The 140,327-nt window shown below is 30.3% G+C and overlaps 11 protein-coding genes across 16 annotated transcripts; 4 read left to right on the top strand and 7 right to left on the bottom strand.

Annotated features, from left to right (window-relative positions):
* Positions 1–5,705: 5,705 nt before the first annotated feature.
* On the bottom strand, positions 5,706–10,456 carry LOC100799487 (acid beta-fructofuranosidase). Its single transcript, XM_003549854.5, has 7 exons — positions 9,703–10,456; positions 9,024–9,032; positions 7,274–8,130; positions 6,852–7,013; positions 6,512–6,747; positions 6,264–6,351; positions 5,706–6,173 (listed from the first exon to the last, which is right to left on the bottom strand). Exons 1-7 carry the CDS (start codon positions 10,082–10,084, stop codon positions 5,970–5,972), a joined length of 1,938 nt encoding a protein of 645 aa, XP_003549902.1. The 5' UTR covers positions 10,085–10,456; the 3' UTR covers positions 5,706–5,969.
* A 7,461-nt stretch (positions 10,457–17,917) lies between these two features.
* LOC100800377 (transaldolase-like) lies at positions 17,918–22,413 on the bottom strand. The gene is given in 12 exon segments (NM_001255430.2): positions 17,918–18,217; positions 18,763–18,898; positions 19,001–19,098; positions 19,364–19,441; positions 19,524–19,593; positions 20,699–20,763; positions 20,868–20,948; positions 21,452–21,556; positions 21,687–21,770; positions 21,850–21,925; positions 22,019–22,097; positions 22,219–22,413. Coding segments are annotated over 12 exon segments (1,194 nt in total). The 5' UTR covers positions 22,394–22,413; the 3' UTR covers positions 17,918–18,070.
* An 8,694-nt stretch (positions 22,414–31,107) lies between these two features.
* LOC100791043 (probable trehalose-phosphate phosphatase F) lies at positions 31,108–33,279 on the bottom strand. The gene is made up of 9 exons (XM_014769656.3): positions 33,116–33,279; positions 32,875–33,000; positions 32,596–32,652; positions 32,394–32,495; positions 32,219–32,296; positions 31,963–32,032; positions 31,799–31,869; positions 31,553–31,645; positions 31,108–31,452 (listed from the first exon to the last, which is right to left on the bottom strand). The coding sequence occupies exons 1-9, from the start codon at positions 33,185–33,187 to the stop codon at positions 31,402–31,404; spliced, it is 720 nt and encodes a 239-aa protein (XP_014625142.2). The 5' UTR covers positions 33,188–33,279; the 3' UTR covers positions 31,108–31,401.
* Positions 33,240–35,800, bottom strand: LOC121173813 (probable trehalose-phosphate phosphatase G). Its single transcript, XM_041011041.1, has 3 exons — positions 35,633–35,800; positions 33,740–33,974; positions 33,240–33,455 (listed from the first exon to the last, which is right to left on the bottom strand). Exons 2-3 carry the CDS (start codon positions 33,965–33,967, stop codon positions 33,240–33,242), a joined length of 444 nt encoding a protein of 147 aa, XP_040866975.1. The 5' UTR covers positions 33,968–33,974; positions 35,633–35,800.
* Positions 35,801–52,126: 16,326 nt separating this feature from the next.
* LOC100791569 (adenine phosphoribosyltransferase 4) lies at positions 52,127–58,441 on the top strand. 2 transcript variants are annotated; one of them, XM_003550851.5, is made up of 6 exons: positions 52,127–52,404; positions 52,777–52,887; positions 56,001–56,093; positions 56,226–56,375; positions 57,245–57,303; positions 57,941–58,441. In XM_003550851.5, the coding sequence occupies exons 1-6, from the start codon at positions 52,323–52,325 to the stop codon at positions 58,004–58,006; spliced, it is 561 nt and encodes a 186-aa protein (XP_003550899.1). In that variant the 5' UTR covers positions 52,127–52,322; the 3' UTR covers positions 58,007–58,441. The 2 variants fall into 2 exon arrangements, with proteins under 2 accessions (XP_003550899.1, XP_006600832.1); XM_006600769.4 differs by lacking the exon at positions 52,777–52,887 and having other exon boundaries at positions 52,128–52,404.
* Positions 58,442–63,072: 4,631 nt separating this feature from the next.
* LOC100792099 (uncharacterized) lies at positions 63,073–64,193 on the bottom strand. The gene has a single exon (XM_003550852.5). The coding sequence runs from the start codon at positions 64,026–64,028 to the stop codon at positions 63,153–63,155; it is 876 nt and encodes a 291-aa protein (XP_003550900.1). The 5' UTR covers positions 64,029–64,193; the 3' UTR covers positions 63,073–63,152.
* Positions 64,194–72,658: 8,465 nt separating this feature from the next.
* Positions 72,659–76,254, top strand: LOC100792630 (probable lipid phosphate phosphatase beta). Its single transcript, XM_003550853.5, has 2 exons — positions 72,659–73,467; positions 75,889–76,254. Exon 1 carries the CDS (start codon positions 72,801–72,803, stop codon positions 73,464–73,466), a length of 666 nt encoding a protein of 221 aa, XP_003550901.1. The 5' UTR covers positions 72,659–72,800; the 3' UTR covers position 73,467; positions 75,889–76,254.
* Positions 76,255–94,771: 18,517 nt separating this feature from the next.
* On the top strand, positions 94,772–105,891 carry LOC100793692 (oxysterol-binding protein-related protein 2A). Of its 5 annotated transcripts, XM_041011202.1 has the most exons (12): positions 95,251–95,581; positions 96,957–97,023; positions 97,442–97,801; positions 99,334–99,430; positions 100,372–100,814; positions 101,495–101,650; positions 102,143–102,310; positions 102,736–102,876; positions 103,116–103,346; positions 103,462–103,575; positions 104,946–105,136; positions 105,277–105,891. In XM_041011202.1, exons 1-11 carry the CDS (start codon positions 95,394–95,396, stop codon positions 105,123–105,125), a joined length of 2,145 nt encoding a protein of 714 aa, XP_040867136.1. In that variant the 5' UTR covers positions 95,251–95,393; the 3' UTR covers positions 105,126–105,136; positions 105,277–105,891. The 5 variants fall into 5 exon arrangements, with proteins under 5 accessions (XP_040867137.1, XP_040867135.1, XP_006600833.1 ...); XM_041011201.1 differs by lacking the exon at positions 96,957–97,023 and having other exon boundaries at positions 94,774–95,581; positions 105,266–105,891; XM_006600770.3 differs by lacking the exon at positions 96,957–97,023 and having other exon boundaries at positions 94,774–95,581.
* Positions 105,892–109,573: 3,682 nt separating this feature from the next.
* LOC100800913 (protein NRT1/ PTR FAMILY 6.3) lies at positions 109,574–116,086 on the bottom strand. Its single transcript, XM_003549857.5, has 5 exons — positions 115,888–116,086; positions 115,494–115,671; positions 115,288–115,327; positions 114,169–114,740; positions 109,574–110,592 (listed from the first exon to the last, which is right to left on the bottom strand). Exons 1-5 carry the CDS (start codon positions 116,000–116,002, stop codon positions 109,713–109,715), a joined length of 1,785 nt encoding a protein of 594 aa, XP_003549905.1. The 5' UTR covers positions 116,003–116,086; the 3' UTR covers positions 109,574–109,712.
* Positions 116,087–124,189: 8,103 nt separating this feature from the next.
* LOC100527818 (alpha-amylase inhibitor/lipid transfer/seed storage family protein) lies at positions 124,190–124,934 on the bottom strand. The gene has a single exon (NM_001250970.3). It carries the CDS (start codon positions 124,880–124,882, stop codon positions 124,475–124,477), a length of 408 nt encoding a protein of 135 aa, NP_001237899.1. The 5' UTR covers positions 124,883–124,934; the 3' UTR covers positions 124,190–124,474.
* An 11,068-nt stretch (positions 124,935–136,002) lies between these two features.
* On the top strand, positions 136,003–136,900 carry LOC100499716 (extensin-like protein). The gene has a single exon (NM_001248079.3). The coding sequence runs from the start codon at positions 136,086–136,088 to the stop codon at positions 136,596–136,598; it is 513 nt and encodes a 170-aa protein (NP_001235008.2). The 5' UTR covers positions 136,003–136,085; the 3' UTR covers positions 136,599–136,900.
* The last annotated feature ends 3,427 nt before the right edge of the window (positions 136,901–140,327 follow it).

Below are 140,327 nucleotides of genomic sequence, written 5' to 3' on the forward strand. Positions count from 1 at the left end.
CCACACCCACACAACCCAAGCTGTAACCGTTTTCTGAAGCTTAAACGATAACATAAGGACAAAGGTAGTTCACCTTTTTTCTAAGATTCAAGGCTAGATCTAGGCTTTATCAGTGTTGGTTTTCAAAAAATAACGGTGGATTTGAGAACTAGGGAAAAAAAGGAATTCAAACATGTAGTTTTTTTAAAAAAGGAGGAGTTTCTTTTTCCGACGCGGCGGCGCCGCCACCCATGGCCGGCCAGCCACTGCGCCGGTAAACAGCTTCCGGCGGTGTGTGGTTAGAGAGAGAAGAGAGCTTCTGAAGCGTTTCTTTAGAGAGAGGAAGAAATTGGATTTATGTTATTTTAGGGTTTATTTTCGAATTTATACTGCTGCCATGACCAATACTATGGTGCACGCGGATCTCTGTGTCCCCATGGACCATCAGGGTTGAACCGTTAGATCCTAGATCTAACGGCCAATGTTATCCCCTGTTTTGATCAGATGCGTCTCACCTCTTGGTTTTTACTTTGTTCTTCTTCTCTTGTGACGTTTGATTAAGATCTAATGGCTAAGACTGTGCCTCCCCATGATCAAATCTGGACGCTTCGATCAATCTGACGATTCAGATTTGATCTGTTAAGCCCACTTTTTATTTTGAGCCCATTTCCTTTTTTCTGCTCCTTCTAGTATTTTACTTTCTGCACCCCCTTTTCTTCTCTATTCTTTTTTATTACTTTTTTATGTATCATATTTACTTTATGCCCTTGCATTTTTTTATTTTCTTTATTTATTTTCCAGCACCATATCTATTTTACGTCTTGCATTTTATTTTCCAGTATCATGTTTATTTTTGTCTTGCATTTTTATTTTGTTTATTTTTATTTTATGCATCATATTTACTTTATGTCTTGCATTTTTTTTATTTACTTTTAGCATCATGTTTATTTTATGTTTTGCATTTTTATTTTCTTTTATTTTATTTCCAGCATTATATTTATCTTTATGTCTTGCATTTTTCATTTTATTTTTAGCATCATGTTTATTTTATGTCTTGCATTTTTATTTTCTTTTATTTTATTTCCAGCATTATATTTATCTTTATGTCTTGCATTTTTTATTTTATTTTTAGCATCATGTTTATTTTATGTCTTGCATTTTTATTTTCTTTTATTTTATTTCCAGCATTATATTTATCTTTATGTCTTGCATTTTTTATTTTATTTTTAGCATCATGATTATTTTATGTCTTGCATTTTTATTTTCTTTATTTATTTCCAGCATTATATTTATTTTTATGTCTTGCATTTTATTTTCTTTATTTATTTTATGCACCATATGTATTTATTGTTTTGTATTTCATGCATTTTATTATTTCTTCTAGCATATTTATTTTAATGCATTTGACATTTTTATTTATTATTGTCAATTAGAATGTATCTAGGTCCAATGTAAATAAAAATAAAAATGAGAATCTGCACCGACACTCACATTTATTTTTATGTTTTCCGCCGTGGACGATCATGTGATTTGAACCGTATCCGAGGAAAAGGGCCCTCACTTGATCCAACGTCATTTTAAGGGATCCGGTGCGTTTAGACTTATCTCCGTATAACTAAAAAAAAAAAAAAAAAAAAGAAAAAAAAAAAGAAAAGAGAGTCAAACAAAAAAACCAAAAAAACTTTCCATAATCGAAATTTCAAAAAAAGGGTCAATCTTTATCCTTTCTTTCTTAATCAAATCTTTAATCAACCTTTAATCAATCTAACTTTTTTTTCAATTTAAAATCAATCGAACTCACTTCTTTTATTTCTTCTATGCCTTTTCGGCCTCTTATCTTGCCTAAACTCTTCTTTTTTTCGAACTTTAAAATCAATCAAAACCAATCACTTGACTTTCTACCCCGAACTACATGATTTTGATCCCATTCGGGTATGTAGGCAAAAGACTTTGTCTTTCCAAATCAATAAAAATAACAAAAACATTTCTTTTCCTTTCCCTCGAACCTATCTCTTTAATCTTTTCACACTTGAGCATTTATTTCAAAACAAATAATTAATTTAGCATAAAGATAAAATAAGCAAGAGGTTCCTATAGAGTACTATAGACGTTTAGGGTGCTAGTACCTTCCCTTTGCGTAACCAACCCCCGGACCTTTGATCTCTCAAAAATAGGGTTTTTTCGAGCTTTCTCCCTTTTCTTCGGAAAAATAAAAGATCGGTGGTGATCTTAAATTGCGAGTCAATGCTAATCAATAGCTTGATATCCGAAAATCACCGCGACAAGCATGTTATCTCACAATTCATCACATATTCAATTTATCACTTAGGCACAATTTCATAATCTCAATATAACAATTTATCATGCCAATCTAGCAAATCTTGTCCAAAGTACAAACAATTTTTACAAAAATGTTTCTCTCAACATAAGGAGTAAAACCCCTCAAACAATTTCACACAATCATATCAAAATCAATGAATCAAAATCCTAGGTTAAAACACGAAAACACAAAGAGCACTCAATTTTATCAACCAATTCGCATCAGGACATCAATTGGTTCGTATTTATAATTTAATAAACATTCCAAAATAAATTTTAATTTGATCCCCTAAGGATCCTTACACATGTTCATTCTAACGCAAATTGCGATAAACTCATCCCTTACCTCTAAGCAGGCTCACATGTGTAGTCCGACAATGATAACAGTGTCTCTAACAGTTCCCTAAGATTTCTTGAATTTTTCCCCAGTTTTCTCTATTAGGGTTTCCAAGCGTTAGAGAGAAGGGGAAGAGATTGTAGCCTCCATTTCACTGTCAACATGCGAGACTAATTTCTCTCTGTAAAACCATTTTTCGCAAACCTCAATGGTGAGAAACTGTGTGTATTTGAGTTACGAAGGTGGTGTTCCAATTTCACAATCATCCAACGGTTAACGAGTCCAGGATCATAGTTTTACTGGGACAGATTTGAGTGTATACAAGAAAAGAGAAAGCTCAGTGCGAGGGACATTTCTTCCACCATAGACATTATCTTGAATATCTCAACGGTGGATCTGTATGAAAATAAGTTTCAAACCTCATGTTAAAATTTTATGACAATCCAACGGTTAACAAGTCCGAGTTTATCATTTTTACTGAAACAGATTTGAGTGTATGCAAGAAAAGAGAAGATTTTGGGACAGGGAGAAGAGAAAACGAATGTGAGAGAACAAAAAGTAGAGATACATCGTAAGTCTAAAAACTAACCTAATATGTCTTTATTTATATCTAGGGTCTCTTAGCTTATTATTTATTCTATTTATTTATTTATTTGTTATAAAAAAGAACTCTATTTTTTTCTATCAAATGAATAAATATTTTTTTTTCTTTCAAATCATTTAATTAATAAATCTATTTCTCCTTATTTATCCAATTATAAAAACTTCATTATTTTTTTAAAATTTTATTTATTTTTAAATAAAAACTTTTTTTAATTTATTTTATAAAAAATTGGATGTTACATCCTACACGTTTTGTAATGCCTTGGGGTGTGTTGCTGCTAATGGTATTTTGGCACTCTATCCACCAATTGTATAGTTGAGGTATCTGCAGGGATAAAGAGGCAGAGGATTTTTCCCTTCAGAGCCTTCTTTTCTTGTTTTCGATCGGTCGTGTCCCCCGTTAAAGTTACTAACTAATCTTTTTTTCTTTTGACTGATTCACTCCACAAATCCCTACTTTTAGGCACAACTAACCGACAAACTATGTTCTTTCCACATGTAGAAAACTCGTCGTTATTGTAAGTGTTATCTCGGTGCAAGTATATATAGCAAATGCAAAGGTCAAGGTGCATGGATGCTTTATTTCAAAATACACTATATATGTTTCCCAAAAACAATGATGCTTTGTTGAATAATTTTATGTATATATCTGATTAGTCCCTTATAGTCACTATCCTAAGACTGCCATGCTTTGTTAATAACTCATTTATCTTCTCTCGTTTTCTGATTTTTACTTTCATTGAATTCAAAAAAATAAAATCACCCGAATAAAATTGGTTATTCCTATATAAACTTTCCCCCCGTGCTCTGTCATCACTAGTCATATACATATTCAGCCCATATAACTATATATATGGCCCTCTTTCCTCACTTTCCTATTGTAAATCCGCCAGACATGCAGAGATATTGTTGTTCCACTGTACGAATGAATAGTTGCATGTTCCTGACAGAACCTTAACCAAGACCAAACCAGAAATTTAACATCCTGCACCATGACAAAACAATCAACAGAATCCATATTAAATATCACACCATTTCGCTTCTTCCAAATGCAAAAAACATAACAGCTCCCCAAATAACTTTCCAAGTATGAATCTCCTTATTTGTCTTTCCAATACCCGAATGTGCCCAGAAGTGACCTTGTAACGAATAGGGGAAATCAAAAGCATAATTTGATGAAATCCAACTATAACATGCTTGCCATATTCTTTGAGCCAACTCACAATTTATGAATAAATGATATGCAGTTTCGGGGTGTTGGTTACACAGAGGGCATACCAAATCAGCTTCCTCCGTAACAATTCCTCTTTTCATCAAGTTCTCTTTCGTAGGTAATCTATCCTTCATAGATCTCCACTTAGAAGTTTGAATTCATTTATCTAAACAAAGTATTTAGAGAATAAAAGAAATTTCAATCCGAGCAATTCAAATTTCATGGTATTTTAAATTTATTGTAATTTTAATACTTCTCATTCAGACATAACTTAATAAAAGAAATATCAATAATAATTTATAATTAATTAACTATGGAAGTGTTTCTGCACACCTTAATTAAACAAAGTGGCGATTTTTTACGGTTACAATAATACTTAAAATATTTAAAATTAAAAAAGTCTTTTACGATGAATATTAAAAAAAATTACCCAATTTCTCTTGTAAGATTCCATCAATCTTAAAATTGATTGCGGGTTGCTCTACATTGATATGTTCCAATCAAAACGTCTTAAATTTTACAACAAATGAATGTCTAGATCGAAAGAATTGAGTGGATCAAGTTAAACTTGTGCTGCAAAAATGGATTTCTCCACATGGAAACTTGACATAATGCACATTCTCTTTCATTCTTAGTCAGAATGAAACAAACTTTTAATGTTGTTACTTGCATGGTAGAAGCAACCTGAATCACGTGAAATAAAATATTTGAGCTTAGATTGAAACAAAATGGATTTCGTATAATCTACAACATTCAAATATTTTATTCTCACACATGCTTCAACAAAGTTATTTAATTTTCGACTATGTTGATCAAAACAAAAAAGGTAACAAAATTCCTAATCAATTAATTTTAAGATTCACAAAATTGTAAAAGACAAATCAAGCACGGAAATTTTACGTTTTTCACAAAGGAGTTTTTAATTTTTCTAATTTTTAAATATTTTAAATATTATTATAGAAATTGCCACTTTATTACTTGTGCAAAGACCTGTCCCGACTCATAAGTATTGTTTTGTGGCTATTTTCAACCGTTATTATGTTAAAATTACTAACATTAATTCTAAACTAACAAAAGAACCTTAAACCTAATTTAAAAGATAAATGATCAAATTAAAATAAACAAAAAGATAAAAGATTAAAAGTGTTATTTAGAAGAAAAAATTTACAATAAACAATTTTTATTAAATTTGCTTTCAAGATACATCTAAAAAAATTAATATAACAAATAACGTAAAAGATTTTTACCACAGAATTGAATCGGATAACATTTGCATCATATTTCTTTGAAAAACAGATTCTCTTGTAAGAATCATTAAACATGATATGATAAAATTATAATAAACATTCTCATAAACATAAATGAGCAAAAAATGAAGGAATGGGCTTTGAGCAAGAACCCATAACTTTATGTGTGTTTATGGGAAGGTAAACAATTGATGAGTACAAATTGCCACCCCAAGATGTTTTCCGATCCTTTGTGACTACAAGTCTTTTATATCCAATTTAATTATTTATTTTAATTCTTCTGATCAGGGTGGAATGGGCGTATAAATGCAGAATTCATTTGCCAAACATTGAGTGAGGCTGTCACAGTGGCCTCAGTAGCATTGTTGAACAAGAACAACCTAGCAGCTCCATAGATTGCCTTTGTTGGATAAACCCGAGATGTCACAACCGTCCTTCCACCTTGAGCAAAGCTTTCAACAATAGAATGGTCCACCTAAATTATAATTAAGATTCATTAGCTAATGTGCATAAGATATGCACTTATTTGAGCAAGAAAACTAAAAGGGTCAGCTCAATTAATTACCAGTATCCGCAAGGAAAACTTTTCATCTTTAAGTACTGGAACAGCGCTGCCAACGATTTGCTTGCGAACATCATTTGCCTGAGAAGACCTACAAAAGCAATGTAACAATTTCAATATTGAATTTTGGTACAACCTAACACAAAATTATTTTATGTCTCTAATTAAGTTGATGGGTATAATATATAGTGTGTTTTGGATCCAAAAATATGGATAACTTTCAAGTTCAAAATTAATAGATAGTCCAATACCTTGATTGATCAGCGCAAAAGGAAGTCTTAAGATTTCCATTGCTCCCTTTAATGACATAAAAATACTGAGGAGTATACTCAAAAAGGCCCTCATCTGCCAAAACCAAAAGACCAAAAGGTCCTAAGGCACCACGTTGTTTAGATCCACCACTGTTGCCACACGTGTACTCCTCGTTGGATTCAGGTGTTTTCTCAAGGGTTTCCTTGTCTATCTCAAACTCGGCAACAATGTCCAACTGTTGCATTGGTAGATAAAATGTAATGTAATTTAACTTCACATTTTTATTCATGTCTAGCTAAATGTCTACAACTTTAGAAACTTGATATCATGAACACAAACCTGTGTGGCTGTTTCAATATCTATTGACACGACTGACCCTGGTTTAGCCTTCAAATTTTTGAATTCATCACTTCTCAATCTCAAACTCTCCACCTCAGCAACAGGCCACTGAAGCAAGTTGCTGCCAGTCTTCCTATCAAGCTCCACAGTTCTAGGAATACTCTGTACAATCAAAATTTAACAATTATGTTACTAATATTAATAATAGAGTCAGAAAACACATTTACTCATTAAAAATAAAAAGAAAAGGAAGTTTATTAGAGTTGTCATTCAATGGAAAATTGTGATGTATCGTAAGTTATTGACCTTACGATAATTGTCCTAAAAATCATACATATAACATGATTTTTGATTGATTAACAATATAATTTTTTTTAAATGGGTGTATAAAAATTAAACTCTTATATTATATATAAATATACCTGAACTGAAGCCCAACCTTTGGCTACATCAGCATATTCACTGTCAGACTCTCCAATCCAACCCCACAAAAGTCTCCTCTCCTTATTCTGATCATAAAACGTCTTGGATGCATAGAATATCCCGTAGTCATACCTTAATCCAACACCAACATCATTCTTAGCATCATCTGGTGTGAACAAGACACTCTTCTCATCATAAGTCCCAATTGCATAGTAATCATGTCTATCATCATCCAGGCTCACCTTCATCACATGCTTCACCTCATCCCCATTAACAGATGTATCCAATCCATTCTCATTCTTCTTGGACACAGGGAAGAAGTCCACACACTCCCACATGCCGGTGCCATCGACAGCGCGAAGCAAACCCTCCTTGAGCTCATAGCTCTTGAAGTCCTCAGTGTCATAAACCAATGCAATGCCTGTTTTGTTGAGCTTGGATCCTATGGTGATTCGCCACTTCCCTTCGGAGGTGAGCCACGCGGTTGTCGGGTCGCGAAAGTCCTTAGTACCAATGCCTGGTGGTGGCACCAAAACGGGGTTTCCAGGGTATTTGATCCAATCCACAAGGAGAGGGTCAGAGGGGTCTGCAGGGTATGCAAGGTTTTGAACCTGCACTGACTCGTTGGTGGAACCCGTGTATAACATGATGATTTCACCGTTTGGTAAGATCGTGGCTGAGCCTGTCCACACACCTTGCATGTCATACCATTGATCAGCCACCATTGCTAGTGGAAGGTGAAGCCAGTGGATCATGTCCCTTGACACTGCGTGTCCCCAAACTATGTCACCCCAAACTGCACCGTTCGGGTTGTATTGGTAGAAGAAGTGATACCATCCCTTGTAGTACATAGGACCTGAAATGAATGCATAAATTGTAGCAACCATGTCAAGAAGGTTCTCACTTCTCAGTAATTATTGTGGATCCAAACTATTACAAATTATATAATTGAACAAAAGAAGTTCAAAGTTATGTTTGGATTTTGATGGAAAGAGATTACATAAAGTTGAATTAGAATTTTTTTTGCTTAAATTATCTAAAATGAAAGGAATGACTAGAAAAAGATTTCTTGCACAAGGGTGACAGCAAAATCAGAATTTATAATTTCATGTATATTACTCAAACTCTACTACTATATATATATATATATATATGCTAAAGCTAGTGGGTATAGAAAGAGATAAAATGAAATTAGATTTTTTTTTTAAATAATTAAAATGAAAAGAAATGAAACTAAATTTAATAGGATGAATTCTATTTTATTCCACTAACTATCCTTTTTCTTCTCCTAAAATTAAAGGAGTGAGATAAAATATGTTTCATTTATTTATTCTATTATAAAAATACTTTAACATAAAATAATTATTTACTTTTATTTCATTTCATTTTACTTCCTGTATCTTATGTCATCTTATTTCATTTTATGCTATTCAACTCGATTAAAATATTCATAATATGCCATTTTCCTATATTGTCGGAAAAGTTAATTGCTTCTAGATCGATAATTTTGTGGGGCTGGCTTAATTTCTGATACTTTATACTGCTAAACCAAAATTTCAGGGTGTTAAAATCAAACTGAACTACTCAGACCCAGCTCAGCTTTAACTCGGTCCCAGTATTTAGATGCTATTTATTATTTATTACAATGAAATGAGACAATTCAATCCGAAATTAGGAAAATTAGAAGAATATTAGCAAGAAATTAAACCAGGGTTATGCAAACTTTAAGCAAGGTAGAAGTGCCCTTACCGTTAGGATCTGAAGCAGAGCAAACCAGATTCCCCAATCAGTCCAAGTCACAGCAATCCAACCAAAAAAAAAAAGGGAAAAAATTAGCTTGAGATAAAAGAGAATTGGTATCGGCAGTACAGCACCACTTGTCAAAACATTCAGAGGTAATCACAAACTTTTATTTTATTATTTTAATTAAAACAAATCATTCTGACAAGACGGGGTTTGACCCCATAAAAAACTCGTTTTAAAAAAATAAACTTTTTTTACAGGCTAAACGTTGATAATTGTCTCTATCACTTTTCATTACCCTTTTCCTTTTTGTTCACTATAGGATCCTTTTCCAAGTAGAGACACCAATGAAATCCTAATCCATATAGTTATACTTCAGAAACCACAAAACTGTGACAATCGTTTCTTAAATCCCATTCTCACCGCCGAAGAAAACTATTCATACAATACGACATCTTTACAAAGCAATCAAACAACAAAATGGAAGTTATATTGGCAGTTAATTTCAACCGTGTCATTCTAAACAAAGAATGAAAAATTATAGTAGTGTTTCGAATCATGTGATCTTAATAATTTCTAAGTGATATGTAATCATGTTTTTCAATCTAGGAGAAAGAGCTAATAACATAATGAAGGTTGTGAATAATTTGTCGTCATGTGGGAGCAGATGAAAAAAAAAAATTACCGTTCATCCAGTTTTTCTCTGGTTGGAAATGAAAAGCAGTTCTCTGCCACGACAGCATGCTATTGTCCCAAGGAAATGCTTCCGAAGCTCCATCTTTAACCGCAAACAACATGCTTGATGACTTCTCCGACACCCCAGAAGAAACACCCCGTGAAACCGGGTACCATTTCGGAGAAGGCACCGATGTGGGACTAGGTTGTTCATCGTTCGATGCTGGCGATGACACGTCAGCATGTGGCGCGTTGGAGGCCCTGTACCCTCCAAAGGCAACAAGGGAAGAGAGCAAAAACAAACCGCAAATCATTAGAACAAGGTCCTTCCGAGTGCGTGGATTTGGAGCATCGTCAGAGGAAGTGGGTAACAATGGTTTGCGATGATCCATGGTGAGAGAAAGAAATTGGATCAGACGCTTAATAAGTGGTTGGGATGGAAAGAAAGAATCGTAACAATGGAAATGTAGTTATGACTTGGCCCCAACTTTGGCAGAGACAGCATGCATGTGTGCGAGGATTGGATTGGGTTGAAAGTGTGTGAGTTGTGAAGTGATGCTATGGCTCACATTGGCACATTTTATAGGTCTGGAGAAATCCAATATAGTTGATATGAAAATTGAAAATTGAAAAATATTAGGAAGCATTGATTGTGAGGAGTTGATGAGGTGGATGAGATAGGACCCGGTGTCGAGGTTCAGAGTTCAGAACTCAGGCATCTATCTGGGACAACATGCATAATTGGGGGGTTCATGGCCCCACAGTTTTCAATTGCAATGATTCCTCACTCTCTTTTGTTTTGTTGTTTGTTGTTCATGTGTAAGGATGGTAAAAACCTTCAATTTTGGAAAAGGTTATTATTTTTTATTACAAAAAAATTATGTGAGTTTGATGCGGCAGGATTCACTTCCAAACACATCTCAAGACTCAATGATTGTTTATAATTTTACTAACAAAATTTTCACATTAGTAATAAGATTTGAACTCACTGTTTTAACTATAAGTCTATTAGACTAAAAGGTTATTTTACTTATACATTTCAATTTGGTACCTGTGTTTTAAAAGCGTTCTGCATTTGGATTCATATTTAGGTGGTAATAATTTTAATATTTGTTCCTGTAAAGAATTTACTTATATTTTTATTGACAATAAAAAAAATTTAGACACTCTAAAGTACTATTTGACACATAGTAAGAAAGAGACAAAAAAGGAGAAACGTAAGTATAAATATTATATTTCATATGATATAATAGGAAAAATTATAGAAAGATGAAGACTGTTGATTAGGTAATTGAAAAATTAAAATATATTCAAAAGTCATTGTTGTTTTAGTAACTTAACCATGATCTTCCAGTATTTAATGTAAAATATAATTATTATTTTTATCTATAAGATTCAAGTTTTAAATTATATTTATTTATTTTTATAAGACTCAATCTATAATATTTTTATATTATTTATTTTTAGATAAAAAATATTCTTCATTAAAATAAGAAAAAGAAGATATTTACAAACAATTAGAAGAAAAAAATATTAATCACAATGATAATTCTGAAAAAGTTATAAATTTAATATAAATTTATTATTATTAATTAAATTAATCATTTTTTTTAATATTGGTAAATTAGATAATGGAGTTTTATATATAAGAACGGAAGGAGTATATCAAAAATTAATATTAATGATGACAAAATAATAAAAATTAATGAAAGTATGGTATATAATATAATTAAACATTAAAAAAATAATTTATTTTTAATTTAAAATATTACAAAAATATTTATTTAATTTTCTAAATTTAATTATGGAATAGAATAAATGACACTCCCATGATCCATTTTTTCTTCGGAGAATTCCCTCCAACTCGTGCGTGTATGGAAAAAAATTGAATTTTTGTTAAGTTGAAGAGAAATCTCCAAATACATGTCTTATTCTTATATAGATAGGTAAGGATATAATATCTATACCTGTAAAATTTTATGAGCAATTCCTTTTATATGAACATGGACATATTTAATAAATATAAACGTACTCATCACAGAAAATGTTTATAATTAATTATTTAATAAATATTATTCTTAAAGATAGTTTCCAACTAAGGTAGCTAAGCATGAAATTTTAGTAAGCTTATTTATCTTTATTTTTAGATACAATATGGACAACCCATTGAACCTTTATCAGACCATGTAATATGCCATAACCAAAGTCATTAGAAAACACTAACGAGTGTTATCGGGAGAAAAAAAAAAGAAGAAAAGAAAAGAGTAGAGTTTTTTTTAACTGAGTAGTGATATTTTTAAATATAAGAAAAACTAACAAAAATATAGATAAAAAATAATTTAATTAATTAAAAGAATATTTTTTTATGAAATGAAAAATAAAAAAACAAAATAATTGTATTTAAAAAAGATTTTTATTTGAAAAATAATAATTTAATTAATAATTTTTTATTTAGCGCTTTTAAAATAATTAAAGAAATCGTACCAAAAAAAATTTAAAGAAAACAAGTGATTTGATTTAACTTGTAATTTCATCGAATCTTGCTCATTTCTCCCACTCGAGATTTTATCCATATTTAATACAAGTAAATTTCTTTAAAATTTACTATTTTTTGTCCCTAAACTCTTTCAAATTTCTTCTTAATCTAAATTTTGACCGATTGAAGTTTTGAAAACTAAATTTAGTCCTTAAAAATATTATTTAACAGTTATAACAAAATTGCTGATACACTTTTTCTCAGTAATGTTCCAGCTATAAACCTCACAAAGTTTAAAGAAGAAAAAAAAACTCAAAATTCCGTATATGTAACGTAAGGGTCGCTAGCACTGTAGTACAGTTAAGGCAATGGCACGGTAGTCCTGAAAAGTGACAAATAATAGCCCCTTTAAGTAGTTCTCATGGCTCATAATGTAAAAATATATATGATCTAAACATGTAAATCAATTTAAATGGCATATTCAGATCAAGCGGAAATTAAAATATTATGAGCGTATCTCTAGTCATTGTAAATTGAACGCGAAACGGTGCACACACGAACATAAAAAGACAGTTTGATTCTTTCAAATCCTTACTCACTTTGAATAGAGTGTGTATTTTTTTTTCTGATTAGAGAAGTAAGAAATGAGTTTGGTGATACAAAACTGAGAACATCTCATCCTCATCCTATTTATGGAGTTCATGTTATCAACATAAGGGATTGAATGTGAATAGAAAATGAACCAGATTGAAAAATAATTAAATTTTCTAAAATAATAAAATATATAAAAAAAGGAAGCACGTGGAGCTTGTTTTGAACGTGGGCTTCCAACACATAAGCCATAGCCCCTTGGTCCCACTCAATTTCTTCCAACCAATTTTTTCAAGAGAATTTCTTCCAACCATTAAAATTGGTATAAAAGCCGAAAACAAAGAAAGATTTTTTTATCAGTAAAAAAAAAATTATAGGAACTCATATAGTAACAGTGGTGATAATGAAATATAACCAAAGAATTGAACGAATTATAAAGTTTTATTCATTTTTTCTAATTTTAGGAAAATTAATATATATAACATTTTTTAATTTATGTTTTCATTTTAACCTCATCGTAATCTCTGTAACAATAAACCAGATTTAGGTATAGTAAAAGGAGTTAACCTTTCAGGATGTGTCAAATCAAAGTTCTATTTTTTAGTATAAAAAAGTACTCACGTTTAGTGTTTGACAATATCTCAAATACAATTATTTCTAAGAAAAATATCCATGGAAAAACAAATTGTAACAAATATTCGAAATTATATTTATAGTAAAGTTAAGTCATGTTTCAATTTGGCAATAGCTTATTGGGGGGTAAGGTGAGTGATTGTAATAATTTGCATTAAGGCATAGTTTTCCCGAGTTTGATTGCCAATTACCATAATAATTAAGAAGTATTTACATATTTTATTCAAAATATTATAATTATGTTAATACATAACTGTTAAAAAAAATTGGTGAATAAGTAAATAACTATTATTTTTTGTATATATTTTTTTATAATAATCGTTTTTATTCAATAATTTATTCTCATTTCTCTATTCTGTAGTACTGTAACGTTAATCTCCTGAAAAAGACGTTCACAATAATTTTCTTTGCATTATTACAATTCGGTTGAGCCGCCTACGGTGAGGTGACGTTTCGGCGTTACTAATAATTTGCATCATTTTCACCGAACAATATATAAGAATGACCAATAATTAATTCGTATACTTATAATTTCATTTTTAAAAAAATTAAATATATTATTTTTTCTTACATATACTTTAATTATTATTTTTCTAAATATTAATAAAAAATAATTAAATGAATAAAAAGATAAAAAAGATAATTTTAAAATAATATTATAAATAATTGATGGACTTAAAATGATTAAGTAAACTAACTATTTTTCTTATTAACCGTCATGAATTACTTGAAATAGTTTAATAAATAGGGACAAAAAATATATATAGTAATTAATATAAGTGATAATGATTTTTATCCTTTAACTAAGTAATTCAAAATTATAATCCTAATTGGATTTTGGATATAAAATAGATTATACTAGAAAATAAATATTTATGTTGTATATGTTTATTGTTCTCAACGAAAATTTATATATCATTGCTCTTGAGGGAAGCAACGAGATCGAACTCACCTAAACTAAGCTTATAGTAATAAAATAGAATTTTGTGAACTAATCTTCTTAGAATATTAGTTAAGAAATTAAAAGGAAAAAAAATATTTACTATAAACATCATAAAAGAACATTAAAAAATCATTAAAAAAAATACAATTTAACACATCCTAATAAAAAAAATTAGTTGCTTGACCGATTCATATATAACTGTTAAAAAAGAGAGAAAAAAAGCCCTTCATATCTAGCTCAATTCAAACATATTCCCACATTCGGCAATCAGTTTCTTTATTATGATTCTAATTAGTGATTCGATGACAAGTGTCACTCATTGCTGAGTAAGATTGAGTCGGATGGTCCTTACATTTTGCACATGCCATATTTCTCTACATACAATAATGCAACTACCAAATGCCAACACACATTGACGTGGCTTTTCTGTTTACCAAATATTTTCGTGTCATTTTTAGGCCACATGTGAATGATGATAATGTTACCACTCCCCATTGGCTACTGGTTCAAAATTTTCTTTCTTCTTTTTTTTTTTTTTTTGTTCTTTGACGGTTGTGGCTGGTGTTGCATTCGTCTCACCTATCCCATCCAATAATGTTTCTTTTTTTTTTTCGTCAGCAATAATGTTTCATGCATGTTTCACGTTTCATTATTGAAAATAAGACGAAATTAAGAAATTAAGCAGACAATACCTAAACCAGATCTTTACGCTTGCATTAGAATTAATGTACTCTAATTGATATGCATGCCCTACCTAGCAGGGTTAACATAATGCATGTTTCCAAAATCCACGTGCAGCAAATGGGTGGTGTTGCCGACTCCACATGCCCCTCGGGAATTACGATTTGTTATGATTACATTTATTCTCAATAATGTTTGATACAACGAATGACTCCTTGATTTTCTCCCACCAAGCTAATCACGACAGTTTATGAGCACACATAACCTATTTATTTATGCTTCACTATGGAGATACTGTTCACTAAGGAACACTGGTGTCAATTAACTATGCATGGTCACCACACTGGACCATGATCAAACAGCAAGGATTCTGGGGGTAGCAAGTAGCAACTCATTAACATCGATTATATATAGGAGTGTTGATGATATAAAAAGAACGTTAAAAATTTGATATACACTGTGCTGGTTGCGACGTCATTGAAATCAAGAAATAATTTTTAAATTTTAGAGACTAAAAAAATATCTCTCTAAATTTAAGGACTAGAACATCTGTTAATTCAACAAAAAAAAAAATACTTTACGATCTACACTATATTAAATTAATTTCAACAAAATTATAATTATAGGGTCAAAAAGCCTCCATTAGTGGGACCCTGCTCAAAATTAGAGATGGAGACTCATCCATGTAGATTCATTATCCACGTCCAACCAACATACGTCAACGCATGGTGGGTTTAGCAGCTTCCCACACACTGCTTGAGACTGTAATGGATCTTGTAAGTTTAGGTTTAATTTTAAAATAGTTTATTAATGTTTTCTACTTGTTCGTGCACTCTTTCTAACTATAAAGGATTAAAGTAAGGTTTAAGTTATGTCTGAATTGAATCGCATCATTAGACAATTTCAATTTATTAAAACTAAACGACGCCATCATTTAATTTTTAGTTGAATTAAAATTTTAGGGCAGCTTGAGAGTAAATTTTTCAGAAAAAAATATTTTGTTCGTGCACTCTTTCTAACTATAAAGGATTAAAGTAAGGTTTAAGTTATGTCTGAATTGAATCGCATCATTAGACAATTTCAATTTATTAAAACTAAACGACGCCATCATTTAATTTTTAGTTGAATTAAAATTTTAGGGCAGCTTGAGAGTAAATTTTTCAGAAAAAAATATTTATTTATTTCAAATCTCTTACAAAACTAACAAAAATAAATTAAACTAAACGTGAAATATTTATATTTGACATTATTTTTTATTTTAATCATTACATACGAAATTCGGATTTTTTATCTTTTATAAAAAAGTTTAAAATAATTCATGTTTATCAGAGGTAGTTAGCTACACAAATATTTACGCTAATAAAGGTTTCTACTTATTTTTTATTTTTTCATTCATGTTTTAACAAGTTCTATTAGAAATTGCACATTACCTTTTTTAATTTCTATAAAAAATATATTTAGATAAAGGTTTAATTAGAAATTGTCACAATTTAATTTAGATAAAGGTTTAAATATATTTTTAATTTCTATAAAAATGAGCAATTTTTTATTTTGTAAAAAAAAATATTTTTTCATCCCTTTAAATTTTAAAATGTTCTTTTTGGCCAGTCCCATCAATGAGAAAATTTTGATTTTGGTCCTTATAAAATAAATAAGTTTTAGTTTTGGTCCCTATAAAATAAGTTTCTTGAGATTGCACATTACCTTTTTTCTTTTTACATTTATAACAATCCCCTTTATAGGATTACACAGTGTAATATTGTTCAAATAATCAGGGTAAGGGCTTTAGTGCAATGTATAATGCAATAAGAGAGTTAGTGTAAGGATAAAAAAAAAAAGAGAGGGATATTGGGAAGATTTGAAGAAACCTCAAGGAGAATTAGTATAGTTTGTCGTTCTTTTTATTTTCATTTTCAACAAATAAAAGGGAAGATCATAGCTCTAATGGATCAGAAAGGAAGACACAAAGGCTAGCCCAAAAAAAACTTTTGAGAGTTATGAGCTTCTCCTACAGTGAGAGTTATCTAGCTCACAAATAAAAAGGGGGGAAAAAGGGTTGGAGATCTTTGCTCTTTCACTAATTTGAAGTTGCCATCTAAGACTTTTCCTCTTTCTCCCTTTAAGAACTCTACAAGCACAAGAAGGACGATTCTGGTAAAGCTCATGTCACATTATCTGTTGATAGAATTTTATCTTTCTTTATCTCTCTCTTTAGGATTTTTTTTTTATGTCTACGTAAACCCTTTTGTTGGGACTAGGAAGTTTTCTATGAAACTTTTGGATATTTTAATGAAAGTTCATTTTTCCTTCTTTTTTTTTTTTTTTTTACGTTCTCTTTCCTTAATACTTATTAAGACCTGATTTATTTTTCGTGTCTTTTTCTTGCATTCTCTTAATATTTGTTGAGACGTTTTTTTTTTTACTGAAATATTTGTTGAGACTTAATCATCTGCAGATTTTTTTTTATCAATTTAGTGAATTTTTTTAAATAAATCTTACTATAAAGCAAACTTTTCAATAGGTTTTAACTCAGTCCATTTCCACCTCTACCAATATTTAATGAGTTCCATCCTTAGGGTTTAACTTCTAAATCAATTCAAATCCTAATAAAATCTAATTGGAAAAATCATTTTAATGGTACAAACTTTGATTCGTAATAAAATAATTTTGGCAGTTGCTTCTTGCACCTCCATAGTAAATTTTTTACATTCAGAAAAAGCTTAGGTGAAATGTGATTTTACATTCCGAATTATGCAGTATTCGGGTTTTAATTTAAATTAAAACAAAATATAAGCTCCGGGAATTTTAGTGAATGATAGTATGGTACACCAAAGATAGACGAGAGTCACAGTATAAGAAGTAGACAAATGCAATTGCAACAAAAGAAAGAAAAGAAAAAGAACAAAATGTGCATTTAGGAACCGCGTGCTAAATTGTTCAAGAATTCAAGGTTAAGAGGGAAAGAAAAACAATGGAATATTCCCTTCATCTGTTGTGTGTTATGTTTATTGATCCATCAGGCAAAAGACTCTCGTGCGACATAAAGAAGTCGAATCATACATTAGGTGGTGGCCAAATTTTCTCAAATAACTCTTCCACCCGCTTTGCTTGATCAGCATGGCCATCCAGTCCAGCAGCCAGAAGCTGCACAGCTGCAGGCCCCATGGCTTTTGTGAGGCTATCTTCGTCCCATTTAACAAGCTGAATACCATGAATGTAAGCTTATTAGTAGAGCAAATTTAGCAAATCTGACAAACTCCAGAACAAGAATGACATTTTATAACACTATCCCACTGATGACGGTGGTAGCAAAGAAAACTGAATAACATAAGTGTACCCTAACCAGTCATCATAAATCATAAATGGCAAGTAATGCCATATCATTTTCCATAGCATAGTCAATGGTATTGATAAAAATCTCAAATTAAGCAAACTTTCACACCAATAAGGCGAGGAAAGTTAGGGTTGGCTGATTTTGATTTTCTTGAGCTTATATTGATGGGAGATCTAATACCTTTTTGGAGTAACCGCATAACAGGCAACATGCAGTTTGAAGTTGCTCTTCATCTAATTGGGTTTTGATTTACCATTTATGAGACAGAAAGGACAAATAGGCATGCCATTATGTTTTGCGATTATGAGGTGGACATATTGATACCAACTCAATTTTGCTGTTGCAGTTTCAACTAAGAAATTTCTACTTAGTAAAGGGGAAAGGCAAATGACATCAGAGACTGAAACCATACCTCTTCATCACTAAATGTGTACTTGGCAGCAGACTGAGCAGATAACCTCCTAACAAAAGAGTACTTCTCATCAGGAGAAGCAATAGATTCTTTGAGAGACTGCAATACCTTTAAAGGAGCTATGATATAGTCAACCCTAGACAAGGAGAAAAAAGCAAATAAATTGATTGTATATTGTACAAATAAAACTAAAATCAGGTATTAAATTGGATATGACTGAAGGTAAGTCTTTGAATACCCCAGAAGACTAAATAGATCCTGTTTGTTGCGAACTGCTGCTGCCATCAACTTTGACTTATGTCCATATTTGTGAATATAATTGTAAGCTTTTGTCACCTGAAATAATAATAAAGATTTCAAGCATAGGCTTTGTTGGTGATCATCTTAACTATTTTTAGCAAAGATCTGATTCTTGTAAGAACCAAGCTGTTTTCCTCAAGTCATACCATTGTTGACTTAAACTGGGATCAGAGAAATGTATATCTCTATTTCTACATTTCCACCACAAGAGCTGTATAAGTTAATTTTCACAAAAATAAAAATAAAAAATTCTAATAATAGAGAAAAAGCATCAACAGTAGAGCAATATTCAAGAACGGACCAATGCCAGCCCTGGATCCTCTCCTCTTAGCTGGGCAGATTCTATCTCTGTGTCACCAGAATGATTACGTGCCCAATCCTGAAAAATTACAAAGTTTAAATAGGATACCCTAAAACTTGTTGTTCAACATTCTTATGACACAAATAAAGATAGAAATTACCCTTATGCGACCAACAAAAATTTGAATGACAGAAGCACCAGCTTGAGCTGCAGCAGCAGCTTGAGCAAAACTGAACAAATAGAACCAATCCATAGAAAGATTAAGAATAAATAAAACAAAATTGCTCAGATAAAATGGAATAACACAGCCACTAGATCCAAGGATACAAACTTACTTAGATGTTTGAATTTTGAAAAGGAAATGGAAAAAATTTAACATCAGCATTCAGTATCCAAAGTTACAAACATGTAATTTTCATCAAAGCATATAATTCCTTTTTCTTTTGTTGCAACAAAAAGCAGAACATTTCACAAAAACTTCTATTAAAAAGGCATGATGTCATGCTTCATAGCATGAGCCATCAGACATTCAAATTGGTGGTCCAAAGTCCAAAAAAAATTAAAGATTGTACTTCTATCAAACAATGACTTAAATGCAGCATTTTTTTTGGAACAGTTTTCCCCCACCCTAAGAAGATATTAAAAGATGAAGACAATGGTCATGATAAAATCATAACCAGACTTGCAATTCAAATTTAACAACAAAAAATTGTAGTAATGAAACTTTGCATTTTTTTCCCAATACATAAAATTTCTGTCTTCAGAGAAAAGATGCCTTTTTATTTTTCCATTTATGGGAATATGATTAGAACTTTGTATTAATTATTTTTGTTGTAGAAGTTCTGTTATGGAGATTGCTTTTCATTTGTTGTTTGAAGATTAGGATTTACATATACTTCAAAGTCCAAGCTAATACGTAAAGCCTCAAACAATTGCAAACTAATTGAGAATTATCATTGCTATGGAATAAGATATCAGATAGAAGATTCTGCTGAACAAAAGAAACATCAGATCATTCAAGCTCAGATGACACCCTTTTGGGATTAATAAAAACAACAGTAAAACAGTCCTTGAGAATAGTGAACATATATGTCAGGTGAATAAAATTTGTTATGAACATAGCTACTAAAAAGTAATATCTGTGTGATTTTCTTTTTCTTATAATGGAACAATACAGAATATACCATCATATGATTCATGTGGTTTAGAGATAACATTTGCAATGTATTAAAAGCATTCAAGAATGAAAATTTTATGTACTACATATAATGAAATGACATCCTTCATGTATTAAGCTCAAGAGCTTGCTGCAAAATATTTTAAAAAAAAAACAACCTGTAGACAAAGGTCAAATGTGTCTGTATGCCTTCAGATTCCAGCAACCTTGCAGCCTCTATTCCCTAAATAAAATGCAAGCAACCCATAAGTACATAAAGTAAATCATCACTCATCAGTATTTCTGAATTCAGCTGGCACTACAATTCTATTTTTCAATATTACTCACTTGCCAAGTTGAAGGAATTTTAAACAACAGACGTTTCGGAGGTACATTGCTATCATTGTACAACTTCAACAGGTCATGTACCTATAAAATTTGATAACAATATTAGCATCAGATTTCAAAACGGCTGGGCACAATACATGTGTATTATGTAAGGGTAGGTGGATTTTATAACTGCACTGAGCACTAAGGATTCACAAAATTTGAAGCTTGTTTCTAAACAGATTAACAGCCATTCACAGTTTAGAATTTACAGAGAGAGGGGGAGAATGGGAAAGAGAAAGACAGACAGAAACACCTATCTCCTAAGTTTGGGCATTGCTCACTTGAGAATGATGTACAATCTGTTGTCAAAATCTTAACTGTTTCTTTAATAATAGGAGGTACTATGGCTTAGTCAAGACCAGAATAGACAACTTAATAAGAACTTTATAAATCTGAACAATTACATGGCTCAAGTTTTGGCATTCCCGAGAATAAAAGGCATTGAAACTACAAATGTATTCAACATCACAATCTCGCTTTCTAGATGCATAGCAATGAAATCTTAACATTATCAGTGATCAATGAAGCATATAACCAAATACCTTCCTGATAATGGCAGGTGTGTCATAAGCAAACCGCGCATCCACTTCCGTCGAAACACGGCCAGGGACAAGCTTTGCCATGTCACTACCGACATTTGCAAAAGCCTACAAAATTCCAGGATCAAATCCACAAAACAACCACAGTTAGACTCAAATGAGCTTCATAAGTTATCATTAAATATTTAAATAAAAAATTAAACTTAAAAAGGAGCAAGATAGATAAATAAATAAATACCTTGTTGACAAAACAAGACAATCGCGCGTTAGGATTTTCAAGTCCATAACACTCAGAATCAGCTAAAGCCATTTCCACGGCATTCTACAGCAAAAATAAAAAATGTAACTCGGACTCAGACCAAAGTGCAGATGTTAGGTATATCAAAGACTGAAAATCTGACCCTAAAAATGGTGTCTGGAAGGCCACATATTCCCAAGAGGAGCGAGGAACTGACAGTAGCAGCAGTTGGAGGAAACCTGCAGCAGCGTAGGTGCGTTAAATCATTAACTAATCAATTAGATCAAAATTAATTCAAATTCCACAGTAGAACGAAGCAAAAACGACGTTACTTTTCGAAATCATCGAAAACGACGGTGTCGGGAACGATCTCGCTGAAGGAGGACACAGCGTCCAGCTCAGTGGTCGAAGCTGCAGGCGAATAACGGAAATTGGAAATTGCGAAATGAGAGGGAAAAAAAAGAAAGTAAAAGCGAGAAATGAAGGAATTAAGAGAGTAATAGAAATGGTTGATAATACAAATATTAATTACCGGTAGTGATAGAGGAAGCGGAAGCGCGAGTAAGAGAGAGGGAGCTGTGGGAATTGAAGCGAAGAGTTGGTGGGGAACAAAGCGAGAAGGAGAAGGTGGTGGATCTTGTTCTGTGAATGGAAGATGCAGCAGAAGAGAGAGTTGTAGAAGGCGGAGTTCGCAAGGTGATTGACATTTTTATAGAGAGATTAAGACGCCAAACTCAGTCACACTCTCTTATATTATAGTATCTTTTGAATTAAATAACAGTACTAGGCCACATCTAATCACCTTTCTAAATTTAGACACATAATTTTGTTTTCCATTTACAACACTGATTTCAAGAGAGAAAACAAATCCAATTACATTAATAATATGTGGATTTAATTTGTGCTTAATTTTATATTTTATTATTCAACTTTTATTATTTTTACAAATTTTAGCATTTAAATTTTTATTTCTTTTTGAAAGATTAATGATTTTAACTTTTGTAATTATAACCATATAAAAAGTGGTTTTTTAATTTGATTATAATCACAACTATTGTAAAAAGTGAATTTTTACACCATTATAACCACACAAAATTTTGGTAAAATTTGTGAAATTTTAAAAATTAAATGGTAAAATTTATGAAAAAAGAAAAAATTTAATAATAAAATTTGTAAAATTATGAAAATTAGGTGATAAAATTTGCAATTAAGTTTTTAATTTACTTAACTTATTTTAATACAATGATAACTTCATTTTATTGATTTTATGAGTGTGGGTTGAAATTCCTTTGATGCCACTTTTTTTGTTTGGTGGACAACCCTCCTTAAGAAAATTCCTGGACGTCCAGGGACTAATTGAGTAGCTGTAATTGAGTGGAAATATTTGTGTTCAGATTTGTACATTAGTCCTCTAGGTGAACCTATGTTGATAATCCTAACATGTCATTGACATTTTATTAGGTAGTATTGAGAGTGTCTTTTAAACTATTTTTATAAAAAATAAAATAAAATAACTCAGAGTTTTCAAAATAAATTATCATTATTTTTATATTAAAGTTAAGTTAAACATGTGGTTAATCTTATTTTTTTATTTATTTTCTGTTTTTATTGTTTCATTGTTAATTATAAAATTAAAATGAATCAAAGAATTGTACAATAATTTATCTCACAATTTTTTTTCTGTTCTTCGAAAACTTAAATTATAACATGTATAAATGCGCAGAAATAATTTATTAAGATTTTTTTTATATTTAATATATATATATATATATATATATATATATATATATATATATATATATATATATTGCATCCATTACTAAAAATAGATTAAAAAAATGATGAATATGACAAATAAAAAAATATAAAAAAGATGTAAACGACTGAAAAAAATAATGAGAGAGAAAATTCTACTTAAATTATTATAAGAATACTATTTTTTGTATTACATAATGTATTTTATTTTATTAAATACAAATGTAAGTATCATTTCTCATTAGTGTCAAATTAATGTTTACATATAAAAAAAAATGATAACTATAGGATTACAAGTCTAAGAGATTCTTTCACCTAATAGATTATTTTTGATGGGATGGACTCTCCCTTTGAGTTTATGCTCATAACATTAGTTCTATAATTGAAAGGATCGACTTCATAAATAAGATTCCTCAGAGAGAATTTTGAGTAATAAAAAAAGTTTAGTAAAGTATTATTGTGGAATGCAACGGAGTACATCAATTCTCAAATAAAAATATATTGGATAAGTTTGTTTAAACTTAAAATAAGTATTTTAATAAATAAATATGATTTACTTCTTTAAACAAATAAAAAAATATTTTTTAAGTAAAAATAACTTAGACAAACATAATAAATAAATAAAAGATTATTTATTTTCTTAAAATAAGCAACTGACCAATTGTTATGAGTTACAATTAAAAGTCTCACCTAATAACAAGCTCATAAGCTTAAGGGATTTTTCCACCTAAGAAAATAATCTTCGGAGATTGACTCTCCCTTTGAGCTTGAAGAAAAAGTTTTCTTCCTATAAGGCTATATCAGTCATTTGTGGTTGAAAATTAAAAATAAGAATTAATGATAGAATTATATATATATATATATATATATATATATATATATATATATTCTATTTTAATTTGTATATACCACGACAAAACAATTGAGTATTAAAATAAAAATAAATTAGTTTATGCTTGATTAAATAGTATGCAAATAGAAATAGAAAGTTTTTCATTAATAACAAAATTGAAATTGTTAAACTATCATACAAAGTAGAATCCAATATAATATTTTGGGGAAACTATGAGTTATTTATCTTTACTATTAATTTAAAATCATGTTTCTGTTTTTTTTTTTATAAACAATTATTGTTTATCTACCTACAATATCTCCTTTGCTTTTCTTTTTTTTGGTGAATGTTAATGATCATCTTCACATCATCAAAGAGATGATTCGTTTGATAAATTAAATCCTAAGCTGTGATATCTAGAGTCATTTCCAACCTCCACTTCGTGATAGCCGCATAGCAACACTGCATTTGTCATACATAGTTACATTATTGAAGTCCTTAAAAGTGTTCTTCGAGACTCAATAAGTAGTGTAAAATAGGAGGAAAATTTGTTGAACTTATTTTTCACCGTCAAAACAACTTCATTATTATTCATGGTGCAACCAACACTTACATTCTCTTCTACATTATGGTAATGCACAGAAACACAAAACTTGTGATTTTGAACTTTTGCCCTTGTATATCTTTAGTAATCTCTACGAGGATTCTAAAAATCTGCATGGAATTGTGCCATCATTAGTTTCTTTTTAATTCTTGAAAAAAAAGTTGAATGTTTCTGGCTTAATATGAGACACAGAGAGAAATAGAGAGAGAATTTGCACCTCATCAATCATAGGCAGGAATTCTCTTGCAGGTTGAAAATCACAAGTCTTTAATTTGCAATTAAATTTTTAATTTACTTAACTTATTTTAATACAATGATAACTTCATATTATTGATTTTATGGGTGTGGGTTCAAATTCCTTTGATCACACTTTTTTGTTTGGTGGACAATCCTCCTTAAGAAAATCCTTTGGCATCTAAAGACTAATTGTTGGCATCTAGAGACTAATTGAGTAACTGTAATTGAGAGTGAAAATATTTGTGCAATCTATAGGCAAATGTATGTTGGTAATCCTAACATGTCATTGACATCCTATTAGGTAGTATTGGGAGTGTCTTTCCGTTCAACTATTTTCATAAAAAAAAAAACTGTCAGTTTTCAAAATAAATTATCATTATTTTTATATTAAAGCTAAGCTAAACATGTGGTTAATCTTATTTTGTATTTATTTTCTGTTTTTCTTATTTCATTGTTAATTGTAAAATTAAATTGGATAAAATAATTGTACAAATAAATTATCTCACAATTTTTTTTCTGTTCTTCGAAGACTTAAAATTATAACATGTATAAATACAAAGAAATAATTTATTAAGAATTTTTTTACATTTAATATATATATATATATATATATATATATATTGCATGCACTACTGAAAATAGATAAAAAAAATGATGAAAATGATAAGGAATATGACAAATAAAAAAATATGAAAAAGATGTGAACAACTGAAAAAAATAATGATGGGAGAAAATTCTACTTAAATTATTATAAAAGTATTTTTTTATTACATAATGTATTTTATATTATTAAATATAAATGTAAGTATCATTACTCATTAGTGTCAAATTAACAGTTACATATAAAAAAAATTATGATAACTAAAGGCTTACAAGTCTAAGATATTCTTTCTCCTAATTGATTGACTCTCCCTTTGAGTTTATGCTCATAATATTAGTGTTGTAATTGAAAGGATCGACTTCATGAATAAGATTAGTCAGAAAATTTTGACCAGTAAAAACAAATTAGTAAAATGTCATTGATAAAGTGTTTTGGAATGCAGCAATCGAGTACATCAATTCTCAAATAAGAATATATTAGGTGAGTTTGTTTAAATTTAAAATAATAATTTTAAAATCAGTACTTTTATAAGTAAATATGATTTAATTCTTAAAACAAATAAAAAAATTAATTATTTTAAATAAAAATAATTTAGACAAACATAATAAAAAAATAAAGTTATTTATTTTCTTAAAACTAACCAATTGTTATGAGTTAAACAACAAAAAGTCTCACCTAATAACTAAAGCTCATAAGCTTAACAATGAGTTTAGATGGAGAAATTAGAACAGGTCAAAGTATTTCAACAAGAATATTAAAATGTTTTCCCATAATGTAATATGTTTGGATGAGATATTTAAAAGTAATTAAAATGTTGTCATTTTTTAACAGCATTTTAATATACTAACCTAGCAGCATTTCAAATTTTCACCAAAAATAAAAGAATTAAAATTCCTCAGAGCATACCAGCTCTCTCCCTCTCTCAGCCACACTCTGTAACTCTCTTTCAGTGGCGTCACGAGCTACCATTTCTGACGCCGGAGTCCTCCTCCTCCACTGACACGCTTACGCCATTAGCCTAACGCCATTAGCCTATGACGGCACCTTGCGAAACTCACCGTTTCTCCACTCGAAAACTCCTTGCCCAGGGAGGGCATGCAGCAAGCGCTCACGCGAGGTGCCGGGGGACTGGTCCACCCGCCTGCTCCACTTGGTCATGCCGGAGCAGGTGAAGTCGCCGCAAGCGAAGAAGAGAGAGGGAACGAATGTGGAGTGTTCTGGATGCAAATGCCTTCATTGTGGTGCGGAGAAGACGCCACAGTGGTGAACAGGACCGATGGGATCGAAAACTCTATGCAACGCGTGTGGCATGAGGTTCAAGTCCGGGAGGCTGGTACCGGAATACCAGTCGGCGGCGAGTTCAACGTTCATGTCAACGAAGCATTCAAATTTGCATCAGAAGGTTTTGGAGCTCAGGCGACAGAAGGAGATGTAGCGATAACAGCATCATCAGTCGTTGATGAGTCAAAGTTCAATTTTCGGCATATCCAACAGTGGCGATGAATTCTCGATCCATCATCATCATCACCTCCATTTAAATTAAAAATTTGAGTTACATGTCATCATCATTATCTCTAAAAATTTGAATTATAACATTAAGAAATTATTTTGATTATTTAATTATTAAATATAAGTAATTTTAATAAATATTTAAAAATTTGAATTTCATTCAAATTGAATTACTTTATCCAAACAAGAAAATTAAAAGACAAAAGCAATTGAATTGTCTCATCCAAACAAAATATTTACAAAATGAAAAAAATTTAAATCAAGGCAATTAAAATGTTGTGTATTTGAATTTCTTAAAAATTTCTAAATCTCTCATCCAAACACATGGTAAGGGATTTTTCCACCTAAGAAAATAATCTTTAGAGATTGACTCTCCCTTTGAGCTTGAAGACAATGTTTTCTTCCTATGAGGCTATGTCAGTCATTTGTGGTTGAAAATTAAAAATAAGAATTAATGATAGAATTATATATATATATATATATATATATATATATATATATATATATATATATATTCTATTTTAATTTGTAGATGCAAGGACTAAACAATTGATTATTAAAATATAAATAGATTAGTTTACGCTTTATTAAATAGTATGCAAATAGAAATAGAAAGTTTTTCATTAATAATAAAATTGAAATTGTTAAGCTATCATACAAAGTACGAACTCAATATAATATTTTGGCAAAACTGTGAGCTATTTATCATTACTACTTAAAATCATGTTTCTATTTTTAATAAACAATTATTGTTTATCTTCCCTACAATCTCTCTTTTTCTTTCTTTTTTTCGTGAATGTTAATGGTCGTCTTCACATCATCAAAGAAATGATTCGTTTGATAAATTAAATCCTAAGTTGTGATATCCAGAGTCCTTTTCAACTTCCACTTCGTGATATCCACATAGCCATGCTGCATTTTCCATACATAGTTACATTATTGAGGTCCTTAAATGTGTTCTTCGAGACTCAATAAGTAGTGTAAGATTGAATAAATCAGGAAATAATTTTCAGTAGGACGTGAATTTTCAAAGCTATAAATATTATCTTCCACCTCAATATGAGATTTCTGACATACGCAATTCTAGCTACTTGATTTAATTGCATGTGTTTGTAAAATAGGAGGAAAATTTGTTGAACTTACTTTTCACTGTCAAAACAACTTCATTATTATTCCATTGCATGTACTGTCTGGGACTTCTTATTTTTATACATTTTTTTTAATTTTCTATATATTTTTAATTATTTTAATTTTATGCAAATTAACTTTAGGACGAGTTGAGTTTTTCTTGACTTGTCAAAAAATGATCAGTCTAGTTGAGGTGATTCGTTTATTGTCAAACCTGTGGTAAACCAATTTACATTAATCAAGTTGGCACACTTTGACAACTCTATTTATAAAAATTAAAAAATTGACGGTAAAAAAAATCATTCAATAACATAAAGTAAGAGAATGCATTTATTGTCTTGTACAACAATTTGGTATCTGGTGTGGATAGCTTAAAGTTGTATATTTGAGAGTTGGAGTGGTGATTGGTGAACATACAAGACCTGACTTGAAAGTAAATTATACCTAAAATGTAAAACTTTTATCAAATTCTAACAAGTCACTAATTTGATCATATCTAAAGTTGTAAACATTTGTTTCGAGTGATACCAAAGTTATTAGTTAACTAACATCTAAGATTACAACTTTCATGTAAATCATTTTTTTGAATTATTCCCATACTAAAATTGATTGTTGATTGATTTAATCAACTATATAGAAAAAACAATTTTTAATCGATTAAAACTAGCATAAATGAACTATGGTCATTCTCTGCTAAATTTAACTGATTAAATATTGTTTTAATCCATTAAAACATAACCAAAATCAATTAAACAACTCTAGTAACTCGAATAAATTGATTAAAATACTATTTAATCGATTAATACATAAGTTATAACAAGGAATCAATATCTGAGACTCACTTTAATCAACTATAGAGCATTTTAATAAATTAAATGATTCAATAGGAGCAGAAACATTGATTTTCGCTCAAAAACTCAACTTTTCTTATATCCAACACCATTCCACTTAACACAAATGTTACAACATTGAATGCGTTCATCATCAAATCAAAAGCTACCACAAAAAGCTCACTACACTGAATCAACATGTTCACATCAAGATTTTTGTATTTCCACATCAAACCATCAACATAATACATCACAATCAATATATCCACACATCCAAACTGATAATCCCTTCAACACATCACAAATCATTAAAAAAAACAAGAAAAATGTGAATTACCCTTACCTTATAGTTTCATGTTTTTGGGCAGATGAAAAAGGAAGATACTTTGACCCAAAGGAAGGAACTTCCTCCCAAACCGACATAAGCACAAATATTTACCCCAAAACAAAACAAGTCAAATTTTAGGAATTTAAAACTCAAGTTTGGTTGAACTCATCTATGAAAGTAAGAAATAGGAAGAGCTCACCAATCTTCAAGGAAGCTACCAACTTAAAAAGGAGAGGCAAGGAAATCTTATCTTGATGAGGGACTAGACTTCTTTAATCTTAGGAGATTGATGTGTCTTGATAGGAAGAGAGAAAGCAAGAGCATTTTAAGTGAGTGGGAAAATGAGAAAAATGAGGGTGGATGTCTCTTAGGTTTAGGATTTGTTCACAAGGAGATGGACTAATCTCACTAAAATTAATTCCATAGTCCAAACAAAAGGCCCATAACAACTCAGCCCTCAACACTTAAACAATACAATATTATATGTATAAGGACATAGAAATTTAATATAATTTCTCTTCTAATTTAATTAAAATTACTTAATCACAAACTAAAAAAATTAGGGTGTCACAAGTGTGACCCTAATAATTTATTTTAACTAAATTTTAATATAATAAGGATGAAATTACATATTTATCCTTAGTTAACATAGTCTCCAATTAAGGCTTCAAAACTAGTCTTAAGCTCATTAATTCATTATTAATGACTTTTAATCTCTTTTATTAATTTAATTTTACTGTAATAAGACTTAATAATGAATTTTAGCTAATATGTCTTTTTGTTAAAGATCACATTTAAAAATAATTTTTTTCAAAAAAATTAACCTAACTTTCCATGAAACTTGATTAGATCCTTAATCCCGTTTTAAGGCTCAAATAACAAATTTTATGAACATTATATGGGTTGTGCAGGGGCACTAGTTGAGTCTCTTTTCGGATTGATCTTGACATTTTATAAACTTAAGGTGAAAAATCGATAAGAGCCTTTTATATATAAGTATTATAAAATATAAACATATGTTTCATAAAAGAATAGACATGTAATTTAATTAAAATGATATATTTTAATATACAAAAAATATTTTCAACTTCTTTCATTAAACATGCATGTATAATTTACTTTATAATTTATGTCCTATAATATCTTGTTTCACTGGTGTTGTCCTTATTGTAAATTATATATGTACCTTTTTTCATTGAATTTTTTCTCTGAAAACAATAAATAGACAATTTCCTAATGACTTCCGTCGTGTCTTGTTTCCTGTTTTTTTTTTCTTCTAACGCCCTAATCATCCGACATTTACTTTTTTATCACAACTTAAAATTATAAAGCAGTTGCAAGTTTTTTTTTTTTTACAAAAATAAGTATATATTGTCAAATACTGTATTTTTTCTGTATAGAAAATAGTATTTTTTTTATAAATCTCTCAATGATATTGATTCCTTAATGCACATACGATAGAAAGTATATTTTTATATAAAAAAAAGAGATAGAAAAAAACAGTAAATTGTGTGATAAAATAAATGGTAATAAAAAATATTGAATAAATTATTATTAAAACTAATTAATGTATAAATAATATTACTTTTTTCTCATAACTTTTGCTCATTAAGCAGTTAATAATACATGAATTGATACTAATTAATCTAGCTTTAGCTAGCTAACTGATATCTCAAACATTACAACTTGAGAAGAATAAAAAAAAAAATACTATAATGGTATATAGAATAATAACCACTAATGCACATAATCCACTAGCTTCCATTCATAAAAACTTACTAGACATCAAACCGGAGGAAGAAATCAGTCCTAAAAAATCTATGTGATTGATATAATGAAACAAAATGCTATCAATATATATTATAATATTTTGCGTTTACTTCTTCCCATGCTATCTTTCTTGATTCTTCCAATTTACCAATAGTTGAAGAAATTTCATGACCTACACGTATTATAGAAATAATATTAATTCTAACCAAGAAGAATCAAACAAAATAATTGCATAGCCAAGAATGCATATATAACTATGTTGAGATTTGAACCTCATTGGGGTCTCGAAGAGAGTAGAAGGCATTGCTTTCTTTCCTAACTGATGAAACCAAAATTCCATAACCTCGATTGCTCTCTCGCAACATCTATATATAGTTAACATAGTTCAATGTATAATATATTTCTCTTGGATTCTAAAAAAAGTTCAATGCAATCGTCAAAGTTTGTAGCATAATAATTAACCTATCCGATTAAAGAAAAAACCGAAAATTCTATTTTACGCAGCTTAAATTGAATACCTTGAATGCATCTTCATCAGTTTTGTCATCTCCGATGTAAATGGGAAGTACATCATTCCTATCAGCTAACCCTGCACAAAACCATTTTGCATGTTCAGCAATATCATGATTAAACACCTTTGTCATACTTGGTATGTAATAAGAGACAGAAGAGAGGTTCTTACCTAGAGATTCAAGTAAAAATTCAACAGCTTTTCCTTTATTCCAATCAATCACAGGACGAACTTCTAAAACCTACCACACCAAAACATAGGGAAGAGATATTTATGATGTAGCTAATTGAATTACACTATGGAGTGCTTGAACAAACTTGAATATCGAGTTACTAAAGTTATAAATTAGTAACTATCATAAAATGTTTAAAAATTATGCTAAGAACAAAGTGTCTATTTTCCAATTAAGAATGCTCGTCATACATACCTTTCGTCCATGAGTTGAACGTAAAAGAGGGTAATCTTTCAAGACATCATGGACACGTTGTCCAATCGTTGTCCAATTCTGCAGTTCATTAAGTAAAAAAAAAAAAAAAGATTATGAAATGATTGAGGTGAAAAAAAGATATCAACTCTTCATGGTTGATGCAACCAACACTTACATTCTCTTCTACATTACGGTAATGCACAGAAACACAAAACTTGTGATTTTCAACTTTTGCTCCTTGTATATCTTTAGTAATCTCTACGAGGATTCTAAAAATCTGCATGAAATCGTCCCATCATTAGTTTCTTTTTAATTATAGAGAAAAAGGTGAATGTTTCTCGCTTAATATGAGACAGAGATAGAGAGAGAATTTGCACCTCATCAATCATAGATAGAAATTCTCTTGCAGGTTGAAAGAGAGTTGTTTCCTTTCCCTAGACACATTTAAATTGAGTCATAGTGAACTTCTGAATTAGTTCTTTGATATTTATCGGTATGTAAAACAGTGACAAGAAATATAAAATTGATCTAAGGATGAAAAAAAAATGAAAGAGAGAGAGGTTGCTGATTTAAATCTCCTCGCTAATTAACAAAACTAACAACGAAACATTTGCTGATTAAAAAAGGTGGCAACTTGCTTCATTATTATTACACACCGGATGGTCATTAGACTTGACACAATTTGGGTGATTTTTGGACAAAGTCTCACTAACAGGGCCAATAATGTCCATCCCATGACTACCAGCGTAGTAGAGTTCTGTTAGTTTAACTAAATCAAAAACCTGAAAAATGAAGTAACCATGGCTTTATGACTTAGTAAATCTGATAAACAAAAAATAATTAATATTTACTATTTAACTCAATAAATGATGTAAAACTAATGATCATCCTAGATACCTTGTCACGGCTTCTTCCACTGATGATTGCTGTGGGGAAATGTTTTGCCACACTTCTCACAGTTGAACGCATCTAAACATGTTTTGAGAAAGAACAAAAATAAAAATGGAAGATAGTATTTACACTATGAACTAAAGAAGAATTGACTTAATTTAACTAATATAAGATATAATATGACAATCCAGTATGTATTACTTACAGATTCAGACATAAAGGCACAATTCGGATCATCTACTATTGGTGAAAGTGTGCCATCATAATCTAGAAACATTGCAATCTTCTTATCCATTGCAAGGTCAATGATTTCCTCAAAAGAGTCTAGTGCTGATGGATATTCAAGCTGGTAAAAAGAAACAAATAAATGACATTCTAGAAAGAAAAAAACTTTTAAAATGAGATGTGTCAATGCAAAGTTTTAAAAAATGATTTGGAACCATGATTTCGGTCACAACACCAAACTTTTTCCTTGTTTCTGACCGTACTGTAATAGTGACTGGATCAACCATATTTATCCACACTTTTCCATAATATCAAGTAATGCGACAAAACTACAACTACAATCACAAATAAATTAAGCAACCAACAAATATTGAATGATGAAATGAAATTAAATAGCAACTTTACCATCCATGAACAATAGTCTTCAAAGTCATCGTCAATTGAAGCAACCTGATTACTGGACCCTTTAATTAGCTTCTTCCTAGGAGGCGAAGAAGCCTTCATGGCATCTAACCAACCATTGGACCTTACATCATCCACATTTCCAGTACTTTTCCTTGAATTGCTTCTTGAGCCCTTCCCAGGTGAGGGTGGTGAATCTTGTTCAGAATAAGCTTGCAAACTTGAATGCATTCGAAGTCTTGATTTGTTGATAGGAATCAGATAAGTGAGAATAGTATAAATATGTGAGTTATTTGAGCTTATCTTTAAATGATAAAGAACTTTTTTTTCTCATTAATGAAAATATATATATATCAGATTTTTTATTGTTTATAAAAATATTCGGTAACAAAAGAAAATAAAATACTCTCTCCATTCTTATTTATAAGACATAATTTTAAATAAAAAAATATTTTTTTAATAAGACTGCATTGATTATTTTGTATTAATTTTTTTTCTAATTATTCTGAATTGACTTTTTCTCTCTCCTATAAAGATTTGAAAAGATGAATATGTTTAAGTTAAAGATAAATTTTAAAAATTATATAATTATAAATAAATTTAATTTTATATAATTAACCAATTTTCTTAAAAAAAACATCAATTAATCAACTATATTATATAATTAAAGACAAAAATAATATTATATTAACAATTGGCATAAAGGTCTGTAGCATAATGCATTTTATGAGCAATATGTTTATATGTTTATGTGCAGTTGTGTGTGAGGCATGTACCGAGCTTAGAATGGAGATAAAATAGTAATTGTCAGCCAATTACTTCTAGTTGCAGATCCAATGCACGAACTTTACATTCCAATATATATAAAACGATAAATTAATATTTATGATCATACAAAAAGAATCCTTCAATGACTAGATACTTCAATGACCAACGTGAACAAAAATTAAGGACATAACCAAATTCCAATACCTCTCCTATAAAAAAAAATTAAAACAAAGGAGAGTAAAAAAAAGAGAAAGAAAGAGATAAATAGAAAATTTGTTAGGCCACCATCAAATTTGCCTGTTTTTTAGGATACATATCAAATTTGCTTTACAGATGCTATTGTTACTATACAGTTGGCAGCCATCCGGCCTAGATTAAAGGTCAATTTTGACATAGTTTTGGGGTTGCAATAATTATTATCGTGTGAAAAACTTTGACCTAAATCTGGCATGAAAACCATCCATTAATAGCCTTGTGCTTTTCCTTTCCCACATTTATTTTAATAAACTAAATGCTTGTTTTCGAAAATTCAACATCTTTTATAACTATTAAAAAAAACTATACTGCAACATCTTTTCCTAACTTTTCTTAATAGACAGGCTAATATGGTAGATAAGAAATATTTCCTATTAACACATGGGTCGTCAAATCATTGCCTAATTATTATGCAATATGAATTTTCAATCAAATGTAAAATTTTGATTCGTATATGTAAGATTTGAATGTCATAAATGACCCAAATAATAAAAAAAATGAAAAATCAATGGCGGTAGCAAGGGAGAAAACAAATCAAAACAAGGCAAAATGCAAGAATTCTTGGCTGAATTTTTTCATGTCCCTTTGGCCCAAAATGCCCCACTATTTTATTTCATCCTGGCATTTTGCACATATAAGACAAAATGCAAATCAAAACAGTTTCAGATAGAGAAAAAAATGATAAAAGCTGATTGGAAACAGAAGAGGAAAAAAATCATGGTTTGATCAATGATTCATCGGCATATAAGGCCATTATCAGAATACGCATCAGGTGAATTGAATTCATAATTGATTTCGGAACACGTTTCACACAATGACATCATGAATTTGGATCATTTCACGATAAGCGGGGAGAGAAGATCGAGAACATACCAGATTTTTCAGTTACAACTTTTTTTCAGCGGTGCATAAATCGCATAAGGAGCTTGAAACACAACGAACATGAAGGGGATGAAATTTGAGAGACCCAGAAGGCTAGAATGAAATTACAAAATGTAAAAAAATCACCTTGAATGAAATTAGAAAACAAAGAAAACGAGAAATGGGAGGAGCTAATTAAGGACAAGAAACAAGGGGAGGCTTTAGCTATTTATAAGTTTGAGAATATAAGGAGGCTTTCCTATCAAGTTGGTTTCATTTACGTTATGATGTTACCATTATTCACGGCTTGCATAATATTTAATTCCTGATTTACTTTCGATCACACCTATTTTAAATTGAATATTTTTTTCTTCTAATTAATTGTAATTAAGTGTATAAATAAAATAAAAAGTTAATATAGTTTTTATTTAATTTAAATTATTATTTTAATCCATATATTATACAAGATAAATATTTTTTAGATAATTAAATTTATAATAAATTATTTTAAATATATATAGTATTAAAATTGAAATTTATAATTAATAAATATCTTTATATCTTTAATTTATATTAAACTTTAATAACTTTTTGAAAAGATTGTCAATAATTTAAAAATAAATTCATTTGATCATAAACTGTTTAAAAAGAATATATATTACTTTATTTTAAAAAACTATTACTTTAACATTAATTATTATATAACACGTGGAATTGTGTGCGAGTTATTTTAAATTTTTTGACATTCTATCATACATTTGAATATAAAAAGATGTGATATAAATAATGGGAGAAGTAGAATATTATAGTATCATAGTAATCAATTATAATTATATATAAAAAAGGAAATTAAGATTATTTTAGAATTTTTTAAAATTGTGATAACTATATATTATTTTGAATTTATTAGAATAATTATAATTAATATTTTTCCCTTTGACCATTATTTACATGCCTCATTGTTGATTGTTCTATAAATGTTCACAAATATTAATGACAAAAATAAATTATGAGTAAGTTTATACCTTAATTTTATTTTTCTTTTTTAATTACTTTTTCATCTCATTGATTATTTTCTTACCAGATACTTCTACTTTTCTTTTAAATTTCTTCTTCGACCACATATCGCAATATGCTTCATTGTTATACTATTTTCTAATCTCATGATTTTTCAGAGTTTGATAAAGATAAAACATCAATGGCAGAAACAAAGAAAAAGTGTGGATAAATCTATATTATTTACTAAATTTTGTAAACCTTTTGTTTTTTAAATGGTGTTATATTAGTTCAGTCTTTCATATGTAACTTAATTAGGATCTTTTAATTTTTTTACTTTTATTTTATAGAGAGTATTGATTTATTTCTTTTAAATGATAACTCTCTAGACATTTGAAAAAGATACGATCTTATCATTTTTTTTTATTAGTTTGATTTGCTTTATATGTTTTTTGATTTGTTTCTTTTAATTATGAGTTAGTATAAAAGTGTTGATCATCATGTATTGATCGATGTTGTAGCTAAAAAATCTAATATATAAAGAAACTCGGTAATCATAATTAAATAATTAATCCCTAAATTTCAACATGTATAATACTAAAATTTTAGAATTACCTTAATAAGCATATGACATTTGATTCATTTAGTGTTTATGATTGAGGAGAGAAACTATTTATATTCCATGATACCTTAATTTCTGTGAGGTCTCAATGAGAAAACTATACATGCAAAAAAGAATAGAAATAAAGGTATGTCATAAGCTCACTTACAAATCATAGTAATTAGTCCACACAAGGTCTGGCACATCAACATTACAAAAAATTCTCTATTATAATAAAAAAATATTAATGATCAAATTAAATAATTGAGACTAATAACGACACTATGTTCTAACTTTTTGACATCTAATTAATTTGAGTTTTTAGAGAAAACTAATAACATTAATTATGATTGTCCAATTGATAAAATAATCCAACAATTGTTTAATGTGAATGACAATGTGATGAAAGGTAAAGGTGAAACCTTTTTTTATATGTATCAAATGAAAAATAATGAAATATATAATGAGACTGAGTTTCAAATAAAAGTGATAATTTGAAAATTTAAGCTATAGTATTTTATAAATTATAATAGATTGTTGAAATGATTTAATTAATTAGAGAAATTTGCTTGATGTCGTAATTTTTAAAATAACAAAGAATATTTATGTAAAGAGTAGCTAACAATACTTTCATTAAACTATGTAGATAAAATTATACTAAGTAATTTATTAAAGATTTAAAAAATGTTGATATAATGCGCTATTTGATATTTTGATATTACTAACAATAAAGGAACAATAATTTGAGAACAATTTTAGGCATTCAAGAGGTAAAGAAACTAAAATAAACAAATAACAAAATTGAAAAATAAATCAAAGAGAGAAAATTACATCACATAATTAAAGGAGTTTAATGAAGGTCATATTCTCATCAAATTGCCAACAAACTTTCCAAAATTAAGAAACCACAATTTAATATCAAATCATTATATCATGCTAATAGGGATAAACAAAATTGAAAATCACTTTAACCATGTCGCCAAATTTAATACACCAACTTTTGGAAGGAAAGGACAAGGATGAAAATAGAACAGAACCCATAAGGAAAAGAAAACAAATGAAAGAGAAGAGAAGAGAAAATGAATTGTGCAAATTATACACTAGAAGAAAACTGTCATATCCAAAAGAAATTTACTCAATATTTGAGAAAAGTTGAAACCCAAGTCTTTAATTGCAAAAGCTTAATCAAAACAGACGTGAAAGAGAAGAGAAAATGAATTGTGCAAATTATACCTTAAGTCGTTGACACTGAGGAGGAAAAGAAGAATAGAGGTCGCCGATGTTGCAATTAGGGCTTTGAACTTTCGAACCAGAGAAAAACAAACTTGCAATTAGGGTTTCGTAAAGAAATTGTGAGTAATCGAGTAAAAAGGAACATTTTATGCATACCAAAGAGAAGAAACGACAAAGTGTTTTAAGTTTTAAGCATTATTATCTGTTATCAAATATTTCTTTTATCATAACCGGTTATCAAATATACATCCAGGCATATCCAAAAATTAAATAACCAAACTTTAACTTAACCAATAAATTAGTTAACACTTATAAATATTTTTAATTAACCAATTATTATGAAATTGGTTATATACATCTATGGTTAATTTTTTTTATAACAAGTTAATTTGAACACCCCTACTCTTGGACAACATGTGAGATGTGGGGGCTTGTCTTTTAGTAATACAGCATCGAGCATACACCATAGTAAAGTTGTCCCAATTATGGGTCAACCTTTGGGGGAGAGACTAAAAGCTTCCACCTTAAAGTCTTAGGGAAAATTCTGTAGACTATAACATCTAGAGCTCGAATAATATCTTAATTAGGAAAAAAGCATTCAAGTGCTATCTAGAATCTTTCCCTCCTGTACGTATGGCTCTACGGAAACAATGTGCTTAACAAAAGGATGTTGGAAGGGGATCCAGATTCAACAAGGCAGGTGTGGTATAAAGAACTACCTTTAGATTGGTAATGCAAGAAGAGGCTTAGACGTGTGTTACTGGGGAACTACAACATTGTATTAAGGTTCCTCGTAATGAGAAAATCTTGATAATAAGCACCTGATTTGAAGACAATGTATGTTCTAACTACCTTATACATTGCTCCAAATTGTTTATTTATGTGGGAGGAAATGGCTTACGATGTTGGCTCAACCTTGTTATATATGTTCCAAAAGCTAATAAATGAGTTCACCTTTAGCACCAGTTGTGACAACATCATTATTTACAATGTCCTCGAAAGACAGTTGCAGTACTAGTGATGAGAAGGGGATAGGAGAACATGAAGGTAGTGGGGGTGAGTACACTTCCTCCATCTGACCATTTGGAGTAGCCTTATCTCGGGTAGTTTGATGTCACATACTATCCATGTTGAAGGAGAGAAATGGATTAACCAAATTTCAACAAATGATGCCAATGTAGAATTTGATATAAGAATACTTTCTCAAAGTTCCTAAGTCACAGGAGTAGGAAAATCAAGACCAAGTTAAACCCTTCGTTGGCTTGTATTTATGAATATGTAACCATCCTTAAGTGTGAGTCAGCCTCTCTAAGGAGAGTATTTTCCACGTTATTATGGAATGCATTAGAGCTCTTAAAAAACTAATAGCTAACATTTTACTGATAAAAAAATACTCTAAGGAAGATTGATGTAAAATATTAAATAAGGAGAGATATCGTGTATAATTCAAAAAAAAATATTAGAGAATATTAATATTTTTTTAGCAATCATGTTATCGATATTAAATATTTATTAATTTTATTGATAATTAATCTTCATAAGAAAATTTAACTAATCATCTTTAATAAAAAAAATTTTCTTTCAATCATTATTTTTTTCATCCATAAAATTTAAATCTGACATCTAACTTAAAGAACTAAATCTACTACCACTTAACATCTTAATAGAAAATATCAATACAATTTGCTCTTATAAATATTACGTGACTCCAAAATTAGTTCTACTCACTATTTTTCTCAAATATCCCCTTGCGGGCCCTATATATCCAAACGTGGTTTATTCTCATCATTACCAAAATCATGCAAATCATAGGAATAAATTAGGGTCAAAAGCACTAAACTCATTCAATTACTTACCCTTAATAATTATGCATATCAGCCTTTAACATCACTTGATACTACATATCACACCTTTAAAAACTTGTAAATTGTAATCGTCATCATACTCTCGTTCTTCACGTTCGAAATCCTCATATCCTTATAACTACTGTCAGCATATATATGTGCAGCATTAGTCTCATGTAACTGTGTGGTGGGTCTTGTGATACTTTATGGCCCATCACAAAACAGGGCCTTTTTTACAAGCTTGAGAAAATATATTCCATAAAAATATAGACACCCCAAATCACTTAAATTAAGTAATATATTTTATGAAAAAATAAGTTATCCACTCTAAAACAGTTTTATATTATTATTTAATTATAACTTATCATGTATGATAAGTTTGTTAATTTTTATGCATGATAATTATCATGTTATATCAAAGGTAATTTGTAATTAAATAATAGTGTAAAATTATTTTATAATATCAGTGAATAATCATTAAATTCATATTTTATAACATACAAATATTTTCTCTACTCATAAGTACATACAAATATATAATATTACACGCGAATAAACATTTAATTTTTTTTGTAAAAATTGAAATTTTGTTTGCATTAATGCTTGAAAAAAAATTAAAATTTAAGAATTAAATGATTTTTAGAAAGCCAACAAAATAAAGTTGTTGTTAAAAAAATGAATTTGTTATACTCCTAACACTATAGTTATCTTTTTTTTTTACCCCTTTAATCATGGACACAGGACGGTCACACCAAAAGGGCCGGCCCGACTAATTATTGTTCAAGGGCAAGTTGTATAGCTTCAACAAAGAGATGTATGCTATCATCATCTTCAATCCATTTTTTTTTTAACTATTTGAATAGATCGATTGGTTTCATCTTCCATTAGCACAGTAACACCCTCTCGTTACCAAGTTACCTCCACTTCCATCTTCAACTTAATTAGACTCACAGTCTAGCCTCAACCTAACATGCACTTCTCTATCCATGTCCGTAATAAAAACATAAGTAATCAGTGTCAATTCTATCCATTTAAAATCCTCCCAGTGTTCCATGATATAGAATCTTTTGTTGAAATTTCCTCTGTCTATTATTTTGAAAAAGAAAAAAAAAATAACACGGTGAATGTGTATGCCTAACAACCGCAAAAAGAAGAATCGCTTCTGAGCACAAAAAAATTCCCAACAAATCTGTTGACTTCTTCAATGATGCTCGATGTAGAAAAGATAAATGCTTATGGTAGCTGTTTTCAAACAGCAAAAAGAAGACTAGCCATGGTCCTTACTGTCCCTATTTCTTAACACTTAAATTGCAGAGATGCATGCTATCATTATTCCCTACGGTCCCAACTATATTACACCTGTGATAAAAAATCATCGTAAACTATAAAAAAATTATAAATTACAGAAAAATACTTTTTTATCTTTGAAAAACAAAAAAAAATATTTTTTTTATAGAAACAAAGTTCAAACTTTTCTTATTTTATTATGATGAAAAACATATTTTTATCTTTTTTATAATTTTTGGAATTAAAATTCAGATACTAAGGATTTATAATAAGTTAATGCTCAACTAAGTATTAACTGAGCTAGAGTCTGGTAGAAATTAATTACATATTCTAAATGAGCAATTGATGCTCCTTTAAATTGTTTTGGAATCCAGAACTGCAATCTTGCATTGAATTTTTGGGAAGATCTTGCCTATGATTATTATATCCTGCATTAATTACATCATTAGGGTCCTTTGGGAAATAAGCAGGATAAGCTCTTTTATAATATGGTCCAACACTTGTCGAATGATGAGTTGAGATCAATGGATAGCATAGCCACGAGTGGGTGAGTAGTAGTAGAAGGTTTTGAGTAAGTAAAGCGTTTTAGCTGGGCACCAATATCATTTGCTATGTTATATTTTGTCAACAACCAGTGATGCTTTGCTTTGGTGGTAGGCCTAAACATCTCTTTCAAAATCTTGTGTCTGTGTTTGTACATGGACATTTATGCAGGCAAACATGGAATCAAAGTCTTGGGGCCAGCCACACCCACATTGAAATCTATCAAATTGTTGTAGATGAAGAAAATTCCCAAGCTAGGACAAGTTGCACAATTTTTTTTTCATTCATAATTATTCTCTGAAAGCTACATTTATATCCCCATCTTTTTTTTCTTTTTTCTTTTAAAGGAGAATGCAATTAACTTACCTTGAATATTATAAGTTACACTTTTCATATATTTCTTTTTTTGATTTGGTTTTCGCATATTTCTTTCGATTTCACTTTTCACTCATCATCACATAACATATATTTCACCCAGACAATCATGTGAGATGCAAGTCACGATTTGTTGATTTTGGCTTCTTCAAGAGAAGACATTACAACTAACCTCATATAGTTGGATAATAATTGACGACAGAAAAATAGTTGGATAATAATTAAAACCTAACTTTAACTAATAAAAAGCTAGTGGAAGTCAAGAAAGAGAGTCGTTTTTTTTTGTGTGTTTTAATTTTTAAAATATGAAGAGAAGGGAAGAGAAATGGGGTCAGTACAAATCTTCGGTAGTTTGGTTGCAGTCAAATAGAAAAATTATAATAAAAAATGTGAGACTCACGTAAAAAAAAGTTTTTCATTGTTTTGTGAAGAAAGAAAGATGAAGAACTTTTGTTTTTTACTTCACTAATCAATTGTCTCGCACATAATCAATTTTGAAACATGATTTTGAATATTTTTCATTGATTTAATATATAAAATTTATCTCATTAGATTCACTTACATAAAAATTAATAAAATCTTACTTTCAAATAAAAAAGTGTAAAAAGTAAATTTCACATGCAAGTAAAAAATAATACAATATTATATATTTTTCAGTCTTTCAGTTATTTGTTAGACGTACTTTTGGCGTAATTTTTGTCATATTTATTACCCATTTTTTGTTTGAATATTATTTGGATTATATAGTTTCTGTACAGTTGAGTTTAATAAGAAAAGTTTCATATTTAAAAAAAAATAACACTGTTTTGAATTTAAAAGTTAGAGCACCTCAATAAAAAAATTTAAAGATGAAAGAACCAAAATAAGTTTTAGCAAAAAATGAAAGAAAAAAAAAACATATATTTTAGCCAAAATTTAGCGAGATAAAAAAATAAATTTTAAAAAAAAAATCGTTGCTTTCAGAATCTGCCACTACATACTCCGCAGAGGCCAACACTGCCTTTGAATATTTGTTTGTTGGCTTATTTGTAGTGCAGGAAGGCCTCAATGGGGACTCACATATCAATCAACATTTAGTGTGTATTTGGATTTAAATTAGAAATGTGATATGCGTGATTTTATATAAATCTAACCGATAAAAATAAGTTGAAACTAATAAGAGTGATAATATTTGTATAAATATATGTTTGTCTTAAACATACAGTTTGTAACTTTCTTTTCAATCACACAATTTTATCACTTGAGCGCGCGGTTTTGAAATTTGAACCACTCCCAAATTGTGCCATCAGCTAATTCACCAAGTACTGGCTAGGTCACGTTCACTTTTAAGTTTTTGTTTGTTTTAAACTTGAAATTAATTTTTATATTATGACCTATTACTCTTAACAAAATTCTCAATTTAATTTATTTATTAGTAGAAATTAAATATAATATTCACATGTTGAATCAATTAAATTAAATTCTTTTTTTACGATTCAACGAATAAGTTAAGAATTGCAGTTTTAGTAAGAGCATCTTCAATGAAAGTGTTTTTATGATTTTTTAGGCTAAGCAACGGTTTCTTATGAATTCTTCTGCATTGAAACACAGTGATGTGATAAAGTGGATTCTTTCATTGTTAAGAATAGTTTCTTTTATAAGACTAAAGTTTAAATTTCTTGTGGTTTCTTACAATTTCTTGCATTGGAATAAAATTTTACATGAATTTCTTTTGAATGACATGACATTACGAAAATCATAAAAAATTATGCGGGAAAAAAAATGATTAAGAAACTCATGCATGAGATACTCTAAGGTTTTTGACGTTATCAAAGCATATTACTAACCTAAAACTTCAAACAAAACTAAAAAGCTGCGGAGTCGGCATGATGGGAATCTGAAAGTCTGATATTGACGTTGCGTGGAAGTAAATAGATGGGAAGAGAAAGGACCACAAACTATGTGGAAGGTCTTCCAAGAATATTCCCCAAATTTACTTACCATGAGAACTATTAGTTCCACAGTTCACACACACACAAAAAAAACCTAGATTTGTTTCTGCTCTGCCCTCTATTTTTTTCTATCAGCCAAATTTGATTTGGGGAGGTCGTCCCATGTCTTAGGTTGAACAAGATTTTAAATTCGTGATTTGATTAAATTATATATTTTTTATATTATAAAAAATATGTACATTGTTAAAATTATTTTTTAAAATATTTAGTAGCATATTCAATATAATTGTATTAAGAAAGATAATTAATTATATTCTTAATTGAAGAGATATTGTCTTAAAAAATATTAAGGCTAATGAAATTTATTTTGATTTGTTTTCTTTTATCAATAATAGTTATGTGATATATATATATATATATGTGTGTGTAAAATGTATAAACTAATAAATATATCATACATATAATTATTTATTGTAATTGAATTTTGTTATTATGAATATTATGTTTATATGTAATTGAATTTTGGGTTTATAATTAATAATTTTAAATATTTTTATTGTAAAAACTAAAATTTAATTTTTAAATAATATTTTAATTATTTTAAAGATATTGATTTTAATTAAGTAATATTGTTAAAGTTTTGAATTCGTTAACCATTGCATTAGCAGCTGTGAGAGTTGTCCAGGATTGAAGTGATGAGTGACGAGAAGATCTGAATCCTACAAAAAATGGATGCAAACCAAGTAATCAGCTTGCCGCCACTCTGCCCCGAAACTACCCTAACCGTGCCACGTGAGAACCTGACACTGAGTGAAGGACGACAGTTGAATCAAAATTTCAAGAAATTCTTATGTATTTCAATTGTCAATATTTTGGTCTTTGAATTTGTAATAATCTATGTAATTAGAGAGTTAATTTCTGTCATTTGTTATCAATTAACTCTCACGACCTCAATAAGATCATGAGGAATCAGAGTGAAGAACAAATAGAAGTATATATTTGAGCAAGCTATATATAATCTCACCATTTTAGATGATCTCATACAAATTATGTAACTTTCATATTCTTTGTATTAATAGAATTTTGTATCTGTGCTTGAATTCTACTGTTGCTCAGCCACTTCATCTTAGACACCTCTATTTTGAATTCTACTGCAATATCCATGTTTAGTTCTACTATTTTCCCTCTGGCTCCTCCTCATCTCCCTTCCTTAATTTCTCTTTTGATATGTTCATCCTCCCAAACTTAGGGTATGTTGAAATGTAGCTTCACAGTTCCTATATAGATTATTAGATTTGATCCAGTTGTTTTTCCAACGTTGCTGGATTATGCACCCCTCCGAACTTTACAAACCTATACCTCTGTCTCCATTTGTTTTCCGTTTATGGTGCTATAAAAACCTTTCATACTCTCAATACTTTCCATAAGTCTAGCAAACCATAACTCTCCAAGAAGTTTGTGAAGAAGAAGCTAGTTATGTCTTCCCAAAATCATTGAGAAAAATTAGTTAAAATTAATTTATATTTTTAGTTCTTTATACACAGAATTTTTTCTCTCTCTCTTATATTCCAGTCCAGAGATAATACCTAATTCATGAAGATTAAGAAAATTAATTAATTTAATTAATACCATCATAAATTTAAAATATTATTTTTTTTATTAATATACAAAATAGATATTTATTTTGTACCACTCAAATTTATAATTTCATAATAAATAAATATTTTAAATATATAAATAATTTCATAATTAAAATTCGTAATACATAAATATTTTTAAACAAAAATTATGTTTTAGATTTATGATAAATAACTTATATTGTAATATATTGTTATTATTAATTATTGATATTTTTTTAAAAAAATATTCAAATTAAAGTAAGAAATAAAGATTTTGAAAATGATAGATTAAAACAAATAAGAAGTTAGGTTAAATCGTTTAGTTGATATTAAAATCATAAGATCATAATTGAAATGTTTGTATAGGCGGAAAAAAAATTATTTAATACTTTATTAAGTAAATTAAATTTAATATATAATTAAATAAAATATATTTAATATATATTTTAAAAATATAAGTTAATACTGACTATAAAATTACTTAATTACAAAATGTCTAATTTATCTAAAGTATGGTGCACGTACTCATTCAATAATACTTAAATATTCAATAGCTATAATAATTTGTTTCAAGAATGAATATAGAATCAACCAACATAAAAAGTGTGCTCCTTAAAAAAACATAAAAGTGTGTATCTAAATCGGTTGTGAGTAGAACTGATGAATGCAGAAAGAATCAATATAAAAACTAGGTTGATTTTAGTTACAAACTTACAATTGATCTAGGAAATAATTTTTTAAGTCACTCATAGTCACAATCAATCTATAAAATATGTTTTTTCTTTCTTTTAAATACTGAAACATACACCTTCCTTGATATGTACTACACTCTAGTCAATTCAGGAAAAAAAAAAATTGAACCAACAAAGACTTTGCAATCAATATATACAAACATTAAAATAAACCTTTATAATACCCACGAGACATAGAGTATATAACAATAGTTAGTACAAGTAATAATAATTTATGTCTCTTAATTAAAATTTCATGATTCAAATTTTGATATTAAGTATAGAATAAATATGTTAAAATATATAATTTTATATTCACACGATCATTGATAAAAAATTAATCATTATATTCAAAAAGATTACTTAATACGTACTAATATCATAATAAAAAATAATATATTATATGAGAATAACTTTCTTATATAAAAATAAAAATGATTAATCTCAACTCAATTCAACTCTTAAATTAAAATAAAATATTGAGGTTAAAGAATTCATTAAAACCCACCACCACCCTCCATTAACACCATCACTATCAATCCTACTACCATTATAACTATTACAATCATAATCAATAATGCTCATACCTTTATTATGATCATTATTATTATTGGTTTCATCGTTATTATTATTGTCACTATTATTGTAATCATCACACCTATCATCATCACTACTACCATTTCCATCATTTTCATCACATTATTACAACTACAATCAATATCATTGTCATTGTCATCATCATTATCATAGTGTCCATAATGATTTTGATTAAGTGCATCTTTTAATCTCAACTTGAGGCACATAATTTAGTTATATGTACATGCAGCATGCTGTTATAAGTATATATATTGCTGACCACAAAATATTTACCATAAATTTCAGAAAACGACACTTATGTACTAGAAATACAGTTCCTTTTTTTTCTAGCTTTTCTTATCAAATTCACAAATTAGGTACTGGCATTCAATTGTTGCTACAGATATTTACACTAAAAAAAAGGTTATGTACCAAAAGAAAATGTTGCTACAAATAATAACTCCTATTAATCATATTTGTATTGATATTTGATTTTAATAATTAATTTCATTTCAGATTTTCAGGTCATTAATTAATTATTTCTTCATAATAAATATCTGTCAATATCTATATATTTTCTCCCCAACATGCATTTTACGTATTATTTACCTACAATACTTCGAAAACGTGCAATTTAGGACTAATACAAGAACATACCAAAGTCCTGTCAATGTTGTACACGTATGAAATATTAAAACACTAATAAGAAAACTCAAATACATATGTGTCTAACATGCACCTTCCCTTATTACATCTGGATGAGCTGATAGATGAGAGGGATATTTAAATTTCTAATTAAGCATACATGGTTCGTAATCAATGACGGTAAAAGCTGGCGCATCCATATGTTTTAGATCTTGAACTATGTACGGTAGAAGTCACCCTTAAATCCTCACACATGTACAATCTAAACATATTTATAGACAAGTTAACCAATTGTGTTGAGTGAGTGAAATGTTAGATAAATGTCCAAAAATCTCCAAGGTGTCTCTCCCCACTCTGCACAAACCCTTGGATTTAAGGATATTTTTGCCCTGCTTTCAATGACATGCCATATCCGGTAAAGGATATTTTTGCCCTGTTTTATTTTCTACTATTGCTACTTAATGTCAAAGAGGTTTAAATTATTTTTATGTAAGCATTTTACTGCTGAACTTCTTGAAATAAATATTAGGTCTTTGATATTGTACTCGTATTTAAGTCCCCATGTGTTTGGAGAAAATTGTCGGAAACTTAAATTGTGCATGACGTGTAACTACTTCACCGCATGAAGCATACAATTTAAAAGTTGGATGAATAGAAAAAGAGAGAGAAAACAAAGAATGAATGTTTTTCAATACGGATTTCTAGCATGGAATATTTGAATGAAATATTCATAGATTCTTGTAAGCCAAAATTTGGTGATGGATTTCTAAGAATTTTGATGACTAAGTCAGTGTATGCAAGATATAAATGGGGATGAAAGTTAGAAAAAAGTACTCCAATCCGTCTTCGGTCATTTTATAATATTTTTTAGACTTAATATCACTTTTAATTTATCATATTTGATAGTTATTTCATTTTGTTATATTAAATTTTAAAAAAATTATTTTAATTTTTTATAATTTTTAAATATATTATTTTGATATTTTTTAATTTTTTTAGAAATTGTAATGTTTGGTTAATTTTTAAATTTTGAAATAATTAATTTAAGATAAGATGAAAAAATCGTCACTGTTTTTTAATATAGTAAAAATCAGATTGTGCATAAAACTCGATTTAAATTTAGAATAAAACCAAACCAACAAGTTCCTAGGAGTGGGAATAAGTCAGGTCAGGTTTTAAAAGGTTTGAGTCTAACCTACGATGAATTTTTTAGGCCTAAGTCTGGCCTATAACCTATCAAAGACTTTTATTTTGGCTCAATCTGGACTTTTTAAAAGTCTAATCTGACCTGATAACCTTTTTAAAAGTATTCTTCACATTAAATCTTTAATATTCCTTCTTAGAAAAGGAGGAGAAGAGCTAGTAGGCTTTTACCAGGAAGAAAGAATATATGTATGGAAAAGAGAAGGTAAAAAGAAGATGAAATAAAAAATGTTAAAGAATAAGAAGATGCAAGAAAAAATGGCAAGGTTTTGAAGTTTTACCTCTATCAAAGCTTGAAATGAAAATGATATGATTTTTGTTTGCTCTGGAATAATAGGAACGTAATAAGAAAGTTAAAAGGAAAAGGAAACATTAACTGGAATAGGAAAACCAATAAAAATAATGAGGAATATAAAATGGCACATGACTCACACCTAAATTGTAATTAAAGTCTTATTTGATTATATGAATGGAAGTTATGGAGCAGTAATGTGTAATCAAAGTCTGCTAGTTTAAAAAAAAATATTAATTGTACCCAAAAAATAATATAAGTATATATACATATATATATTTGCCGGCATATCAAGCTTACAAGACTTTTTAATAAGTCTAAGCTTATTTATTTAATTTAATAGACTTTTAAAAAAGTTTGAGTCTAACCTTTTAATTAAATAGGTCAGTTCAGGCCAGGTTTTATGTAGGCTAGGTCGTAAGTCCGCCGACCTGGCCTATTCTCACCCCTACAAGTACCTCTCCCCTTCCCAGCCCTCAGCAAAGAGAAGATTTGAGAAAAAAAAAAAAAAAAAAAAGACATCACACTGTTCCTATAGATTTGTCGTCATCATTTTGTTTACTGTTAGAGCATGAAGATTCAACGCATCGAAGGAAGATCCAACGTTGTAGATCTGAAGCTTGATGTCATGCATAACTTTTCGAGGCGGTTGGTTCGCACGACGTTCACTGTGTCTTGTTGTTGGATCAACCACTGTAACCGATCGACTTTGGAGTTGACAACGACAATTTTGTAGTAGAGGGCCCGAATGGGGAATTGGTGTGGTCATTGTGGTGGGTGTAGGTGATGGTGGTGAAAGTTGAATTGGAAGAGGGTTTCATGGGAAAAAAAATTTGTTGCACGGTTGCATTGAGTGAGAAAAGAATGACCATGAATGGTGTTGACATGTACATGTTGTGAAATGTGATGTACATGTTGTGTTCATGGTTTGATAATCACACATTGCACATAATTTGTGTATTGTGTGATTGTAATTTGAACTTTAATTGGTTTTTGAAATTGGATTTCAATATTAGGGATTTTTGAGAATGAGTTGGATATTTTATAAATTAAAATTATTATAGCCACAATGTTTTAATTATTTTTTAGTGAGATTGTTATTTATGAATTTTATTACATAGATGGATGATTTTTAGTCGTCATAATATTAAATTAATTATTTTAAAATTTAAAAGTTAATAGAAAACTAATATTTCTAACAGAAAATTAAAAAAAATAATGCATTTAAAAAACATAAAAGAAAATTTATATTAAACTTATTTTTTAAAGACAAAATGAAATATTATCAATAAAAATTGGCAGAATTGAAGCATAAGATCTGCCCCTCAGCTGGTCCTCCAATTACAAAAACCATTCTTAATTTGGCTTTGTTCACACAATCATCAAAAACTCATGAGTTAGTGAGTGAGAGGAATCTCTCCCATGTTGTTGCCTTAATGTGACTTGAGGGAAAGAGTCATACTCTTCCCTCTATTTATAATGGGCGTTCCTTGAGGCCAAGGGTGGTTTCCCCTTTCCTTAAGGTGTTAGGTGATCATAATTTATCGATGAAGTATCTATCACTGTGTAATAGGATTGACCTGTCACTCTGAGATGTTAGGATGCAATGCCCCATGTCTTATCACCACATTTTCACGCTGCATCGTCATTTTGCCTACAAACTTTGTGTATCCTAATATAAATTTTTTACTTTAAATTCTTTAATCAGGTTAGCATTTGGTTACAAACTATTTGTACAACAAACATTCTCAATATTTTTATGATAACTAAATAAGAAGTCAATCCAAAATGGTTATCATTAATAACTCAATTTTGAGAAAATATTTAATTTTAATAAAATAATAATTAAATTTTTTTAAAAAATTAAATTTAAGAATATTTAAGTTTCTATATATTTTATTTTCATTTCTTATGTCAATTATTTAAATTTCAATATTACTTAAATGACTCACATAGACAATATATAAAAACAAATGTTTAAATAAAAATATTTGTAAATAATTTATTATAACATTTTCTTGTTTGTAAAATAAGAAATTTTTAACAATTAATTCAATCAAATTATACATTTGGATACGTTTTTCTATAATTCTTTTATAAATTTTAAAATTATAAAATAAGTTAGATATAATTTTTAATATTTTCATCTAAAAATATTAATATTTTTGTTCTTAGTTTTCAACATTACAAAATTTTCTACTTTCTCTATTTTGATTTTATTTTTATATTGTTTTTGAAGTGAAATTGAGTGAAAGGAACATAGAATTGAAATAGAAAATAAATAGAGAGATAAAATAATAAATGAGAAAATGATGTAAGAGGAAAATAATTGAAAGACTGTAGTAGATATTATCAATAAATAAATAAATAAAGTGTTACATATGAAATGAGACTATGAGAGGTAGAAAAGTAGGGGAATGATAATGATTTTCCTACTCTTTCCTAAAACTTCCTATAAAAGAAGAAAAAAAAAATTTTGACAATGTTAAGTGATACCTTTAAGGAGAAAAAGGGGGAAGAGATAAAAATATATATACAATATGATTTGATAAAAATAAATTGATTAAAAGAAAATAAGATTATATATAGGTATTTGAAATTTGTGGGCGTAAAAAAAACACTCATTAAAGAATTTCATCTCTTTGACGTTTGAACCCCTCCCTTGGCAAGTTTTCTCTCACACACTCTATAAATACCCCTTTGGATAAACGTCCCTTGTTTTTATTTGTTTCTACTACCACTTTGCCTTCATACTCAACTCAATTCTAGTTTTGTAGAAAGAAGAAAGGAACCAACCACTCTTTTCTTTCACCGATCATACATACAATGTCGACTTACAGAGACGAGGATCCCCGTCTTCATGACATCAAAACTAAGATTCGTGTTGTCCCTAATTTCCCCAAACCTGGTTTGTTACTGTGCTTTCTTCCCTTCTTATTTTTCTCATCCACTTTGTCCTCTTTTTTGGTCTGAACATATACTGGTTGGAACTTATAACACCAGAAAAGTAATGTTTTTTTTTTGTGTGTGTGTGTGTGTGTGGCAATTCTATGGTTTCTTTTTTTCTTCTTTTTTTTCCTTTGTTGTTGGAGTAAGAAGCTCTGTTGAGCACATGGGGCTTTGAATTCTTTTTTTTTTTTTTTGTAAATTTCTTAACTTTCATATCTTCTAGGAAAAAGGGCATATCGGTTAGATTTCTTGGTTGTGTGATTTTTTTTCTTTTTCTCTTTTTTTTTTTTTGAGTTTGTTTGATATGGTAATTGTTTTGTTGCAATTGAAGGTATTATGTTCCAAGACATTACTACTCTGTTGCTCGACCCCAAAGCCTTTAAAGACACGATAGATTTGTTCGTTGAGCGATACAAAGGCAAAAACATTTCTGTTGTTGCAGGTAAAAGGGAGAAAAACGTTGTTACTTTGAGTGGTGAAACCTAAATATATATATGAACACATGATGTGAAGCTTTTTTTTAAAAAAAAAAAACTGAAAATAATAGGCCCCCCAGGACTGGAGTTATGAATTGTCTTATCACCGAGGTTAGTTTCTAAGTGGCGGGGTCCACACTTATGAGAAAGATGGCCAGTATATGCAGATGCCCTATGTAGCACTAGTTTCTGGCTGTCTTTTTTGAATGCATATATAAGAGACATTGTAGAATGGAAGTCACTGAGGGTTTTGGGAGTGATTTTTAGTTTGACTATGAGTTTTGGTTAGTGGGAGTGTCATTGATTGCTTTCTGAAATCTCAATGAATAAATGAACCTTTCTTTTTTCTATTTTTATTTTCTCAAGTTTTATTGGGTTACCTTCTTTCCTCGTGAACATGTGCTTGGATCCAATTTGCATGGATGACCATTGGTGAAATTTTTCCAACTTGAGGAAAGTGGGCCCACATGATGCGAGTTTTGATTGGGTCATTTTTGTTCGGCTCCAATGTATTTGTGGGTGGGTTTTCCATGTCACTGTTGGGTGACTTGGAGCTCTAATTCTTCATTCGTTCTTTCCCTTGTCTTTTTCTTTTGTTCCAAATTCTTTTGGTTTTGGATCAACTTGGGTGCCAAATTCTTAAATCTTGATCAAATCTTGATCAAATTCGGATATCACTAGCACCTGAAAATGACGAACTATCAGTACCAGTTCTATAGCAGTTTACCTTTTTTTAAAAGAAAACAAAATTGTCTACATATAAAATTTTGTTTCGGCTTTTACTTTTTTTATTATTTATTTTGGGTCCAACATGGGGGGATGATGTGCTCGAAATTGGTATTTTATTTGCAGATTTCATGTGTAGTGATTAGTGAAATACTTTAAATGTTTAGGAAAAAATAAAATAAAATACTTTTGATGTTGATGCTCTTCGTGCCCCGGAAAACATGAGTACTTCATTTTGTGAACTGTACTCGAATTGCGCTTTAACCAGGTATAAGGTACATGTTGTGTATTTTTTATTTTCTTTTTCTATAGGACTGGAACTCATAGGTACCAAGACCTTCGTCAATCATGTTGTGTAAAAAAAAAAATAAAGGATACATGCAGAGCTTAAGATTGGCTTGGGTGTACGATTAGGTCGTCTCGTGTATCATTTTTCTCTAAAAAAAACTGAAGACAGTTATTTCGTTAATATTAGGAAGCTTTCCCTTTTTCTTTCAATTTTATATTTTTGTTTTTATTTTCCTATTCAATCAAATTCATTTATCTTTACTTGTGACATATGAGTTTATTATTTTACAAAAACCTACGGGTATTTTATTTTATATATGTTATGTTACAAAATTGATGTTTTAAAAATTATATTAGTATATTCGTAGTTGGTACCTTTAATTTTTTAGGTAAAATTGTATTTTTGATCTTTCATTTTATTTTCAATTTCGAATTTTGTCCTCCGATCAAATTATTAACGAATTTTATCTTTGTATTTCATCAAATCACGCAAAGTTGGTCCTTCAACCCACAATTGGACTTGTTACAAATGAATGTTGACTGTCACGTGTTACGTTTTTATTGGATGATGATTGTCACGTGTTATGTTCTGATTGGTTGGATGTCACAACATGACACGTGACCGTCAACATTATTTTGTAACAGTCCACATTCAATTGTGGGCTGAGGGACAACATTGCGTGATTTGATTAAATACGAGAACAAAATTCGTAAATAATTTTATCGGAGGAACAAAATCCGAAATTGAAAATAAAATGAGGGACCAAATTTACAATTTTACCAATTTTTTAAGATTGTCATGCTTCGTACTCGTATCCATGTCTATGCAACACAGCTGCCTGCTTGCAGTTTTAAAGATGAGCTTTCACCTATATTGTTGGTAGGGCCTTGGTTCCCATCACTGATTTATATTCCAGATTAGAAAACGAAGCAGATCACCGAATTGGTAGGATTTTTTTTTTTTTTTTGTTTTTGATTTTATGTGTGTCTATTTTGGTCTCTTTGTTTATGTTAGTTTTTGCCGTCATATTGCTTTTGTGAGACCATAAGGAAGCTTTTGTTCAATTAGTCTATGCAGGATTCCTCTTTTATGTAGAATAATTTGTAGTATATATTACCAATTGACATTTTAGCCACACACTGATTCTGTGGCTCGTTCGTTGGAATTGCTTGTTAATAAAACACAATCCATTAACCATTAAACACATGGATCAACTAGCTTGAGGTTGTTGGAACTTAACCAATGATCTTGGATTTGAGTCCTATCCTATTTGCAATTGCTTTAAATACTTGAAAAAAGAATTTTTTTTTCGTCCATAATGATCTTATCCGATTTGAAATTGATTATCTCCACTGAAACTTTAAGAAAAAAAACAAAAAACACAATCCATTAGTTGTAATAGGAACCTAATGTTTCTCTCGCCATTGAATAATTGATTCGTCTTTTTTTTTTTGGCAACTTGAGGTTTGCTATGCATTAGTGTTACTTTTTGAGTTGTTAATGAGTCACACTACTTGACACCGACAGTATTCAATGCCAACATAGTTTGGTGTCATGGTCGATCATTGCTAGTTTTCTTTCCTTTACCGGATCCTCCATTCTTCTCATTTCCACATCTACTTAATGCATCTTAATGGCAATGTAGGTTTTGCATTGACTATTTTTGGTGAGTGCCTTATTTTCCTGTTGATGACAAATTGGAAGACTTGCTTGCAATCTGATGGCATCATGCCACTGATATTTGAACTTTCCTTTTACCAAAACTTGTTACATGTTGTGTCATTCTACAATGACATGGGACGGCCAATGGTCAACATAACTTTCTATAATGCATTTATTGAAACAAAAAAGAAAAGAAAAGAATAATCATCGAATACTATTGGTCATATCTCATATGTTTTGTTGATTGAAAAGATTGGTAGTAGCTCCGAATCTGATAGTAATTGACAGTTTCTTGATGGAATGATGGTGTTGAACTAGAGTCACCTGCAATAACACATAATATTAATATTTGTCCACATTCTTGTATTCTGAAAAAATGCATTCCTTCTTTTTGTTTTGTAGGAATTGAAGCTCGGGGTTTCATTTTTGGTTCTCCCATTGCTCTGGCAATAGGAGCAAAGTTTGTACCATTGAGGAAACCAAAAAAATTGCCTGGTGTGTTTTTTATTCTTAATTTTTCCTCTAGTAACTATGTTGTCTACGTAATGGAGTTTGTCATTTTTTATTTGCAAATAACATACTTTCTCTCATTTTCTGTTAACAAAAGATTGTTTTGGTATGTGGCAGGCAAAGTTATTTCTCAAGAGTATATTCTGGAATATGGAAGAGACTGTCTTGAGATGCATGTTGGAGCCGTTGAACCTGGTGAGCGTGCTTTAGTGGTTGATGATTTGATTGCCACTGGTGGAACTCTCTGTGCAGCCATGGACTTACTAGGCAAGTACTTGTACAAATTCTAATATAAATTCAGAATGGTTTATGTTAAGATCAGCTAGGGATATGCAAAGTACTCCCCTTGAGCTAGTTTATATTTTATAGGTTAATTTAGGCTCAATCCATTTCTAATAAGTTACTATATTACAATATGCCATTGTTCTGGTTCTCTGTTAGGGTTACTGAATAGTTCTATTCAAGGGTAGCTTAGCCAGAGATCTTTTCCTCTCTAATTCCAGATTTTGACGTGAAAAATACTAAACACATTGGCCTAAGTGCTTACATATTAGGATTATCAGGCCAATTTCCGAGGTCCTTTGACATGCATTTTGAGTCCGTTTGAATAAACTTTTCTATAAACAGAGAAATTTATACGAGGAGAAAATAAAAAATATATATTTTATATGCTAAAATTAACTTTGCAAAGTTAATAAGTTTTTGGAAAAATTAATATTAGATAACTTCTACAAATTATACATTTAAATGTGCATAAGATTCATGCTTTAGTCCAGATATTAGTGAATAAGATCAAATGTGGTTTCTCATTTCCTTCTTTGGGATTGTTCAGGTAAACTGCATTTTGCCAATTCTACCCAACCATAAACAAATATAATTTTCGTAAATTAGTAGTAACCAATAGCAATGTTTTATTTATTGAATATGATTTATGAATTAACATGCTTAAGGGGTCCTCCTGCCCCCATAATAAAGTGTCTCTTTTAATTAAGCTAATAAACGCATTTTCCACTTTATATGCCATTTTAGTTTTTTGCAAGTCAACTAATATTTTTTGTTTTGATATCTTGTTGTTTTTTGTCTGCTAATGTCATATTGGGATTTGATTACGTTGATAATTTTTTGTTGCCTTTCAGAGCGAGTGGGAGCAGAGGTAGTGGAGTGCGGATGTGTAATTGAATTGCCAGAATTAAAAGTATGTATATTCCGGATTTCTTTCAATATTATTTTATTTTATTTTTCAATTTTTCATTTAGAACTATTCCTATTAGCTCCAAGCCTACTTTCAATTTTGGAATGAAATAAACAGTGTAGCAGCTTTGAATATTTGTTTTGTCCTTTATAAAAGTTCTTAATGGATGTGCATGGCCATTGGCAGAGGAAGGTTCAATTTTTTTTCCCTTGCATTTCTTGTCTGGGCCTTTTTTTGTTATAGGACCTGTTAATAATTATGCTATTTTTATATCACTAAAGGTGTCTAGCTTAGTATGGTGTATGAGTTGTTTGAAAAATTCTGATATTTTTTTTTATTTCTATGGATAATATAGGTGTTTTAGATTTTAAGTGGAAAACAAATACTTTATTGTCTAAACAGCAGAACATTGATGTGTTTTATTTTTTTTTAATCTGACTTTTCTTTGTTCTAAGAGGGCATTTTCTCAAATTGTTTTATCACGGGAGCAACTTCTTGTTCTGATTTTCTTGCATTTAATGAGGGGCCTTGAAATAATTATTTTATCAACTAGTTTTGTATGTACTATATATATGGGCTAATTGCTTTATTTAAAGCTAGGAAGTGGTGATAGTGATTTTTGTGAATAATAATGTGACAGGGCCGTGAACGGTTGAACGGGAAGGCCTTGTATGTGTTAGTGGAATGTTTTGAGTGCTGTCAGTAGATGAAGATGTAGATGGGGGGAATGCGTCACCACCAAGTGGATACTTTCCTATATGGAAATCCCATTTTTTTTCTGCTTCCTCCTTTATTAACGACTATTGAATTAGAAAGGCTTCCCCTGTTGAGACTCAATGAATGCCTTTGCCCAAAGATTTTGATGTATGGAAAGAATGTTTTTTTGGGGCAAATGATTGTAACTAGGAACAATCACATAAAATTAATGACTCTGTATGACCCTTTTGGTGTATCCTCTCTTTGCTTACCCACCCCTTCTATTTCAAATAAAACCATTACTTTGACTACAGTAGATTTCCATGACCAAAAATGAAAATGAAAATATGGAATTTGTATTGTTGGATTTGGAGTAGTGTTTTGGTGTCCTTCCTTTGCTAGTTCTAAACTTTATAAAAGTAATAATTAATTGTGTTTTAGTTCATTTATTATTGTATTTATAATTTTGATCTCTCTATTTTTTTATATAAATTTGATATTCTACTATTTTAATGTGTGCAATTTTGATTTACTCATCAACTTAAATTTTTAAATTTAATAAAAATGCTAACGTAATAATATAGTAGAATATCACGTTAGTATGAATGGACTGGAGTGGCAATATAATAAATAAAGTGGTATACCAATATTTTTTTTTATTAAATATTGAATGTTAAATTAATGGATAAACTAAAAATGCACAATTAAAATTGTGAGAAAACAATTCAGCCGAGAACCAAATTTATAAAATAATGATAATAGAAGAATCAAAAGGAAATTAAATATATAACAGTTAGAATAATGAGAATTTAAAAAAAAAAGTGCTATTCATACTCACATATATTATATTTATTTATTTATTTTATTATTTTTATTACATCAATTTAGCTACATAACACTCTTTTTGTTATAAAATACTATGTTGTAGCCTTGTAGGTTATTTGAACATGAATAGCATTTATAGTAAAGCATAATGTTATTTATACATTAATTTTTTATGTCTTTTGTTTACATCATTTATTTATTATATACTTCTCTCTCTTCTTTTTTAATATTTTATTGTGTATAATTTGTTATAAAAATGTATAAAAAAGATTATTGCTTGGTAAAATCCAGCCTATACAGAAGGCTTCACATCTACCGAGAATGAGAGTAAGGTCTCAAAACGAAGAAGAAAGGATGTTTCTTTCTGCACTTCCTTTTGAAATGGTCATTCCATAAACAATACGGGAAGTGCAAGAAGCAATTCCCAAAAAAGAGGAAATTGTTACGGCCCAAGATTTCATGCTAGGCCCAAAGGAAGTAATAAGAGGGCTTTTATCAAATATTTTTAAAAGGAATTTTATTAAATAATAGGTAATATAGATAATAATTCAGCAAAAAAAAAAAGATAATATAGATAATATGAGTCAGCTGGGTTCTAAAATTGAGTTGTTAGGATTCTGTTTTCGGTGCGCTAGTGCACATTGCATCAGTAGCAGACTTGCATCGTGCAGTTATATATATCCATTGTATTGCTCTTCAAGATCAAAGAAGAATTAATGCAATTTTCGTTTTTATTTCACTTCCTCTTCTTAATTTTTTGTGTAGCTTTTCCATACTCTAAAAGGGTTGACAACAGAAATTAACTCTAGTATAATGTATAATCCAAAAAAAAAAATAGAAATTAAAGAGAACAAACACAAGGAAAGTAACGCAGCAAATTAGCATGTGGCAGTGCTGGCAGAGGTGCATTCCCGTCAAAGGCAAACGCTCATTTTGTAGTTAGTTAATTTTTCATTTTCAATGTCACATAGTTCATTATCAGACAAGTAAAGGTTAAGACTTGGTTTGGAACTTATTGCGTGACTTGCGCTACACTTCAATCAGAGAGGGATCTTTTCTCCTAATCAAATTTTAAATCCTAACTTTAATTTTTAATAAATACTTGGCTGCTATTTTTTGGCTAAACCCAAAAGGTAACTTTTATTTTGGACAAAATTTAAATACAGTATAATAGATATTCTTAATTGCACTGCTCTAGATAGGGGGAAAAAAGATTGGAGTTCTTCTCTAGAAATGTCTTATCTTTCGATCAGAAGTGAGATAAGTGACGCTTTGGGCCTTCAAAGAACGAAAAAGTTGGGGAAATAGCTAGGGGTAACCTTTTATCATAAGGGTCAACAAGTGAACATTCAGACGCATTTTGGACAAGGCTTGTCATACCTCACCCAATCGGTCATAGTTTTGCTAAATTACACGATATAGACAACTTCCTTACACTGTCACGTTTGTGCAGGGGAGCTAAGCAATCAAGATCTAGTGTTTGAGGAGGGTGATCATAGTTAAGGAGAAAAGATCAAGTACGAAAACCAAAAAATTTAGGTGCATTTAGAGAACTTGGGCTATACATAGTAGAGTTGTTAGCACAGCTTTTATGATGAAAATAGGGTGAAAATTATGTCTGAAGATTAATAATTAATAATGTGTTAGTGTGGTTCATGACTTCATGTAAAGTACAAATGTGGGTTTGACATGATGATGGGAAATCATAAAAAAGGTAACATATGGAGAACAATGTTACAAGAAATATTTGGGTAAAGAATAAACTTAGATTTCACTGAAGGTGGATGAACCCTTTTATACATGACAAGAAGTAATGTTAGTTGTTTATGTTATAACATAAAACCAAAAAATAACTGTGTAACTGAATTAACAGTAAAATAACACTAGTTGAATAAAAACTAGTCATCTAACACCCATGTATATCTAGCATCTTCAGCTTAGAAACATTAGAATGGAGAGATGAATGCAAGGCTTTGGTGTGGACAACAACAGAAGGTGAAAGAGAAAGTCGGATTTTAAGCTATCTGTAAAACAGATTGGTTATCACAGTATAAGGTTTATTGGTTCTGAGATAGGCTAGATTGGTTATCCCAGTATAAGGTTACTGATTCTGAGATAGGCTGTTAAACATCATTAAGTACTGAGTAAGTACAAAAGCCACTGGATTTTGCATAGGGTGTTGGTGATTTACACTATTAGAGATCAAGTTTAGATCTAATTTAACTCTAAAAACTAGATGTAAGGGTTGTCCCCAACTTACATATACTATTTAGGCACTACCTCTGCTCAATATGAAATTTGAGTTTTCTTTTTATTACACCCCCTCACACCAAACACTAAACACTATTGAGCTTAATGTATAGATGATATGATAGGTGACTCAATAATGGATTTAGGATAAATTCTGATCCCATATTAAAAGAAATATTTTGGTGAAGAATGAACTTAGATTTCATTGAAGGTGGGTGAATCCTTTTATACATGACAAGAAGCAATGTTAGTTGCTTCTGTTATAACAGATAACCGGAAAATAACTGTGTAAATGTATTAACAGTAAATTAACACCAATTAACAATAAACTAACACACTTCTCAAAAAAAAAAAAAAAACAATAAACTAACACCAATCCAATTGATAAAAATTAAGTATCTAACAAACAAGTCGAACAAATTCCAAAGAGTTAGATGTCTAACATTTTATGCTTTCAGCAGAGCTTTACTTCTCTCATGTGATGATCTTGTGAAGGTGTTTGATTTTGTTACTCCGAAAGAAACCTGAATATTATTAATCTCAATTCTCACATATTGGTTGTTTAATGGCTTTTGCAATAGAAAATTGGCTCTTCAACCCCCTCGGTTGACGTCTAACTATATATCCGTATAGAGTGGAAATCCCTAAATGATGGATGGTAAACTATCCAATCTGCTTGTAACTTAGCCACGGGAAAAGAAAAATATTAGATACTCCTAGGGCATCACAACACCATTTGACCATTATTCTACTAATTTTTATGTGACACGTATTTAAGTTTTTAAAAACTTAAGAGAAAACAATTAATAACTTTTTACATATCATATAGAGATGAATTGAGACTATAAATAAATAATAGTCTGGAATTATCTAATAATTTCTCCCACATAGAAAAAATAGTTTTCCTCTCACAAGCAACCTAATTAAGATACACTTCTGGATGAGAATAGGGAAAGAATGCAATGATTCAAGTTTTGTACTATTAGGCATGGTGTGAAGCTTAGAGGTGTTTGTAATGTGATTTATTTCAATTTAGAAGAAAAGTTGTTTAAACCAAACACATGTAATTTCATTTGATTCCGTTTAAAAGTAACATTAAATCAAAATCAAACCAAAGCACATTAATTTGATTATTTTTTATTTTTAATTTATTAATAGAATGTAAAATTTAACAACTAACTTTAAAAAACTATTATATTGTTGATCTAAAAATAATTTTTTTATTATTTTTTTATCTCTATTTAAAACATTTTAGATGAAAAACAATACTACTTTTACCTATTATTGAACATTACTCCTTAATCATATTGACATGTTTGTTTTGCAACATAAACGTAAATTCTTTATTATTTGATATTTATCACTATTTGGTACACTCTTTTTGTAACATAAAAAAAAAAAATTATACATCTCAATTACAAAGCAAAGAACATAATAAATTAATTTAATACAAAATTATTTGAAATAGTTCTAAAATTATTAAAAATCATCCAAGTAAATTAGTTTCCTAAAATATTAAAAAAAAGAAAACTTTAAATAAGACTTTAGACTTTACTGAAATAAATCAACTTAGAAATATAAATGATGAGTATTTACTGAAAAATGACCATGCATGATAAATATTCAGATTGCCAATACATTGTTCACTGAATGTCCTCAGTCAGTCAGTCAGGCACATTAATATATAAAGATTAAAGATTGTATTTGGTAAGGTACAAATTATAATAACAACTTTAAAACACAACGCATAAATCATTTGGATTCACACTCAATAATATCATTATCCTCTCATAAAAGATGGAGGCAAACATACAAACAAATGAAACATTCAAATTCCGAGCGAGCATTTATCAACCCAATTTCCTCGTAATTACAGAAAACAAGTTTTAAGTATATTATAATTTTGACCAAAACAGAAAAAAATTGCGTCGATAAATGGCCGCTGTGAACTGTGATCCTACAACTCTATGCTCTCAGTCTCAACACTCAAAATACTGTAGATACATAAACATACATACATCTCCATTTTTTTTATAAAAAAAAAAAAACAAATTAGGTAAATAAATTTTCTTTTCATTTTTTTACAACCTGTAAATAATAAGAAAGCAGGGCAATACCGCACGCGAGTCAAACACTAACAACGCGCCGTTATCCCCACTCACCGAGTCGAACCCGACTCGCTTGTCCAACAACGAGTCAAGAAACCCGAGTTGCTTCGAGACCCGACCCGCCACGACCCGACAAACCAGCATGGCCCTTCTCCCCTTTCCTCCGCCGGCTGTCTCATGCGCGCCGCCGCTTCCGGAGAAAGTACAAATCGCCGCCCCCTTCTTCTCCGGAAATGACCATGCACAGCCACCACCGTCGTAGGGTACACCGTCCTCGGCAAAACCCAAGCAATGAAACCGCATGACCTCGTTCCCGTCGGCGATGCATCGCGCGTTCTCCTCGCCGTCGTTGCCCTCGGCGAGCCCCGCCGCGGCGCGTGCCTTCACCGCCTCGCGAAACTCCTCGAACCGCGCCACGGTGCGCGGCGCGTTCTGCACCTTGAAAATCAGTTCGACCCGACCCGGGAAGGGCTTGGGGCCCCAGCTTGTGTGGAAGATGATTTCGACAACGTTGCGCGAAGGGTGGCCTTCGGGAAGTTCAATGATGCCACGCGACGAGGTTGTCGTTGTCGTAGTGCTGCTTCGAGAACGTGTCATGGTGGTTCGTGCTTCGAATTCAGGTTTGGTTGTTGATGATGGGTATTTCGAGCTTGGATGTTTCTCCAAAGGTGGCTTGGGCTTGGGCTTGGGCTTTCTGGGCCTAGGCTTGGGCTTGGGTATATCCACCAGTTCTTTGATGCTCTCCACGCTCTTTCTGCAACCTGCACTCAGGATTTTGGGGTGTGGATGGTAAACGTCTTCGAAAGCTCTTGACTTGCACTGCCATGACTTCACCCATGCACTCGCCATTGCATGTAAAATGCAATGTTTGAGTTTGGGTTTGTTCAAAATAGGGTTTGGGTTTTGATGTTGTGGGAGAACGAGAAGAGAAAGAGAGACAATGGTAGAAGAGAGTCAAGAGACATTGTAATGGTGCGATAATAAATGGGATTCTTTTTTATTTTATTCTAACTTCGTATGCGTTAAGAAATCATGGTTTTGTTTTTGTTCTGCCCTTCTGAAGATTGCCGAATTGCCCACGTGGATTCTGTCTCGTCCTTTCACTGTTCTGATGACAAACAATTTTATTTATTAGGAAAACAAAAACTCATGAAGCAAGACAAATTCAATTTGGTCCGCACGATTGGGGGTTGTTTGTTTTTTCCCTCGGTCAGATATCTATGTCTTCTATTTCATTTATTGGGTGGGAGATTAATATGGTTTGAGGTGTGTGGTTATTTATTACTGATTTTTAAAAAAATTATGAAAATGAAATATAATTTTTCTACTAAATAGATGGTATTTTCTCTTATGTAAATGCAAACCAACCTTATCTCATATGTCAATCCAATGGGTTATTGGATTGTTTTAACTCGGTTTGAATTCCTTTCAAATTCCTAAGTAGTAATTAAAGGATTTAATTATCGTGTCAGTTTTAACGCTCATAAATGGCTTTCATTAGCGTTTTAAAAATACTATTCAATGTAGCTTCTTACCAACCGCATCCCTATCTATTCTGGCGTTAGGACTTTTAGATAGATGGAAGAAACTCCAATTTAGTTTCAATTTCAAATAGTAGTATGAATAGTCCGTCACAATCATAAAATTTGAAAAAATTTAAAAAGAAAAAGAGCGTTGGGGTTATTGGTTGAAAATTTGGATGTTACAAATTAATGTTGCTTAGTAGACTGAGACTGGGTCATGTGAAACCTCTTGTGGTCAATGTGTTTGTTGTTGGTCACATTGTGAGAACTGAGGAACTCAAAAAATACAGACCGGCGTGGGTAACATTCTTCATTTTCTTGCTCCTTTACGTATTTGTGTTTGTAGTAATAATATTAAGTACTAGTAGAGTTTGCCGTCCTGGCTGAAATTATATTTCTCTTTTTGTGGGATGAAATTGAGTAATTTCTACTTCTCCAAGCCAAGATTATGGCTCCCCCACTCCCAAAAGTGATTTTTATGTGATATCATTATAGACTCTTAGAAGCTAACAAGTGCTTTAATTACGAGTTGGAACGATATACATGATTGCATTTTAGTAATTTTGTTGGTAAGCGTATCTTGATACGTAGTTGTTTCAATTTCATTAGTCTTGGCGCGGATTGAGGTGATTTGTTGTGATGAGATGAGGAAGTAAAAAACTACACCACCATATGGCTTTTGTTGGTGTTAACCCTTTTTTTAAAAAAAATAAATAAAGAAGGGATATTTACTTCATTACTTGTACTTTTCTTTTAAAAAAACATGACAAGGTGAGTTGGTGAGTTGCTGCTAATCACGTCAAGTCATTTTCTAATAAAGGCTTTTGCCCTGCCATCTAACTATGAATGCTTGGTGGCATTGTCGCTCCTTGAAATCAAAGCAACCATTACTCAGCTGCAGGATTGCCTCGTCAGGTTGAAGTTTCAATGAAACAGTAGAAGCAGGGACCCTTCAACAGTGCTAGTATGTGCTATTTTTCAACACAAAGGAAGAAATGCAAAAGAAGCCCTTTCCTTTATTAATATGATACTTGTCATTTCAAATCAATTCTGTATGTCACAATGAAAAATTGACCTTCAATTGTCAGTTTTGGCACGCAGGTACTTTTGTTAATACAATTTACTTTTACTGTTTTTTTCTATTTACCTATATCAATAATAGGTTTTTGTTAGTAAATTTCTTTTGTTTACCGAGAAAGATAAAAATAAACAAACAGTAAAATAAAGTAATGATTCATGTTTTCACATTTAATTTTAATTATAAAAAAATATCTTATTTATGTTTTTATTTTTTATATTTTATTATATTTTAATTCAAATATTTCTTTAACACTTTCATTTCTTTCATTTTCCTTCTACTCTATCAAACAATATCTCACCATCAAGCCTCACTAAACATAAATTGGGAGTAGTGCAACAGGTAATTTGCAGATAAAAATTTAAAATCGGTCATGAAAAATTTGAAGTAAAAGCATATTGAAGAATAATAGAAAGTCAGAAACACAGAGCAAACTGACATTGACTAGGATAATGCAAACAAAAAGCGTTGAAATTCAAGAGTTATTATACACACTCAGGTTTTCTCATTTTCAACTTTTGTTTTATTTTCTTAATTTATATTACATCACTTGTCATCTTTTCTTTCTCTCGTCTTTCTACTTGCACACCCCAAGATTAGGGTATATATTTAACTTTTGCCATAATTTAAAATAATGAAATGACAGGTTTTCTTCCACTTCGGTTTTGTTTTTACCTCCTTTACAAAACAAATAGCTGATGAGAGAACTTCAAGGGATGATAAGGTAGATAATTTTTTTAGAAAGAATCTATCATGAGAGTTTGAAGTGGAGCAGCATGGGGTGTCGAATAGAAGAATAGAAACTGGCACTGACTAGGGATGATGCAAATGAAAAAAGCACTGAAATTCAAAGTAGAAAAACGACAAGTTTTCTTCCACTTTCCTTTCCTTTTGCTTAATTATTTTATTGCAGTGTATGGAACGCCTCCTTGGTGAGACTCCTATTGTTTAATACCTTCAGCGGCTACTCTAGCTGCACTAGCTGTCGCCGTTCATAAAGTTTGGAACTCTTATAGGGACAATGAACTCTAGGTTTTTTTTTTTATTTTTATCTTAGACCAAAAATCATGATGTCTCTTAACCTAAGGTTAAATAGATCCTAATGTTGCTCATATTATATAATTATTGTTGAAGTAACAGAATTTTGTGTAGAAAATTAAAAACAAATTATTTTTTTAAATAAATCATTCTCGTACATATAAATACAACATATCATTATACTGTAATGTCAATTAGACAATGATGTCTAATAATTCCATTAGAAGCAGACAATCACATTGAAATAATCAAAACTTATCTATAATGGAATATTGTTATATATGGGCTCCATTATAGCATGTACCAAATAGTCCAAACCTAGCTAGAATTTGTGCCTATTAAAGGTAAATTAGGCAGTAGCCAAAGTAGACAAATATTTTTCAAATTGAATAGCATCAACACACAAGTGGCGTGGTGTGAGTGATATACATGTTGGAAGAGAAGGTGGGAATTTAGGCCAGCCTTTGCTCTCACGCCTGCAGGATCTAGTCGATCGAGATGAGTCCCCCACCCACCCCAATGTGTACCTGTTTGTTGTTTAGGCGTACGTGGTTCCTAGTCAATAGTATTATTCAACATCAGAAAAACACCTTCAGGTTTTTCAATTGGTTTGTTAACTTTTGTTGCAAGTGTTTCACAAATAAGTGTTTTCTTATAGTAGCATGTCTCACATTGCTTAAGATTAGAGCTCACAAAAATTGTGTGTGTGTATGTTACTTGACGTAGTTTAATTCTTAATTTCTCATATATATATATTTTGCTTCTTTTTTATAATTTTTCTTTTTCTCTCGAAATGAATGAATGATGTGCATTACTCAAATCTTGTAAGAGCAAACACAAAAATTACTGATAATGAAAAACACAGTTTTGACATTGGATGGTATAACAGGAGAGGGACAAAATATTGTTTCCTTTGCTTTTGAAGGTTTTTCAACGATCAGTGTTTTTTCCTTATTTGAAAATGGTAAGAATGAGATGTTTCATTATTATAGGACAAGAGAACCAACGAGGCAACCACAACACGTACGAGATTTTGGACCACTTAAAGGATTATGTTGTGGTACTTGTGTAAATGATTTCTTCACATAAAGACTGCATGCGTATGTTAGTGTTAAGGATATCTCTATTCAGATAAAAATAGACTTACAGTGGTTTTGGTTTCATATTAGTGTCTTCTGTATTAAATTTGAGTCTTGGTTAAACGTGATTATTCTTGTGGTAATGCACAATTCCCCAAGTTTTCACGTCCAAAACAAAAACTTGAGTCTTATTTACCGTGATCACCTCCAAATTATAAGTTTGATTTTGTGTTTTTTCATTCATATTTACTTAAAATTAATTTTATAAAATTTCGTTGATCCAAAATTAATTCTAGAAACATATAATACAAACACATACTAAATAGTACTCCAGTTAACTTACACATTAAATTGGCAATTCAATATACAAGATTTAACTTAAAATTATTGGTTAAATTAGAATAATACACACACGTTTTACGATTCAATATTTAAGTGTTGAATGACATTTCATGATAAATAAATAAAAAATAGAGAATATTTCCTCCCGTCCTATATATTTATTGATCTCATTCTTGAAGGAATACTTAGTTCTATTTATAAGTCATCAACTAATTTATTAATAATAAATTTTTAATTCTTTCATTTATACTATTCAAAACACTTCATTATTAGGGATGAGAAATATTAAGATTGAATGTTGTTATTAGTTCATATTCATTGATGAAGATGATAAAGTAATAGGTGAATATTTATAATGACATGGAAAAGAGAATGTAAAATGATAATTTAGATTAAATATTTATTTAGTTATTAGTGAAATTAATTGAATATATAATTATATTAGAATATAATTGAAAATTTATTTTATTTTCAGACATATTTAATGATTTAATTTTTCTTTTTTGATCTTGAATATATAAAACGGAGGAAGTATAGAGTGAGAGTTGCAATAGCAAGTGTAATGAATTTGTGAAAGGGGCCCGGAACCAAATCTAGCATGGCTTTTGTTGAAAGGAACGGAGAATCATGACCTTCCTTAAAAATCATGTTGTCTTACTGGAAAAAAGATTTTGCAAAAACATTTAACTGCAGGAGTTAATGATGACAAACCCTTTTTCTCTCCTCATATTTCTCACTGTTTGACCAACAATGGTAACATATGGAACCGATCGCGTGAAAGCCCAATAAGCTTGCTGAAACCCAAGAGTCATAATTAGAGGTCACTGCCTACCTGTATCACTCTGTTTGTTCATTTACTCACTTCGTTCCTATATATTTTTTCCTCTTTTAATTATTTGTTAATATATTTTTTTAATAAAGAATATTTACAATCTAAAATTAATTAATACAACAAATATTATAAATCAAGTCTTATAAAAATAAGTAAATACTGTTTAAAATTTGGGTCTTGTAACATAAAAACAGAGGAAATAATATTTTGATATAACTATTTTTCAAAATTTTACTCAAATTATATACGAATGGCATAATGTAATGGCTGCATTTTTTAGATATTCAGAAATTAAATCAGAATTTTTCTTTTTTAATGGACTAAATTATCATCAGTTTATGCATTTAGACAAAATAATTATTTTAAAAATAAAAAAACACTAGCCGAGAAAGAGAGGGGAGTGTAGGAAATTAAAATAGGGATAAGGGTGATTTTTCACTCTTTTTTGAAAAAGTATGGGGTGAAAAAATAAACTAGGTGGGAATAGCAAGGCCATGTTCAAAAATAAGCTGCATTTCCCGCTGATCAGTAGAACATTGCATGTTGTTTGGATCCAAAATACTTGTAGGCTTAGCCCACGTACCAATTATGACCCGAAATTGATTGATAAAAATATCAGCCCAAACTGTTGCGCATAAAGGGGCAAGAAATAAAGCCTTCCGGATAAATCACTTGGTTAAGGCAATTGCTATATACTCTTCCCTTTTATACTAATATGCTCTCCATTCTCGTTTTTTCCAAACTACCCCAACAAAACATATTAGGAGTGAAAATAGGTCAAACAATCCCTCTCAAGGGCCCACAACGTAACCCACCAAAGGTCTGACTTGACTTATTTTTAGAAAGATTAAGTTAGGCTTTAAAAAATGAGTTTAATGTTTATGCACTGATAATGTAAAATAGTTTTACATTATTATTCAATCATAAATTATTGTTTGAATTTTTTTTAATAATTATTTGAAAAGTTAACAAATTTATTATACATGATTGATTGTGATTGAATGAATATGTAAAACTTTTTATACTATCAGTATATAACCATTCTTCTCTTAAAAATATATATTAAACCTAATAGTCTAGTTTACTTATATAATAGATTAATGTGCCTAAAGAGACAACCAAACCTATAGGCTTATTAACCTATTTATGGGCCTTCTATAAAACATGTCATATAAATAGTCTTTTAGATTAGGTTACACTTTTAAACAGGTTAAACCAAGCCTAAAAAATAAATAGGTTAGACTTAAACTTAGTAATTATAACGTAGGTCAAGCTCAAACTCACCAAAGCCTAGCATGTTTCTACCCCTACTTGATATGAGGATATGTTTATTGGTCAATCCACTACCTAATAAAGACTCTATTTAGTTCATTGAACACACCTTTTACATCAAGATAATATGTTTATCGGCTGAATCGGGATCAATGATCCTACCATAATTTAATGTAGTGTGTATAGAATTTGAAAGTTACATGTGTGATTTAGAACCTTGGAATGTGAACTTCTTCCATTCATAGTTCATAAAAAACTATGAGTGGCCCAACAAGAAAGTGCCTTGTTACACAAACTTTATCCAGTGCCATATGGTACTAATTGTCCAGTGGCAGGAGTCCATCATCTGAGGGTAGTTTGGTTGGTGAAGTGTCAAAGCCTCAACGCAATCCTACCTTTGATTACAATGATATCCTTAAAAAAGATGAGGCGTAAAGAGAGGGGGGAGGGAGAAATGGATTGACGGGGGAAATGACAGGCATAGTGGTGATGGGAATGGTAACATCTCAACTTTCTTCTTCTCTTAGTTCCCAGACAAGTATCCACGGATGGATCTTTGGTGGACAATATTTCAAAGATGGGCTAGAGTTTGGGATGAGTTTGTAGCAAACAAAAGAGACAAGTAGGGGCATCAATATGGGTTAGTCCGGTTCTTAGGAGTTCAAAAAATGTGGGCACATATTTGCATAGTTGGAGGGTAGATGCAGGTAAATATACCTAAATATCGAAAAAGGTGTTATAGGAGGGAAAGAGCACAAAGGTGGAGTTAATGTCAAATATTTAGATAGCTAACAACATCAAGCACACAATCATGATAATAATAACAGATATTAGGATCCACAAATGAAAACAAAGGTTAGAGGACAAAGTGGAAGGGAAGGGTGTGGAAAGTGAAAACAAATCAAAGTACAATCCCTATAACTGAAACATGGAAAAGTCAAATTATAGAGGTGGAGGAACATAAGAAGGAATGGTTACAAAACTGCCTGGTGGGAAACCTGAGAGACCTATCCATGTATGACAAACTCCAGGATATGGTGTTCTTAGGCAAGGAAGGTAGTGTTAAACCATCTTACCTAGGCGACAATCTTTGTCCTCATCATTGGGCTGAGAAAAGAAGAGGCGAAGGAAATGATCAACAATGGTGGAGAGATCCGGTTGTCCATCTTCCATTCAATCAAAAGGAGGAGCCTCCAAATATCCATGAATAATAGATTGACAGAGTATATTATTTTGGAATCCCACTTAGCACTTGGGATAATGAGTGTTTCTCTAAAGTGATAGTTGCACTGGGGTCAGTTGTAAAGGTAGATGTGGAGATGGAGTCAATGCATAGATTGGAGTTTACTATCCATTTCTTAGGCCATCAATTTATGCACAAATGGAATACTATCCAAACTTCCAGAGCTAAAACTCCTGTGAATGCTCAATATTTTCCAGATAATTGGTTGTCTCCTCCTTTTGGTTTAATAAAATGCAGTGTCAATGTCACTTTTTTTTTCGACAACACTTCTTTTTTTGTTGGCATGTGCATTCGAGATAACAATGGTCAGTTCCTTTCAACAAAATCTTTTGTTATCTATGGTCTTGTTCGTTGACCAGAAGTTGAAGCATTGGCACTCTATCAAGCTATATCTTGGGCAACTAACCTTAGATACCAAAATATTATTTTTGAAACAGACTTTAAGTCCATAGTGGAATCACCTTTTAAACAATAAACCTGGTTAATCTTATCTCAATGTCATACCCAAAAATTGCAGAACCAAAATATCTAGTTTTCCAAACTCAATAGTAAGTTTTTATTGGAGGCAAGTTAATCTTATAGTCCATAAGTTAGTAAGGGAAACAAGATGTTATGCTAACAATAAAGTGTTTAATTATGCGTCTTCTTGTATTTCTCCCTTGTTGATAAGTGACATGTCATAAGTTTCTTTCTTTCAAAAAAAAAATTGTCTAATTAAAAAAATAAAAAACCAAATTGAAATTAGAAAATAACATAAGAGATAGAGTAATTAAATTGAACTTAGAAAATAACATGAAACTAAAATAATAATTTTTTCATATAGGGTGTGTGGTCTCTCACTCTCAATAAGATAGTATTTGATAAAATAGAATAAAATAAAATATAAAAATAAGAATTTCACTTCATTTTAATAAATATTTTACTTATTTTTTTTTCCTTTTCACCTTTACTAAACATAGGATAAGGAAAGAAGGGTAAAAACCATGAAAATACCTGATAGCAAATTACAATAGACAATAAAAGTCCGAGATTTTATCTTCTTTTTTTTTTCTTCTCTATTTTGCCTCTTCCAAACGTAGGGTAAGTAAAAAACGGCAGAAACCCTGAAAACGGCGTCGCTTGAAATCCTAACTAACCGTTTTCGTTTGAATTTAGAAGTTAGAACCTTCCGTAACACCCAACAACTGTCTCGGATAGCGTCCTGAGCAACTCCGATGGGCCATGGACCCAAACCCCCACCGGCCGCGCCACCGTTGCTCCGCCGCATCCACAACCTCGACCACACAATATCCCTTTACATCCACAACCTGACACGCCCCATCGCTCCACGTCCCCTCCTCCGCTTCCTAGAGCTATTAGCAGACTTCCGCTTCTTCTTCCCCGTCTCCCTCGCTCTATACCTCGCCGCCCCCTCCTCCTCCACTCTCCGGTCCCACCTCCTCCTTCCCCTCCTCCTCTGCTCCCTCCTTGACCTCCTCTTTGTCGCTCTCCTCAAATTCCTCGTCCGCCGATCCCGCCCCTCCTACGCAAATCACTCCCAATACAACGCCGTCGTTTCTGTCGACAACTTTTCCTTCCCTAGCGGCCACTCCTCCCGCGTCTGCTTCGTCGCCTCCGTCTTCTCCCTCTCCCGAAACTCACTCCTCGCGGATCTCAGCCGTCCACGTGTCGCAATCCTCGTTCGTCGCTGGTTTGCAAGAGACGACGCTCTCGCCGTTGATCTGCTCCTCGCCGCCGCTTGGGCCTGGGCCGTGATCACCGTCATTTCCAGAGTCGCTCTCGGGAGGCATTACGTCATTGATGTCTTCTTCGGCGCGTGCTTCGGTGTCCTCGAGGCGATGTTCACCTTTCGTGTTCTCGATTTCCAAGGTTTGATTTGAGGTAAAATAAGAACCGAGAATTGGAGTTTTCGACCTTACCTGCTGGTGAATGTGGAGTTTTGTAATGCAGTTTATCAAATCAATATCCGATTTTTTTTAGCTCTCCAGTGGTGAATGTACTTGCTGATAATTATTTTTTATGATATTCTATTGTGATGAAGTTGATGTTGATGTTGAGTTTTAGTGATTATGTTTGATGTTTGATGACTGTAACCGAATTATGGACAAAGAGTTAGTCTTTGAATGTGTCGCTGAAAGAAGAATTTGCAAACTGAGAACATATTGACTATTCAGAGAGTGAGTTCCTTAGTTTGACCTCTGCTAATGGTACATGGCTTCTCCAAAAGTTATAAAATTCTTTTAAAACCTCCAAATTCAAAAGGAAAATGATTAGAAGACACACTGGATGCATGGCGCGCCATAAGTAGGAGATGAAATTGAAACAATTGAATCATGTATATATACTGAAGGGAAGTTAAACATTTGGTATTTAGGTTGAGTCTACTGTATGCTTAGATGGGTTGATTGATAGTTCAATAGGTTCAGATCTGTTCTTGTTGGAACCTAAAGCATGTAGCGATGATTGTGGTTAATGATTTGAGAGAATGTAACGATGATCGGTTAAGGATTTGGAGATTTTGTAAAGGATTTTCATATTACTCATCATAAACTTTATTTAGTCAAGGTCTCTCAAAATTAAATTCATCAGGATCGGCAGAGAATGTTCATTATGTTTTTAACATTTGTTTGAGAATTTAGTTCAAGCACCACCACTGATCTCTGCTAAAGTGACCAAAGTCCACATTACTCCCATCCCCCTTCCAAAGGCCCAATTCAGATAACATAAAAAATGCTTTAGAGTTATGTCCATCTCGATCCGCATCAACCTGCAGTAACTTGGGCTTGTTTCTGCGTTATTTGCTTGCTTTTGACTTTGCAGGTTTTCTTGCATCTTAGATGCACATACTAAGTATGGTTGGAGTCAAGAATTTCTCATGAAATTTGATTACCGAAAAAATGCTAGTAGGTTGTCAAGAAGATAGAACCGAGAAACTGCCGGTGATAGATATTAAGTGTGAAATTAATTGGTAAGTAGTATAAAATTGTTGAGAAAACAGCTTTTAAAACTCCTCTGTATGTGACAAACGAATAATTTATTTGAAACAATATGAATATAAAATGTTTTTTTTATGTGTATATATAGTTTGTTATGAGGTGTCATCACTAATTAACCCTTTCACAAACTCTTTTTCCCTGTTTCAACTAAACAACATTTGTCTGTTTTTGCTGTATTCATCCAAATTCACTTTTAATTTGTTATCATTAAATTTTTACCATTTATAATCTAGAGAGTCGTAATTGTGAATCTTTATAGAGTTGAGTTTCCACCTCATCAGGCTGTTACAAATATGCCTGTTGGTTCAAATGGTAAAGAAATTGTTTCACCTTAAGCAAGATCTTGGATTGAAGCCTTATGAATGGAAATAATTACTTGTTGAAAGAACTTTGTCTCCTTAAGTTGGTTTACTTGACTTGACTCTTTGGAGTTTGGATTGTTAGAGTGTCAATTTCAAATGTCTTGGCTCTAGCATCTAGGACCTTTTTAGACTTCTCATTAATGGGAATGACTTGGCCAAAGAAAAATCAAAGGAAAACAAGTGATGGGGGAAAAGGACTATTTTAGTATTATTGTCTTAGTCAAGTATAGTGTGGTCCTCGGTCTGATTATGAGGCAGTGAAGATGAGAGACAATCAGAGTATCTTCAGAAAGAGTGAGAAACATTAACTGGGAGCAAGAATTAAAGTGAAGCATTATAATGCATGCTAATGGTATGAAATAAAAAAGCGAACATCTTCCTCAAAAGAGTGAAAATTAGATAATAAGAAGTTTTATCACATTTGACTCAATGTAGCATACTGAATATCCATTATATGGATAATGAATCTGGTGGCTGTTCTTTTTCCTTCCAAATATTTAGGTTCTCATGGAGCACATTGAACATATGCTTCCCAAGGGTAAATAATCCTTTTAATTGGGTTTCCAAACCGATAATGAAGTCATGAATGTTTTAGTGCATTGGCTGCTTGGTTCTCACCAGATAATTTTGGAGACCTTTATGACCATCTTGAAAATATTGCTTTGTCTCAACTCTGAACTCTAATTCAATTGTTAAAAATGCTTTGGAGCTGCATTGCTGTCAGTAATTTATTCCTTGGCATTTAACTATCTGTCTCTCTTTACTCCCCCTACATAAATGTAGACATGTGATATAGCATACATGGTACAGCAGACCTGTATATCATTTATTTGCAGCTTTTTGTCTTATGTTCTATTCAGAACTATAAGATGCATGATTTACATCGAGTTCTTTATGCCTTGAGCAAATTTGCTACTGCTGTCAGATGTTTCTAACTTTTGCAGAGGTACTGATGCAAAGACAGTTTGTTCTGTATCGTCTGAAGACTTGAAATGCATTATCTTTTCTGACAATTGCTGCCAGAATATGGAGTTGGTTTGTGTCTAGTCCATCTCCAATTCCCACTTTTCCCGTTCAGGTGGATTGAGCATTAGTGTTTGAAATCTGGAGTAGTAATCATCAAGAAACATTATTATATTATGATAATTACATGTAAGTGTATGCTCAATGACACTCTGTTATCTGTTGTTAAGTTTGAGCAAAGGGTTTTGTAGGATTTCGTTCGGGGGACCCTGTGTGTTTGTCTGATATGTCTGAAATTTTGACCATTATGAACTGAAGGATAAAAAGTTGTTAGGTCAGTTACTTCTTTTGCATGTGCCTTCTTTACCGCGTGAGATGCTTTATCTGATGAGATGTTTTTGATTGACTGATTGATTGCTCTTTGCTTTTCTTTCAATTTTTGGAAAAGTTCATAAGCATACCAAATTAGTGCAGACGGTGGTTATGTTGTGCTGGCAGCATCATTGCCATAGTTAGGATGTGGTTATTATGGAAAACACCAAAAGACGAGTGTGAATCAAGTCGTTTTTTGTTTTATTGACTTGACATGTGGGGCTGATTGCTCAAGAGAAATTCTAAGCACATGAATTTGAAGGAACCACTCATCCTCTTTCATATATATTAGTCCGCTGAACATTGACAATTTCGCTCTTTTCATGCCTGTTTCTTCGTGCATTTGCTGACAAATAGTTTCATTCACATTAAAGTTCTGGATTTATTACCATGGATTAAGAAAATTCGGTATCTTGGATACTGTTCAAACAGTTTATTGGTGGAATCCACTACAGCTTGAGGGACCTACGAAGTACACATGCACTGCGTGTCCGGTATTTTGCCAAGTGAATACTTACTGCTCAAGATTTGGAGTGACTGGAAATTTGCATTTTGTGGGACACCTTGCTTTGATATTCTCCTTCCATGATTGTTTTCTTAGTAATGAGAAACTGGCTCTCTGCAGAACCTTAACTTTTTTAACGTTTTCTTGAATGAGCTCCGCGATTGGAACGTTATTAATGCTATATTTGCAGTAAAATCTAAACAAATGCAATGAAGTTATTTAATTCCATTATATTTTTTTGAGTAATTTTGTTCAAGTCAGATAAAACTATTATAAGTATTATTTTTTTTATTATTTAATAAAGTTACATACTCAAAGCTTGAACTTGATGTGGGTATAATATCAATGCATTAGTGTGTTTGAAAACTTGTTTGCATGAGGGTTAACACTTTTCAAAGCATGAAATTAAGCAAGATTTTGTATCTTTTATATTGAACAGTCAAATTTACATGATTGTAACTTGTAACCAAACACATACTTAGAATCTAACTAAATATTAGAACGTGCACTTTGATGTGTCTTAGTAGGATAATGTAGAATAGGAAAATAAGAATTGAATAGGCTGATGAATTTATATTTACTTATTTACCACCCATTTTATAGCTACACATTTGCTTTGAATTTATGACCGTACCTGTTTTTCATCATTCACTTTTCATATATATTGATTGCTGTTTGCTTTTACTGACTTTTTGAACCCTATGAGTGATCCTCGTTGGTCAAACATTGTGTATTGATTTTGATGATTTAACAGAGGGCAATGCTGTGCTGGTGAGTACATCTTTGTCGGTGTCGGTGTCTTGGTAGAGATTTGATATTGCATGAAAGAAGCAACCCTGAAACCCCAGTTCTTGAAAACGGGTATTGTTTAAACAGGGTGAAGCCCCCGTATATATAACCAAATATAGGGGGTGACACGGCCATAGGTTTGGTCATCAATAGTCATAGTAGTATATGGTGGCAGTCTCATTCATTATTCATTCATTCGTACAGCACCAATTTTGGTCTTTGTGTTAGCTTTTTACCACGCAAACTTGAGCTTTTCAAATGTTGTGTTGGACCATTCACGGAGGATGACCATGACCGTGTTCAAACTAGTTATTACTTATTACAAGCTGTGAAACCTGCAACAACAACATGCATGCATGCATGCATGATGATGGACAATGATGAACAAAACTTATGGCCAGTCTAATCAGTCAACTTGTGAAATATTGCTTATTGTGAGTCCAAGAAAGTCATGTGAGTGAGGCTCTTTAGTTTTTACCAGGGTCGTACGATTTTGTTTTGGGAGGTTGTGGAAACAATAAAACGATTTTTGGACTCATGTTCATGACCTTTGCATCGAAAAAAAAAATATATCTAAAGAGAGAGGACCACTCATCCGAATTGGATGTTGGATGCAGAGACTGCTGAGCTTTACATGTCTTTCTATATTTGCCATGTATCCAATTTTATCACACTTCTGCTACAAACTGAAGAACTGGGCAGAGGGATTCAGGGGGGAGAAAAGTTACTGACACCATGTGGAAATAAAAAAAACGGTAGAAGAGTTTCAAGAGATGAAGACAGTGTGGCATCATTTCAAAACCTGCCCTCCCCTTACCCCACTGGCTATCATATCTGATCTTGAGCTGTGAGGTTTCTTTTTACCTTTTGCTTTTTGTGATCTGTTTGCAATCTCATCAGCGACAAAATTTGTGGTTCCCTAAAGTTTCTCCAAATTATTCAGATGGAATCTGCAATAATGTATCAAGATGATGTGAGCTGATTTAGAATAGATCATTGACTTGTTTATTTTGTGACAAATTAATCATTTACCATAGATTATGGTAATGAGAAAAACTGTCGCCTAGGCCAAAAGGAGATAATGAAAAAAAAATGCATGAATACCTACATGATGTGGTATGATTAGCAGAGATCTTACTTTTTAAGCATATGATCAAAGAGTTCGATCTTCTTTATGTCTGTGTGCTTACATTTTAAGCATGTGATCAAAGAGTTCGATCTTTATGTCTGTGTGCTTGAAGGGTTTAGTTCTTGACTTTTAACTAGGAAATATCCTAATTCATGCAGACACAAAAAAAAAGGGACTAATGCATGAATCCTTGTCTCTGTCTAAACTCTCAACTCAAGGCTTTGTTTGGTATGTTTGAAGGGAAAAGAAAGAAATGATATGATAGTAAAGAAAATAAAATAAAGGGAAAGAGTGGAAGAAGAATCATTTCTTATCTTGTTTGATATGGGAAAGGAAAGACTTCCTTTTTCTTCTTTTGTTTGGTTTCATGTAAAAAAAGAACCAAAGTGCTTATAAATGAAAGAAAATGTATGTAAATATATAAATTAAATTGATCACAAAATTAAATTATGTTCTTCTCTTTTTCTTCAAAAAGGAAGAGGATATATTTAATCACTTCAAATAATTTATTTTCCTTTTGCTAATTTGCTGCCAAACAAGGAATAATTTCTTCCTCCCATTTTTCACCCTTTTTTTCATTTTCAAAATGTATATCAAACAAAGCATCAAACAAGGAAGAGATCGTAGGCACAGAGAGAGATGTAAGGCTCCTCTTAATAGCTGGCAAGGTACAAATTTACTAGATGCTGCATTAGATCGATATTTTACTTAAATTCGGGGGTGACAAGTTAAATTGTGGCTCATATATTGTTCCTTTTAGAGGGTTTTCTTCATCATGATTGTACAATGTGTATTACTATTTATCGTTTACTATTACTGTTTGAGTGTTTGGCTGTTTGCTTGCTGGGAAACTTATTAAATAAATAAATCAACTTTTGAAAAGGGAAAAAAGGGATGGCCCCAACGACCACTGCACAAATTTGTCCCTAGTAGCTAGCTACATTGTGGGCAAGGCTATATGTCTCTGCACAGAACGGCCATCATAAAAGGCCACATGCAAAGTTGTACCACCGACCCCTCCTTGTATGATACAACTTGCCAAATACACGGACACAAATTGCAATCATAAATCTCCCCATGCACTCATGCAATGCAACCATTTCAGTGTGCTTCCTTGCTTTTGCATGCACCCCCACTTCAATTATATGCTTGTGTTGCAATATTGGTCAACGTAATCACCATATCATACCTTACTTTTCTTTTATTCACGCTTTAAAGATTCAAATCAATTGATGAACAAAGTTGTTGTGACTTTAACAAGGTAATTAATTAATCAACCAAGACAATGGACTTACCAAGAAAAATGTTTTATTTTTTTATGGGTAAATACTGGATTTGGTGATAGTGTGTATAAAGTATATAATTAATATATGTATATCTAGATTTAAATTAAGAGAGGTTGCGAGTGGCTTAGATCCATTTGGTTGAAAAATAAGATCTATTTTTCTTCCAAAGATTATTGGCAGTATGGGCTGGAACATGCCATGCTGGCAAAATTGAAGTTAGATGAAATGATAAACAAATTTTGAAATGATAGTGTGGGGAAGCAAAGAAATGTTGCTCCATTCATAGAAGACATGAGGAGCTGTGGGAGGGGCCAACCGGTTGTTACTACTTGTTTAGTGCTTCAATGAGTTGTTTCACAACTGATCAGAATCTCCCATGGAGGGGAAGGTTTTTTTTTTTTTTTTATGATTGTTCTTTAGGTATTATAGTACTATATACTTTTATAAACATGGATTTGATGTTTGGTTGTTGTTTTCTTTGGTAAGCCCTGCCTTTCTCTGTCTTAATGTAATTCATTAGGATGGTGTTTGTGTTACTCGCACAAAGCTATAAAAACAATCTTTGAACGTAGACAACAAGCTAAGGGAACCCTCAATAGTTGAAAGAAAAAGGAAAAAAAGTATAATGCAAGGTGGGAATTAAATCTCTGTGAACACTTCAATTCATTATTCTTAACATTATTATATATACGTATATATATCTATATTCTATAGGGTACTGATGGGTTTTGGGGCCATACTGCACGTACTGAACTTGAACCATGCCCCACCTCACCCTTTGAAAATCTTTCCAAACGGATATCAAATCTTTGAAATTCTCCAGGCAGTTGATTAAGAAACCCCGTTGCATGACTACTTCATCATATATACAAAAAGAGGATATTTATTTATTGACTTTTTATTTGTAACTAATTTCGGGGTAATTTAATTTACTGTGTGCATATCTGTTTCACCATGCCAAAATCGTTATGCTTAATTGGGGTCATTATCTGCATTAGGTGCTAGTAAGGTAGAACGTGAAAAGGACATATGTTTAAATTACAAGCAAGAATATTAACGTTTCAGTTTTCCTAAGGGGCACAAGGAATAATAAGCAGGGTGGATCAGTGGATCACGGCGATCAAGTTAGCAAGTTGCCATCACTACAACCAATGTTTATGGTGGTACTTTTCTTCCTTTTTTTTTTTTTTTTCTTTTCTAGAGCACGAGTATTCATTCTTATTTAAATCACATCGGATCATTATAGATGAAAAAAATTTCATCAAAGTATCTAAAAGCATATTTAATGGAATTTTTGAGTTCAAGAATCTTTTTCCATCATATTTATCATTATTTTTATTCAAGAGTTTTCCATGCTAAATGTTGGTTTCTTGAAAAAGAATTTTTAAGAATTTTTTTTTTATAAAAATATTATTTTTTAATATAAGTGAGAGAAAAGAAAGGTTCTATTTTACCATGGAAGTAAATTCAAGAACTCAAATTAAATTTTACTATTTAAGTAAAAGATAACAATTTATTTTACATTTTATGTGATATCATCGGACTAACAAAAAGTAATCAAAAGAGTCCAAACTACTAAAGATGGTCTAATATAATAATCCCTAGTTAAAGTGAAATAATTTCAAATTTCATGATAATTGATCCCGCAGTTAATAGTTTATGGTGATACTTTTATATATGCACATAAAGTGAGAGATTTACTTTTGTATAAAGACACAATTAAAGATTGTTTAAAGTTGCAAAATTACTTAAAAAGAAGGAATTTAGCTTTTTAAAAACTGTACATAATTTTTGCAATTTGAAAAATGCACACAATCGGCATTCACTAGTATCTATGAGAAATTGTGAATTGAAGGTGAAAATTTTGATGAAAAGAAAAACGAAAAGTTGAACTGGATCGAGTACGTTTAAGGTCAATGGAAGTGTGTGCGTGGCCCTTGTATCTTTTTTTCTTTTCTTTTTTCTATTTGTTTTTGTTTCCTTCTATGAATATGTGGGATCGATACATCACATACTGCTAGCATCATTAGCTCACCCAACACATACGAGCATAAAGCTATCAGTGATTATGTACAAAATAATAATAAAAATATGAGAATTGCACCATCCCATATAACTTGGAAATGATGCTCCCACACACTGCTGCTTCCTAATACACATACAAAAGCTTATTCGAATATTCATGAGGATTTCGCAAACAGCAAACAGCAAACAAATAAGACACTCGTCCCTAATTAAACTACATAAATGTAAAGACGTCATATGCAATCCCATTCAATTACAGTCAAATTATATTATATATAAAAACATTTAAGATTCTTATATATAATAACATTCAAGTACAGTCAAAGTATAGTATTTCAAGGGAAATTAATTATATTTGCACATCTATTTTGTACAATTGTCTCAACAGATTAAAGAGAGATAGGATGATAAAAAGAGATGGGTGAGATACGTGCATGATGTAATAGCTAGGGAGTAAAAAAAAGGAAAGATGACATGATTTTATATAATTTTTTTTTATAATCTAAAATTTAGGAGAGAAAATTGAGTTTGAAAGGATATAGTGTCTCATACTCATCATATTCATCATTCAATAGGCATCTTCACTAAAAAATAGTGAAGAGATAAAAAAATCTACACCTAGAAAAATAAAGAGATAAAAAAAGAAAAATATAATTTTGATAGATAATAAATTAAAACGTGATAAAAGATAAAAGATAGAAACAAATAAAAAGTATCAATTAGATGTAAGTATTGTATAAGTGTGTGTTAAACAACCAAATATCACCATAAAAAAATGGAAGCATGATCAGAGTTGTTTTACTTTTATCATACAAAATAACTCAATATTTTATTGTGCTGCAACTTCAAATATATATATATATATATATATATTGAGTGCTTATGTATTATTACTGGAACCTATAAATTTAGGTATAATAATCACACTCAAGGTATCAAACATAAATATTTTTTTTTATACCACAAGATAATATTTTATAAAATCTAGATGTCAGGACTCTATGCCCGCGCACCAAACATCTTTCGAATATTATATACTTCTAAATTTATGCCTTAATCAGTTACTGCTACTGAACATATGTAGTGATTTAGTTACTTTTTACTTTACATTAGTTTTCTTTAATTAGCTAAAATTAATATTTGATTTGGTCTTTTAACATAATTTTTTTATTCAAATGAATTGAAGATATGTATTAAGAATTTACAACAATTCAGATATTCTGTTCAAACGATTAAATTGAATTTCATTGATTTATAACTTTAGTTTAAGTTTTAATTCATTTTTTTAAATTTAATCCTTTATTTATGTTTTCATATCTCATTTATCCTTATGTTATAACAATATTATTGCCTTTATGACACGGGTTAGAATAGTTTGTATGAGGTTTTAGATTCAAATTTCATTATAATATTCATTGGAGACAAAAAAGCTCACTGAAAACTCATCTTAAACTTAATTATTTTTTTTATTGCGGAAACATTTGATAGCCCATTTGATTTTCTATGTCTAAGCTAGAATAAAGGTTTCACATTAATGCTGAGAAGGAGAAAAAAAAACCGAATTCAATCAATCATAATCATAATATGTGGATCTCGTGTTTAACACAAATTGAAGGGATAAGTTGTGAAAAATAATCAAATTCAACTCTCATATTAGCTAATGAAATCACTTAATGTTTTAATATGTTGGTCATGATCTAACCTTTAGAGGGGCCTTTTCTTATGAGTCAAGGTTGGAAAATTTACTTTGACCGAACTCTAAGTTGCTATGACAAGTGTGTTATTTTGAGATCGAGGTCTAAGATATTTTGAAGATGATGTTTTTTTCTAACACGATTGAGACACCATGGATATTGGATAGGGATGAATATCTACAAAAAATACTTTGATTGACACTCAAGTTATTAACAATTTTACCAGATTAACGATGTATATTTAACGTTTACCTATTATATTCATGTTAGTTGTATTTATAAGGATTTGATATCTGGACTTCCTAAATGAGGACTAAGGAATCTTAGAGGTCGTATATGTTATTTTGTTGATATGGTAATCTTACTTCTAGTCAAAACTTAATTCATTATTCACGTATGTAGTGTGTATCTGGATTCAATTCATGATTGTGTGTCTTTCAATTTACGTTTATCCAAATATACTAATGTTATAGGAGTCGTACACCCGAATGGGTGTTGACCTTGGTCAATACTTTGGTACATGAGTTGGCTATGCCTTTTTTGAACTCAGGTGTTCTATAATACAAATTGAACCTTAACTCTAGTTTAAAACACTTTCAATTTCAATAATGATGGAAAGGGAGGAAAAGATATTTGAATTTGGGATTTTATACACCATACCTTTCATCCTCTTTCTTTTAGATAACTTTGTTTTTAGTTTTTACTAATGGGAAGAAAAGGAAAAAGATAATAAAAGGTAAAGCAACTAAATATTTAGTGGGAGTATTCAAAAAAAATTATGAGATCGATTCTATCAAATAAATAATGAAATTTAATAGTATTTCAATGGCAAGACAATTGAGATATATAAGTCTAAGTTAGAAAATTAAATTAAAATAAATAAATTATCAAATTAAAACTTAAAATCATTAACTTTTCTCTTGGCAATTAAAATATGAACTTTAATTGATTTGTGTTTCTGGGTAATGAGTCAATTTACATCACAATCATACGTAGTTAAGGATTTGCTGTCATAAGACCAATCTATGGCTGGAACGACAGTTTGTCATGCATAACAGCCAAGTGCCAAAGACTTTTCGCACAGAAGTCTCTTGGGATGATGCGATCCATTTTGCGTCTTCGTGAAATCAATTAAAGTTGGACACTTGTCATAGACATCTAGAGATCAAAAGGAGACAAGAGAAAAAAGAAGTCGAAAATGAAATAAGAATATACAGGGGAAACGATCAAAAATATAATAATCCTAACATTAGTAAAAAAATTATAAAAAATATTAAATAAAACAATATACAATATTAAGTAAAACTAAAAATGAAAACTAATTTAAATTCATTAATAATTATTTTAAATAAAAAATTTACAATTTTAAAATCGTAAATAATTTATGACACTTAATAAAAAAAATTAAAAATTATATATTTATGACTTCAAAGTTATAATTAAAAAAAATCAAAAATAATAAATTTGTTAACAACTTCAAAGTCTTAATTAAAAAAATTATGACTTCAAAATTATAATTTTTTTTACGATTTCACTAAAAAAAATAAGTCATAAATTAAGACTTTGTACTCAAAAGTGGTGGGTACCCTACCTTTTATTTTTTTATATTAATTTAAAATTTACCGCATTTGGTAATTTAGAAAAAAAAATTATCCCAATTTAATCATTTATCTGAATATACATTTTATTATACGAATATTATAAATATTTTGATATTATTTTTAATTGTTATGGATTAAAAAAAAACATATCTTACGGTCAATGTTTACTTCTTAATATATAGCTATTTACGAACACAATCTATCCCTTTACTATTAAGCCTAGAAGCAGTCGCTATTTCACATACCATCAATACCCCCCAATTTTAGTTGATAAGTTGATAAAGAAAGAATTAGATTAGATTAGATAAGATAAGATAGATTGCTCCTTTTTCATCTAACGTCTTAGCTTGATATGATATGATTTGCTTAAAATGTGTCACATTTGATGTAATTCATTGTTAGTGGAATAATTAAAGTGAGATTAAAAGGTGAATGAATTTTACGAGACATAGTTTTTTTTGGTTTGAAAAATAATGCCTTAATAGTTAATAAACATCAGTTAATTAATTAACCTTATGTCAAGGCGTTCTCTACTCCTTTAGACACATGAACATGTGGGATCCCGGATCCCCAATCCCAATCCTCTAAAAAAACACTTTTCCAAAGCTTGATAACAAAAATAAATAAGCAAACAAACAAACTAAAAAAAGAAAAGAAAAAAGAGGGTTAGCGCCAAATCTAAATCATATAGACTGTATAAAACAAAACAACCAAAACTGTTCCCATATCAATCAGTGCAACGAAGAAAAAGACTAATTTTTATAAAGTTTATGCACACACATACGGAAAATTGGGATATTTAATTATTATAAGGTCGCAAAGCAAGATTAAAGTCTTTCTTACGTGACACTTGCAGCTAACTGGATCTGCCTTTTTCGTTTTATAGAGCATCCTTATGGGTATATATATATATAGTGCAAAGACTAGACTTGTGATTGGGACTAACTATCCTACTTGCTTTGGTGTTGTGAGTGGGGCCAAACACATGGAATGGCATGGGCCAGTAAGATACCCTTAATACAGACACCTGGCTTATAGATAATTAGATAATTTTGGTCTCACAAAGATGTAGCACTATTATTTTTGGGTAAGTGTTTTTGATTTGATTTGTTCTCTCCCAAATTGACATTTGAAATTCAATCCGGACCCGGGATTGGTTTTGTCCCTGTCTAATTCCTAACCTTATGTAACATTTGGATTTTAGAATATGTACTACAACAAGTTTGTATAACAGAGAAAGAACTAATTTATAAAAGGATATGTTTTTGTTCTCTTCAAAATCCATTCAATTCTTATCTCCTTGCTCTACCAACTTGGCAACTTTATGTTTTTCTTTATCCACCACTATACTAAAAAAAATATCATTTCTGATTAGCTTTCAAAACCGTATCTATCCTCCTTCCTATTAATTTGCAACAGTACGCATGTGCACATGGCAAGATATATATGAATGCCAGTTTGGCCACTTAATGAAATTTGGAGCAGCTTATTGGAAAAACATTCGGGCCTAAAAGAAGAATTTTAGGTCACCCTATATGGTGAAAGGGACTTGGGGATGTATATAGTTAACGATGAGGTCTAGCTATAGTTGGGGAATATTAATTTGCAAAATACTAATAATAGTAAGGGGAACTTCATTGATAATTTGTTTGAAGATGTAGATTGGATTGTTTTAGTAGTGTAGAATATAAATAACAGAACTTATGCAAACTAATCCCAACAAGTAATAAGAACATATGCGCATTATTAATATTTGCACTTTTGACAATCTTGATGTAGCTACTAGCTAAGTTTACCATGATATATCATTAGCTTGAAAATCAACGTGGCGACTAGTGATAGTACCATAATTTACATTTGGAACAACATTGCATGCAAATTAAACTAAGCGTACTGATGACGTAAAATTATACTACTATTCATATGAAAAAATTACAATAATTTTACATCATTACCTATTTTTACCACATTAATTATTTCTTTTATCTTTCTTTTTATTATATAATTTTTTGTGCAGTAAAATTATACAAATAGAATTTATTTTCTATTTTCTAATGCATGCAGTCCGCGCTGGCCTTTCTGGAATTGCATGTACACTTTACTTGAACCCTACGGTACCATTTTATTTTAATTTACTGTTAAGTAGCGATCGAGATTTAGTAAATAATTTCGTGCTTAGGCAAAAGAACTAAAGAAGCCTTGGATTTGAATATTTGAAAAGGCATTCAAGTCAAGTGACGATTTATAAATTATAAGAAGACTTCGTATATTGTAGAATAATAGACGATATCAAATTAACATTTTACATAAACTAAGTTAATTCTCTAGTATTATAGGTTTATAACTTGATTATTCGTTTTTTTACGATAAAATAAATTATAGTTTTCTATGAAGGAAAAAAAAATCAAACATTGGAGATGTCATTTATAAATTAAAACTGTCTAATCGTATTGTTTCATGATCTTTGAAAAAAAAATACTTTTACACTATTAAAATATTGCGATAAATACTAGCTAGTAAAAAAAAAAAGGTTTTAAAACTTACACATGCAATAAAACGAAATGAAAAACCTCCCATGTGCGAAACTTACTTGGTTAAGTGAACAATTAGTGTTTTCCTTTCCACAATGCACACACACACGACTATGCCCATTGCAAAATCTGAAGGGCTTAAAGGTAGACCTCGAATAGAGGGAAGGGAAGGAATAAAAAGGAAATCCAAAGATCAAGTGGGGAAGCGTGGGAAGTGGAAGAACGAGTCACGTGTGAATGTGCCCATAAAAGAAAAAAATCCACAAGACAGACAAAAGATGGAGTGTGAAGTAGATAAATGTTATTCTTAATCTTATGGCACTCCCACATACTATATGTTTATTTATTTTGTTAACGTATACATAGTAAGTTTGAATTTTTTTTATTAGGCTTAAATAATTTTTCCCTTCCGGTGTGTTTGTGTGGTTTAAATATTTTTGTTCTTGTAATTTTTTATTTATTTAAATTCTTATAAAATATGTTTATTTTATTTTTTATCTTTAAAGTATTTTAAATATTATTTTGAAGAATAAAAAAAATATTTAAATAGTAAAATAAAAAGTCACGGAAAAAACTTTAAGGACAAAAAATAAAGTAAATATATTTTATAATAATTAAAATAAAAATAATTACAAAAATAAAAATGAAAAAATATTTAAATATTTTTACTACTATTGGTTAATTTTATGAGATGTTAAGAATTGCAGTCATTGTGAGAGACCTGGACTCACCCGCACCAGCTAGACCCAATAGTTCCCATTCGCCATTTTCGCTCTGCTTCTTCTCTTTCACCGCGTAGAATCGAACTTGTGTTCTGTACATTACCACGTGCCTAATTCATTCTTGGTGAACAAGCAGGCTCTTAATTATTTAGTGCTATGAGAAACAATTTTTTTCATCAACGCAGACAAGAACGCAACTAAACTTGAAACTTGATTATTGTGTATGCAAGCAAGTATGTCACCTTTTGATAATTTTTTATTTGAATTTTGAAAGGTGTTAAGTCATAAATGGGTTTTCAGCTTTTTGGCTTCGGCTTATAACATTCTTTACATATATATTAGGTAAATAATCAAATTTTCAACAAAAATGTGATGAATTGATAATGTGATGCTTAAAAGATAAAAATTATAAATTTAATATTTACGTGTGTAAAAAGTACGATAAATTAATTCTATTGTTATATTTAAGAAATCATATTGTTATTAAATTTTAATGTTTAAAAATTAATTTGATGATAAAATATATTTTTTAATGGTCAATTTGATAATAAGTTATATTTTTGGATGATCAATTTGATATTAAATTATCTGTAAGAATAATTAGTCGTATTTTTTACACATTCATTAATTAAAATTGATTTTTATTTTATTTTTGATGGATTAATTTATCAATGCCTCATAAAGAAAATTTAACTATTTACTTATATATTAACATATTATATAAACAAAGAAATTTAGGGGGAAAGGAAAACATCGTTAGGTTTACATATCTACATACGTTAACACAAGTTTTGGTCTTTTGACTGATTATAAACTTAATTATTAGTTTAAAATTTAATCACATTTAAAAAAATTTACTTCTCCCTAGAGATGTATTTTATGAAAATCAAACTCAAATTATTTCTTACTAAATTAAATTAATGTGTGTAGCAAATGAGTTATACCATTAGATATATAAAAGATATTTTGATGATAACTTTTTTTTAACGATAGTCAATGAAAAAATTAAAAATAAAATAAAATATCTTAAGTGATATAATCAAATTTGTCTTTTATCTTTTTACATAAAAGAGAGGAAATAATATAATGCCTGCATCTCTTAATAGAAGCAAGTAAGTGTAATTTACTATAATTTAATTTTTTTATTGTAATTTAAAATAATTTATATATTTAAAGAAATTTATTTATTATAAGTTTTATCAACAATAATAATCCAGTTTAAATAATATATTTATTTAATTATATAATATAATATTTATTTTGTACAAGCATAATAACTATATAATATTTGTTTTTTTATATATTTTTGAAGTGTATAATGAAATTCATATATGATGTCTTATCTTATCTCTAGTACTTGTGAACATTTTAATTAAGAAAATAAAAAAGTGAATGAAAATTATTTACTATAAAAAATACAGAAAATATACAATATTTATTTTAAGTAATTAAAAAGTATTGAATATAATGTGTTAAATCATCTTTAGTTAATATCTTCCGAAAAGATAAATGAACTAATAATAGCGTAACAAATAGATAAGATAAAAAGCATCTGAAAGCTAAAGTACTTTTGAAATATGGGAGACTTTTAGTTGAATTTTACAATACTTACTAGGTATAAAGTTTCCTTTTCTGAATAAAAAAATTGAGTATAAAGTTCATTTTAAAATTTTGATGGGGACATTTATTCTAGAAATTATTTATCTTTTTTAAAAAGTGGGAGTATTTTAGTAGCGAAAATAACCTATCAATGTTTTATGGGCCATTTATTCTAGAAATTAAATGTGAAAATTTTATTAGAGAGTATCACATTTATGGGCTTCATGATTTAAAACAAATCTATTTGTTGATTTTAATTAATGTCTTTATAATATTTAATTGTTAGTGAGACTGTTCCATTGGTTTAAGATCGTCTCCATTTCTTTGATGATAAAGTTTTAGAACAATAAATGAAATAAGTTTATTATACATTAAATGGAGGATATAATTTATTTTATCAAAAATATAGAAATGGAAGAAATGGAGAGGATCTCTTCCCGGTTATCGTTCTGTTGGCCATTAGCAAGTTGTAATTTGAATTTATTAAAAAAAATGTTGAAACATACTTTGTGGCGAATTTTATATAATTGATTTAAATTTATTAAAATTTGTAAAATAACACGTGTGTCGTTACCTATTTAAAAAGTTTCATTCAAAATTTTATGAATCCTAGTTTAAGACAATGTAATAAATAGTATCAGAAAATATATTTTCTTATTAAAATACTCTTAAAGATCTCTACCAAACGAAAAATAGTCTTACTAGTATAAATTGATAACTTAATAAAATACGACATATTTATATATACGGGATAAGTAGAAGATGCTTGATTCTCAAATATCAGAACAGATGGTTCTTGCACTAAAATATGATGGGAAAATAGGTGCCAACCTCGAAATTTAGGTGGCTTTTTCGCTAACTAACGTGTTAAAAAACAAAAAATAAATCCATTAAAAATAAATAATAAAAATGAAACTTTATAAATAAATAAAAAACACAATGCATGGATGTTCTTAAAATTCACATGCCAAAAATGCTAGCTGTAGCATATCAATAAATGAAAATGAACGAAGACAAGGTCAACATCAAAAATCTTGTTTCTAAAGGATCATAAGAAAAATTGTCGTGAAAATAATACATTAAATAAAGAAAAAGGAATATGGTGATTTCATCGTTAATAAGTTATTTGTAAAAACAAAAATCCTCTGAGGCAATATTGCATTAGATTAAAAATATGAATGTATTAATTCTATGTCAACAAGCTATTTGTTAATAGTGTTTTTCAGTTCCAGTCAAAAATAAAATAGTGTTTTTCAATTAAAATTAAAATTACCTTAACAATTTATGTTAACTTTAATTGAATCTTCAATATAAAATATACAGATTAGTGAAGTAGAAGATTAACATCGAAAGTATAACAAAATTACATCTAATTCAAAATAATAAAATATTTGTAAGACAAACTAAAACTATAATTTTGTGTAGAAAATTGTTGTCCGTGATGTACATCTAGGGACAAGGGGAAAGAGAAGAAATTTGTGTGTGTCTAAATTTTTTAAATAATTTTTTTTAACTGCATGTATTTTTTACTGAAACAGTTATATATCAGAATTTAAAATCGAGATCTTAGATTAACATGAAACTCATATGTTTGGTGGTAAAATAAATCTTATATATTATACATATAAATGTATAAGATTATTTATTTTCTTAAACCTTCACCATGACTTTCTCTCACCTCCACTTTCATATTTCAATACTTTTCTTTTATGAGATGATAAAATTTACTCTCCCAGTATGCATGCATATCGATATATTCTTTTATGACTTTAAATTTTAATATCAATGGAACGGTTTAATAAACTATAATTGAATAACAAAAGTTAATTATATATAGAGAGAAAATCTTCAAAAGTAAAATATACTCCATCTTAAGATGCATCTAACATATCATTTTATACTTTTAATATCAATTAAATGATTTAATTTAATTATTTATCTCTTTCAATCTATTATTTTAAAGGAAAAACACTTATATTATTTCATGTAAAATGAGAGAATTAATACAGGCAAGACTAAAAAATGTGTTAGACAACAAAAGATCTAAATGTCCTTAATTACCAAAAAATAAACAATTTGATTGACTTTTCTACGTACAAACTGCACACTGCAATTCTAAAGATTAGATAACTTTGTTGCCCATGAAAAAACAAAGACTTTAGAGATGCTACTGAACACTTCCAAAAACTCTTTTGATAAAACTTCGTGCTGAGAAGAATTCACTGCCAAAGCATTACGCACAAGTACGTATATTGAAGCTACTGAAAAATTGTTATAAACTGTTCTCAAACAAATTCAAGAATCATGTTCATCTCTCACCAAAGAAACATCAGTCAAAGCTTGCTCTAATTGATGCAGAAATTCCTCCTCCCAACTGAAAAAATTACGTCTCCAATTCAATTTCCAGTACCACCAAAAAGACGTCCACTCACCCAAATCAAAAACCGTACAAGCTAGCCCAATTTGATGAGACATAATTAAGTCTTGAAAAGGAAGACCTCAAATATAAATCTTCAATTAGGATGAGAATAGGTTCGGATTATTGATTGCGACCTATTTTCTGACTTATTTAAAGTTTCATCTAATTTTTTTAAAAAGGTTTATTTAATTAAATAGATTAGGTTTCAACTTATAATTTTTTTATTAAATTTAATAGGTTGACCTGATTATTTATGTAAATATATATATATATATATATATATATTACCTTTTTTATTTAATATCTTAATAAATTAATAATCTTATATCATAAATAAAAATAAACATTTGAGATAAAATACCTTTAAATAGCTAATAGCTCAGACCAGATCTAAAAAAAAAAGTCTCTAATAGACTAATAGGCCAAACATAATTTACATATTCAAAAATATTTTACATATTCAAAAAAAATCTCAAAATAGCTTTAATAGACCACAAATTCTCCCAACACGCCGCACCGAACATAATTTCCATATTCAAAAATATTTTACATTCCAGTTTTTACATATCATATAATTTTTATATTTTGAAATATTTATAAATTATAAACTTAATTTATAAATAAACATTTATTTTGTGCGATGTAAATGCTAAAATACTAGTAAAAGAAGAGAAAAGGAAAATGTTCAATAGCTAAATAAGGTTAAATAAAAAACAAGGATGACATAAAAAGGAATATAATAATACAATCGTAGTGAGACAATTACCTTAGTTTAAAAGAGAATAATGAAAGTTTATAGGAATATCTATTACTCCCTTTGTATCTCTTTAAAAGTAATTACTCCCTTTATAAGTGGATAAAAATAAATGATGATTAATTTTGTTTCACAAGTAATTAATTGTATTTTAAAATTATTGAAATATTTATTACTGTTAATTACTTATGAAATAAAATTAAACATATTTCAATTATATTTTTGGGGTGGACATTGGCAGACAAAATGGGGGTATATGATGTTCTTTATTCTACTATTTTCTTTTTAATAAATATCTTCTATATACTTATTTTTTTTCTAATCATATTATTAATAAGAAATTGTTCCTTTTATTAAGTACAAATCACTATTACTTGTGCTAACCATGGTCGGTTCTTTCTTTACACTTATAATCATAATCTTCAAAAAATTTACTGTGATAACTGAACTGAAATTAGCTATGAAGATGAGTTTCTTTCAATCTTTTTTACTCCAATTATCTTCGAAATTTTACTGTGATAACTGAACTGAAATTAGCTATGAAGATTAGTTTCTTTCAGTCTTTTTTACTCCAATTATTTTAAAAGCGTTACAGAGCAGTTACTTGTAAAAAAAATTCAAAAAAACTCTAAGTGATTTTTAGTAGCTTCAGTTGCAACAATTCATAGTATATCACTATATCATGATTAGTAAAAAGGTGAGCTAAATTTAATCATCAATCTTGAGTGAAACGCTCTTTATAAATTGTACTCCTATGTCTTTATTTCATAAGATGTGCTTGTAAAGTTGTAACAAATTTGGTACTATTTCAATTGGTTCTAAGCACAACAACATATTAAGTCGTTCATCAGGATTCATGTTACACATTGAGACACATTTTCACTGCAATGGACATGACACACAGTTTCAAGCACAGCATCATTCTTTTCAGGTATAAATAGCACTGAAACGAGATTTTTGTGGGAAAAAAAAGAAGAAGAAAAGCGCGCACACAAATGGAAATGAAAAAACGTTGAAAGATGAAAAATTTGATGATTACGCAGTAAATAGCATTTATAACGCGCCCCAGTTTCCCACTCATCTTAGTCAACTGCCACCCTGTCTCCCTTCTCTTTCATTCACACTTCACACCCTGCGATATTTTACCGATAATTTGACGCGCCCCATCATCTCGCGAAAACTCCCCCTCCCTCATTATCTCCCTAAAAAGTTAAAAATCCAAAACGAATTAAAAAAAAAAAAAAAAGATCAAGAAGCTGTAGTATCTCAAAGCTGAAAGCTGGTTCTTCGCTTCACTAGTACTGACTCAGTGACTCGTCGCATGCTTCAACGAGTTTCAATAAACAAAAAAAACCACTTAATTTAATTCAATTACCATTCTACCCACCCCTTTATTGCTCTATATATCTATCCACATCTCTCTCATCCTCCCCAACAAAATTTTATTCATTATTGACTTCCAACAACTCTTTTTTCTGAACCAAAACCCCTTTTAGTAGTACACTACTTACCTTTTTTTTTTTAATTAAATAAATAAATTTATTATTTCATATATTTAATCAATGCATCTTTCTCATTCCATTTCCACACCCTTTGCTATTAATTAATCCTCCTTCTTCGATCTGCTTCTTTCTCAGTTTCAGAGCTCCTCGTCACTCCAAACCAAACCTTACTTTTCTCTCTTGATAATCTCTTTCTTTCATTTTTTCTTCTGAACCCTAAACTAAACCACTATTTAGCTCGTGTCCTTTTCAAATGCACTTTCTCTTCCAATGAAGAGGTGAAATAGTAGTAAGACATAAGAGAGAGAGAGAGAGAGAAAGGTCTGAAAATGCGAGTGAAGGAAATGCACCCGTTGTGCTGCATCTCGCTGGAGAGTCCGGGGATCGGGAGCGACTCGCCGGAGCCGGAGGCGGCGGCGCTGTCGAGGACGAGGAGTCTTCCGGCGGGCGGATCTGACGTCATTGCGCGGCGGGGATCGGAGGCTACTGTGGCCGGAGTTCTCTACAAGTGGACCAATTACGGCAAGGGATGGAGATCCCGCTGGTTCCTCCTCCGCAATGGCGTCCTCTCCTACGCCAAGATCCGCTGGCCGGAAAACCTCAACCTCCTCTCTCCGGTCGACGACGTCCGCCTCATCGGAGAAGTCACCGCCAACCGTCTCGCCAGAGAAGCCGCATCCGCCACCGTGCGCCGTAAGAATCACAAACCTCCTTCCTCCTCCTCTTCCTCCGTCGTCCATCTCAAGGTATATACAGTACGATTCTCCAATTTTCATTATTAATTTTTAATAATTATTTGTTTTCGTTATGATTATGGAAATTTACTAAGGTTTATCTTCGGTGCTGATCTGAATCACTCGATATAGTGTGGGTCAGGTCTCGGTCTCGCTTTGGCAGTGCCATGTTCACGTTTTTGGCGCTACCTCACTGCAACTTTCCTGTAGAGGCAACATTTTTTTTTTCCTTTTATTTTTAACAAATAATAATAAAAAAACCATAATTAATTACTATATATTAAACTTTTGGCGAGGATTTCATTTCATTGATTTCCGGCCATGAAAATTATCAACGCGATTGATTCAGATTTAGATTGTTCTTGTGGCAGTGTAAGTAAAAAGCGGTTGAAGAAAATCTGAAAGTGAAGCTTTGATGCCCGAGCAATAGCATGGAAACCCGCGGGTTTCTATTACGTTTCTCATCTTTTTTCTTTCGTTTTTTTCTTTCTTCCGCTGTGTATCGTTTCTTTCTCTCTCATGTGGTTTTGTTTTCCATTTCAAAGTTGCAATATATGGAACTAATAAAATCCTGTTTTACAGTTTTAACTGGTTGTTAATGTGTAGTGGGTCACATCAACAGGTGGCCGCGGAGGGTAGGGATAGCCTACGATTAGCCCCATGGCATTAACTTGCGGTCACGTCATGCCTCCTGCTCCCGTCTCTGTTCTCTTTTCTTCATCCACCATTGGTTCAAATCATTCTGCCTCTGCACCTCTCTGCATTAAAATTTCATTGCTTCGTTTCGTTCTTACTCGCTCCCTCCTCTCACTTTTTCATCGCCACGCCATTTTTCTTCTGCAAATCCCAACCCTTTTCCATCTCTTCCAATTTCAAAGCCTACAAAATTACACCAAACTGGAAATCCCATTCCCACCAGTAACTTTCATTGATTTTACCCTTTTCAACCGCGCCAATATAAGGGTCTAAGATGAAGGCGTTACATTCTAGAGCAGAAATAAACAAATATTAACAGTGCGGTGATCTAAGGAGAGGTGCAATTAGGGATCTCGGACTCTGTGTTGTATGTTGTGTGCCTCTTCCAGGTGTGAGTGAGTCAGTGTGAGCTTCGTAGTAAATTGTAATGTCTCGACGATACTTTAAGATGGGGAAAAAACTGAAAAAGCATTTTCGGTTATTAGTTTTATATATATATATATAGTTAGAAAATAAAAAAAGTGAAAACATATGGAAAGGTCCCTCTTTTGTCTTTGTCAACAGAAATATGTTTACGTGGGACTTGCCACCATGGTGGTGGGGTATCGTCCAGTTCAATATATATAAAATCTTTTTTTTCTTTTTTTATCTTCAAAAAAAAAAATGTGTGCTGCTCCTGCCACTGTTCAAGGTCAACATTCAAGAGCCACTCTTGTTCTCCCCGGATAAAAGGGAAAAACAAAAGGAAGTTGGAGACGGTAAGTTTTTGTTTTTTTACATCATTACCTTCTATCTCGAATCATATTTCTAGTCTAGTAGTGAGACTAGCATAGCATAGCATCATGCCGTGATAGCCCGGTGAGGTAATTTCGTTTTCAAGCTTTCTGTATAAACTTAATTTGTCTTCTCAAGGTGGGCTCTCTTCCCCACTTGTTCTTCGATCTCATGGGGATATGTTTAATAATAATCCTCCTCGTTCTTCTGGTAGTTGATAGTTGCTGCTGCTCCTATGTTTCATTGTCTTGTGAATAAAAAATAAATTAAAAAACCTCATTTTGTTATACGTCATTGGTATTATTTCAGGTTCCTGTTATAAATTTTGTCTATATTTTTTTAATAGAATTTTTTTTATATAATAGATTAAATAATGGATGGTACTTATTCATTGTTAAGCAGATCTCGTCGTTCAGAGAGAGCAAGTCAGACGATAGACGGTTCTATATATTCACGGCCACAAAGACTCTCCATCTGAGAACTGATTCGAGGAAGGACCGTGTGGCGTGGATACAAGCTTTGGTTTCAACCCGTGGATTGTACCCACTTCGACCACTCAGTGACCATCTCTCCCTCGCGCCAAATCATATATCTGTGTCAACCGAGGGGCTTAAGAAACGCTTGCTTGAAGAGGGTAGCAGTGAGAGCCTTGCCAAGGATTGCGAGCAAATCATGCTCGCGGAGTTCTCCGAATTGCAAGAGCAACTTCAGATCCTGTGTCAGGAACGAATGAATTTGCTTGATACAATAAGGCAGCTGGAGGTAAATTTCATTAGTGTGCTTTACCTTTGGAATGCTTCTGACTATTTCTTTGTTTGCTCTATTTGAACACTATTGCGTATTAGCTCACTCCTCACACATCAACTCCTCCATCTCAAATTTGGTAGAATAACAGATGGAGATTCTCTAAATTTTGATATATTTCCAACTTTAGTTTCTTCACTCCCCAAATTAATGCTAAGTTGACTTTTTTTTTTTTAAGGATAGATAAATATTAATTGTTAATTTATTATGTTTTATTAATAGTGTATATCGAATTTGTAATATTTTTTTTCTTGATTATTCAACCACCTTATATCTTCTGAGCTGACTAATAACTTCAATATTTTATTTCCAAGTCCCAATTATCTTATACTGTGTAATAAGATTTCTTTTTTTTATCATGGGTCTATCAAATGGTAAAATGTATTTCTGGTCTTTCCCAATACCCCTAATTCTACCTTGCAGTGTGGAGATAGAGTTTTAACTTTTCAATTGATTTTTTTTCTCTAAAATTTTTGTTATTTTTTTTAATGGACTGCTGCTAATTGGATTTACTGTATTAGTGCATTATTATATTACATTATTGCTGTACTTTTCTAAGTTTGTAAAACACGTGGGCATATTGCTTAAGATATGTATGGCTCTAGCTTCCTATAATAAGATAAGCTATTTTGTATTGGTGCTGTTCAAACTTCAAACATATGAAGCATCAAACGAGGATATCAAATACAACTGATGTCTAAAATACAAGGCATTGGGACTCTATATATATAAAACAAAAATTTAAAAATTTACTTTCTAAAGTTATTCTTTACAATTTTCATATCATAATGACTTTCACAAAGAGAATACTAAGAGAGGTCATTTTGCACTACAATCATTAAAAAAAAATAACAAGACCAGAAGATGAATCATATCTCTTAAAAGTTAAAACAGCTGGTTAAATCATGTGATAATGAGCCTAAAATAATGCTAAGAGTCTCACAATATATATAAGTTGAGTCTTTTTTTTTTTAATAACTGAAGTTTTTAAGAAGGGTTCTACTAAGAGTAAGTGTCAATTCACTCTCTTGTCCGGTGTCCAAGTCTTGTTAAAAAGGTGTTTGAGCTGAAAAAAATATATTCTTTAACGGTGTCCAACTTGCCGATTCTCTATTTTGTAGAGGTGTCCATGCTTTATTGGCTGAAACTAAAGTGGGACTTTTTTTTTATACTAATTGCGTATGTTACATCACATGATATGCTTGGTTCATTTGGTCATGCATCTTGACTGATCTGTTGGTTTTGATGGCATTGTTTACTGATCCTCTCTCCCATCCAAAGAAAAATCATAATCATGAACCATGGTACTCATAATTTATTACCATCCCCCCTTCATAGTTATTCTTCTTCCTTGCTTTTTATTTGAATTCTACTATCTTTTCTGTATGTTGTATCTGTCTGTCAGCATGTGTTTAGTTTCTAGATGTGGAAGCTTCTGTTCCCCTGTATGTGACTGACTAATCTAGTCTATTGTTATTGATCTTGAACAGGCTGCTAATATTGAACCTGAGGCCACTGCCTTGCATGACAGTGAATACCAATTAACAAAGAATGAATTTTCAAGTCTAGGACGTGGAAAATATAGTGGTATTATTTTATATGTCACTTTATACTTCTCATTATAATTTATACATATGTTGTGACCTTTTTCTCATTTCATGTAATTAGCTTGTGCTAATATTCATATTTTTCTTTGTCTCGATGGTGATCATAGATAGGAACCTATAGTTCTGTGATATGAACATGAAGAATATTTCATATTGCTTACAAACTACTTTTTGGATTATGGAAAGTATTTTGCTAATTGTCATTGGAACATGAATCTATGCTTTTGAATTTTTCTAACCTGTATAGTTTGAAATCCACCTAGTGAATAACTTACTAGCATCTTCTTCACGATATTGTCTCCAAACTCTACAAAATCGATTCCTTAACATTTTAACTATCTTTTAGACTCAAATTGGCATGTAATTATTATTTCAAAAGTCCTACTGATGGGCTATGATTGCTTATGCATTGTATCCTTTAGTTAATAATTCTTTGGATAAAGAGTTTTGGTTAAATAAATATATCTTTTTCCATCCTATGCATAGGTTAAAGGAATTAAAATAGAAAGTTTTTATTAGAAAAGAAGATATTTATGAATTGGGAATACAAAAGCCATTTATTGCTTTCTTTTGTAGTGCTTGAAAGCATTTAAAAGGGTGTATTTAATGCCTTTAACCCATGCACCTGATGTACAAGATGGAAAAATTGGATTAATTTTATGGTAGATCCGGGTTCACATTGATCCCTATACTTGTTGGTTTCTCCTGTTATATTGTAGTTTATTTGTTGGGCAATTAATATATGAACTTGATGAACACATTTATTTCAAATTTTAATGCATTAAAATAGAAAAAAAAGACAACAAAAATGTTTTATGTTTATTGTTGTCTCTAATGATCATATGCAACGAACCTTTCACAACTTTTGATATATATAAGATCTCATCCTTTTAATTTTTCACATATACTTTTGGTTTTCAGAATGCAGTACTACTGAATCATCTGATGATATTGAGAAGCAGGAGATGGAGGAAGTGTCAGATGAAGATGAAATCTCATATTATGACACTAAAGAGTATTTTACAGAACATGGTTTTAGGTGTGGGTCAACAGGAGGTTTGGATCCAATGAACATGTCTGGGGAAGTTAACACACAATGCATAGATTTGGAGAACAGTCTTGTTGGGCAGACGATCAATGAATTTAGGTACCCTCTGATAGCAAGGCGAAAGAAGCTTCCAGATCCTGTTGAGAAAGAGAAAGGCGTCAGTCTTTGGTCAATTATCAAAGACAATGTGGGCAAAGATCTCACACGAGTGTGCCTTCCTGTATACTTTAATGAGCCAATATCATCTCTTCAGAAATGTTTTGAGGACTTGGAGTACTCTTTTCTTCTGGATCGAGCTTATGAGTATGGAAAATCAGTAAGATATACATCTTTATCTTGATTGTGCTATTCACTTCTCTTGCAGTGAAAACAATACAAATTTCAAAGTAGTGTTGGTACATGTCCTTTTATTCTGTTATTGGTCGCTATCTGATAAGTGGATTTTTCCCTTGGATATTTGTTGTCTCGATAGTTAGTGCGGAATGGATTGTATGTACTGTCCTTCAACTTGCAATGTTTTTAATCATTTGATTGGTAATATTGATAAATTTATGTCCAATTTTCTTGAAATTAGGTTTGCTTCATGCTGTTAAATTGTGAGTTTCTATGAGTGCAATGCAACTATATTTAAACATTATTGTTTTAATGGGAAATAAATAGTTGTGGACTAACATGTCCTATTAGTTTTCGGATTGTATTGACTGCAGGGGTTGTACTATTTGGTGAATTTCATAGGGAGAGAAGTGGGGAAAGAATAATAATATCTACTGATTTAATGACAAATTAAATTCTGTTGAATAATTTTTTGAAACAAAACAGTACCTCGATAATTTACGAATCTTTTTGGTCTTAAGATAGTTTTGTGAGGGGGAAACCTGTATTAATCATCTGGCAACATTTAATTAATTTTTATTTAGCTTCTTTTAGTGCACTTGAAAGATGACAATATTTAATTCTACTGAATGTGGCAGTCAAACCTTTTAGTTTTATTTTCAGGGAAACAGTCTACTTCGGGCACTGAATGTTGCTGCCTTTGCAATTTCTGGATATGCATCATCTGAAGGTCGTCATTGTAAACCCTTTAATCCATTGTTAGGGGAAACTTACGAAGCTGATTTTCCTGACAAAGGAGTTCGTTTCTTTTCTGAGAAGGTTAGTTACTTATGATTTAATGATGCACAGAATTGGCGAGATACTAGGCTGTTATGCTGCAGTGTATTTAACTTGGGCTAAAGATGTGATAACATAAATGGCTTATTGTCTAGTTTTGATTTGAATATCTATAACTCAACCTTTACTTGATATTTTCAACGAATTTAGTTTCATATAAGACATTTTTCATTTACAAACTTTGAAATGAACAGAATGTAACGTAACTAGTTAACTGATATTGAGATGAGAAATGGGACGAAAGTGAAGAGGATGTCCTAACTGGTGGCATGCAACTTGATAACTGAACAATGGTTTTTGTTATGTTAGTGTTATGTCATTCTTTTGGCGGGGTAAAATTGCTTAACTTATTATGGGGCTTGGTCCCAACGATAGTGGTCCTATCATACGCTCAGTTGCATACAATGTGCAGGCATGACAATTAACCTGCCAATATTTACTGTTCTCTCAAACAACTGATTATGTGTGAAACAGGTGAGTCACCATCCAACTGTCGTTGCCTGCCACTGTCAAGGTAGAGGTTGGAAGTTTTGGGCTGACAGTAACATTCGGTCAAAGTTTTGGGGAAGGTCAATTCAGCTTGACCCAGTGGGAGTTCTGACCCTAGAGTTTGATGATGGTGAAATATTTCAGTGGAGCAAGGTATAAATCGTAAAATGACTCTGTTTACTTTAACTATGTATACTGCCTAGTGCTTGTGACTTCCTCCGGTCTCAAAGTAGAAAAAAAAAAACTTATTTCATTTAACTAAAAAAAAGTTAATTAATCATATTTAATTATATCAATTTTAATAAAAAATAGTTTTTTTTTTCAATTTATTTTTCTCTTGAACTTGTCATTAGGAATACAAAAGAGTCAATGAAAACTAAAACTTGAATTAAATGAAGGGGCATTTTAAAAATAAAAATATTAAATAAGTAAAATTAGTTAAAATTTTCTTATATTTGAGAAAAAAAATTATAATTTTTCCTTTTTATATTTGAGAGCGGAGGCAGGTAATAGCTTTCTAAGCTTCATATTTATATTAAATTATAAATAATTGTTATAATCGTTTTTGTTTCTCCTAGGTCACGACTACAATTTATAATCTTATCCTTGGCAAAATATATTGTGATCATCATGGGAACATGGACGTCCGTGGTAATCGCCAATATTCGTGCAGACTCAAGTTCAAAGAACAGGCGATTCTTGATCGAAATCCTCACCAGGTAGGAGTGTTCTAATAATATTTAGTAACAACAGCTTTGTCCTTTTAAGCCTGATATATTATTTCTTGTTAATTTACTAACCCAGCCTGTCCTTTAGTTTAGGTTGGTTCGTCTGAATTTTTAAATTTCTTGTCTTTTGCCCGCACGTGGTCCCACTCAAAATATCAGAAGGAATCTTATCTTCTTTGTGTTTTTTACCTACCAAATTGTTCACTAGAATGTGCTGTATGTCTAATTAGGTGCATGGCTTTGTTGAAGATGTAACGGGAAAAAAGGTTGCCACATTATTTGGCAAGTGGGATGACAGCATTTATTATGTTAATGGCGAAGTGAATGTGAAGCCAAAAGATTTCACTATGTCGTCAGTCACAAACTTGTTGTGGAAAAGGACTATGCCACCTTCTAATCTCACCCGCTACAATTTGACATCATTTGCCATCACACTGAATGAGCTTACTCCCGGGCTAAAGGTATAATGATGTATTAAATCATTATTCGATGTGCGTTTTCCTTTTTCTTCTTATGCATCTCTAATTCTTTGTTATAGCCTTTTCTGATCCCGGGTAATTTGATCACGGATTAAAGGAGAAGCTTCCACCCACGGATTCCAGGCTGAGACCAGACCAGCGACATCTAGAGAATGGGGAATACGAGAAGGCTAATATGGAGAAACAAAGGTTGGAAAAGAGGCAAAGAATGGTATGTTTGAACTCTTTCGTGCTTTGTTCGAGAAACGTGCATTCTATCCTTTCTTTTTACCTTTCGTTGTAAATTTGGGGTTCTTGTTTGACCATGTGCGTGTGAATTTCTTAACCGTATACGCTAAACATAATACTCACTTGGTAAATTCCACCAAAAAAAAAATATTCTGTTGGTAAAAGTTCCAGTAAATATAATCATTTTTTTGTTTTAATCTTTCAATTTTTACTGTTGGTTTTGCATCTCATTTTTTTAAATGATTCCAATCATTGCTTTTGTATATTTGCATCTAAACAATAGTAAACATGCCACACCATGAGTCATTTTAGAATATTTGATCACATGACTAAATACTTGCCGCATCACCATTAAGAGATGATAGCAATTATTTTTTTCCTATGTTTATGAGAAACTAAAATTAATACTCCCTTCATCTCATAATCAGTATAGTGTAAGAATTTTTTTTTTCTTTCAAAATAAGCGTTGTTTTAATTTTTTAATGTAATACTGATCAGTTTTTTCTATTAATATCCTTAATAAATTTCATTTTAGTTTTTCAATTTAATATTAATAATATGATTAATTTCATAAAAATATTACTCACTTTTATCTTTTATTATTATTTTTTTTGTAAAAAAAAAACTTAAGATGAAACCGAGGGAGTGGTTTTTTTTTCTTGAAAAACAAACTAAATTTGATTTAAACATATTTATTTATATAACCTTCATGTTTAGTGGCTTTCTTTATGAGTAGTTTATGGAGCCTAAACTCTTGTGAGATTTGCTAATCAACGCTCTCTTGTTTTTTAAGGATTGCATTAACAAATTATAACTATGTACATTTCTTAGTACATCATAAGAGTTTGTTATCATATTCTTGAACAAGTAAGTAGGTAGACATTAGCATATACTGTTGCTAAGAAACATATTTTAAGGATATTATTAAGTTATAATTTTAGTAGGAGTTATAAGATTAACTTAGTAGTTTAAATAAGAGAGGAGAAAAATACCAGAGATGTCGTGAGTTTGAATTTTTCGTTATCATTTTAACATAATTAATAATTAACATTTAGTAATGAAAAAAAAAGTTATAACTTTAATTTCCTTATAGCATACTAAAGGTGTAACTGTAACCAGATAACATATTCTTAAAAAAAAGTGAATGTATATTAAATTATTCTTTAGTCCCTCTAGTATGAAAATTGTGCACTTTGGTATCTCAACTTTTATTTTTAAGCTAATGCATATCTTATGATCATTGAAGATTTCACTATTTAATAACAAATTTTTCCCAACTCTGATAACTGGTGGTCATTGAGTCATTTAATTTCGTTAACTTATATTTTGATGATCATCATGCTTCTCATACAGTCAAGGAAAATGCAAGAAAATGGATGGCAGCCTAGGTGGTTCCACAGAGAAAATGAAAATGGAACGTTCCGATATATTGGCGGGTATTGGGAAGCCAGAGCCCAAGGAAGATGGATTGGATGCCCAAATATCTTTGGTGAAATTCATGAAGGCAATTTTGATCCTTTAGGTGCATCTTGATTTTAGTTCAGGTAACGTTTACATCTATTCCAAAGCATGTTTGATACCATCCTGCATGCATGTGAGGTACATGTATATCTCAGCCTCTCAGGTCCCCCAAATGAAGTTCGTATAGTGATGATGACATGCTAATACTATAGCTGTGTTGCAGATAATGATAATGAATGCAAATTACTATGTGGAGGGTTTATCTCGAACCTTCTTGCATGGAGGCTACTTGTTTTACTGAATTGAAGGGAGAGTACTCTTTTGGAAACCTACGGAAACGAGGCTCGTTGCAGTTCTGGTTAGGCAGGTTTGTGGATTGCCCTTGTGTTACGACTTTGACAAAAAAACAAAGGAACTTAAAAAGCGATTCCATCTCAAAATTTCTTTCTGAATTTGAATGATTTTAATCGCCTGCGGCTGGTGAAAGTTGTAATTAACCTAATATGGAACAAGCATTGCACGTACAGAGCTCTTCAGCAGAGTTGTGGTCTACTGAGAATATCAAAAAAACTGAGGCTGTTACTTCATCTAGATGAGAATATATTTGAGCAAAGATTTCAGCTTGGCAACACTTGTTAGCTAGATTAGGTTTTCTAGATTGTCAGTTTTTTTTCTTCTTTTCCCACTTAAATTTTGTTAATATGTAATTATTTGGGGTATTAGCCTATGTATAAGATTCTCTCCCTTGATCCTGATATAGCTACTGACTTGGCCGAAAGGCTCTCAATTTGTTTTCGTTTTCTAATTAATAAATCGATAAATTGGCAAAGATGTGTTATCTCCCATGAAGTGTACAATTAATTTCTTTCTCGTACAAAACCTGTTACTTTCTTCCTTTGTAATAAGTATCGTCGTCTTAGGTTTGTTATATAGATGTAGATTAAGAAAAATTATAATAATATATTTTTCATAATAATTTCACTCACTTCGCGGTGATCTCTTCAGGTTGTGGTACTTTTTCTCTTTGCATGACCCTTATATATAGCAAAAGTTAATAGCTTTTTTCATAACTAAGATTTAGTGGGCTTTAAATATCCAATCTCTTCACTTACCCCTCATTATGATAGTGAGATTTTTCAAGAATCAAAATATATCCATCAACTCTTGGAACACACCTTCATTTTCCAACTACTCACATTTAATATTTTGGAAATTTTGATTGATTATTTCAACAATTCATCTCTCAGTTAAAATGTTCAAACCACTTGGTTACCATCTTCATTTTTTATTTTCACATCGTGCTTCTTTTCCAAAAAAATTGGTATGCTCTACTATATTTCTGATCTCGATATTTCTGGAATATTGGATGATGAAACTTCATGTACTTGTATCATTGGTAGCTATTAGGACACAGCTTGGCATTCATGTTGCCAAAAACAGTTTCGACACAAGAATTCTTACATGAATCCACTATTACCTTCACAAGATTTAATATGGTTTGACTGGTCACTTGGTCCATACCATCCTGCTTTTAATTTTCACGCGTGTATTATTGCTATGTTAATAACAAAATGACGTTATTTTGCAAAATTTGACAACAAAATAAAGTCATTTTTTCAGGACATGTCAACATTTTGTCACACACTTTAGGGATATTAGTAAAATGCATGAAAATTAAAAAAACATGATAGTAAAGTATACGAAAAAAATCTGGAAGTTAAAATTCACAAAATGATGAATAGTTGAATGGTAAAATGTACAATTAAGTCAAAATTTGAGCTCTTGTACACTTACCATCATCAATTGTAAAGCATTTTATGTAACTATTTTCTTGGAGAAAAAATTAGGAGGGAGTGATTCCCCAATCCAAAATAGGAAAAACTTTTGGAATAAAAAATACTTATAGAGAACACAGAAAATTACATTTATTTCATAAATAAATAATCTATTTAGTCCCTAGAGTATTATCTTCCTCCTGAATAGTTCTTAAAGTAATAAAATTATATAAGTAATTTTAAAATATTGAAAATCTCTCAATTTAGTTACCGCATTAATGTTAATACTTACATTGAGAGACTAATTTGAATGATTTTTCAATACTTGAAGCACTGTATGTAACATAATTTACTTAAAGAGAAAGGACAATACTTCAAAATTAAGTTTATAAATTATTATTTTATCTCCCTTTAAAGATATGAGCAATGATTCGAGCTTGAACATGTTAATGTGTGATCTTGTCTTACTTACCTGAGGATCAATTAATCCTTCAATGTTATCTTTTTATGTAACTTTTTGAAACAACAAAGACATAAAATTTAAATATATTTTTCAATGGGCCTCTTAGTTTTTCTTTTTAATGAATAAGAGAACTAAGGCCCAAAAAAAGAAGGAACCTGATACATTTCTATGGGGCAAACTGGCAGAGTAACTCCTAACAACTAACAGTAACAAGTCATGCTTAAGCACATGTATACATCTCACCGGAGTCTGGATCGGTAATGAAAGTGATGAAGACCCGAAGGAGAGGAATGTGGGCTTTTTTTTTATTATATCAAAATGGGTTAAAAATAAAAATTAATTATCATAATAGACCAAGAAGGTGAATAGTACATTATGTTTCTATTTGTCTTGTAATAGGAGGTGACATCCCGGATTGTTCCATCCGGTTAGGTATTTAACACCAATTTGATGGACACTAAACATTCATACTTAATGACTAAATTTGCATTATGTTTTCACTCAATTTAGCATTACACAAAATAATAATAATGATATTTTAGATAAATCAATATTATGACTAATTGAGTCTCCTTTATTATAGTACAAATATATAATATAAATAAATTGAAGTCTAAAAAATATATCATTGGGATCCTTGAAAGAATTGTGTACAAGTGAATTTTATAAAAGATATTATATATAAAAAATTGAGGTTTAATTAAAAAAAATGTTACCAAAAGAAATAAAAATACATATTTATATGACTTCATTCTTTGTTACTAATGGTACATATCCATTTTTTTTCATTATTAATTATATACTAACACTTATTATAAGTAACCTCATCAATGTACACAAATATGATTGGTTGAGATGAAAATAAATTATTATAAAATTTAGAGTTAATTTTATAGGTATGTTACCCCGGCTTAACCGACTCTAAATAGAGTAAAAATATAACATAAGCTTAATATCATTAAGCAAGAATACTGGTGACGCTTCTTGTTACCGGACTAACAAATTAAAACATATGGGGCAACTCAGGGTGATGTCTGTCTCCTGTTTCCTAGTGACAAAAGTCACTAATTTTGGTAAATAATTTTTGGATCAACCTATTATGTTAAATAGTTTTCATTTTTAACCCATTTTGATAAAAAAAAAACCCATATATCAGAAAGCCAATCTGCTCCTTACATGTTTGGTTTTTTTATCTGACTTCCCCGTGGCTGGCACACTTTCTCAATGTATTTGGAATTTTTGGATTGCCAGAGATATCATACGTCTATTTGCAAAAAAGAAAACATGTGGGCTATGTTCAGTTGAATGTTTCTTCAAACACAGCCTTAGTCACTTTTTTATCAATATATTATTTATAACTACTCAAACGTCATTGCAAAAAAAAAAAAAAAACAGAATGTCAACAACGAATGTTGATTATTATTAAATATTTATAACTTTTAAAAATAAATATTTAATCACTCTTTTTTAAATTTTAATATAATTTATTATTGTCAAGAGAAAACATTTATTATTATGAAAATTTTAAACAATGGATACTAACTATCATTAAATGAATAATATGAAGAAAATAAATATATGTACCTTTTAACTAGATAAGTAATCAATAAATTTTATTTTTTAATTGAAATAATTTATTTTCTCACGTTCTTAAAATGAAAAAAAATATAATTTTTAAATTATTATAAATATTTAAACAATGAATATTGATTATTATTTAAACGGTTAATATTAATTAAGAAAAAAATGTATAATTTTTCACATGTTAATATAGTACAAAGGAATACTATCATTACTTGAGATAGTCACTTGAACCTCCATTAAATAGATAATAAATAAATAAAAATATCACATAATAATAGAGATAACAAAAAATGATTTTTACATTTTGAGAAATAAAAAATTAAAATTATAAAAATTAAAATTAAAACTCTTTCATTTAAGAGAAATTAAAAATATCTCTCTTCTTTTTCTTTATTCATCTTTCAACCACTAAGAAGAAAGTCACTTGTTTAGTACTTGATAAGTTGATTTTCCATAAACTTTTTCTTAATATCATATAGCACTTCCTATACTTTTATTAAAATGTGATCAAAGTAATTATGTTTTTTTTAATATATTCATTACTCCCTCTGATTCCTTTGTAAAAATCAAGTTTAGTGTAATTCACACTAAAACTTATTTCTTATGGATGGGAAGTAATATTTTAATTAGTACCCAAATGAAAACATACAGGTTTAGTCAATTTTTTTAGGAATTCATTTTTTTTTTAAGTTAGAAGAGACTAAATCCACTTAGTTTCTTAATATTTGAAAACCAAATTCTACAATATGAAAATACATTAACCTTAGCAACGTCACATAAAGTATAAAGATTAATAGCACATTCTTCTTTCTTCTTACAAAAGTAAAGTTGTAAAACCTAAGCATGGGAAGCAGTGTCTGTTTCCTCCAACTCAATGCCTGCCTCAGCGAGCCTCTTGTCCTTGTACACATACCCCTTAGCACAAAACAAGTACGCCACCAAATTCACACCACTCAACAAAGCCAATAGCCAGTAGAAGTAATGTAGTTTCCCATGGTTAAGATTATCCGCGAGCCACGGTTCGCGGTGGCGCGTGGCTTTGTGCACCAAAGTCACCAACAGTGAGCTAAGAAAAAACCCTAACGACAACGTGCTGAGGAACAAGCCCGTGCTCATGGTCTTCATCCCTTTGGGACATTCCCTCAGGAAAAAATCTAGTTGCCCTATGTACGTAAATGCCTCCCCCGACCCCACAAAGAAGAACTGTGGGACAAGCCAGAACACGCTTATGGGAACCACTGCATTGTGTTTGTGCGCCAAACCGTTCGCACGTGCCATTCTTAGGCGTTTTATTTCGATAAGTGCTGCTGACACCATGGCTAAGATTGAGAACACTAACCCTACCCCAATGCGTTGCAAAGGGGTGAGCCCTTGTGGGTTGTGTGAGAGTTTCTTAGCTATGGGGGTGATGACGCGGTCGTAGACGGGGACCGTTAGGAGGACGCTTCCGACGAAGAAGACGGTGAGCGACGCGGCGGGGATTTGGAAGGAGTTTCCGATTATGCGGCGGTCCATGGTGGTGGCTTGTTGGACTGAGAATGTGGTCATTTGGGCGTAGACTGTCCAGAACATGATGGTGGTGGCCCACACGGGGAGCATTCTTTGCACCATTTTGACCTCTTCCACGTCGGTTAGGGTTGAGAGGTACCACTTCCTCTCCATCGTGATTTCTTCGCCGTCCGTTTTTGGGTCCTTGATCGCTGCCTTGTCCAAGAAGCTGCAAACAAAATATCAAATTGATTAATTCTTCAACGAAATCAATAATAATAATAAGTTTATTATATACTGATATTTCCTGATTTGTCGGATTATAAAAATTGTTTCTGTTGTTGTAAATTACATGGTATATAATGCAACAGTATTATTTTTCAAATAATTAATAAAGTGACTTAATGTAATGCATAAGAAGTATTAGTGTAATATTTTTAAATAATTAAAAAAATAGGAGAGTTTTAAGTAATCTTATGAAACTTGTAAGAGTGTAAGTATAATTTACTCTAATAATAACAGTAATAATAGTAGCAATAACAGCAAGAGCTAGAAGGATATACGAGCTACATAGGCTATAATAAAAAAGAAAATCACTTGATCGAGGTTTTCAGTTGCAGCCCACATAGTTATAAACTTATAATTGCCCTATGAGTTGCATTTAATCGTAAATGTTCACAATACCTATTAAAGTTTTAGAGATTATCGTGAGTGCAACTGCTACTTGAAACCATAGTGTGGATGAATAATTAAGGTTTGGGCAGCTAGCAAAAAGAGTTTTCTATTAGTAGTCCTTGTATGTGAATTGCAGTAGATCGATCACAAATACAATTACAACCAATATTATAGGGCGTATACGTACACAAACCACAGTTTTTTTGGTTAAAGACAGAAACCAAAAAGCTATGTCCGTGATAGAGGCAGCTGTGGAAAGTGAGACAAAGGTGATGGGGCTTATATAAGGAGAGAATAAATAGATAGAAAGTGGTATGAAGCAGGACAAATGGGGCGTGAGAGACAGCCTTGCCACTGCTACATGTTCCCCTTCGCCTCGTGATTCCTCTCAGTTTTATTATAGTCTTTTTAGAAATTATATCCGACTATATAATTCATTTTAGATTTTATAAGAGTAAGTAAAACAAAAAGGAATATGAGAGCTACCCATTGTGATAATATTCCATTAGAAAATGTTTCATGGACACTTCAATACTAATAAAATTTAGAAAGAGAAAGATCCAGAGGAAAATGAGATAGGAAAAAAATTTAAATATAATAACTAGTATAATGTAATAGAAAAATAAAAAATATATTGATAAAAAATAATAGATATCGGCTAGGTCAGATATGTAGAAGTATTTACACATCTTCACTCTATTCCATTGATTCATTGAATTAGGATATAAGAAGAAAAAAGTATACCAAGTGAGAGCATGTCCCTCTCAGACAAGCAAAAAGAAACAAACAAAAAAAAAGATTTAATTATGTTACTTGTCTATTTAATTTATACTGTATAAAATTTTAATTTCATAAGTTTTCTTGAATAAATTATTTTTTAATAAAGTTAAATAAATATAACTCTTTCTTCAATTTTATTATTTAAAATATTTGGAATTTTATTTTTATATTAAAATAATAGGAGGGACTATGATAGATTTGAAATAAAAATTAATAAACAAAATGATAAAATTTAAAGAATTTAGTAAAAACTAGGATTAAGATTTAAAGAAAAGAAAATTTTGAGTTTTTAATAATTTAGTAAAATTTGACATTTTAGTTGGTGGACTTTAAAAAAATAGGGACTACATTCAATAAAAAAAATTAACACATTATTTATAATAAAAATTAAAAGTATAATTAGTCAAATTACTGAGAAAACAACTACATATTAACTCAATGGAAAGCTATATCTTATTTAGTAATCTTGCCTAACTCAAATTTTTAATTTTTTTTAATAGCACAGAGTACATACAGATATTATATATATAAACGGACAAACGGTAATCTATCACCAATGAATGAAGTAATTATATGAGAGAGATATTTAACAAGAAGGAAATTAATCACACACGTGACATGTCTAACTTGTGACTATTTGCTTATAGTATATTATTTAAAGCAAACATGAAAGCAAGACATATCTTTACGTAACGTTGAACTTTCATATCGTGGATGGAGTAGATGACCAAAACAGTGAGCATAGGAACCGAAAACAAGCTTGGTTGTCCACTCATGATCGACTTTATGTTCCAATAATGAAGAGTCCAAGATCGACAATTTAGCACTTATTGAAAAGCTGAATTCCCACGATTAAATAACATGGGAGCCCACTCTCAAAGATAAGTTCTCTACGTACCGTGGTTACCATTACCACTATTACTCTCATCTACCTCGTCCTCAACCAAGGATATTTAACTATTGTTTCAATTATTTATATATATGTTCCTATCAAACTAAAAGACCTTCTAAAAGTTTTAATGTATCCTAAAACCCCACGCAATGACAATCTTTTGTGCTTTTACTTCTAACGTTATCTTAAATAAGATTCGAGTAAATTACATTGATGAACCGCTGTTGATATTTCGTGTAATTATATAAGTATTTTCGTGTAATTAATGTGAGTATATTAGAGGAATGTTAGTGTATGAGGAATGTCACTTTAATACTTTTAAACATATATTGTCTATATAATGTTTATAGAAATAAAAAGGATTAGTATAAGAATAAAAAGAATAATATTATGTATAATTTGAGTAAAGATTAAGAGATATGAGTTATTTACTCACAACATTAATATCTTTTTTTATTAATATTATTATTTAAGCCATAAACTTGTTAGCGGTGAATGAAAAACATTAAAATAGAATATACCATATAGCATAAACATATACCACGTGAAAAGAGAAAGCAGTTATTATATTTGAATTTGAGATTGAATAAAAGTGTATTTTATCCCTACATGAATTATTTATTTTTAAAAGAAAGAGGGATGCTAATATATAATAATTTTTCATCTCATTAAATTATTTGCATTTCTAACTCACTTCCGATTATATTATAAATATCACTAATTTACATTTTTCTTTTTTTATCTCTTTAAATATCATATAGTGTTGGATGTCGATGAATTATTTTCCTTATACAAATTGAGAGTGACAAGATAAGAACTGGATCCCGGATAATTCGGTACTTGAGTTAAAATCTTTATAGAAGACAAGTCGATCTTATTTATAATATGAGCATATGGATACTTATTAAAGTGCATTGTTACACAGTAAAAGGATTACTTGAGGTGACACCAGCAGCACTGACGATTCCTAGTTAAATGAATCATTTAGTAGTCTGATGTCTAACAAACCATTATCCAATAAATGCATCCTCTTAGCATGTTTTTTTCACACATTTTATTTTCATACATAATTTATGTGTGAATAGATTCAGATAATATATAAGCCATACTGAAATTAGTCTATGTGCACGAAGAGTGCGTTAATTAATATTATGAAACAAATTAATATTTCCACATCATAAAAAATAAAAAATATTGAATGATTGAATGAAAATTGCAAATTAAAAAGAAAAACTATAAATATATTTCGAATTTAGCTTAAATGTATCAACTTTCTAAAGGTTTTTTATTAGTTAAATGTGTAAACACATGTCAAGGAAGACAACTAAACTCACTTGTAGCCATTTTTTTATCAAACAAATTTAATGATACGAATCAATGAGTCATAGTGTGTGTGAAATATGATTATTTTCAGCCACATAATAAGCAGTATTCCACAAGGTGGAAAGTTTTACTTACCGGAACTGCTTGCTATGGGGCAACATCTGCTTGTTCTTCCTGAGAGTTTCATCAGCCACATCATCCAAGTTGAACAACAATGAAGAATCAGAGGGAAATTCCAAGTGCCTCTTCCTCCAAGCCGCCACAAACACCATCGCGATCTGCGCCAAGGGACTTCCCACCAGTCTCTTGTAGCGGTACCTCCTGGTGCCCGACAACAACACCAGAAGAGCCACCAGCATAGCACACACACTTATCCCGTAGCCCCAGTACCTCCCTATATGATCCTGAATGTACACGAGAACCGTCACTGCAGTTAGTGTCCCCAAGCTTATGAAGAACACGAACCAGTTGAAGAATTTCAGCATCTGCTTCTTCTCTCCCTTGTCCGACTCGTCGAACTGGTCCGTGCCGAAGCCTGAGACGCTGGATTTCAAGCCTCCAATGCCGAGGGACGTCGTGTATAAAGCTATGTAGAGAACCATCAGCTGCATGTTGTTTGCTGGCATGCAGCGTCTGGTCGCGTCTCTTATGCATTTTGGAGGGTGCAGGCTTGGGATTATGGTTGATATTGTTAATATTGTCACACCCTGAAAACACATTTTGAATTAATGATCCAAAAATAGAAATGTTAACCCTAATCATTTTTTAAAAATTGGAGGTTCATATCTGTTTAGTAGGTTGTCCGAAATTATAATGATCCTTAATGAACTATTTGAGTATTATTAATTAATCATAAATTAAAACAACTGAATATATGTCATATAAAAATTGATTGAGATTTTCAACATCTAATAGTCTAGGACTACTTAACAATTCTCTTGCTCGAGTACGGTTTTAAATTGTTGTCTGGTCGTGGTAAGTCAAAAAAAACTCTTGTCATGAGCAATTGCAAAAAAATTAAATTAGGCTGATACGGCTGCAATTGCACTCACAATATAGTTGTAGTGAGAAAAAAAAAATTACGTTGCCGTTACAATTGCAGTTACAAATCACAATTTAAAACTATGCTCTTGAGTATAAATGAATAAATAAAAGGCTAAAGCTCTGCATCGAATTGGATGCAAATCAAGGTGAAGGCATGAAGCAAACAGATAGAAACTAAACGAAAAGTTAAACGTTGCAATAATGTCTTACAGTGGCTTGAACAGTCGCGAAGATGGCAATAGTGAGGTATCTGTCAATCAGAGAATGAAGGTAATATTGAAAAATCCGTATATATATATAATATTGGAAAGAGCACAATAACAAGTTTGATTTGAATAAAATAAATGAATATTTTGCTTTATCTTTGTACCTTTTAAAAGTAATAATAGGTAATAGACAAGGGAATGGTCACAAACCTGCCGATAAAAGTGTCAGCTACAAAACCACCGAACAAACAGAGCATGAAAGAGGTTCCCATGAAGTTGGTGACCGTGTTGGCAGAATTAGCACTGCCCAAATGCATCGTACCCGTCAAATATGTCACCAAATTCACGGCAACACCCATTGTCGTTAACCTCTCACATGCTTCCACTCCTGAAAGAGTATATCGAAGACAACAAAATGAAACAAATTAACAACCTATGTGAATAACACTGTCTTTTCTTCACCCACACATATATGTACTCACATACAAAGGACCTATGAAAGCGCGAGAAGAGTAAATATTAATCATATAATTAAAGTGAATGGTTAAGATTAGAATTTAATTAAATAATATTGACAATTTATATATGGTTTGTATTTAGAGACCTAAAATCATGGCCGCAGCAGTCCAACCACCGGTTTTGGACCTCTCTGCTGGGTGACCTTTGTAGTCGCAAGCATCTGGGATGGTTTTCCCTGGTGTTTGAGGGAGAGTCTTCATCAGAGGAAGGGATACGAATGGTGGGAACTAAAATGCTAGTGAGTAGCTACCTATGCATGCCACAACCAGGGGTTAAGGTTTTTATATAGTTTCTATATTTCATCGTTAAATAATTGTACCTATGTTTAATCTTTATATATATATAATTGCGTGAAATATTAGTAATATATTTTTTTAACATGCTTTCTTATTAATAGTTAAAGTTTATTAAAAATTACAAAATTGTCAAGTCATAATTTTTGTAATTTTTAGTAAATTTTTATCAATAATAAAAAGAGAAAATAGACTATACATAAATCAGTTGTATATTATCATGACTTATCATTATGTATGTTAAAGTTGTTAATTTTAAGGATTATTTATTTTATATTAGTTATATTAATAATGATCTGTTGTAATTGAATTTGATGATAATAATGTAAAACTGTGTTATATAGCATTCTAATAAAAATGTTTTAGAAAGAATGATAAAGAATATGCTCTTAGCATTATTTTATAGTTTCTTTTCTATTTCTTATTTTTTTTATATAAGTATTTTTCAAATAGAAATGTGATGTATGATAACTACTATGACACTAGATAATTAGAGAGAGAAAGAAAAAAAGTATACATATAATAATAATTGATACAGTATGATTGGAAAAGAAGAGTAAAGAAAAATAATGTGTTGACACTGGACAGTGTTTGTAACGTGTGAGATGTCCTCATAAGCATATCCTTTACAAATACGTTCTCAAAAGGACAAAAGACAACAAAAGTTATTTCAGTTTTATCGTACAAAAATTATCTTCCTCTTATATGCGCCGAAGGGACCGCATATTACTAGGATTTCTGTTAAAATGTTCATCTAGCCTATGTCTAACTAATCCGTTGTAAGAATAAGAAAAATTGAAACACTCATGTGCCGCACCTGCGAAGGATAAAATTAATGATAATTTCGTATGAATGCAATCTACTCTTGGAATCAGCTAAATTCCTGGTGCACACTCCATTAGAGGAGTGTACAACAATGTTAACTCCATTAGGACAAACGCTAAGAGTAGGCAAAACATCTTAAAACCTTGCCCCAGAGAGTGTGAATTAAGATTTTGTTTTTCTCCTTTTATTAAGCTCATCAAATTGGCCAAGTTGTTATTGAATTGTCTTTTACCTACTAACCTAAGTAGATGCTAGAAACTTATAAAACCGAGTTCATAAAAGAAACAGAGACTTATAATAACAGAGTTAGATTTCAACCAATATAATTCTACAAGGCTACATCTTAATCCAAAGTTGCAAGTACAAGGGGTTATTTGTCATTCAAGTCCCGCCAAAGGTGTTAAATAGAATGCTTTGATTAGCTTGTTGGTTGGAGTGGCCTGCACAAAATAGCCATTCTCTGTCCTTTATAATAATGTTATTGGTTATTTATTAAGAAGGGGGTAGGGGATTTGCCCATTATGCATGTGTTGTTTTCATGCTTTCAATTGTGGGCATGCTGTGTTCTGATTTGTGGGGTTGTACCGTTTTTGTGAACGTTGTATCTTTTGCCTCCTGCGTGAAAAGAATAATTGTTAAATAAACATTAAAAACGATTTCTAAAACTACAAAAATGTAAATTAATTTCAAATCACTGCTAAAATACCATTTTTTTTTCTCGAAAGCTTGGAGTTAATGACTTCGGATTTTGTGATCTTGAAGCTGAATAACATTATTAGAAACTTAGATGTATAACTTAGCTTTAATATTACAATTATAATCTTGAATTTGTTAGGACTATTTTATATTAGAAACTTAGGTTTAATTTGATTTCAATGTTATTAACTTAATAGTGTATAGTTTTTAAAGAAAATTTTTCAAAATGAAAAAGGACCTGCTCATGTAATCATATCATCATTATGGGAGCTCTCGAAGTTGAAAACCCCAAATTATAGATTCTACGACCAAGTCTAACATATATATAATGGAAGCTTTATGTCACAATCTGATCTTGACTGTGATTAGTATATAGATTACTATATATCGTAGTCTGACAAACATATTAAATTAAGAATAAATGATTATTTTGATTGATAGATATATAAATAGGTGATAATTTAATTTTTAAAATAATAAATATGCCGGTTTAATGATTTAATATGTAAAATGTGTGCTAATTAAGTTTTACATATAATTTAATAATAAATTAATTCTTAAATTTTATAATTTAATATCAAATTAATTTTTAAAAATACAACTTAATCAAAAGTTAATTATTGAATATTATAATTTAATGATAAAATGATCTTACAAATTTAACGATAATATGAAAATGTCATACATTTTATACATTCAAAAATTAAATTAGAATTTTATTTTTCTAAGAATTAAATTATCACTAATCATGATTCACATATTCAATGACCAAAATAATCATTTACTCTTAAATAAAAGTAACCCTACCTAAAATAACAAATTTAATATTAATTTATTTATATAAAAAAAGCTTATAATTTAAGAAATTTCTACAGAAGTTTTGGTAAAATCTCTCTTTGAAATATCAACAATTATATTCCAAAATAATATAAAACCTTTACATAATAACAACATTACAACTCTAAGAGGAACATGGCCTCGCATAGACCAAATAAAGGACTGAATCTATATGGTATGCATTGTAGTCTTCTATGCCAAAAGTCACGACTCAAGTGGTTAAAGGAGGGAGACACAAACTCTAAGTTTTATCATGCTTATGTTGTTAAGGATCGAGAGGGGGGAGATTTCATGCTTTTAGTTTGATGGGGTTCAAGTGGAACAAGTGTAGGAAATGGCAGGGAAGGTTAAGACTAACAAAAGGCATTTTACATGTTTTAATTGGCAGAGATCACACCTTGGGTCGCTGAAGCTTGAACAACTTTCAGAAGCTGATAATGATTACTTGGTGGCTCCATTTTTGGAAGTAGAGATTATGGAAACAATGTGCGATACGGTTGTGAGAGATCTGAGAATCAAGGACCGAATGGTGAGTCCTTTACCTTTATTAAGGAATTATTGGATGCTGTCAAAGATTATTTTGTGGGTTTTTTTTTTTTAAGAAGTTTCATGAAAATATAATACTGGTACATGACTCAAATAACTCTTTTGTTGCCATGGTGTCCAAAATTGACAATCCATAGTCTCTAGGGGAGTTTAGGCGAATTTCACAAATTAGTTGTATGTATAAGGTACTTGCTAAATTATTAGCAAATAGACTACGAAAGGTGATCGGTTAGGTGATACTTGTATATGTCAATAAGCTTTTGTGAAAGTCCTGCGTATTTTAGAAGGTATCCTTATTGCTAATGAGTCAATGGATGAAGCGAAGAGAGATAAATTAGAGACTTCTATTTAAAGTATATTTTAAAAAGCCTATGATTCTATATGTTTGAATTTCCTGGATTATATATATGTTGGTGAGATTGGCGTTTCCAGAGAAATAGAGGTCATGTATTAAGAATCTTGGTAATTTTTTTAAAATTAATTTTATCTGAAATTAGTTACACAATGGAAATACGTTTCCATCAAGAGTATTTTTAGAAATTGCAAAGTTGAAAAAAATTAATGGGTTGGAAGAGCGGAAAATAGTGTGAGAATAGCAATGCCCATGTTCTCCTCATTCTCAAGGCCCAGATGTCCCCTGCTGCCCATGAACCTAAAATCGGTATAGACAGAACTATATCTGCTGGTATGAAGGAATAAAAAGTTCAAAATCCCTAATTAATATGGGCAAACCTATTAAAGAGGAAAATCAAATCTATTGTGGATTACTATTTTTTAACTAGTAACTGCAATATCTGTTATAAAAAAAAACTAGTAACTGCAATAGATAGGTAGATAGATGTCTTTTTAATTATTTATATAATATATAATGATATATTTTATAACAAATTTTCATCTGAATATTTATTTATCGAATATTCAGTATTTTTACTTACACATATGTAAATATTAACTAATAAATTTTCCTATAGAATTTTTATTCTTATTTATGTTAATATTTATCTTTGTTATTCAGTTCTATATTTAGACATTAATATAATATAATTGAATATAAATTTTGAACTTGTGTAATGTGCGTTTGAATTATTTTTTTACATATTGATATATTTTTATAAATATTTTATTCGTATACAAGTTGTATATTTAATCATATTATTTTTGTACTGACACAAGCTTATTGTGATTAACTAAAGTGAGAAAAATATATTTATAGAATAAGTGTGAACCACATTTAATAACCATTGGATTAATCTATAGTACACAATCTTATACTAGACTTGATCTCCTCTTCAAAACTTTCTCTCCATGGTGTTGTGAACAAAAGCACAGTGGAGCGCCACCATGAGCATCATCATTGACATCTCTCTCTATATATTAATTATATAAATTTACAATTGTGGAACAATAAGTAAATAAAACATACAATTTCCTCAACACTAAAGTCATCCCTTTCTGTCACATCATATATTCTTCATTAGAAAGAATTTTGTTTGAACAGGATAAAATTATTAAAAGTGATAAAACTCTCTAAGTGTTTAATGTAACTATACATTCATGCCTTAAACTAGAAATCTATAATTAAATTGAAATAATCTCACTCCAATTGCTTCACATGTTTGGAGATAAGATTATTGCTTTTTACATGCTTAAATGTTAGGTAAAATTCAAATCTATCTATTACCACTTGAAGGTGAAGGAAGGGGGAGGGAAGGTTGTGGGCGCGGTGGTGGGAGGTGTTAGTGAGGTGGAGGCAAGAGACAAAGGTGCCAAGGGAACATAGTTGGTGAAGGTATGACCTACCCAATGATAAAAGAGAGTTTACACATTAGATTTTTTTAATCAAAATGAGTGACTTTTTTTACTTTACAAAAATTAATATAAAATATTTTTTGTTGACAGACTCTTGAGCTTTGGGCCAACTATGCATGAAGGGGGTGACATGGGCGATATGGATCTTGATGAGGGCGCCGAAGGAAAGGGTCACAAGGTGCAAGGAAAACGTAGAGAGAGAAGGTGAGGTTATAAATAATTATTTCAAACTTCACATGAAAGAAAACACAATGGAAAACCACAAGAAACAACACCAAATTTCAATTATTTTACCAGAATCAAAACTGAAATTTTTTTATTCTAAAACTTTAAACGGCCAGGTGAAAACTCAAAAAAGAAAAAAGAAACTTTTTATAGAGACAAAAACCAAAATTTTATCATTTTACAAACAATAAAATAAGAGTTTAATATCATGCACTATAATATAAAATAATTTTATATTATTATTCATTCACAAGATCACGAATAATAACACTTAAATAATAATTATTATACAAAATTAATAAACTTATTTTATATAATAATTTATAATCAAATGATATATACTCATATAATGTAAAACTTATACTATGCATAAACATTTTTTTCGTAAAATAGTAACTTAATTATTTCCTATATATATCATCTGATTAATTACTTTTATTTCATTCATCTCTAAATATTTAAACAAAAACCGAGAGATGCACAAACTCCTCAAGGTAGCATAGAAACTCCAAAATAATTAATATCGCTAGATTCAATCTCAAAGTACTGTTGGTTCACGTGTTTGTTTTTCTCTTTACTCTTTTTTAGTCTGGGTTCACGTGTTGAACATTTCGTGGAGTCGATAAATTTACGATCTGTAGAATATCATTGCGTTTGGTCTAATCTTTTATACAGTTGAGTTAAAGTTAAAATAAAATTATGAAATTCAAATTAAATTAAAGTTATATGATAATTTTGTAGCATTTGAACTTAATTAAAAATTACTATAAAGTGAATTTTTTATGCTTAATTTATTCTTAAATTTTAAAAACGGAAAAAGAGAAGATAAAAAATGCTCCTAAAATTATTTTAAAGCTTCATTTTTCAAAATTTTCTTCTTTAAATAAAATTCTTAAAGTTTCTTTTCCTAAATTTTTATTTGACCCAACTTTTTTTAAAAATGAAAATATAAAATAAATTGAGTAAAACACTGTAGTAACTAGTAATAAGGGAGATGGTTCATATCCTGAATATGAAACAAGAGAAAAAAAATATCTATATTATGTGTGTACGTAACGAATATTAGTTACTATTTCTTTTTTTTTTCTTTCGAAAATGTAAAAAAACAGAAAGTCAAATAGCCCAAGTTCAAGGCCCAAAGCAATACAACAATGCACGGGAGATGTGACAAAACCAGACAGCAAGCTTGCCAAATGCCAAGTACATTTTTCAAAATTTTCTTCTTTAAATAAAATTCTTAAAGTTTCTTTTCCTAAATTTTTATTTGATCCAACGTTGGATGTGCCTATTAAAAATGCATGTGCACGAAATATTTAAAGATGAATTCTAAATATATGTCGAGGGATTTAAGGTTAAGCATCCCTTGAATAATCATTAAGTAATTAATGGTCGAGATTTACTTAGTTAGGCACGTATGAAAGTTGGGCCAAACATTCCCTAAGCACACTTCGTCTTGATCTTCAACAAGAGCTGGGAGTTGATCTTGATCATTGTCATTGACTTTCTAGAAACAACGCTCATCTATGAGTTCAACCTTCGGCTTTTTTCCCGACACGTTTTTGTTTGTTTGGGCTTCATTTGTTTGGCCGTACTTTTTTGTTTCACTCTTTCTTTTTCTCATCGGTTTGTGTAAAAAAAAATTATTCTCTTCATATTATTTTCTTTGTAATCAAGCTCATTGTGGTGATTTCATTTATGAGCTTGCGAGAGGGTGTTAAGCATCACTTGGAACACTAAGCAATCAATGGTTGATATTTACTTACTTAGTACATAACACTAGTATACAAAAAGAACATGTAACAATTCGTCATCTTTTGCTCAATCAAATACCGAACGCATTTCTATGATATTGATCCTCTTCTCTATTTTGAGCTTTATGGTGCATGGCTGGCTATATTATATGTTGGGGTGCTCTACTTGTATTTTTCTTCAAACTATTTCTTCCCAAATTTGAGCTTTAAACATCAATCTTTTTTGGCATCGCAATAACAAAAGTGACCATTTTGGTAGTGATGGCCACAAGATTGTCACTCTTGGCCAATGCTAAAATAGTGATTAATTAGTGTCAACCTTTGTTTGATACTAATATGCATTTTTCTTGTAATGAATATGTGGCCGATGGTAAAAGTAGAACCAACAAATGACAAACTTAATGTGTGTTTGTTTTAATGTTTCATAATGTGAGCACACATTCCAAATCTCAGATTTGTGAAATCTACAAATTCTAACTTCTAGCTGAATGTACGCTTATAGGACTTTGAACGTTAAAAGGTAAGGGAGGGAGACACATTCCCGGTAACGATAATTTTTGTGTTGTCCTCTTTTGTTAGTTAGTGTTGGCTCATCTATTGGCATGGCTGATACTATTAAGCAATGATCTATTTTTGTTGATGCAAACACATTAGTGACAATCTTTGTTTTGATGGCCTCAAGATTAATGTCACTAAATTAAATATAGTCACAAATGTCAATTTTTTATGATTAAGCCGACACTAATTGACGTTTTTCTAGTGATTTTGTTAAAATTAAAATAATTGATTTCACATTTTATTTATTTTTAAAAACCTTATTATAAGAAAAAAAATGTCAGCTAAAGAATTATGCCCATGAGCATTTTCACTGGCCATTCCTTCAGTATAAAACTTAAATACATGAAAGCCACTTATTTTTTCTATTTTTTACTTTTAGGTTAACTAAGTTTTTTAAAATCTTCACTTTTTTAGATTATAATTTTTAATCCCTCAATTTGTTTTTACAATTGTTAGTCCTTCATTAATTTTTTGTCAGTAATTTTAATCTCTTATTTATTTTTATTACTTAAAATTAATCCCTAAATATGAAATAAACAAAGAACAAACAATAAACAAAATATGAATTAATTTTGAGCAATAAAAGTAAATAAACCAAAAAATGGACAAAACTTTTTCAAGGGATGAAAAATGCTAACAGAAAACTAATAAACCAAAAATGGACAAAACTTTTTCAAGGGATGAAAAAACAGAAAACTAATACAAGACTTAAAGTTGTAAAAAAATGAGAGATTAAAAATTAGAATTCTAAAAAAATTGAGAGACTAAAAAATTTAATTAACCCTTTGCTTTTAAGAAAATCGGTGAGAAAGAAATTAAACAGGGGGCTTATAGTTGCAATAGCTTATACAAAGGAGAATTCTTAGTTAATAACTAAACACAACAGAGAGAGCAATTAATTCTTCAAATTTAAAAAATTAGAAAGTCATCACTCATCACTAACACCAGAAGTTAAATTACGGCTACAGCTACGGGTACAACCGAATTCTCACTAAATGAGTTAACACTGTCCGAACAGCATAAGAATCATCACAACACAAAGGGCACAAAAATCACATAAACAAAACACGTCGATGAAATTAAATTAAGTAGTGCATGAATAATTGAGAATGACGTGCTTAATTAACTATGCCTAGTTGCACAGGAAGTCAGAGGGTGGCGACTTCTCGCAGGCGTTAAGTATCAAGCTAAGCGAAATGGGGATGTTAAGGTTAATGCCAAGAATGTTGGCTTTGATGGCAGTGCAGAGGCAAACCGCAACTTCAAGATCAAGAAGCCCTTCTAGCACTGAGCAACATGGGTGGTCCGGTGGTGACCCTACAATAGCACCAATTGGTCCATTAAGCACGTTTGCGCACACTCCGAGCTTAAGTGCGTCCCTGGGGCAGCTCTTCGCGGCAGGACTAGGGTTAGGGTAAGGGAATGGGATAGGGTTTGGCTTAGGCTGTGTGCAAGTGTAGCAGCCACTTGCCATGACAAAGAAAAGCAAATTGATGGTTAAAAAAAGAGCAAGAGTAGTTGAAGTTCTAGAAGACTCCATTGCCTAATATTCTTGCTTAATTACAATACAACAACTGTAATAAAGTTTGTGTGAAGGGAGAGTAATTTGTGATGCGGTTATATATAGGAGTTAATGGTTGGTATGTACTTTTTTGCCCCAGATTCAAGAATATTTTTTGAGTTTTTTAAGTAACTATTATAATTAAGATCTTTGCTTTCTTGGTAAGATTCTAAAATATTTTTATAAAATTTAATCTTTTATATCGACTATGAAATTAATATTTAATCTAAAGTTTAATTACATCTAAAAAAAATTTATTCTTACTTAAAAATGTATTTTTTTCACTTACAAACCTATCATGTATTATTATCGGAACTATATATATATATACTCATTGGTTATTTGTCGTGAGTTTTGATGTTTGAGGAACCAGACATGTGAACGGACGAAGTTGTCTTTGTGCAGCTGGACTGGCAGTACAAGTGAATGGACGTAAAATATGATAGGCTTTCCAATTCCCAATAGGAAATTTTTCAGTATAAAGTATTCGAAAACCATGGTGGTTTCCCAGTTTTGCTTTGTAGAAAGATATCAACCACTTGGCATGTGATCAGTGAAGCACTCCCGTGAACTTCATCGATCATGCGCGGGGAAACGGCCTGTGATTTGATTCCCACATGTGGGGCTAGCCTTGGAATTTATTTATTTTTTAATGTATAGTAATGTGGACAAATTTATTGAAATTTCGGAGATCATTATAAAATATTAATAATTATATTAAATTATGAAAAATAATTTTAAAAATATATTGATTCATAATGATTAATCAAACAAATGTAGAAAAATCTAAATCTGTAGATAATTCGTGACTTTTTTGATATTTTTTCAACCGTAACATATTTATTCCTTAACAATACTTCCATAACTCTTTAGATGGGGGAGAAAAAAAATTATATGTGACAGCTGAATATATTGATGACCATATCCTTTTTATAGTGTGCTAGTCTAATAAAGTTCTTATTATTTCCTAATGGGTCAACACATTTGATTAATTAAGTTCATATCATCTGATTTAATTGTATAACAAATTCACTTAATTTGATCATATAAAATAAAACTCACTAATAATAAATAAATAATATAATATATTAATTATTGAAATAGAAAATTCCAATAAAATTAAGCTGTGTCCTACAAGGATAAAATGAAGACTTGAATATCAATTTGGACTTCTTTCCCAAATGATGATCGATTATATTTGATCCCTAATTGGGGTATTTGACCACCGATCCCACTGCAAAATGTGCCTTACTTATATATAGCCCTCTCCGCCATTTGATTAAGAGGTCTTACTAGTTACAGTTATTACGGATTATGGTCGTCTACAGTTCTGAAAAGAACATGCTTCAATATCAGTTGTTTAATTAAATGATAATTTTATGTTTCAAAATCAATATAATGCATTCCATTGGTGGGATTTAAAACTGCACACACTGCAGTTTATTTTGAAACTTCAGGGACCCCATTCTTGTTGGTACAAATGTTAATATCACCTAGAATAATAATTATGAACTAGAATTTAAAGGATTTATAGTTACTGATCCAAGATTGTCCCATTGGATTAGGCTCACACAGTCACACTCAAGTGATTCTTTAGGTGGTAAGGTGATGGGCATCTATTGCTGTCTGACCTCAAATATTTAACATATATCGTTCCTGTCTGAACATGTATCCACCCATTTTCTGGTTTTATTTCAATGGATAGATTGTGGTGCTTATGCTGAATTTTTGGATTCTTTATTCAATTGTCTCATTTTTATATAGGGTAAATAGTCACTTTTATCTCTCAATGTATAATTTGTTGAAAAATGCGTCTTTTAAAGATGAAAATATAAAATTTAGTCTCTGAAAATGTAAAAAGTACAACAAATATATCATGCCGTTAATTTTCGTCCATTACCGTTAATAAGATAGTCTACGTGGCATGGATGAACAAATTCATCACTGAAATGATTGCTAACATGGATTGTCAGCATAGGGGCATATTTGTCATAATATTTTTTTGATTTTTCATATTCCCACTCCGCTGACAAATATGTCCCTGAAAGATGAAAATGCAAAAATTTAGTCCTCCAAAGTATAAGAAGTGCGACAAATATATTCTGACGTTAATAATGAATTGTATAGGAGAGAAGCTATGGAAAAAGAGATTAAAAAATAGTAAAATACACCTTAAGATTTGAACTCTTATACTTTGAGTATCTATCTATTTATCCATCTATTAAATTGTTAATTAGTTTTTTAATTAACCAATATAATTACTTATTTTCCAAAATAAAATAAAATTCTTTAGTTTTATGATATAAAAAAATTGAGTTACCATTTAAAAAAATGAAAGTCTTTTATTTCTTGAAATTTTTTGTTTGTTCAATTAATTATTAATCTTTATTATGTATTCTACCACAATATGTCAAATGAAATGTAAGGTCGTTGCAGCCCCTAAATCAGCAAGAGATATAACTCTATGTCTCAAAGGCAAAGAATAAACCTCTGCATTAGTTTTTGTTGTTTTAAAGTTAACATTTGTATTAATTTGAACATTATTGTATTTTTATTTAAATTTATTTGGGTTCTTTATGTGTTAATAACTGTTTTCATTTCATTCATATTCATATTATGTATAATAAGTGTTGTCTCGAATGGAAGCACACAAGGTTTATCGAAGGGATTCTTTCATATATATATTATTGATTAAGGAAAAAGACTAATAATTACGCTTTATCTTTATCTAGTTTAAATTTTGTGAGATTTTTTTTAAAAAAAATAGTTGATTAAATTATTTTTTTAAAATAAATAAATAAATAATTTTGGTCTCACGGTCGGTTGTGTTTTTTCTACTTAAAACTCTCGACATATTATTTTTAATCTAAATATGAGGACACTTAAGTTGAAATTATGATATGAAATAATTTTAAAGATTAAAAGTGAGAAATTTAGTAGAAATTTGATAAAATTATAAGATATAAGATAAAGTTTTATTAACGGACGGATGAAAGTTAACGATAAAATATATTTGTCGCACTTTTTATACTTTCACAGATTAAATTTGATATTTTTATCTTTCAAGGACACATTTATCAGCCAATTAACAAGAATAACTATTTATCCTTTTCTTTTATTAATTTGAGTGAGTCTTTTCCACCTTTTCGGCTGTGCACACCAACGCGAATTAAGGGATTTTTACTGTGATTAAGTATTAATGGACTTAACTTACTAAACTGATTATAGAATTCACACAATTACTTGACGCACTTCATTTTTTGCCAAATCTTCTAAAATCCCAATTTTACACTCATTTTTCTTTCAAGCTTCCTCTCTCCCACCACCTCAATCTCATCAACGTGCTTCCAGCGACTAGGCTCTTCGTCTTTCCCAAGGGTGATGGCTATTACAAATTGCTCAATTCGTAACAAATATTGGTGGTGTGGCTGGATGGAGGTGAGGGGTGAAGTCATGTGCACGAGGAAAACAGACACACTGTCTCCCTCCTCGGATATGAAATCAACAAAACCACACACACACACTCCTCCTTCACATAGAACCGCAACAATGTTGACGAGGATTAGCTTCTCCAGATGGCGTAAAGAAGCAAGAGTAGCCTACGACAAATCCTCCTCCAATTCCTGAAAGCTCGCCGCAAATAACGTTCAGCCGTCGAAGAAAACCATTCCTTTGTTGGAATAGTCGCAAGCAAAGGCAGAGACACCATCACTGATGATCACGATTCCAAACTCAAGATGCTCAGCATCTCCTGCGACGACGAGGGAAACATCCTAGATCTGGTTGCTGCCTCCAGGACCAAAGGTGCTGCCACCGTTGGAAGCATGTTGACCGGGCTGAGGTGGTGGGATAGAGGAAGTTTAGAAGAAGGGTAAGATGGAGACTATACAAATTTTGGGAGTGCACCAAGCAAAAACAGGATGCGTTAAGTAATTGTCTAGAATTTGTGATTTCAGCAACAAGTTAAGCCCATTAATACTTAATTACAATATAATCACTTTAGCAAGCTAAGCCCATTAAACTTGATCAGAGTAGAAATCCCTTAATTCTAGAATGCAAATCTAAACCGATAGTCTCTCTCTTGGAGAACAGCATGCAAATGTAATCTATATTAATTGTAGCGTGTTTGATAAATTTCTTGAAATTGTTTTTAATATAGCATAGGCCTTAAACCTCTGAGTTTTAATATATACAAAAGCTATAGGCTTATAACTGCTCCTGATCTTAAGAGCTAAGGATGAACTTACTCCAGATCAAGGTCAGGTGCTGTATATATGTCAAAAAAAAAAAACTCACATTTGGTGTTTACCTCTCCCAACTTTGATTTTGAGAACGTAATCTCTTAATTATGAATTATGATGCATCTATTTAATTTTATCAATCCAACAAACAATGTCCTAAAGGCTTGATTAAGGAATAACAAATATTGTTTTTTCTAAGAGAAATCCAGTGGAATTGCAAGGAAATCACAGTAACGTGTAAGTCCTTTGCTAGGCAAATAATAAATAGAAAAATTATAGTAATAAAAACTTTTGGCTGGCAAAGTTCTTCAATCTTCCCCGAAGACCAAGCTTAACTTTGTACTCAATTCGTAGGAGCATACTGTAAGTAATTTTTGTTTTAAAAAAAAAATACTCCTCAAAGTTAAATAAAAATCTCCTATAGTACGTAGATATATAGCCACTCATCCAACTGAAACTAAAAATTAAAATGAGGGACAAAATTTTATTTTATCCTAAAATAAAAATTATAAACTACAATAATAATTATAATAAACAACGAAAAATTTCTTAATAAATAATAATATAAATATTATTATAATAATCATTTTCACACCCTTTTGATATAAAATGACTTATTTTTTGCCCACGTCACATGAATTTAATCACTATTTTTAATAAGTAAGTAATGCCTTTTTACAAGTAAATAATCCCTTAATTTGTATAAATACTATTTCATCATTCTCTCTATGTAAATTATCATATAGTGGTCTTGAACAAGAGTATTTTTAGTCAACATTCTTTAATGAGTGTTTTTAGTAGTTTTTGTTTAACATAGTGTTTTTAGGAGAGAAAAAAATCTCTTTTAATATATCATTTTCAATATTTTTAATTTTAACTTAAATTTTAATATTTTTAAAATAAATTATTAATAAATAAAAAAACATTACATCATAATATAAATTATTTATCACAAATATATAATATAATTTACATGTTCAAAAAAATTATTTCTTAGAAATTTTAATTTAATTATACATTCAGAAGTATTTATTTATTATAAATTTAGTTATATAAAATAAATATTCATTCTATGCAATGCACATACTAATTAAAATTCTGGTCAATAATAGAAAAGAAAATATCAACAAGTTGGTAAAACACAGTGGATAGATAATTAGATTTTTAAAACATATTATTAAATGTTTGATTGGATAAAACTTTTTTGGAACTTTGGGAGAGATGAAATCCACCTTACAATCTTTATGCTTTGAAAGGAATTAGTCTCTCACTATCGATTAGGTATATTCTTAGTGAAAAGATAAATTATAGAATTAATAGTTGACAATATAATAACTACACATGTAAAACTATAAATACTATCTTGTCTAAAAAAAATTCAAATAGGTCCTATTTGGTGATTATTTTTAAGAATATAATTTTATTTTTTTTATTTTTTTAAAATATAAAATTACTTGGCTAGATTATTTTTTTAAAAAAAAAATCAAAATAGGTTGTTCCTATTTTTGCTTTCTTTTTTAAAATTTTAAAAAAGTAAACATGCAACACTTATATATATATATATATATATATATATATATATATATATATAAAGGAACCAATTTGATTATTTATCATAATCGATCTTATTTTATTTATTAATTAAATAATTATACTTATCTTAAATATTATATTGTGTTTTTAAACAATTTTTGTTTATTGGAAAATGCAAAGCAACATCGGATTTTTAAACAATTTATTTACAACAAGTCTGAAGTAACTTTAGTCTTATTCTTACAATTTCTAACGATATGGCTGTATCAAAAAAATTTCTTTGATTTCAGAAAATAATGAGAATAAAGTTAAATAAAATAAAACATTCAAACGAGATTAGTATTTTTTTATGTTTTTAAAATGTATTTTAATTTCAAAATTAATTTACAAAGTATTTTTTTTCATCTATAAATTAAAATTATTTTCAAATTAATACTTATTAAACAGTTGTTTTTCTTTTTTTTTTTTTTGTTTTGAAAAACAGTTATTCAAAACTTTTGTTTAAAATATTTTAAAAATAATAAAAATTAAAATTACTAGCTTGCCCTTAGACTCTACGAAGCTGAACGAAAAATATCCTTGTAGACATAAATTAAACTTGACAAAGAAAAAAAAAAGAGAGAGAGAACAAAAGAGGAATGGCTACTTTCCATTTGCGATGTCAAGCTAGCGCTGCAAGCTTCATCTTCAAGTTAATTGGTGGGGTTTCGATTGCAAATTTGTAATCATTAATTTCTAACACTTTTCTTAGGCTTCAACATTTTAATGATGTGATTTTGATCGAGAATGGGAAGCAAGAAATGGTCCACACAGTACACATATATCGTTATAAATGGATAACCATGCATGTGAGTGTTAACTTTTAAATTATGATGACTATTATTCTTGAAATGCAAGAAAAATTGATTGGACCCTTTTAAGAATTGTTAGAATGTTAGAATTATCGATATTTCTGACGTTGGTTGTTTTTCTCAGATACATTAGATCAATTGATGATCAAAGATGGCGATGCCAACTTAGCCAGGTTGGTTGCCAACCTATGTCTCACCATCGGTGGAAAACTACAAACAATAATCTGTGCCTTCTTTGAAAAATGTGTAGACACGGTTTGGTGATTGGTGAAAATTAAGATACAAATCCAATTAGAACCATGCAATTGATTATATAAGCATGGGTAGTTGGTGATTCAAATCAAACTATAAGATAAATTATATTTATTCTTATATTTTAAACAGCTTATATAAAATATAATTTTCTTTAATTTTTTTACCACCTTTTTCAAATAGATGATTTTATAGTACACGGATCAAATCTATGACCATATATGTTTTAAGAGATAATTTTATTTGTAAATTATGTCATATATTATGTTAGTATAGTTTTTTTTAACTAATTGTTAAATTATATAAATATATATTATTTAGATTATTTGTATTAAATATTGTAAAAATATAATGACAAGAAGAAGAAAATCAAACATTTCATCTTTCTTTTTTTTATCTTTCATACTTTTTTTTGGTAAGAAAATATTTATATTTTTATGTATCTTAAAAACATCATGATGTTAATTTCGATGTAAATCAATAAAGTATATATAAATAGTTTTGGATCCAACTAAAATTTTGTAAATATGATTTATATAAAATAAAATTTTAATCCAACAATCAGTTTTTAAATAAAAAATTTAATTCAATGCTATTCAACAATATAATTTAATTTCTCCCATATACGAGAAGGGATAGTACTGTATTAGTTATACCTATTTTTATATCTTAAATAATTTTGTATAAAACACCAAAGAAATTAGTTTAATTGATTGACCAATATACCTAAGTTATTATAAATTTCTTTTGGTATCATATTATGTCTCCTCATGTTGAATTTTTTTATAAAACCAATTTTTTTTTATCAATTCAATAACTCAATTATATTTATATATACTACCTAAATTATTTGTAGCAAATATTCTAAAAATTGAAATATAATACGAAGATGATCTAATTATATTTTTATATACTATAATTAAAAGTATATAATATTTTAATTTTGATGTGCATAAATGAAATAGCCAATCATTTTAATTAATCTAAAATTACTTAAATATGATTTATATGAAATAAAAATTTAATTAAACATGTATTGAGATAAAATTATCTAATAATTTAGCTTAAGAGTAAACATAACTCATATTTATTTAAGTTGATTCCTCCTCTTTTTCTCTAGGAAAGAATCAAATTGTACTATAACAAATAAGGTTAAACATAATTGATAGATAGTTAGCTAGGATCTTTAATCATGTTGTCAAAAGATTCAATTCTTGATCATGTGAATTGAGAATACTTTGTTTAAAAAAAGAAGATAAAACTTAATTCTGTGATTACTAATTTATTATGCTTCAAAAGGAGTTAGCTTTTGACTATTGATTGAAAGATATTTTTGGTGTACACACAAAAAGAAAAATTACACTATACTTTTTTTTTGTTATATCAACTTATCCAATTGATAATTTTATAAAAAAAAAATGTAATTTTTATTATCTAATCATTCAATTATAATATAATATCTTGATTGTTTGATTTATTTCAAAATTGAATTAAAATTATATAATCTACGTGCGAATTCTTATTTTTTTATACTTTAAAAGTATATATTGCATTGAGTTCCATGTATATCAATCTATTAAATAATTTTTAATTAACAAAATTTTGTAGGTGTGCTCTATATATTGGATAAGAAAAATTTAATCCAGTGACAGACTTTAACTTAAAATTATTAAATAATATAATAGTTAGTATAATAATATATCTTAATTCAAGTTGAACTTATTGAAAATTGAAAAGAAAAATACCCATATTCGCAATCGCAACAGTATCCATTTGACATTGAGATCTTCGTCGAGATGTGCCGTGTGCGTGAGCTTGTAGTGGAGCCCACTTTAGTTAAACCAAGCCCGTGACTCCAATATGTAAGTGCTTCTTTGAATAATCGCTATTATATTATAAAAAAAAAATTATCTTACTAGAAGAACTTCCATGTGAACTTGCCCTTGCCCGAACACGTGAAAATCATTAATATTTGCTTGTAATAGTAATTAGCAGTCGCGACACAGGCTAATCTGGATTGTATTTATTTTAACTAAAATTCAAGTCAATAATTGTATATTTATCCGGAATGGAGTATCTAATTAAGCTGCTTCTACGTTAATTATATATATAAAAACGCCTAGAACATCAAAATATTCAACTCAGGGCTTGATCATTAGTGTGGGACTAATAGTGAAAAGTTTGGGTAATTTGATTTAGGTCTTTAAATTTTGTTGTTCTCATTTTAACAAAAAAAAATTCACGGCAAAGACTCTTATAACTCACATTCCTATTCAACCAAGTGAGTTAAGCTCTCTTAAGAATAGTAGGCTTCTCTAGTTTCTTTTTCAACCTAAAGAATTAAAATTGATGAAAAATAAGAAAATGATATTTTATTATTTGTATTTATAAATAAAAAATAGGTGAAAAATAAAATAATTATGGATATTTGATTTAAGAGAAATAAAAAAATAAGAAAAAAAATACAAGATAATCCATTGTCTTTTATGGCAATTTATTGTTAAAATTATAATTTTGAAAATTTGACTGATCGACCTGTTAAACTAGGAACCCACATAATGACCGGTTCAGTTATTCTAAAAAAGCAAACTATTTCAGAATTGGTGAGCACTTGTCAAATCGGTCTAAAATCAACCAAAATCGGTATAAAATCAGATAGAAATTGGTTAATTTGAACTGGTATTCTGATTTTTTTTCTGTTTCTTTAAATTTAATATAAAATATTCAAAGATAATTAAAAACACATATTTAATCAAGATTAAAAATAGGTATAAATTTTCTTATTGATGATTTATTTTATAAAACACATAATTTACTCACTTATGTTAATTTACTATTTTTTTATCTTAATTTTATTTATAATTTTATATTATATTAATTTTTTTTCTTTTCTATTTTAGATGTGATTTTTTTATTTTTAATGAATTTTTTATTTTATTAAAATTTAACTTTTATTTTGATATTTTTTAACTTTTATTTGTACTTTCAATGTTATAAACCTGGAAAAATGATACTTTATTTTAGTTTATGATGCTAAAAAGTTATGATATTATTATTATTATTATTAATAATAAAATCTTGAACTAATGAACCTTAAATCAGTACATTGAACCGTTCGGTTCAATTTCAAAAATATTGGTTAAAACTATGAAAAATCGATCATGAATTAACTTTGACAATAAACTATTTTAGTTTTTCCACGGTAAGACAATTGATTATGAATGAAAACCATCAATTATTTTCAATAAAAAAAAGTTCTTTTCTATTTTCCCACCATTTTTATGCAATCAAACGAAGCTTTATGGCGCATATGTAGACAATTTTTTTTGAACAAAAGAGTAATGTAGGTATTGAAATTACGTTCCACGGTTCCACCTGTCAAAGTTTCTGATTACAATAGTTCTTGAGATTGTATATCTTGCCTATCTTGAAAGCAACTGCAAAAGGATGTCAATCAGGAAAAAAAAAAAAAAAGAGATGTCAATTAGAGCCAAAAAGATTGGACTAAAATTATAATATTTCCAATATTATTAAGGAACGGGAGGTGGGAAACGTACATGTATGGAAAGAAAGGAACGTGAGGTGGGAAACGTACATGTATGGAAGGAAGGAAGAGGAAAAAAGAGAGTAGAAAAAGATAATAAATAATGTGATATAAAAAAAATAAAATAAAAAAAGATGAAAAGAATTTGAAAAGAATAAATATATGTTAATAATAACGGTAGAAAAAATACATAAAAAAATAACGTAAAGAAAACAATCTTGTCTTCTTTTTGTAAAGGATATTATATATGACTATTAACGAAAGCCTTTTTTAGAGAGGTTAAGGCTATGCTTCTATAAAAGTTAAGTTCTCTTAAACGAAAAAGCAACAAATTTTTACTCTTACACTTGCTACTTTGAAAAGTGTAAAATTAAAATTGCCTTGGAAAGCACGCAACAAAATTTCTAATTGATTTTCAAGCATACCCTAAATTTAACTAACTTACAACTTAGATGTGAGACCCTACATCACCTCACAAAATACAAAACCTAGTTCAAGGGTTTCTCTGCCAGCTAAAACTCATTCTAATACATGGTTATTGCTTCATTAACATAGTTTCTCTCAAATCCGTTAAACTATATTTTAATAATTATTACCTCGATGACCATTTTCCTAAACAATTTACCCCACTTGCATTCCAAAACCCTATATAAACCACCATTCACTGCCAATGACTCCCATCCCCACAAAAACTCTTAAGCTCCCGTAGTTAAATCTGCGAGCCATTAGTTAAAGAAAAAAAAAACCCTAAAAAGTTTAAGATGGGTTCCAAAACTCGCTCTTTCCTTGCTCTTTTCCTCACGATCAACATTCTCTTCTTTGCCCTTGCCTCTGCCTGCGGGACATGCCCTAGCCCTAAGCCAAGGCATAATAAGCACAAGCCTGTTAAGCCAAGTCCTTCAGGTGGCTCAGGTGGTTCGGGTGGTTCAGGAGGCTCTGGTGGTTCAGGTGGCTCTGGTGGTTCAGGTGGTTCTGGTGGTTCAGGTGGCTCGGGTGGTTCAGGTGGCTCAAGTACCTCTTGCCCTCGTGACGCACTCAAACTAGGAGTGTGTGCCAATGTGCTAAACGGGTTGTTGAACGTGACTTTAGGTCAACCACCAGTTACCCCTTGTTGCTCCCTCCTCAATGGTCTTGTTGATCTTGAAGCTGCAGTGTGCCTTTGCACTGCCCTTAGGGCAAACATTTTGGGCATCAACCTCAACCTTCCAATCTCACTCAGCTTGCTTCTCAATGTTTGCTCAAGGCAAGTCCCACGTGATTTCCAATGTGCTTAATCATCATGGTCTATGATATGCACAAGTTGCTTCGTGCTTATTCGTAGTTGTGGCTTTCCGTTAATGTCTTTTATTTTCAAATTTCATTGCTCATGGTGCGATTCCTATACGTGCATGGATGGTTAACTTCTCGTTATTCTGTCGCTTTAATTAGTGTTTGTTTTATTTAGCAAAGTGTCGAATTAAATAAACTCCCGATGCTTTTCTTATGTAAAAGCAAAAGGAATCAAAGATGATAGTGTTATTTATTTGACAGATAAATGATTAATGTTACGAACACTTCTTAATTTTTATTGCTGTCTCTTTTTGTTTTTTCTTTTTGCTGAATGAGACATGAGAGCATGGCTGATCTGGAAATTAAATTATTTTTCTCTTTCTAGCTAACTTCTGTTCAATGCCTGACATGAGGAAAACAAAAATTCAAGAAAAGAATAAAATCTAAAGCTAACATGCACAGGCACCAACACTGTAATCAGCCCGTGACTAATGTACTTTATGACATCACGTGCAAGCAATATTATTTTATTTTATTAAAAAAACTGAATATATATAATTAGCTAATTAAACTGAATCAAAATGATAGGTTTACGACTTTGGGCCAATTCGTTCATTTGAATATACATTGTTCTGTGCCTGCTTCCAAGATATGCATACGTAAATCATTCCCTCTCAGTAATGAAGCAAATGCATCTTAGTTTTGTTTCACCCGAACAAGTGGTCCCTAGCTCCACTTTTGCTCTACCGATCAGTTTATTAACCATAGTAGAAGTATATTTGGTTGCACAAATTCCATAGATATATTAAGCATTTATTCCGATTTCAAATATTAAAAAAACATTTTTTTTATCTCAAACATATTATTTTTAACTATCTTTATCTTTGACTAAAAAAACTAATTAATTTTATCTTATTTAATATTATTATTTTTAATATATTTTTCATTTTTAATTAATGATATTTTTATTTCTAATATCAAATTGAATGAATAATACGTTAAAAAATATTTTTAATTGAGATTGATGTAATTAAATATAATTAATTAAATTTTTTAATTAATGTGAATAATTTTTTTTTCTTAATTTGAGACCGGATAGAGTAGATGAGAAGCAATGGTTTCTTACTTTTGGTTCAACTAATGCATTTTTCAAGATGCATATATATAAATAAATAAAAAACACACACGCACTAAAAGTTCAGCCTCCCACATGTAATTAAGGAGGAAAGAAGTTGGGGAGATTAGAATCAGGTAGAATGGTTTATAATTTGCAATTCAAATGTATGATTTCATACCTGTAAGGCTGTAACCAGTTGGCACTAGTGTATTTTCTTTTTCTTTTTCTTTTCGTATTTCTTGCACCGTTGCACATAAGAAATAAATAAATAAATAATTCCACCACACATATCTATTTGTTGTGTAAACCATATGACACATTGGTTTAACTATTTTATTGAAGAGAAGTAGTACAGTGATTATTGAGGTTTATGACAACAGGCTTTTCGATTTTCGAAGTTCAATAATTTCTATACAACTATTTTTAATTATAAATACACTATTGGGAATCTATTATCGTACATTATCAATATATAAATTAAAATTATCTAGCAGCTTGTCATGTGTCAGTTGCTTGCTGGACAGTGCAACATCATTAATTTTTTTTCACTTTTTTGTCTCTTTTTTTTTTTTCATTTTCTCATTATTTTTTTTAAAAAAAATCTGTGCAAAACACAGGCCATACACCTAGTTAAACATAAACCTATAATCGTGCACGAGCATTGGAAATGACTTTCTGGAGTTTGTCCTAACTTTTTTTCCGCAAAAATTTGAAAGCTAAAATATTAAGTAAGTTTAAAAAATAAATTATTTAATTAGCAATTTTCATTTATTTAGTTTTAAAGCTTCTTTTAAATGAAAAATTGTTCGGTAGTTTTTTTAAAAAAATAAATTTGTTTAAAACTAACTGACACATTCAAAGAAGAATATGTTGGTAAAAAAAAATATTATACTTTGTACAATTGATTTAATCAACATAACTTTTTAATGATAATAAAAATACATAAAATTGAGCATTAATGTTTCACTAATCAAACTAATTTTAAATAAGTATTCTTTATTACCATTTTTTACTAAAAAGCATTTTCTATATCACTTGGCACAACAAAATTGTCTCCCTCATGATACTTAAATATTCTTGACTTTCTCAAACAATAAATTAAAGGTTTGATGGATTACAAGTAATCTACTCAAAGAGTAAGGATGTCAAGTTAAAACACAAAAACAAGTAATTTTTCATAGTAAAGGACTGTAATTTTTTCCCTAGAGCATTTCGTCCTTCCAATGAGTATCAAAGTGTCACTGCTCTATTTCTTGAATGCCTGATAATTTCTTTAACTTGTCTCACGATTCTTCTACGGTTCAATCTTGGATATTATAGGCTTCATTTGAGAGGACCTTATTGAGTGAGAGCCCATTGATATTTTCCTATTAGGAAATTTGACACATGCTACTTTTGATGTGTCCATTTCTGGTGACGAGAGAAATAATAAGACATAAGTTATTAGAGATAAGGGGAGCAACATGAATACTAAATCTTGAAGCTTAAAGAAGTTTTATCTTTTATATATCCAACTCATTTGAGTGACATTTGTATTGATTGTTGTGTTGTTTATTACATTTTAGTCTCTATCTTTTCATGTGTACATCATGCATCATCATATAGGAGTAAGGAGATTGTTTCTAAAGTTAGAAACTTTCTTCAATGCATAAAACTTTTTGTTTAATTGATTACAAGACTAATCGTAATCGATTACACAAGTGTTTACAGCTTGTAGAGAGACTTTCGTATTGGTTTAATCGATTACAAGCTAATCATAATTGATTACACAGTTCAATTGAGACTATGATTGGTTTTTCAAGAGTTTCTACTTTAATCGATTACTAGATAATCATAATCGATTACTTTATTCTTAAAAGTATTCCCATAAGTGATAAAAAAAACACTTTAATCAATTACATCAAGAATCTAATCAATTACATTGTTCTTAAAAGTTTTTCAAATATTGGGAAGAACACTTTAATTGATTGAAATGATAATATAATCGATTACTTCTTCGAAATAATCAATTACATTGACTTTTTAATCGATTACAGACATTTATAACTATTTTCTCTATAAATAACTAGTTTGTATTCTCACTTATGTGTGAGTGTGCAAGCTGAAATAAGTAAAAGAAAGAGAGAAGATAAAGTGCTTAGAAAAAATGCAACTCACAATTTCTAAAATTCGTTTTTGAAGATCTCATGGTAAAAAGTGAGTTGTGAATTTCTCTTGAGTTCAAGAAGACACGTATTCATTCAAGCAAGGTTATTGTGCATGATTGATCAGGTTGTGTCTCTCCTTGACTCAATTTTTCATGCTAGAATAGGTTTTTCTAGTTTGGGTTAAGGGTAGGTTTCTCTTAAACTCTTATTCACAAAGGACCCTAGGGTTAGATGCCTTAGTCTTTTTTTTTTTAGAAACTGATATTGATTGTGATTGCTTGTAAGAATTCTATACGCATAATGAAAATCTAATTTGGGTTGGATTAGCTTCTTTAGAGACAGAGAGTGAACTGGTATAAAAACTAGTGTACTTCTTTTCTTGATCTTATCTTTCTTTTTCTCAATCTAGTCTTGATCAATTTAATGAAGGTTAAAGAAAATATCTTTTTGAGAAAGTACTTAAAAAAAGA

This window comes from Glycine max, chromosome 17, assembly GCF_000004515.6.
Source record: "Glycine max cultivar Williams 82 chromosome 17, Glycine_max_v4.0, whole genome shotgun sequence".
In the NCBI taxonomy this organism is placed as follows: domain Eukaryota; kingdom Viridiplantae; phylum Streptophyta; class Magnoliopsida; order Fabales; family Fabaceae; genus Glycine; species Glycine max.

What these genes read in the sequence shown, in the direction of transcription:
- LOC100799487 (XM_003549854.5), bottom strand. Translation starts at nt 10,084, where the DNA reads ATGGATCATCGCAAACCATTGTTACCCACTTCCTCTGACGATGCTCCA. An exon ending in TTTTGCGCTGATCAATCAAG is followed by an intron (nt 6,352 to 6,511) that starts GTATTGGACTAT and finishes TTGCTTTTGTAG; the next exon opens with GTCTTCTCAGGCAAATGATG. An exon ending in AGTTTTCCTTGCGGATACTG is followed by an intron (nt 6,174 to 6,263) that starts GTAATTAATTGA and finishes ATTATAATTTAG; the next exon opens with GTGGACCATTCTATTGTTGA.
- LOC100791043 (XM_014769656.3), bottom strand. Translation starts at nt 33,187, where the DNA reads ATGCGTTCAACTGTGAGAAGTGTGGCAAAACATTTCCCCACAGCAATC. An exon ending in TCAAGTCTAATGACCATCCG is followed by an intron (nt 32,653 to 32,874) that starts GTGTGTAATAAT and finishes AAATGTGTCTAG; the next exon opens with GGAAAGGAAACAACTCTCTT. An exon ending in ATTTTTACTTGAATCTCTAG is followed by an intron (nt 31,870 to 31,962) that starts GTAAGAACCTCT and finishes GGTTTTGTGCAG; the next exon opens with GGTTAGCTGATAGGAATGAT.
- LOC121173813 (XM_041011041.1), bottom strand. Translation starts at nt 33,967, where the DNA reads ATGCATTCAAGTTTGCAAGCTTATTCTGAACAAGATTCACCACCCTCA. An exon ending in AAGACTATTGTTCATGGATG is followed by an intron (nt 33,456 to 33,739) that starts GTAAAGTTGCTA and finishes TCTTTTTACCAG; the next exon opens with CTTGAATATCCATCAGCACT.
- LOC100791569 (XM_003550851.5), top strand. Translation starts at nt 52,323, where the DNA reads ATGTCGACTTACAGAGACGAGGATCCCCGTCTTCATGACATCAAAACT. An exon ending in GAAACCAAAAAAATTGCCTG is followed by an intron (nt 56,094 to 56,225) that starts GTGTGTTTTTTA and finishes GGTATGTGGCAG; the next exon opens with GCAAAGTTATTTCTCAAGAG. An exon ending in TGCAGCCATGGACTTACTAG is followed by an intron (nt 56,376 to 57,244) that starts GCAAGTACTTGT and finishes GTTGCCTTTCAG; the next exon opens with AGCGAGTGGGAGCAGAGGTA.
- LOC100792099 (XM_003550852.5), bottom strand. Translation starts at nt 64,028, where the DNA reads ATGGCGAGTGCATGGGTGAAGTCATGGCAGTGCAAGTCAAGAGCTTTC.
- LOC100792630 (XM_003550853.5), top strand. Translation starts at nt 72,801, where the DNA reads ATGGGCCATGGACCCAAACCCCCACCGGCCGCGCCACCGTTGCTCCGC.
- LOC100793692 (XM_041011201.1), top strand. Translation starts at nt 95,165, where the DNA reads ATGCGAGTGAAGGAAATGCACCCGTTGTGCTGCATCTCGCTGGAGAGT. An exon ending in CCTCCGTCGTCCATCTCAAG is followed by an intron (nt 95,582 to 97,441) that starts GTATATACAGTA and finishes ATTGTTAAGCAG; the next exon opens with ATCTCGTCGTTCAGAGAGAG. An exon ending in AGCTTACTCCCGGGCTAAAG is followed by an intron (nt 103,347 to 103,461) that starts GTATAATGATGT and finishes CACGGATTAAAG; the next exon opens with GAGAAGCTTCCACCCACGGA.
- LOC100800913 (XM_003549857.5), bottom strand. Translation starts at nt 116,002, where the DNA reads ATGAAGACTCTCCCTCAAACACCAGGGAAAACCATCCCAGATGCTTGC. An exon ending in TGCTGCGGCCATGATTTTAG is followed by an intron (nt 115,672 to 115,887) that starts GTCTCTAAATAC and finishes ATACTCTTTCAG; the next exon opens with GAGTGGAAGCATGTGAGAGG. An exon ending in CCCCATAGCAAGCAGTTCCG is followed by an intron (nt 110,593 to 114,168) that starts GTAAGTAAAACT and finishes TTTTGTTTGCAG; the next exon opens with CTTCTTGGACAAGGCAGCGA.
- LOC100527818 (NM_001250970.3), bottom strand. Translation starts at nt 124,882, where the DNA reads ATGGAGTCTTCTAGAACTTCAACTACTCTTGCTCTTTTTTTAACCATC.
- LOC100499716 (NM_001248079.3), top strand. Translation starts at nt 136,086, where the DNA reads ATGGGTTCCAAAACTCGCTCTTTCCTTGCTCTTTTCCTCACGATCAAC.